Source organism: Accipiter gentilis, chromosome 32 (assembly GCF_929443795.1).
Source record: "Accipiter gentilis chromosome 32, bAccGen1.1, whole genome shotgun sequence".
NCBI lineage: Eukaryota > Metazoa > Chordata > Aves > Accipitriformes > Accipitridae > Astur > Astur gentilis.
In genome coordinates, this window is record NC_064911.1 from 10,704,435 (window position 1) to 10,848,613 (window position 144,179).

General features: G+C 42.4%; 1 protein-coding gene across 1 annotated transcript; it reads left to right on the forward strand.

Moving 5' to 3' along the window:
• Window positions 1-18,144: 18,144 nt before the first annotated feature.
• On the forward strand, window positions 18,145-80,449 carry EFHC2 (EF-hand domain containing 2). The gene is made up of 15 exons (XM_049835001.1): window positions 18,145-18,241; window positions 27,648-27,836; window positions 32,084-32,234; window positions 39,948-40,171; window positions 43,046-43,297; window positions 44,899-45,009; window positions 45,338-45,476; window positions 53,387-53,552; window positions 54,525-54,667; window positions 59,789-59,985; window positions 64,545-64,678; window positions 69,765-69,962; window positions 70,558-70,650; window positions 77,602-77,707; window positions 80,133-80,449. Exons 1-15 carry the CDS (start codon window positions 18,200-18,202, stop codon window positions 80,226-80,228), a joined length of 2,241 nt encoding a protein of 746 aa, XP_049690958.1. The 5' UTR covers window positions 18,145-18,199; the 3' UTR covers window positions 80,229-80,449.
• The last annotated feature ends 63,730 nt before the right edge of the window (window positions 80,450-144,179 follow it).

A 144,179-nucleotide genomic window follows, 5' to 3' on the forward strand; every position in this document is an offset into this window, starting at 1 on the left:
TGCTCTGCTTGTCAGCTGCTGTGCGGGTCTGGATGTCCAAACTCATCTTTGGCTGAATTTCAGGACTTGGGAAAAATAAAGGCACAACTGAGTCTGGCTGGAATCAGCCCGCTGAGGGCCAGAAAATCTGGTAGCAACCCAGTGAGTGGCTCTGCGCCTGGCAGAGCACCACGTTTCTGGGGTTTGTGCACTAGTCCAGCAAGTGTGACTCAACTGCGTCCTTGCTTCACCTCGAGGCGTCAAAATTAATACCTGCTTTTCAGGGCTGTGCTGCTCTGACAGGACACGGCCATACCCCTGGTGCCGTTGCAGCAGCATCTCTCCATGTGTGGAGCAGAATCCCTGAGGCTGGGAGGGATATCTGGGGCTCAAAGCAGGCTCACACACCTTTACTACAAGGGATGACAGGCATTTCAAAAAGCTGGTTATCCCTGTGCAGTGGGAGGTAACACCAATGCCACGACCCAACCATCCCCTAATTTCTGACCAGCCCCCAAACAGCCTCACTTTTCTTTTTTACTTTTTTTTTTAAAAAAAGCATTCAATACCTTTCCCTGCAGGTGTTTTCCCTCTTGACTTCTTGAGCTCTACAATAAGCCCGTCTGAGCATCCCTACCTCTGACTGTAATTTTACCTCTCTTATCTGCGTGCTGGCTTTATCGTGGCTCTTTCTCAGCAGCCTAACTCAAGGTTACACAGCTGCGCCGTATCAGAGCTGGGCCTTGGGTCCTTGAGACACAGGCAGCCAAGCTCCCCAGGGGGAGGCTACAGACGTGGGGGTGTACAGCACTGCACTGCCTGTGTTATTGTATGGCTATTTTGGGAAAGAGGACCAAGCCTACAAACTCATGCTTTACTCCTCAGGTCACATAATGGATGGGCATTGCTTCAATTCCTATTGACTTGGGGGTGACAAGGCAGTGCCCACCACTGTCACCCATCACTTTTGCTCCTCCTTGCTATCATGTCACAGAACCGAGGAGCTACATAACATGCAAAACTGGTGTTTTCTGAGTGAAACTTGAGCACAAGTATTTTTACAAATGACTAAAAGTGATACCGTTCCTGTGCAGTATGTCTGATTCTCAATTTTGGGTTTGAGTTTCTTCCAGCCTGCTCAGCGCCGGGAGACACGCAGTCTCGTTTGCTCCTTGCTTCTTCCTCAAACCGATCCCCTTCAAGACAACGAGCAGTGATTAACTTGATCTCCCCAGCTCCATAATCTAAACTGGAATGGTAGTGTGAGGCACCCACAGGTTTTGCGTTGCTTTTCCAGGGCTGTCAGTGCTTCTCACAGATGAACAGCAGCAGTGCCAACTGATTCAGGTTTTCAGACAGGGTTCCTGTTCCTTGACAAACAGGTTTCATTTTTCAGAAAAGGCAAATCGAGTTTTGTACAAGAGGTTTCTTTCTGAAGAGAGGAGGAGACGTGGACATGTGCAGCCCAAGGTTCGCACCAGGAGCCAAACATGTGCAGCTGAAGTGGCAGCATCGGTCCTACACGGCTGAGAAAATGCTCCTGAGTGATTTCTAAAATCAGTGTATTTTGGTTTTGTTGATTATCTGCACTGCTTTTCTTAATCTCCAGCTTTGTAAGAAGAGGGAAGTCTATTGTGCTCCTATCCAGATATTACCCAATATAGCTTTCCTTGGCTCAGCAACTAGTCACTTAGGCCACTGCAAGTTCAATAAGGGATCAGAGGCACCAGTCAGTTAAAGTCTCCAAACATTTTTGTTGGAACAAAATTGCAAACCTTTATCTCACTAGAAGGATTTACAGATTACACATGACACTGATAAATAAGAGTATCAGTTTAATGTCTGACAGGTCACCTCTCAGAGGACTAAAACCTGCGTTTGCAGAGGGATAGAGATGGTTATCAAATGATCGTTCCTGTCTGTTTCTTTTATGAAAACTGCCTATTTTGTGGCCAAGCGGTACAAAAGCAAAATAATTTGGAAGAGTTATTTTTAGGCCAAAACCAAGTTCTCAGAAAATCTGTCTCCCAGTCTTCCAGTATGCACAAGGTTGTTAGAAAGAGGATTATGATCAACTGCTCATCGTGTCCATCAAAAGAAGGACAAGAAGAAATCGGCTTAAACTGAAGTAAAGAAGATTTAGGCTAGGCAATAGAGAAGACTACCTAATGATGGGAATCATGCAGCACTGGAAGACATAACCCAGGGATGTTTTGTTCAACGTTTCAAAGAGAAGATTAAGGAAACATCCAGCACCGATGGTTCAGAAATGCTCAGCCCTGTCTCAGTGCATGAGGAGGAAGGGTTGGGAGGGTGCCCCTTCCAGCTGTGAATTCCTGTAACTTTGGGATGTGCTAATCTAATGCAGTGAGAGGCTTTTCAGGTAGCCTAGTGTTGCTGAGGGATTCATAAGGGCATAATGAAGTCCTTCAGGCATTTGGCCCTCTTAAGCATTCAAAATTTCACCTGATGGACCTCTTCACCGCTGCACGCATGCAATTGTCTGTCCAGGATGTTGTAGGTCTGGATGCCACCTCATTTCTGGTTGGGCAACAGAAGGGGCTGGACTCAGGGACCTGAACATGGGGGGTCCAGCACCCTTGGGATATCCAGCGCCTCAGGATATCCAAGCCAGACACGTGGGGTTTCGTGTCATCTCTACCAGCTATGTATGGATGAATTGGATACTGTAGGGTGTTTCACATGGGACAGGGTGCCTCTGTTTAGACAACTGAATCATAGCCTCGAGAGATCCAGGTTGTCTCTACAGCTGGGAGTCTCACCCTCACCTCTATACAGCTCCCATTTGAAAACATGCAACCAACTCCCAACGTGTCTTCTTCTGAAATGCAAAATGGCTGACCCTGAAATGTTTTTTAAAAGGGGGGCTGGGTTATTTTCCAAATATTGTCATAGTTACTCAAACCTCCTGTAAATTATCTGCAGTAAAACAGAGCAAACGTTGCACTCTGCAGAGTCTCTCAGCTGAGAGAGAGGTCATGGCCAGAGCAACCACGCTCCACATGGAAAGATGTCCCTTCCCTTTACCAGGACCTCAAGCTGATACGACATGATCTGAAAGGCAGATACTTTCTGTGCTCAGCTCTTGCTGGCAGCTTGGTCCTTGCAAAAATCTTCATGCTTTAAGTTACCAGTGCCACCATAGCAATCTTCACCGTGGCTGACCAAACACTGAAAATGTCGAAAACGGTGGTCAGCCATAGCATGGGACAGAACACGACCCATTTTTTGTGGTAATGCGTTGACATCATGCTATGCCTGTCTTGTCACTTGCTGTGCAGACTGTAAAGTTGTGATTAGACAACCTTCCCTCACCTTCGTTTTCTCACCTAAGAGAGAAACTTGACCAAAAAAATGGAAAATGTGATTGCAAAGCTATATAAATTAGCAGAGGGATCCTAGGATCTGTTAATTCCTGAATTTATTTAGAATGATTTTTTTTTAACTGCCTAATTTCAGTTTGATGGGTCCCTTTGAGAACTAAGCAGGTCATGTAGCTAAACTAAGCCAGAGATTGTCGTCTTTGTGAACTGCTTCTGAGTCATGTTTGTACTCAAAGGGAACAGTGTCATGAATTAATTGAGTCTCACTGGTTTAATTTCCAATTGACAAGTAAATAGTTCTAGTTCTTAAAAAATTACACAACAGAAAAAAACTCTCAGTAATACTCTGGTGAGTTGTCCCAGGTACATATTTTTTTTCTCTTTCCAGATCAGTACAAACTGCAAATGCAGTTGATAGTGCATCGTTCTGTTTCAATGGATGTTGTTATAGTTTACTGTTTCGATCTGATTATACTGAATTTTGTCTCTTATTTACAGTTAAATTAACTTTACTTATTTAATACAGCTGCATGTTTAACACTTAATAAAGTTGCTGACCATTTCAGTGAATCTGATCTTGTCCCAAAGCAAAATTCATTAGATCTGCCAAACTGCTGAGTGAGGAATCTGGAAGAAAAGCAGTATGGACACAGTTTAAGGGTCAGCCTTTCCCAGCTGTTTACAGATGCAGAAGAGAATTTAGGCCTGTTAATCTCTCCACAAGGAACAAGAAAGTTGGAGTGCTTACTTTCCTGATTATAGAAACTACAGAGAAATCAGCATCTCCTTTTGCCACTTTGGAGATTGTGGTAGGGTGAAGGAGTCCTGGCGGGGGAAGACAGGAGGTAGAAGGGGACTGTGGCTGGGATCTTCTACGTATAGATGTCAACCCACCACCCTAGCTGGGTAGCACAAACCAGCCCAGGCCAATTTTTCCTCAGTTGCATACTTGCTCCTTGTTAGGAGACTCACAGCACAGGGGAAATGTGTGAGATGGCAAATTTTGTCAGAAGCCAGGTAGGTACTTCAAGAGCAAAGGCATGTGCAGAGGAACGGGTCTCTCTGCTGGGATGTTCAGCGCTGGAGGTCTGTGGGTGGAGAGAGAAAGTCTCCTGCTGCCTCCACCCCTCATCCCCTGCCCACCACAGCTAGGAGAAGACCAACGGGTGGTGGTGGGCATATCCACACCTGGAATACCTGGGGCCCTGCACAAATAAAACCCTCACTAGCAAACATGAAGTCCCATCTGTGCATGCACCCAACTGGCCGTTACTTTATTTCAATATGACATAGTATCTAGGAAGAAGACTGCTTAGTTAATCATGAATTTATTTATATCCCTGGGATAGGAATCTACTGACTTTTATCAACAGAGTCCAGCTATTTGAATAAAACGGAAAGCGGCTGTGATCACAGTATACAGATCGCTGCTGCTTGACATTTGCCTGTCCCGCTTGAGACAGCTGATGAAGAGAGAAGTCTTTGGAGGGATCTAGCACTCGCCTTCCCACACCTACAGGGAGGTCACTGAGATGAGGGAGATGGGATCTTCACAGGGGTGCCTGGCAGGATGGAGCGAGACGATGATCATACACTGAAACAAGTGAGGTTCAGACTGGACATATGAAGTAACTTGTTCCCCATGAGGACAAGCCCGAAGCGGAGCAGGTTGCCCAGAGAGGTTGCGCAGGCTCTGTCATTGGAGGTTTCCAAGTCCTGACTTTCTCAAGCCATGAGTAACACGGGTTGATCTCAGAGCTGATCCTTTTCTGAGGCCCCCAAGGTCCCTTCCAACCAGGGTTATGCTGCGATCCTATGATTACTTTAACACTTGCTGTTGGCAATACATCTCCCACAGGTGGGATCAGCCTGACCCCAACCCCTCTATCTCCCCCCCCCTCCCCAAGAAAATAAGTTATCCTCTGGCCAAGGGTACTTGGTGTTGTGTCACCTGTTGCAAGGTTGGTTGTAGATTCTAGGTGAGCGGTAACTCACCTAGAACAAGGTATGGGACAAGACGTGAAAGGGGGAAAACATAGGGCAGGCTAAATTTGAGCCTTGTAACTTCAACACTGTAATCTCCCCCTTTGGTAAAACACACAAATGTGCTTCTCCTTCTGTGTTATGTGCCACATTGTGGGGCACTTTTTTCAAGTCATCTGTGGAGGTAATGCCCTCGTGTCAGTGCAGTTGCACTACTGAGTATATGGTGGAACTGCTTTTGCAAAAATAACAGAACTGATTATTGGCAAAAATGCCTTTGATTAGGGATATTACTCATTTACTTCAGAGTAGCAATGACAGAGTCTTGATGCCATTTAAGAATACTTATATCAATCTCAAATTGACTATGTTTTCACACCTTGTTTTCCTTGACCAGCAGATGATCAAAATACACAAAACCATTCCTAAGAAACTGCACATTTATAAAGTATTTTGCTTCACACAGAACACATTTTAATTTACTAATCTGTATGAATTGTGTTCTTGTCAATTACTCCAGTATCTGGGCTGATCATTGTAGCTTAGCTGTGATGGCTAGCAAGCACCACAAATTTTTACATTTCCACATCTATAACTATGATGAAGCAGGCACAGAACACAATTAATATGTTCCTACTTTATTAAAGAAGATGGCAGTTTCACTTATCTAACCATGTCCTAAATGTATAGGTCTTAGAAAGATGGCCTCTCTCCCCTTTTCTTCATAAAATAGGAAAAAAAAAAAAAAGTCCAGGAGAGAATCCTCTACTGCATCCCAAAGTCCCTTTTACGTTGTCTGTTCAGCCAGCATGGATCAGAAATGGTGTTGCATTTTCTCTGTGCCCATGTAGTGATAGTACATTTACCCAGAGACTGCATCCTTGGTCAGAAAAAATAGTCCAGCTAGTCCAGAATCTGTACTGCCTCCTAAATGAGAACGGGTCCTCTAAATAATCGTCTATATACCCATGAATAAAACCTATATTGCTGTGCAGAGGGATTTAGATCACAACTACATAAGAAGCCTTAATCCTGGCACTTCCTATCTTTGTAACTGAATGTTTTTTCAGTCTTTTTTTTTAGATCCTGTATTAATATTAATATGCCAGTGAATTGTATAACATGATGAGTGGCATTTGCAGTATCTCTCTGTGATCTAGAAAAGAGGCGGGGGAGCAACATTTGAAGGTGACACAAAGTTATTCAGATTAGGCTGAGCCAATGGAGAGAAAAGAATTCCCAAAAGTTTTGTCCAGCCTGAGCATGTGGGCAGTGGGATGATAAAGATATGTTGCTGCTCATTAATGCAAAATCACATCCAGTGGATGGACTAACCTGAAGCACTCTGCACAGCGCTTGGTCCTAAATCACAGACAACAAAGACAGGGAAAGACTGGGACATTGCACTGAGCACTGGGAAGCTCAGTGTAAACCAGTAGTCAAATCACAAACAAGATGTTGGGGTACATAAGGAATGGGATGGAAAATATACTCAGTATTGTGACATTATAGTGCCATTAAAATTTCTCTACAGAGACCTACTCAGAAAAGCTAATTTAGCTTAAGGAGCTTACTCTCCCTGAGATGCCTCTGCAGACAAGAGCGAGCTCTGAGGTCTCTCCTAGGAGGCATTTTGAGCATCTTGTGGTAGGTTACTGTTCTCCACCATCCTTCATAATAACCTGCTTTTCTCCTTGAAAACAGAGGCTAACGTTAGCCCTGTCTCTATCAAGACGTGCAGAAATGTAAGGCACGGTTAATGAAAATTGCTAGGGAAGTTGGGAAAAATCAAGACTGAGGAAGCTGTTTGATTTACATAGGGAGCAAGTATACAAGTAAGTATAAATATATTTTCATATATATGAAAAGTATACAAGCTAAGGAAGTCAAGAGCAGGTGGACCTGGCACTTCTCCCGACTTTTTCATAAGATGACAGCAAAACCCGTCAGTGACATTGAGAGGCAGAGGATGAGAGAGGAAGGCTGTTCCACTCAATGAGGGGATGAAGCATCATTGCCTTGACAGCCTTGCAGGATTAAAAAAAAGTCATCCACTCCACAACTGATGAGACTACCAACAGTTATGTTAGCAAAGATTAAAATGAGAGCAGTCTCAGGGCTTGGGTAGCTGTGCTTCAGATTACGACTTAACTTCTTAATGTAGAAGCTGGATTCTCACATTTGCTGTTCTTCCACCAATGAGCAGTTTATTGACTGGTCACCCACTCACACAGCTTCTGCATTTCTCCCTGAGGCGTCTGGCACAGCTACCCCCAGAAACAAAATATCCCACCCGCTGGATCAGCCTTTGTGATCTCCTCAGCCTTTCCCGAGCGAGTATACAGTTGCTAGCTGTGCAGAAGGAAAAAAAACCACAGGGACAAGCCTGAACGTGCACCTGAGAGCAAACGATGAGCCAGACTGCCGTCAGTGAAAGGCCACCCATTTCCTCACCTTTCCAGTGAGGTTCCTGCCAGACCATTACTGCAGATACACATCATAACAGCCTGGGTGAAAACCAGTACTGAAAGAGACTGCACAAACTCATTACAACATGCCACTGACCCTGGGGTGGATCAGCTGTACCGAAGCCATACCTAGCAGAGATCTGTCTAACCTGTTGTTACAAGCACTGGAAGGTGAGGATGCTCGGCTCAGCGGAGGCATGACACTCTTCTTCGCCATCCTCATCACTACAGCATTTGTCTGGTGTAACTGGATTGCTTTTTGTCATGTCTTATCCACTATGGCCATTAAATAGATAAAGAATCACAGCTCCAGAAAGATACTTTGAACCTTGGGCTTTCTTACATGCAGCATCTTTCCCCACATCTGGTGCTCTCCTTAAGGCATTGGCCCAAGCATCCAGGACACAGAAGCACAGCGAGACGCTGTCAGCACTGGGAAGGTTGTTTCCCTCTTACCTGGAAGGCTTTTGGGGTCTTCTCCTGCGGTTCAGCTCAGAAGCACAGGGATGCTCAAAGCTACGCAGCAAACGGCCCCACCAGCCCACAAGCGCTCCCTGCGTCCTTGCTGCGCATCCTCTTTTTTAAAAGAGCCACAACCGCTCTCAGATGCAAGAGCACTACGAGAGCACACCCACCGCTCTCGTCTCTCTCCCCCAGCTCCTTTCAGCTCTGCTGCTCCCTGCATTTTACAGCTATTACAGACCGCGGAGTCTTCAGCGTAGGCAGCTGCATAAGCACTGGTAGCAGGAACCAGAGGGGGAGCTCACATTTTGCCTCTGTTTGAAAGCCCCCTCCCAGAATATTTGTGGTAGGCCTGTCCAGTCCCCCCCCACCCCAACCCCCAGCACACACGCACAACTTTGTGCGTGGCCCGTATCGTTCCTCTTGTACCTACAATGCCTGTTTGCTTGTCATAAAAGGAAATCTGGTGGATTTGGAAAAAGGGAAATCATACCAAGCTGCATCTCCTTTTTAAATTTCATTGAATTATAAATCACCTGATTATTTGGTTTAGTCTTTTCTCAGGAGTTACAGGGACGGTGATTATTTCTAATTCCCTGGCTCCACAATTCTCTGCCCCTACTTTTAACAGAAGCACTATGTTTGTCCTCTTCTAGTCTTCTTCAAAAAAGGCACTAAGCTCTCTGAGCTTCTCAGCATCATCTGCCAATTTTCCTACCCACAGAGTAATTCTTTCCTTTGCTTCCCTTTTTATTACTATCAAAAATGCCCTTAAAATGCTTTATTAGTATAATCAAAGAATAGTAATATTTTATCTTGTGCCTTAGACTTTCTGATTTTGTCTCTGTGTGCTCATGCTGAGGGTTTTTTTAACATTCATTTTTAGATATCTGACCTAGTTTCTATGTTCTGTACACTCCCTTCTTGCACTTGAGATCATTGAAGAGCTTGTGATTTCACAGATATCTCTTACTGCATTGTCTATCCTTTCTACATGCTGGGATATTTTGTGATTCTGTTCCTACTGTCTTTTGTTTATTCATTTATTTTATAATGAACCTGCAACTCTTTCTGGAGCTCTTTTCTTCCATAGATCTGATTTCCAGAGGAATTTACCTGCTAATATCCTTTGTGTTCATTAAATTCTGCTGCCTTCAAGTCCTTTGCCTTCAGATTTATGTTATCCTTCTTTCATTCCCTGAGGCTTACAAATCCTGTAACTCTCTCACCAACATTGTCCTCCACCTTCCCACTCCCTAGCTGTTCTTCTCCCATGGTAGGAACTGACACCAGGACCACCACCTGGGAAGCTGCTTTCTGTACAGCTGCATGACAAAATGCTGGTGACACACTCACCGAGCGGGCTGAGCCCTAGTTTATCACGTTCTTTATAACTGTCGGAGTAAAGACCCCCCAAAACAATCAGCGTGTTGGTTTTTTTTAATTATTCTGCTAGCTGCTCAAGAAAGAGCCTCATCTATCTGAGTTTCTTAGTTAGGGGAAAGAAGATGAGTGTAATGGAAGTGGTTTTTTACCGTATTATTTCCTGCTACTATTTAGATATCAGGTCTATCGTGCTCTACACTCTGTGTCTGAGAAGAAATGTATGTATCTGCTTCTCCCTCGCCTGTTCATATTTCTCCAGTTCACTGCTTTCCATTTCTTCCTCATGTACGCGGTCTCATGTAGACTCTGCGGAGCATCCTAATGGGAGGGGAGGGCAGAGCTCTGGCAGTCGCTGAACCTTCCCTGCTTGTGAGACGTGAGACTTGCACAGAGAAGCGTCTCTTCACAGGCGAGACCTCTAAGGGAGATTACTTCACCCTTCCAAAAAGTCACATCAATTAGGCAGTAAGATTTTGCTCAAACCAGCAGCCATGATTTGACTACGAGGACCACTTTATTCTCCATTTCTTTAATAGGCAGCTTTTCTTCTTGAACCTAGACAGTTTAAAATTTGGTGCTGAGACCACACTGGATCACTCAGTCTAGTCTGATTTGATCTTGTAATCTTCATCATGAACTGACCCTACAATCTGAAATAGAAACATCATAGCTACATTAAATACCAATAAAATTATGTGCAAATACAAAGATTAACTCATTCTATCTTGACTTTTTGCTGCATGATCCTGTCCTCATCCACATAAAAATTATTCAGCCGCAAAAGGCCCTTGAGCATAACATGACATTTACAACATCTCTGAGTATTTCTTGTTTATTTCTCATAGATTTCCTTTGGTAATAACCCAGTCTCTCAGCAACACTCTACAGGATACACATACATTACATGATTATCTCATATTTTATACAACACACGTTGAAGTAATTAATTTTCCCAGGCAAATGTCATACCATTTAGTTCATTGTTGGGAGCCAAATATTTGTGCAACCGTTTGTTACAAATATATGCATAACCACAGAACACTTTAGCTTTGTGGTATGCTTTAAATGTAATTTAAAGGGACACTGTCGAGGTCGTTACAGTCTCAACTTTCACATTAGTTTTTGTTTCACTTGAAATTCCCTTAAGGATTCAACCTCAACTCATTTATTTATTTGTTACCTACTCTTGCTACAGCATTTAGCACACAAAAATAAATACGGTCTCACTGTGGTGTGGAATGTGCTAGCAACCAGCTAATGTCATGCCCTAGCATGACAGAAGGGTTTCATCTCTCATTTAAACCTTCTTTATCCTTTCCATTAACAAGATCTGGAGTTTGCCCCCTCTGTAAGGTAGAACCATAGCAAATAAGAATAGGTACCTCCTTCTTAAAAAGTTCTGAGTTTAATCACAAGTTCAAACTGAGCTTCAGGTTAAGACATTTCTTTCTGTGCTAACACAGGTTACCTCCAAACAAACAGACAAAACCCCATCAGGGCAGCGGCTCTAATTTCAACAGATAGAAGACAAGTTAGCCATGCAGCATCAGGACTGAAAAATACATTTTAAGGGCATGAAGCCACCTCTGATATATAGTGAAGTCTGCTTCTCCCATCCCCTAAGTTAGGTCTTACCCATACTCCTCACACACTGATACAAAAGCCCTTCAAAGTACATTTAGAGAAAGGAAGAGCAGCAGTGGAGCTGTGCAGTAAGAAATTGTGCTCAGAGACTCGACAGGCTGAACCAGACAGCTCCATTCAAGCTAACAGCCCAATAAATCCTATTCCCTGCAGACCACTTATTCTTCAGCACATTCAATCAACAGGTTTGGAAAGGGGGACCTGACACTTTTCTCACTTATTTTGGCCTTCGATGAGAAAAGCAGCAGTGAAGAAAAGAAGCAGAACCAAAAGAGGTACAAGTGGGAATGAGAAGGGGTAGGAGGAAGCACAAGCCCAAGAAAGCAGAAAGACAGGAGGAAGAAATATTGAGAAGACACAGCAGAGCGACAGCAGAGATGAGAGTGACTAGAACAGTGCAGCACCTGGGTGAGACTTCTTTTAGATTATTGTGAATAGCTACCTTTATTCGAGGAAGACGCACTCGGACTGGAACAGGCAGAGAGAAAAGCAGACCTGGGTGTTCAGACGAAAGATGAGTTATCACACAAGCAGAGCGCCGAAAAGTCTGCTTCGCTAAACTTGGCAAAAAGCTGAAAGGAGATGTGATTGCTATCTGCCATTACGTAAGGAGCAGGCATCAAATGGCAAAAAAGAGACATGTTATTCAAAGGACAATGCCAAAACAAGGATGAAAAGGATACGTTTCCCATGAATGCCTTTAGGCTGGAAGTTAGAATACAGTCCTAATCAGCAAAGGGATTACGTTTGGGGTAAACCTCAATTCCTAACTTACTCATAATTGACTGATTTCAGTCAGTTTTGAGAAGCTGGTATTGACTAAGACTTGGATCCATACAGATGACCTCACTATCATTAAGCCAGAGCTTGCTTAATTTAAGAAACAATTCCTGGTGCGGTGCTTGCAATTGCCAATGTCTTGGTCTCTGTGACGGAGGGCATTACTGTCATTCCCGTTCTGTTTTTATTCTGGCAGATTTCACCAGTTTTGAGACCACTGCTTGGAAACCCAAAATGTACTTGCTGCTTTGATATCTTACACTTCCTTAATTTTTTCTACAGACAATGCACTATCATATTTGAAGCAGAATGGATGAGTTCTCAAAGCAGCTTTGATCTGTCCTCGATCCTCAAAGCAGCCTGCAAAGGATAGCTTGAAAGCTTTTTATTTAAAATAAGTGGCATTTCCTCCCCTCTCATTTCAATTGAAATAGAAGCTGAATGCAGGGCAAATTGTATTGTAAGCTTGATTGCAGAAAGCGAGTCTACTTCTAAACCAGCCTTGATCAATAGCAGTTTCTTGTAATTGACTGTAATCTATCTATCTATTTATTGCCATAGGAATTTTAAAAATTGTTGGGTTTTTTTCATTGTTTTATCCGTCAGCTGAAAAGATTAAGCTGGAAAATGGAGGAGTGGAGGGAGGAATTGATCAGTCATGCAGCCTCAACCAATGGCACGTCCTCAAGGCAACTTGCAAGACTTGGAGAAATGCCGACAGAATTTTCCTAGGCAGAAGGAAGCAGACTGGTAAGTCTGGCTGAACAGAGCCAGGGCTGGGGTTTTTGAGTGTCTTGCCGTGCCTTGTTGGCTGGATGGGAGAGCTTTGACAATGGGCACGGAGATTTAGGCTACAGGCAAGTTACACCACTGGTGGAAAGGAGGAAAGATGTGCATTGACACTTCTGCTGAGCCAAACCCCTCGTTTCTGTCAGCAAGGCAGTGTGAGAGCAATAAGAGGAAAATCAGGAAATGTTCGTGATGTGGATGGGTTCAGTCCCACTGACATCCCAAACAGGTCAGGAGTAAAGGAAGGAAAGCAAATACAGTCAGGAGGGAAGTAGCTGCCTGCCTTCTTTATTGCGGCCATGAGCATGACCCACCATTCTGCAGTGTCTGACACTGTCATCGGGTGTCTGGATGCTGCAGGTGAGGCAATAGCAGCATTTCCCTGACTTTCATGGGGCTGTCTGGGGGTGGCTGCCCTTTTAGGCTGCTCCTGTTAAGAGAGTCACCGTACCTGCCTGCCATGGGGGCTTCATGTTCCCAGGTGATTTATCTTCACTCTGAAACTGATGTTATCCGGAGGGAGGAACGCGTGCTTCCCTCTTTGTGCAGGTGACGACATAACTTGGAGGCCTCGACTGCATTTTGACAAATGGCTATGTTGCTGCCGAGTGCTGTATTCATACTTTCCTCCTGTTGGTTTGTTAGGTGCGTTACTTATCGTGGGTTTTTCCTACTCTTCCCAGCAACTGCTACATGCTGTATTAAATGCGTGTCTATGGTTTAATTGCAAAAAATCTGCATTCCGCTTGTGAATTAAATTAGAGGCTTTTCTGTCAGGTTCATTTTACTAGCGTGGCTGCATCGCAAATCAGCCCACGTAAGGAGGGTGAAAAGGAACCGAACAGCTACTCCGTACTGCAGATCTCACTGAATATATGCAGCGGGGGCAACTCAAAGGTATCTACCCGGCCCAGAATATTTCTTTTTCGTGTACTTTCAGAAGTGTGGGGGACTTAGGAAAGTGGCCCATCATATTCTCCCTGACTTCAATGACAAGGAAGTCAGGCTGATTGCAAACATCCCTGAAAAGCTCACACCTTATGTAAAAGAGCTGGATATCAGATGAGTAGGAACTTCAAAATGCTTTAAACAGGCACGGCAAAGTGAAACACGCCCACTGTGCTTGTTCTGCGAGACAGCAAACTTCTTCCATCAAGTTTCCAGAGGCTGAGGAATTTGTGAGATGGTGTGACGGGGTGGGGACAGAAGGGGAGGAAAACCAGCCTACTGCACACAGGCTGCACCAGGGAGGTAGCGCCAACGGGGGTACTATGGCTCCCACCCTTCTCCCTGCCCAGCGCCTTGCTTCCCCAAAGAGCATGGCAGATCTGAGCAAGCTGACTCATGTGCAAACATACCTTATTATTAGGACATGCTGAATCGGAGCAATTAGCCATGGAAAGGTCATTGTGGCTAAGGAAACCTTCCAGTGAGACCACGCTGGATGTAACTGCTTTTCTGTTCTCCTGCCCCCCCCCCCCCCCAGCATCTCCAGGAGAAAAAGGTTACAGGCCACGAGCTGTGGAAATTCATGCTCAATACCTTGCCTTCTTGGGGCAGTGGGCAGCTGCAGCAATAAAGTGCCAAGCGCACGTGGCCAGCACAGACCCGCAGCTGCAAAAATGTCCGATTTTCCCTGTGTGGGCTGTCTGGAGCACTCCACAGCTGCAGCCAAAAATTATGGCCTGAGTGTTGTTTTCTGGCCATTGAAGAAGTATCTTCATATGCTACATGTTCATTGACCAGTGAAAAAAAAATGACTGACACAATAAAAGAAATGGGAAAACATAAGGAATCGATATTTCTAAGGGTCATCCATTGATGGTATCAGTTGACCCACACTGCACCGCAATGAACAGCCATGTCAGGATTTGCCCCTACGCTAGCTAGCTACAGGTAGGGCTGTAGCTCTCTGTGCGTGTATGTGTGTTTGATTCCTCTAATCCTATCCCCTATGTGATTTCTGCGATGACTGTTACAGTGTTTGATATTTTTCTAAGACAGGCTTAAGGAAGAAGGTATTAATAGGTAATAATTTTCCATTCTTAATTTCTGGTACCTAATTAAGTGTAAGTTAGAGGTAAACTTATGTTCAAGTTTTAGTGTGCTTGTGGGATAATCCATATAGGGCCATAATTCACTTTAAACTAGGCAGCCTGGGAACAATCTAATTTTGGACAGCCCAGTCTTAACATGGCCTGTAAAACCAGTCCTAGAAAGAGGATGAAGTAACACGTATGACGGAAGCAGAGACATGTCTTCACAGTGAAATGACACTAAATTACACTGATTTTAGTCAAACTTTCCTGGTCTCCTCTTCTTTCCAAACTTTCCTATTCTAAACTGACACAACTTGGAAGTGGAAGATCTGGTCTTCCACTCAGACAAACGGACTCACATGAGCCCGGAGCCAACGGCATTTGGTCAGAGTAAAAAAACCAGTATTTTTTTTTAAATTAAGCCTTTTCTGGAAAGTTTTGGGTGCTCAGAAGTTTACAACTTGAACATCCTTACTGATTTCAAGTTTTCTAGTAAAACTCAATCCCAATGCAAAGAGACTAGCATCTCTGTCTTTTTACCACAAAACCAGTATTTTCCATGTTTTCCCAGCTTTAGCTTCCCTCCTGCTTTCTTCCTCCTTTGAACTGTACAACTAATGCAGTCTTACGTACATTCACCACTATTATCTGTAGAGTACTGTCAGAAAATACATTTAATTTACTACTGCCAACTGCTTGCCTTTGTTGTCATTAACAATCTTCATTTAATAAAAAGCTTTTATCAAAAATGGTTTTCCTGTAGTACTTTTGTTTTTCCCAGAAAAGGCATTAAAATTAATTTGTTTTCTCTTGGTCTGTATTCTTCAGTGAATACAGCAAGGAACAAAAAAGATAAACATGTGAGAGAAACCCCAAAGAGAAGGTAATGTGGAAAGAAACAATTCTGTTATAAAGTAGATTTTTTTTTTTCACTTTTGAAAGAAAAAAAATGATTGAAGACTGGTAGAAAACATCACATTGCAACTGTGCTTTTGGTGTACAAGGAAAACACTTCCCTTCTCCACAGCTCCCTGTGGCTTCTCTACTGGGTGAGGCGGAAGGTAATCCTATGCAGGAAGATTTAACCTGAAGGTTAGGGACGATTCATGAGATCTTCTGCTGGAAATATATTGGACTCTCTACCGATGCTGTGCACTTCACTAACCTTCCTAAAGAAGTGCTGCTGTTTCCCTTGCATGTTTTTCACATATTGTCTCTGCCCACACTGCCTGAAACCTTGGAGGAACAGTTTATTATTGATATCAGAAGAGTATTAAGACATTTCAACCGCCCTGCTATGTAATGAGCCACAAAAACTAAACAGGAGATACCAATTCTGGAGGATAAATGAAGCGAAGAGACACTAACTCTTCACTATTGTGTTTCAACGATGGTTACTACCCCAAATGAGAAGTGGTGCCATTAGTTGCAAGGGGCCTATGAGGATTCTGCATGAAGCCACAGCTAGGCTGGTTTGCAAATCCCAGACAGGCACATTGGCACATATATGTTATAAAATGCATTGGATCCACTTTCTGAAGATCCTCGCTCTCTAATGACAGCTGCCAAAACTGAAAGTTATGTTTTATGAGTACGCCAGCTGTCTCCCATGCAATGGTTGTCAGGTACATAAAGACATATTGAAAGGATATTGGGGAATCACATGAATGTGCAAAGAAGAACGGGGGATGCTGAAAAGCTTCACTGCTGAAGTACAGCAGTGTTGCATGCCCTGCAGTGACCCTTTTGGAATTTGCGCAGCTTGCTTTCTTTCCTTCCTTCTCCTTCCCTTCCCTTCTCTTCCTTTCTCTTCCCTTCCCCATTTCAAATTTTTGGCAAAAAAAGAAAAAAATGAAAGAATTTTCACTGAAGTGACAGTTTTTGAAATCAGAACATTTTGGACCCATACCAATTCAGACAGCGAATGCTGCACAAGCGCTCCATGGGAGCTGTACGGGGAGTGCCTCCTAGACTCATTCAGACCGAACACACCGCCCGTGCTGTTTCACGAGCCTCTGTTTCAGGGAGGAGACATGATATGTTATGGGAATTTCATGGTCTGATGCATTGTAGAGTATGAAATATGGCAGGGGAGATCCACTCCATCTATGAGAATAAAGACATTAAGCAACTGAAGTACAGCTCCTCGGAGACGGTGTGATGGCATACCAGAATTGAAGTATTTGGGTTTCAGCTAAGTATTTTATCCACAAACTCATTTTCCTGTAAAAAGCAGTTCTAATTAAAAAAATATATTCAAGAACAGCTTTATGTAAAATGGAGGAACATGACGTAGCATGGTTGCCGTTCTCTGGAACAGGCTTTGGAGGCGATCTGGAATGCATCCTCCCTTATTAACAAGGAAAATTTTACTTCCATTAAAGAAAGTAACAACCCTTCCCCCCCACGCTATCCGTGAGAAACTCTCAGTGTATTTTCTGTTTGAAATTTAAATTTTGAGTGTAATACCACCCACTGTATGAAACGAATGTGATTAAAATGATGGTTCCTTTTATTTTCAATTAAAATACATTTTAAGTGTTTAACTTTCCGCACTAAATGCAAATGCAGGTGCATAATACAGCACTGGGAAACCAGAAAGTGGAAACCCACTGACCTAGTTTCACCATCCCGGTGGACTAAGATGCAAAAAACCCAAACAAAAAGACGTAAAAGCACCCCACCCCCCGCTCCCCCAAGCCCGCCAGGGCCCCAAAGTAAAATGCGCTGTATAGAAGTCACAAAACTAAAAACATTAAAAACGAATTCGTGCAGGAAACGGCAAATGTGGTGGGGTTTGCCCCATCCGTGACCCCGGTTCCAGAGTTATTTTGGGGGGGAACCACGTTCAGAGGTTACCGCACCCCAGGAGGCTGGCAGGAGGGAAGGGCACTAGGCAAAGCTTTGGGCCTGAGGTAAATTTTGCGAGATTTGCAAGGAAGCCGCCAACGAATTCTGAAAAATTCACTTAAATGGATTCGTATTTCGTTCTACTTCGGTCCCAAAGGCCGCAAACCCAGACTAGCCCGCGGCTTCTGGGCCCGCACCCCCGGGGCTCCTGAGGAGGAAAGCCAGGGCCCGCCTCCCTCCGGTACGGCCTGGGCGGGCTATAACACGGAGGGAACCGGCGGCAGGGCCAGGGGGAGCGGGTCGGGCCGAGCCGAGCCTTTGAGGCCCGGGACTCCCGGACCCGGCGGCTGAACCGGGCCGGGCCGGACCGGACCGAGAGCGCCTGGCTCGGCCCCGCCCCCCCGCCGCGTCACCGGCCGGTCTCCAGGCAACGGCGCCCCCAGCGGCGCGGGGCTCCCGGCGGGCCGGGGCGGTCATGGCGCTGCCGCTCCTGCCCGCGGCCTCCCGCCAGCGGAACGTGAGTGACAGCGGAGGGGACGCCGCTTCCCTCCCCTCCCCTCTCCTCTCTCCTCCCCTGTCTTGCCTTGCCCCGGTGCCGGGGCTGCCCCGGTGCCGGTGTCGGTTGGCCCGGCCGTTCCCCTCAGGCCAGGCCAGGCCAAGCCAGGCCGGGGTCGACGCGGCGGCCACAGGGCGGTCGCCGGCAGCGCTCCGCCGGCCTGAGGGGTGACGAGGGCGGAACAAGATGCCCTTTGGGTGCCCTTTGGAGTCATGTTCTCCGCAGAAGCTCCCTGCGGAGTCGGCCCCGGGGTGGCGAAGCAAATGCCGGTGCCACGGCGAGGCCTGTCCCCCCCCCCCCCCCGCACCTTCCTTTACCTGGCAGGTGGAAAGCAAGGTGCTGTTAGGTGTACAAACCTCCTCCGCTTTTACCTTGGGAGTGGGAATACTTTGCAGCTAGGCAGGGACTGAGGAATCAGGCAGCTGCTGTGGGGCAGTTTGCGCTCTTGTTGCGTCTCTCTATAGATAAATTGAAAAGGAAGAAAGCAAAGCAAAATGGGGAGAGGCAGATACCCGCTAAATAAACCAAAAAGCCTTTGCGGAGGGGGCTGGAAAATGCTAGGGATGCTAATATGTTTTTTTCAGAGCTGCCAATGCTATTAAGTACCGATGGCAGTCTGTGAATATAGAAGATGGTATTTTTATTGTGAGCTACAATAGCAAACAAAAGAGAAGGCTGCCATCGCTATTTCAAACTTGTTCACCAAGGGTAGCTAGAAATTTGTTGCATACAATCTGTACTGTGAAATGGTACAGGAGGTAAGGAAGGATTTGGGCATGGCACTGTCGCTGGTGCCTTTAGGAGGCAGATGAAACAGTGTAGACTTTCTTAATAATGTTAAAATAACAGGAAAGGAACCTGTTTTTTCACACTATGAACATGTTGCGGCCGTTAGAGCCCTCGTTTCTGCATCCTGACTGCTGGGGTGCTTTCCTAGCTCCTGAGTCTGGTCCATCCTATGAGGGAGCGTACAGAAGGTGATAACGTAGTTCAGAGACAATTTGCAAATGATTTGTCAAGACGTGTATTAGCGCCAATGATACCATGAGTGTCAGTACCCCTTCAATATGAGACTTCTCCATGCTGTTAGCATATCTGGAGCCTACTTTATGAGCTATGAATCAGTTTGCATTAAGTGCGGTCCAGTGTAAAACCTCTGGCAGCTCTCTAAAAAAACAAGACAGGTAGATGCAATCATAGCATCTGGTGCTGGTACAGGAATAATGAAATTGGATAGAAATATGTGGACTGCCCAGCCTCGCTTGGTGTGTCAGCATTGCACAGGTGCGTGCAAACACAGGACCACTCGCAGGAGGAGCCCAACTTACAAGCAGTAAGGATCTTTCAAGCAACTTCTTTCTTGCAAACAGCAGGCTGGGTGCCATTGTTTTAGAAGGATAAAAAAAATCAGGAGGGTCTGGTGGTGAATACTCAGTCTCTCTTGCTGAATTCAAATTTGTATTGTAAAGAGTTGGTTGTGTGTATAACACTTCAGGTAGCTGCTGAGTGGGCGTATCAGCAACAGTGAAATAGCTGTCTACCATTGGTATCTGCTGGGTGGAAGCAGAATAGCTCAGCTCAATGTTATCCATGACTTTATTGTTCTCCAAATTTCAATTTAACTTAATTGATAGGGATTATTGATTTTGGAGTATGGTGGAGTGAGTCATCTCCAGATGTCCACAGGAGCAATGAAGAGGCTTTGTGGTAGCCATGGTGCCTCCTTTTTCAGAGAAAAGGCACAGTATTTGGCTTCACGTGCTTGGGAAGAGTTGCATATAGAGATCATTGAACACCCCATGCTGAAGTACATAGAGTGCGTATATGTGTTATGAGAACTAAAGGCGTGAAAACCAAGTCACAACTGGCACAAGACACCATTGTAAAACCATGGTTATACCCCTGTTAGGGCTCCAGATTGCTCTTTTTGACAGTCCTTGAGATAGTGGAGTTAATACGGATAACTCACCTTTCTTGAAAAGCATTTCTGATCTCCACTTAGTTGTTGGCCATTAGATTTAATTCTATTTTCATACAGTTCCACAAATGAGAGGCTAAGAAGAGCATATTTAAAGGGAAAAAAAATTGTCATTGCTATAGATAAATTGAAAAGGAAGAAAGTGTTTTCACCTGTTAGTACTCTAAGCATTGTCATCAATGCCTCTTATTGCACAGAAACAACAGTAGCAAAGCATCCCCTGAAGAAGGACGAGCAGAGGACAGAGAATTGCTGTTCCTGTCAGCCGTTGGTTTATAATTATGGGTATTAATTCCACTCTTAACCACTGTTCAAGCTGCTGCTGCAATCCTCTTTTCTCTGCCCCTAATGCTTCCACCTGCCTCATATATAGGCCCACGAAAGGCAGTGGAAGAGGAATACATATGCGTTTTGTTTGCCTTGGATGTGTTGAATAAGGCAGCTGCGCTGTCTCCAGAAAATCAGAGCTTTAAGGTAGTTAGGGACACAGAGTCTAACTTCAGGGCAGCAGGGACTGCATTGGCAAATGGGAAGTAAGAAATCTTTTCGCAGCACTTGGGTTTCTGGATCTAAGAGCCACTGGCCCTTGTATTACCCCTCTGTTGTGATTATTATTACTTCTAGCTCACTCTACCAGGAACACTTGCTTCCTCTCCAGCCAGGAGCAGAAACACTTCATCTCCAGGTGGGAGCAAGGGCAGCGAAACTGGCAGCTCACAGCCGCCGCTGGTGCTGGGACTGTGAAAGGCAGCAGCCACTGGCTGGTTTTTATTGTTTTTCCCTCCCTTAACTGTAACTGACTGGTGCCCGATTCAGCAACCCCGAGAGTGATGCTGCTGCTTCAGTCCTGTGTAGCTGGGACAAAATCTTGCTGCTTGGGCATCACAGAGACTCATCACAGAGGGAAACATAGGGAGGTGATAGGCACTTTTAAAACAGGCAGAGCGGTTCCTACAGTAACGTAAGGTAATGTTTCCTTTGTGCTAAAAGAAGAGCAAGGATGAAAGGGACAGGCATAGCACAAGCAGTGCCATGTTTGATGTTTGGTTTGGTGGAGTGGAGAAGAATGATGGCTAGCAGAAGGCATCAGGAGCATAAAATACTGTCTACAAAGAGAGTAAAAAGAACCGCCCCTATTTTTTCAGATCTCTTTAAAATCAAATTACAGTAGTTTGTGTACATGTAAGTCCACCTGTCAGATAAACCCCCTTCACCTCCTTTAAAACTCCTATACCTTGAACAGAAGTCCAAAGATAAGCTGCTCATCAGCAGCGCCCGTCATGTTCACATGTGGGTGATCAGGAGATCTAACGACAGAGCAGGCTGGTATTTTGAGCATGGATTAGCTCATCTCCTGCCCGCTTGTGAGGCCCCCCTCTTCAGGGTGCTGGCTAATGGGCAGAATTCAGGCCGTGCCCCTTTGCCGAGGCTGGAGAGGCCGGATTCTGTGCCAGGAGTGCTGCTGCCCCTCAGCGAGGCTGGTGCTCCTCTGTCCTGACAGCCTTGAGAAGTGCCCTTGTCTGCCTGGCAGTGGCAGGATGTGGTACTCGCACATCATTTACCATCCTGGTGCATTAAAGAGTTTATTTATTTCTTTATTTTCATAAACGGTAACTTGTGGGTTACCCCCTTGAAAATTTCACTATCTGTTGCATACCCTTGGAAAGGGGAATTCCTCAATTCTTTTCTTTTTTTCCTGCCATGGAAGCCGATGTTTAAGAGCCACAGGGAGACCTAGGTACTGTGGCTTCTGCCTGCAGAGCCTAACTGATATTGAAATTGTGCAATAATGAGATTTTCAGTTTTATCCATACAAGTTATATGCATGTCACCTGTTTGTGAGGACGGAAAATCCCAGATCTTGATAACCATGTTTAATCTTGCATGTGGTGGAAACGTAGCATATAACAGGTTTGCTCTGTTACTGCAAAAAAAAGTTTGTGCATTTGGAGTCTGGACTATTAGGGATGACGCTGGTTGCAGTGCAACAGCATCATTACTTCCTTTGTTAGTGTTACTGGTCTACCTCTTGTTCTCAAAGGCAGCTGCCCCTTCTGATACCAGGTTGATGTTGTTGCCTTATATCAGCAGCTAATGGAGAGGACTGCATATTCACATGGGTCAGATTTACCAAGTGCTAGCTGACCAGTGTATTTTCTTGCCTGAGGTTTGAAATCCCTCTCAGAGAGAGAATTCTGTGCAACAATTCAGCATGGCATTTCTCAGAGAAACGGACAATAAGTTTATAGATCTCAGGGGGAAAGTACATCCCTGAGAATATCAGTTTCTGTTGTAAACTTTAGTGGTGCAGCAGAAATTCCACATCTTCCTTGTTTACTGCAGGAGGTTGGAATTGCCCTCAACTGTCCTTCTGTTGCTGTCTCTATGTTTCCTGGCCTGAGTGTTTTCTGCTGCTCTGTAATCATTGGTGCCAAAACAGGACATTAGTTTTTCTTGACAGAGTGCTTGCTAACCTCTGTATAAGTAAGCCTGCCTGCTGTGCCTTCCCTTCTTTCCCTGGCCTTCTTTCCTGAACCCCTTCCACTACCTCCTGCCCCCAGCCCCACACCCCCAGATCTCTGTCTGTTCACAACCCCCAAACCCAAATCTTCCTGTAGCTGCCCATCGGGGTTGCATTTTGGACCCTTTACTTTATATCCATCTGTTGTCTTCTCTCAGGCTGCGCCAGCTCAGGCAGTAAGAGCAAGCTAATGGAATCATAGAATGGTTTGGCTTGGAAGGGACCTTTAAAGGTCATCTAGTTCAACCCCCCTGTGATGAGCAGGGACGTCTTCAACTGGATCGGGTTGCTCAGGGCCTCGTCCAACCTGACCTTGAATGTTTCCAGGGATGGAGCATCTACCACTTCTCTGGGCAGCCTCTTCCAGTGCTTCACCACCTTCATTGTATAAAATTTCTTCCTTGTATCTAGCCTAAATCTACCCTCGTTTAGTTTAAAACCATTACCCCTTGTCCTATTGCTACAGGCCCTACTAAAAAGTTTGTCCCCATCTTTCTTATAAGCCCCCTTTAGGTCCTGGAAGGCTGTTATAAGGTCTCCCTGGAGCCTTCTCTTCTCCAGGCTGAACAATCCCAACTCTCTCAACCTGTCCTCATAGGAGAGGTATTCCATCCCTCTAAAAATTTTTGTCGCCCTCCTCTGGACCTGCTCTAACAGGTCCATGTTAGTGTTGATGCACCTTGTTCTGGGATGTGTTAGAGGGGCACCAGAGTTTCTGGGATCCATGTCTTAAGGTATTCCTCCTTTTACAGTACCACTTAACCTCTGAACGTACTGAAACCTCCACAGCAAGCTGGGGATGATAGAAGAGTTGAAAATTGGTCACATGAATTTGACTGGCACAGTGTGCAGCATTTGCATTTATTCCATTGCTTAGCCAAAGCAACTGGGAGACTGTAAGAGCAGCCTAGAGCAGTTCAGAAACGCCATAGTTCATCCTGATACAGGATTTGAGCAGGATCTCCACAGTGCAGCTGCTGTTCTCAAGATGGAAATTAAAAATGGATGCGGGGAAGAGAACTGGGCTGCTACCAGTGGCATCTGCCATAACTCCCTGTGGGACTTGGTTAAAAACATGTAGCTCCTGAGGCAGCGTGTGTCACAGAGCTCCCTCATTGCTCCAGCCGCTGTGGGGAGAGATTTCTAGTTGTGTTTGGTTCAGCTGAAATGTGCAGCTCCCTGATGAGTTTGCTGTGACTCTGTACCAAAGTATTAAAGAGCAAGATGGAGAGAGCACACGGCAGTGTTCCCCAAGGACTGCAGTGGCTGAGTTTGCAAAGCCAATAGCTGCAGTTAGAGAATCCTGACCTTTGCATTAGTCACTATTGAGTGTATCCTCAATATTTATTTCAGGCTCACCGCACAGAAAATGGCCAGCTTTGTTCAGCAGATCTACAGCCTGCTCAGTTTAGCTGCATTAGCACAGCAGACACAGTAAAGCTTTTTCCCTGCACTCTCACAGATTTCTTTTAGAAGTAATTTAATATTACTGTGGAGGTAACATGATGTTCTGTCACTATTTTAGGCTGGATGTGGTCTGAGTTCATTAGCTAAAGTTTCCCAAATGTCATTTGTCTCTTTTGTGATCTTCAGTTATAATTACTTTTTCTTTTAAACATTCTTTTGGGTTTTTTTTGTTGTGGGTTTGGTTTGGGTGGTTTTTTTAAGAAATAACTGTACAGACTTTTAGAAGAGATTATTTTGCATATGGAAAATTAGGTGCATTTTATGGAGAAGGGCTTATAAGTAGTTTTGTGATTAGGAATCTAAAATACTCTTTCTGTCGAATACTCAGAAAGTTATAAGAATGCCACAAAAGATTCTTTTCTTAACAGAATTGCAGCTGTTGGGCCATGTATTCTTCATATCAAATTGTGAATGATGTTCTGATTTCATCCCTAAATTCTGGAAAATTTCCAGCAGGAGCAAACCTGGATTACTTTGATGAACACTTTACCACACTGTAGCTTGCCAAAACCCGGAAACAGATGAAGAGCAAATTCTTCTAGAAGAAGCTTTGAGGACATGAAGAGCTTTCCTTTGCTCAGGAAAACTGCCACCCTCACTGTGCTTTGATAACTATGCCTTTCTCCTTAACTCATGCTTTGGTAATAGGGGGAAAATAATTAAATACTTGCTGTGCCAAAAAGTAGATCTGTTCTATGGCACCTTCAGTATAAATCAGATGTTTCTGCCTAGAAATTTCCCTTTTAAAACTCGGCTTGACTATAGTTATTCCACATTTGAACTGATAAATGCAAAAGGCTCCCTTCCATTCTGACTTCTCTCCAACTCTTTATCATGTTACTGAGGAACAAAATTATTTAAAAAAAGAAATAGAAGAAGATAGGGCAGCTTGGCAGCGCTCAGAGGAGAGGGAGAAAACCATCCCAAGTGCAGATGTGTTACAAAGCAGGTGCCAGAGCCCGTCAGTGCCTGTCTGTTCCAGAGTCCTGTACCAGGAGAGTGCCTGTGCTCTCTTCTTGAGGAAGGGGGGCGATGACCACATCAAGAGCTGCTTCTAATGCCTACATGTCAGTGCTTACACTGCGCACCGAAGCATGACGTTTATATCACAGCTCAAAAACATGTGCTGATATGAAATATTTTATTTTGGGCATTATTCCTGCAAATATGTAGTTCTTTTAAATCTTGTTAAATTCGTGGCTTGAGCAATCCTGTTTGGCGGGGGTGGGAGGGGATGGCCTAACTAATTGTTACACAAGTATTTCCTTTTATTGATTTTCTCTTTTATTCGGTAACCCTTGTTCTTGACTTATAAACATATGGGTCAGGAGTACTTTTTTTCCTTTGTATTATTCTTTAAACTATGATACTTACCATGTGCCCTTTTATTCACCCCTATGTAAAACATTGCTTACCTTTTAAATATCTTGTTTGAGGAAGTGCTTCCATACTCCCAATCATTACTGTCCCCAGTATGCAAACCTTATCTGGTTTTGCAATGACTGTTTCAAAGGGTGCTGGCTAGCCCAGCTTCTATTAACCTAAGCAAGGTATGGCCATTGATTACTATGGTATTAAAAATAATAATTTGTAAAAATAGTAAGTCATTTATTATTTTTCATACCACTGTCCTTGCAAAAGTAGTATGCCAAAGGGTTTTAAGCAAAGGTTAAGCTACAGTAGTGATTGAGCTGTTCGTGTCAAGGGCAGCTCTCCATTCTGTGTCATTGGATTTAGAGCACCGCAGGGCAGGTGAACAGTTCAGGTTGCAACCTTCAGTGTGCAGTAGTTTGTATATATGAGCATTGAATATTATGAGCCATGAGGTTGGTTAGCTGCCTTTCGAATTCCTTGCTCTCTTTCCTATTGCCAGAATGAAATAACTATTTGGTTACTTTCAGGTTTTGCTGCTTCACTGCTTGCACTTGTTCCCAGAACTGGTGTCCTGAGCGTGTGTTACGTTATCTTGGGGCACTTGAATGTTGTCATGATGAAAAATGATTATTTGTACTATTTTTTGATTTATGATAGTAACTTAGAGTTGTCTACATCTTTTGGGGGAGTAGCGGTTTAAATATATGCGTGTGATAATTAGTGATGCCCAGTCTTCCAAATGTAGCGGAGGAGACAATTTTGGCCCTCTGCTACTTTACTGACGTACCTCCTCTGGTACTGCGATGAAAAATTTTGCTGTCCAGCCTTTTCCTCTACCCAGGGCCTTCTCTGTGCTCGCCCATACCACCAGTTCCTCCCCCTTCAGCCTCATCCTCACCCAGTCCCTGGCCGAGGGAGGGCACAGCTGCGGTAGCCTCTGTCTCCCCTTACTAGGTGTGCTGGGGTGCAGTTACCCCGTGGCCCTTCTACGCCTTCCCAGACAAAATGTTTCGAGGATTTGAGAGGGCGAGGAAGGGAGGAATAGCAGAGGGAGAGGAGCTAACGAGTCAGGATTGCCACTCATGGGAGGAGGGGTTAGTAGAGCTTTCTGTTGGCTTTTCCTATTTCCCTGTCCTCTTGTGTGAGACTGATGTGTGGGGTCGTTAGGGGATTGCTGCCGGAGTGCAGCTTACACCGGCTGCCTCCATTCGAGGGAACTGGCCAGCAAAGCAGGCAGCTCATTAGGAGGGACATTCCCACAGGCAGGACTGATACTCATGTGAGGCCAGAGGCTTTTCTGCATCACTTCAAGACTGGCTCCAGCCCCAGCCAGGAAATACGAGTAGGCAAGACGGGTTTCTTTGCAGTTGGTTGTGCATAGTTTTTTACACACTCCATCCTTAATTGCCTGCAAAAATAGTAATAAAATAAAGAAATCACTACAGAGACCTTCTTTTGGAATAAGCCCAGATGGAATAAATGTTCTGTCTTTTGATTCAGATCCAACCTCCCAAAATTCAAATGTATTCACTAGTACAGAGCTATTTATTTTGCACACGGGGATGCAAGTGTAAATAAGATCTTTGACATAAGTAATGAGAGCAGGCTGTTCTCTGGGTACTCCTGAACCATTTCCATTTGTCCTCTGGTGATCTGTAGAAAAGGCTTTTCGCCTCTACCTTTTGGAACGGTTCTAGTGGGTGAACTGCTTCTTTCTACCACATGCCTCAATCCTTGTTGCAAGGAAGGTGGGGAGGGGGGGAACAGCCAGTATCATCCTGTCTCTCAGCCTGGGTAAATAACTGGAATGTTTTTTGCATTTTTGTCTATAGGGCTGGCAAATTGACTACTGAAATACGTCACTTCACTTGCAGCATTCCAGTTGTTACAGGTTTTTAGACGGTATTAAAAGTAATTATAGAGAAACTTTTACATGATTGATCTTCCTTGCCTAGATAGGTAACTCTTACAGATTTAGAAACAAACACACAGATTTTTTTTCTCTTTTTCTTCCAAACTTTTGACAGATAGGGAAAGAAAAGTTCCACAAGTCACAGCACTGGGGTTACTGCAATAATGTTGCTATGCTGGTTGGAGAAGATAAACCTGGAATAGGAGGTGAACCGTTACCTGGTCAGAAGCTGAAACCTAAATACAGTGTATTTCCTGAAGGGATGGGAAGTGGTGCTCCTGCTTGGGTAGCATTTGACAAGCAGGTATGTAGAAATCTATATCTGTATGTGTTTTATGAATAGCTACAATATGACAAAGACAGTATAAAGGTGAAATTCAGTTAGTCAGGTATTTCAGAAGATTATTTTGTGCATGCAAAAGAAGCTCCTAGATGGACAAAAAGAGTGGTAACATCTATTTTTCCATCATATTGGTATATTGGACAATTAATATAAACATATATCATGCCATACAGCAACATATAAAAATATTTCTGTATTGGGGTACATCTCCTACAGGATATACTAAAAACAAGGGAGTGGTTGACATTTCTTTTTAGTGAAAGTGGTGACAGTAAAGGAATTATTTGGCAACCTGGTAAGAATGAATGTAGGGTATGCCCTAGTCAAGGAGAAAATGTGCAGGGGACTCAGGAACCATTAACCTCAGTGGAATGCTATAGGCTCAGAATTTACTTATCCCATCATGTTTGCTTGCTCAAAGTCCTGTTCACTTTTGCGTGATCTGTTCCTGTGTAATATAAGTAGACTGTGTCCATTATAGACAGAGGAGTTTAAAATTAATACTTTTTTTTATTTTGCAAGAATGTAGTGATACCTTTAAAGTTAGAGAGTTATCAAATAACTGTAATTTGTGATGATATGAATTTTGTAGCACACTGTCATTACTTTCCATGTTTAAATTTAATATAAATTCTACTTAGCAATGTTTTCTTTCTAAAGCAAAAGGCCTACAATCAGAGAAGGAAAATGATCCAGAAAAAGAAATCATTCAGCAGATTGCAGAAATGCTGCATGACTAAATGATTATGGTATTTAAACATTGGGAAGAATGGCTAATCTCATAATTTTTGCTTTAAAAGAAAAGCCATGCAGGTAATTGCAGTACAATTACATATTTGTCTTTTTGGCAGACCAGAACTAGTACAAGAAAATGTAAGGTTTGCACAGATACACGTGACTTCGGTAAAGCATTGCCTCTGAAATCCCTAGTATTGCTCACATAGTTTTCAGCAATGTGCTCGACTATGAATTGGTCTAATGTGGCAAAGTGTTAAGGCTTCAGTCCATCCTGCACTTGCTTTATCTGCACCCTTTTTTCAATGAGGAGGTGCATGTTGGTGTCTCAGGGCAATATGTAAGTTAGCAGGACTTGGACCCAAATTTATGAAATAAAGTGATTAGTTAGGAGGCAGTGGGGACATGCCACTGAGCATCAGGCACTGAACTTGGCTGGTGAGATTAGCTAGGTGGCCTTTTGACGTTCCTTCTCTAATCGGTGTATTCCTCCACAGGGCAATACAGGACAGGAGTTTGCAGGTTCGGAATTGGCCTCTGGAGGGCTCATGTGTTTGTATTAATTGCAGACTGTTAAAGGGTACTACCCAACTAATTTAGCATCCTCAGTTAAGAGCCTAGAACGCAGCTACGTCCTCCAGTGCTGCGGTCTGTGACTCAGCAGAATGGGCTACATGAAAAATGGTTTGAGTAGGTGTTTATCTTTTTAAATGGTCTGCTTTCTTACTGTTTTTCTTTGATTTGTAACTTTCAGCAGTACCATAGTAGTTGGAGGAAGGAAAGGCATAAAACTTCATTATTAAGTAGGTTGAGAAATAGATTTTGCAATTTCATATGCCTAATAGGAAGCAGGTGTAATTTAATTTCTTCTACAATTAAGTACACACACAAGGCCTCCTGGGCTTGAAACGATATTTATAATTTGATTACCACAGGTTCCAGGGAAACCTTGTGCCAACTTTACAAAATGCCAGGGAGTTTATTCGATATTTGTTACTTTTGGTTTTCATAGGTAACATTTAATTTTTTAAATGGTGGGTTGGGAACTTTGCATGCAGCAATGTACTACAGATGAGACATGAGTTAGGAAGTGTTACATTTCTGATATTTTTAATATTAACTTTGCTTTAAAATGAAAAGTAAGTCATCTTCTTTTCTGTCCCTTCCCCTCCTCACCCTTCCTGAATCATCTGTTTTGATCTGCAAAACTGCAGTTGGCTGCTGCATATATTTCAGTCATACACTAGGACGTTGATAAGGGTATAAAGAGAGTAAAGTTTAAGTGCAAAAGAACTTGCACAAACTCCTTGAATAGAGTAAACCAGGACATAGGTGTATGCTCAGTGAAAGAAATAAATACAGTATATTTAGGACCTGATTGTGCTTGGAGATCTGTGCAAACAGCAGACAGACCATTTCACCTGGCTGGTGTCTCATGAGACAACCATTCTCAGAAAAGATCATTGACAAAATTAAGAACAATTAATAATAAAATAGGGCACTTGAACAATATGTTTGTCAAACGACTGTTATACTCTAGTGGGACTAGCAGAATAGGGAGAAGATGGTACAGCATCTAAGGAAGTTTCCAATGGTTGCATGGCTTATCAGCAGCTGGGCAAGGAATGAAATTCAGCTCCCTGTCAGCTGAACCCCAGGATGTTCAGACTGGGATATAGTGGCTCTACCACAGTACCTTTGAAGTGCCCTGGAGTATTCGAGAGATTTACCCAGGGCTCCTGGTCCTTCCAGAATAGTGGCTGGAGGCCAGGAAGGATACCTTGGTAACCAAAAATGGCACTATACACCAATGTTTTAGACAAATGGAAGGAAGAGGAAATGTTAAAGCATGATAGAGTTCTTTGTGTTGGCTCTGTTGTATGTCAGATGTTTTATTGAGTGTTTTTGTGTTTGATACATGAAACAGTGAAATCCACAGTTAAAAATTGCATGTGCCCAGAACGATTTTTTAATTTATTTTCAACTATTTAGTCTGTAGGTTGTTCAGAAACTTGCATGTTGTACTACTTAAACCGTAACTGATAATGTTCAGATTCTTTTGTGTGAAGATTTAATGTCATCAGGTTTAACAGGTAACAGTTATGTCATCTGATTAGAATTTAAATTTTACTTCTCTAATGGTAGTGGGTCACAGTGCAGGAGAGTTGATGCCAAAAATGTGTCTGCCCTATTGTTTGATGCATGCTGGAAATCGGTGGGATCTTAGCCTTTGAAATAGTTTGTGGAAGCAGAGTTTTCCTCATCTTGCACTTAACCTGCCTGAGAGAAGGCAGAGTGGCCTATTGAGAAGTCTGACTAGGACACAGGGCAGCTGTTCTTGTGTGCTCCTGAGCAATCCACTAGCTCTCTCTCCCCAGATGTAGAAAAAGAGGTTGTGTTTGTCTATTAGGGTGTTTTAAAATCTCTGTTGTTAGTATTCATGGAAGTACTTTGAGGTGCTCATTGAAACAAGGAACAGCTTAGTTGTCTTTTTTTCAATGCTTCAGTTTGTCTAATGAATCAAGAATAAAGGTAATTGAATTTATTAAATAGTATCATTGTGAAAAATGAAGTATGAATTAGCACTGATTTGACCCAAATGTGTTGGGGGGGGCAGGACAGAAACCTGTTTCAGTTAATGCCTTCCTGCACATACTTAACACAGCAATGCACTACCAAGTAGATACTTCTTGCATGTTCCCTTAAAATTGGTCTTTGTGATTAAAGACCATAAATGATACTGAGAAGTGCAAAATTTGTGTAATTGTTTGCCAAGTTTGAACTGGGATCTCCAGACATAAAGGCCACTGTAGTAAACCACTGAGCATCTCACCTATGAAGGTTTTTTTTCTTGCATTACTGCTATTGCAAGAGACCATGAAGACCAGCTGGTATAATCTCTGAGATTTCTCCACTCACTGAATTGCAGAACCACGTAAGTTTTGAAATGCCAATATTGCACAGCTCTAAATGACTCCTGAAAAATGTCATTTCACTCTGATAGTCTTCGGTACCATTTATTAAACAGCTTGCAGGATCTGCTTAAAAAGAACTCTTCTTTCCACTTACTCAATGGTAAAGCCATTACTGTCATAATGCACTTTATTTTCCAGCAATTCATTGAATAGCAGTCTAAAATTTGCTTCAGGACCTAGGTAGCTCATTGTGTTATCAAAAGTGCTTTGTTCAGAAGATTTTTCCAAGCAGCATGCTGATAGTTTTATATTTGATTTATTTCTTTACTTTAGAGTTCCATCTCTGCTTAGATGTTGTGATAATAAAAATGCCAAGCAAAGAATTTTAAATTTATGTGATTTAATGTGGATTTCTGTTCTTACATTTCTGAGAAATAAATCCACCTCCTGAAATCCATACATTTAGTTACTTATAATCTATACAAATTTATTTTATTGACTATTTTGCAAAGGCATTGGAGATTTTGCTGCTTTACACTTATTTATTGTTTTTAATAGGTATTGTCTTTTGATGCCTATTTTGAGGAAGAAGTGCCTGACAAAAATCAAGAGCTATATAGAATCAGACATTGTAAAATATACTTCTACCTTGAAGATGATACAATTCAAGTGATTGAACCCCAAGTGAAAAACAGTGGCATAACTCAAGGTATCTATTTTTAATAGCACTCTTTTTTTCCCCCTTTATTTCTTTCTTCAGTACAGTCTTGGTCCATTCCAAAGGATAGGTAATGTGACTTCTTATATTTGGAATGTCAGTGAACAGTTGTAATTGCCTTTTCTTGTTACGGATCATAATGTGAACTTTTTTATTGTCTTAGTTTCCTTAGATGTAGGTTTTGTAAGGCAGAATCCCCTCCCATACTCAAAGATACAATTTTTTCTTTAATATAGTTGTTTGCAATCATATGACAGTAGGTCTTTTGTCAGTGTTGTGTCACTTCTGCAAAAGCAATTTGTGTTCTAGATCTCCATTCCTGAGCCTGGCTCCTTCCATCTTGGCACTGATAGTAAGTCCTCTAGTGGCAGCTCTGTAACTGTTTATTAGCTGCTGCAGTATCTCTGCCATTATTGAAGGAGAGTGCCTTTTGTGCCTTTGGCTGTTGGTTCTTTTATGATTAAAGTGCCCTTGCCACAGTAATTTTTCCTTGATGCCTCAGAAGCTGCCTTGCCTTGGTGTCACATCGCTGCACTTGGGCCAGCCTGAGGACTTTTGGAGGAGAGTTTACTGAGCTGATTTACTAAGTATTTACTGAGTATTAATGGACTTTGTTTACATTAAGAAAATGTGACCTAGTGGTCAACATCCTGTTGCAGAAGGGGAACACAGCTGCTGCTTCTTGGTGTTTGTGGGTCACTGCCAGAATTAAAAAAGTTTTCAAGGGATATAGTCCAGATAAGCAGGATATCTTGGGATGAGTATCTTGGGATGACTGTGTGTCCGAATCCCCAAAGATATTTTGTACATTCTGGTGGATCTTAGCACAGCAATTTTCAAAAACAAGTTAACCATTTAACTACCATATTCTTTTCCAAGATGAGCAGATTCTATCAAATTTCTCGGTCTACCGTGTAGGATAATATTTAAAGATGTTATGTGCCTCATTATTGTTAGACCTGGGATAAAATTACCTGTCAATCTTTTCTTAAACCAGTACTTCAGGCCCTGCTCTGCCTGTGTTGAGTAGTTCTTCTTGCCAGAAATCTTGTTGTCTCTTCAGCAGGAACTGATTTTGAATTCAGAGAAACCTCATCCTACTCCTACCTGGGCAAGTGCTTTTTCAAGACGTAAAGAAAAGCATGTTGGATCTCTTCTCCTGGGAACTCATATGCATGAGGCAGGAGACATCAACGGGTTTAGGTTTTCCTTCACTTGTGTGTCACAGGAGTGGGAGTGGCTGTTTCTGGATTTTGTGGCTTAGAACAAATGGCCATTGACAAAGGAAGTACAGTTAACCTGGGATGCAGAGGTGACGTCTTTGAGAGGAAAGGTGGAAGCCAGGTTCATTAGAGCACAATAAAGAAAATTCAAAGCTGATATCTGTGAAAATAGCTATAGGAATAAGTGATTTTCATTGTCTTTGTACTATGGATTGTGCAGGCTACCCCTTCAGGCCTGGTGTTCCTGGCAGTCTAGTCATTTTCCTGCGGTGACCAGAAGGCTACAGTTTTCCCATTTCATTGGTTGTATCTTGTGTTAATCATTGTTGGAGTCACCTTTGGTACGGGATCTAAAATTAATATTATTAGAGAGAAACAAGAATTCTCTCAGTCTTCCATGCAAGGATGTTTTGAAGGCCTCTACGAGTTTGTATGAGTGCTCTATGTGGGATAAGTGTGTATACACAACATATTACACTGATGGATTAAACAGAAATGTTCCAGGATCTCAAAAGTGCACTTAATTTATTTGTTGCTGGTATCTGGGCTGGTAAGGAAGCTCTGTGTATTGATTGTGTTTAGGAAGGAAGAGATACTGTAGGTTGAAAGGCCCAAGGACTATTTGGGATGTGTTTAGGCTTCACAGTTGTTGAGAAAGTCTGGGACCTATACTTTATGATAAACTTCTACATAAATATTATTATTATCCCAAAGATTAATATGATGTAGAGGGGAGAAAGGTGGTGGAGATGCCTATCAGAGGATTCTTTACTCACATGCATTTGGGCATTGACTTCATGCTCCATAACTGAAAAACAACCACAAAGTTATTATGGTAAAGGCACTAGATATTTGTTGTTGAATAAATGCGAAAGCAGTGTTTCTTAAAAAGAAATCCCAGACCATTAACTGCTAGTCTTACTCCATTTTCAATCAAAAATTGGCCTGTTGCCTCTTTTAGTACAATTATATATCTCTCATATTTAAAATTCCCTGTCCTGACTGGGAATTTGTAAGCCTGAGAACAACAGAAGTGTAACTGTCTGCATTGTGAAGCTGGTAAACTGAAGCACAAAGGAATGAAAATCTCACTCATCATCATGCAGAAAAGGTCATAACAGGACAAGGAACTGAAGTTCAGGATCTTAACCATAATGCTGTCCTCTGCACGTCTGCTGAAATACTACGTTTCAGTTAATTAAAATGCCAGGGGTTTGTAGAGGAGAGTTCAGTTGTAGGAGAACTTGGATTGTTGAAAGGCAAACTGCACTGAACAAAAGAGCACAGGTGTGCGGGTGTGGGTGAAGAAAGAAGTGTGGGAACATCAGGAGCAGGATAGGCTCAGTCTGTGTGAACATTTGGAGAGTTGCAGTGGTTGGAAAGGGGTTGTGTAAAGGAGGAACAGCAAAAAACAGTGATGGAAAAAGTGGAATTGGAACTGTTGAAGGCAGAAGGTGGTGACGACCTTAACTTGGATGTTTACCCTGATGGAAAAGATGTAAAAGAGACAGCTGAAATGGCTGTTCTTAGGAGTCTTCTTGAAGAGTAGATACGTCAGTGGTGGGGTAGATCAAAGGTACATGATATTAGCTTGGCTGGTTAATGCCTTGAGGCCGTGGGATTACCAGTGCTTGTGCTATAACCCACAAATGAGAGCTTGATGGTCTGAATGGGTGTCCCTGGGCATGGTGGGATCAGAGAAATGTAGTAGTTTCCCACTGTACTCTCCACTGTGGGTAGTACTTGTGGCTTTGCAGAAAAAAACCTGGAGAGGCTTATGGACTGCAGGAAGATTTGGTGAAGGAACAGCTGTCAAAGAAGTTAGCATGTCTAACTTTGATTATGATTTTACAAAAATAAAACAAATTGGCTTTGTGGAGAAAAAAAAAAAAAAAAGCCAGAAAATGCGTTTTTACCATTGATCAAGATCTCAGAGTGACAAAATGAATAATCTGTGGGAAATGTATTTCAGTGACTTTAAAAAATGCTTTATGGAATTGGCTGCTGTACTTGGACATGAATTTGGGCAGATAAGGTTGCTACTAAATAACTGAAATTTAAACTTCATTTAATTTTGGAAACTGCCTTGCTATAGTTTGAACTTTGGAAAATATTACAAACTTTAGAAGAAATCTATACAAACAGAGAAATTCAATGCAAAACACAAAGGAATGCAGAGGCCAACTTGAACTTGAGAAACCAGAATCAAAGCAAAAAATACCAGGACAATCACAGTGCACAAGAACTAACTAAAGATAAGGGAGTACACAGTGAAGAGGAGGACAGTAAACTCAACCACATAACAAAATCCACTATGTTCTTCCAAAGCCAGAATCCTAAGTATTCTTCCCGTACAAAAAGAAATTCTCCCATGGACAGGCAGCTTAGATATGGCAGTGCAAGTGTTTTGTAGATCTAATTCCCACTTAACAGGACTGTGGCTGGCTGATACTGTCTTATCAAAAGGTCATTTATGTCCCATGGGGTTGACTGTAGCTTCCAGTGCAATCCAGGCCCTGCAAGCCAGAGCAGAGTGGAGCAGCTGGCTGGTTTCCCCAAGGTCAGCCAGCTGAAAAAGAGAGTGGAGCTGCCTGCTGGCGGGGTTCCCAAGGCCGGCTGGCTGAAGAGGAAAGTACAGGCAGGAAAGCAAAGTTGCAGTCAGCTGCTCCAATATAACCGATTATCTAAGAGTTTAAGACCTCCCCTGAGGCCTTGAAATAATTGTGATTTTGCCATACTTGATGGTGGCCAAATCATGGCCTTGCTGTGTTCTGAGATGGGTGAATAAGTGAATGAAAGAAGCCCTTTTGTTTATTGGGGTGAACTCTTTGTGTTGCAAGAATAGTAGTGGTTGTTTCTTCTCCTTTCCTTGCAAGCAGTCAAAGAGTGTACAAACTCCAGGTGTTACCCATTCCTCTCCTCTGTCTAACACACTCTCGAGTAGTGCAGAGGGAGTCAGAAAGCTGTGCTGAAGAAATTCTTGATACCACTTTATTTCTTCTGCAGAGCAGTGTAGCAGCAGAGACCAAATCATTTGCTGCCCACCTTCATGAGCTGCCCCATAGTCAAAAGGCCTTCACTACTATTAAGATCTCCTTAAGCTGCTGCTGTAGTTGCAAAATAATCAGAAGCCCTGAGAGAAAAGAAGATATGCTACAAATTATGGTGTGGGAACTCGATGCCACTACCACTGTCAGAGAAAAGCAGTACCCCAACTCCCTTTACAAGAGCACAGCAGAGGAGAGCTTTAGCCTGGCCCGATGCAATAAACTGAGCAAAGACAAAAGAAACATCGAGAATAGCCATCCATCCTGAGCAACCTGAATGTTGCACATGCCCAGATCCTCCTTGTAGGAGGATCAAATTGTAGCAAATTTCTAGAAGTAGAAATGTAATTATTTTCTAGAAGGAAGGACAATTTAAAAAATGCTGAGACCTAACCTCAGCTGATCAGGTTTTATTAAATTTCAAATTCAACAATATAAAATGTATCTTCTACATGTGTAGATCAGGCACAGTGATACCTAATAAAAGCAAAGGGTTGCTACAGATATTATCTTTACAATACATTTTCCATTAGGAAAGAAATTCTTATCCCTCAGAACAAAATGGGCATGTGTATTATACTTTGAAAAGCAATATGAAAAACTAGCTGAAGGCTTATTCACTAGTTCTGAGGTGAATATACTCTCAGAAAACACCTCATATTAGAAAATTGTCCACCATTATATTTTCACTAAAATGATGATTCAACAGGATTTGCATTTATGTGGAGGACTGTTCTGACTTAGCACGTTATCTGTTGATTTTTGTAGGAGTGACCCAAGGATTAGCCAAAATCAGGTAACGTATTTTAAAGTATGTGGTTTGTTAATGGTAATGCGATGCAGTTTTGCATCATGTTAAAATGTGCTAATTACCACATTTTGTAACTAGTATTTCCATGAGGATGCATCTTAAATATGTGTATAAGTATTTTTAAGCAGATAGATGTTCAAATTTATTTTACAGTCAGAGGTCAGTAACCAGAACATCGGACCTGGTACACGTGAAACATCAGGATGCTGAATGGGTCTAAAATAATTATTTTAATGGGAACATAAAGTAAATCTGCTTTGTTGCTTTTTTCCCCTGGAAAATTAAGGGTATGTTTTCATTGTAGGAGTTAGAATGTAACAAACAACTCTGATAATGTAGTAGTGGAAGGTATTTCATACAGATTAGTCCTTAGGGAAATAAAGCGAACAATAAAGAATTTCCATGGGCTAACTTAGGAATAAAGGCCCTTCAAACACCAAACAAAACCACATAGCGATATCTTTCTCTCTCCTATTCTGCCTGTCTTTGTCCCCTCTCTCCCCAGGCCCCCCTCTACCCCCACCTACCTCCAAAACAAAATAGCAGTGCTGGAAAATCATCAAACGAGACTCAGTGGGAAACACTACCAGATGCACAGCTGAAGGGCACTGGAAAGAAATCCAGTTCTGTAGTGAGAGATAATGAGATAGACCTTTTAGATAATTGTGTCTAATAAACTATTATTGTAGTAGTAGGTTAGTACTGGAGTTATTTTTAGTTTTGGAAATTTTGTGTGTTTACTGTAGTTGTCTTAAAGTTTCACCTTTTATAATTACTGTAATTTTAAAGGTGTTGGGAAACTATAGTGGCAAGAAATTATTATAATAGTATGGGTTGGTGGTTCCTGTCTGGTCTCTAGCCAGTGGGTATCTGCATTATAAAGCTGGTGTTACAGAGGTGTCTGGGTTGGTAAGCACAGCAAAGAGTCTGAGATTGAAGAGTGGACCATCTTTTTATTTTCTGCAGGGTATTTTCACACAACTATATTGAGGTATTGATGTGGCATAACTTTCACTGTTGTCCTTTTTTTTCTCTCATAATGTTGAAAAAAAGAGTTTAGTTCCAGCTGTGCCAGTCTCCTGTTTTTTGTGAACTCTAACTTCACTTGGAATAAATCATAGCTTGTCATACATGCAGCTGCATATCTTTCTTTAATGTATGTGTTACATATTTATTTAACCTACTGAGGCTGTAGCTTATAAGTTGTTTCTAATATACTTGTAGTATCACAAACTTGTTGAGGTTGGAAGGGATATCTTAAGATTGTCTAGTACAACCCCCCTGCTCCAAACAGGATCAGCTAGACCCAGGTGCTCTGGGCTGTGTCCACTTGGGTTTTAAGTATCTCCAAGAATGGAGACTTTGAAACTTTTGGGGCAACCTGTTCCAGTGTTTGATCACCCTCACAGTAAAAAAGTGTTTTCTTGTGTTCAGATGGAATTTTGTATCTTTTAATTTGTGCCCTTTGCCTCTTGTCCTGTCAGTGGGCACCAGAGAGAAGTGCTCCCTCCCATCAGGTATTTATAAACATTGATAAGTTTCCCCCCACAAGCCATCTCTGTTCCAGGCTGAACAGACCCATCTCTCTCAACCTTTCCTCATACGAGAGATGCTCCAGTCTCTTAGTCATCATCAGTGAGTACTTTTGAAGCATTACCCAATTCATCAGTGTATTTGTGAGTTTTCAGCTGATAAAGCAATAGCAGATTCCTTCTCTTTTAATGTGGTAAATGTGAACAAGTACGGTGCTGTCAGAATAACAGTCCTTTCATTTAAAGACTATCAATAAGAAAATCTAAGTGTGCACTTACTTTAACGAAGTTAAATTTTCTCTTTTTTTCTTTTCCTCCCCCTTCTCCCCCTTTCTTTTGGTTTTGGATAGCGTTCCTGTTAGACTATGCATTATGAGTTCCTGGCTCTGTATTTTTGAGATGGATTCTTTACTGCAGCCCAGCAATCAGCCCAACTCATCTCTATTGTCTCTACTTTCAGTGTGCTCCTTAAGGAACCTCAGCTGAATGTGCCTGCCTCCATGCTTGATAGGTCACACTTTTTTCCTTGGTAGGCCAGGTTTTTTTCTCTAACCTTAGTTACAAATGGCTCTCCTCACCCTGCAGAGTGTACAGACAAATCTTGTCCCTCCCATACACCCCAACCACATGTTTTTTGCACAACTTTTTCTGTTGGTTTTTTTTTTAAGAAAAATTAATGATACTAATGAGCATTGGAGACTGCTCTTGCTTTTAAAAAAAAGTGAAAAAGAAATCTCTCTTCATCATGAGAAAAAATACTTTGAAAAAATACTAACCTGTTATGTTTGCACCAACAAATGGGAATTTTTTCCAGTGGTTTCCTGTTTGCTCCAGAAGGTGGTAATTTTCTGTATTAATTTCAGTCAAATGGTAGAACTTGAGGTTCCAGAAAACTATCAACGTAAAGTATTGATGTTAATAAAAAGGATCCTCTTACCTAATGGTTCTTTTGCTGAATGAAGGATAATTTTGTTTGTCCCATATGGCTTCATCTATTTTGGTCATATCAGCATAGAAAATTAGCAAGTCTGTGAAGTGATCCTTAGAGCAAAGTATATTTACTCTATTAATTTATTCTAATTCTTTTACAGGGACTATTGTCCGACGGCATCGGATTCCACTTCCACCTCCTCATGAAGATCAGTTCTATACTATTGATCATTTCAATATCAACATAGAAGTAATCCTTTATGCCCGAAAATATAAGATTATAGATTGTGACCAGTTTACAAAAAATTTCCTGAGGAAGATGGGAATTAGATTAAATCCTACTGCAGGTCGTCCAGATGACCCGTACACCAAAGAGCGGCAAAAGGTCAGATCAGGCAGTAATCGTGAAAACTTGATTTTAATAGAAGTGCCATTGCTGTTAATAATATGCATTATATAAATTATTTCTCTAATAGCAAAGAGAAGGTAGCTATTTCAACATAATAAATCCCAAGAGAAAACTTGCTGTTAAAAATTTTATTACATGGCTTTATTGTAATTTATTACAAGTGAAGTCCCAAATATAACGGATTTTCTCCTGATGTGTTCACACACCTTTTGAAACAGAACAAAATTAATTGCTGAATATAAAATAAACCTTTCGGTATTAAGAGGAAAAAAGCCTGGACCTATTATATGTACTACTTATAATTTTGCTTGAGCTAATTTAATGATAATAAACACTTCTAAAGTGTTTAAAGGAAGATCTAATTGGAATTGTGGTTCAAGCACATCCATGGCTTCCTGCAGGCTCACTTGATCTATTTATATGTCATCATTCATCTCTAGCCCCCATGTTATTAACAGGTCTTTGCATGTGTAAAGCAAATTCTTCTGCCACACAGAACCCAGTACTCTGCAGTTTTAAGACTTGTGAGGTTTTATTTGAATGCTGTTCCCTCTTTTATGAGTATATGGGAACACATACATAGGTCCTCCAAAAATCTCATTCGCAGCTCCTAGATGCTATGTGGATTCCCCTCTGCAGGATTTGGTGTCTTTTCTCTGGCAATAGTGACAGGAGTGATGTTTTCTGTAGGGAATGACAGTTTCTTTCAGTTCTGTTTTTCTTGATTAATATGAGTGCAGATGGCACTGTATTTTTCTTTTGACCTGACTCTGTTAGGACTGTTGGCCCACGATATACAGCCTGTTGTGATAGATCCGGCCTAGCACTCTGAAAGCAGCAAATACTCCATGTGTCTATTGCATTCAACTTATTCCTCCTGTTGAGAGAACTGCTGCAGCTCTCAGCAGCAAAAATGGAAGGCAATTATGACTGAGATGTGTAGGACAATTTGCATGTCTCTGAGGCACTCTCAGGCCAACATGTTGGTTTCACTTCATTCATGCTTTCAGGCTTTTTGCAGCCCCCAAGTGAAAAGTAGTATTTGTAATACATCTCCTGGTTCTGCATAGTGGTGACTCAGGCTAGCCATGGGTTGCTTTTCCCTTACTCAGGCCTTGTAGCTAACAGGTGTGTATTAACACATGCTGAGTTGTCCTGATATTGGCAGACTGTGTCAACATTATATATGGTATTGCATAACCTGCTCGTTTGTTTGGTTTTTTTGATAAAACAACAAGCAAAACATTCAAGTATTGTGCATATGTGTGCCTAAAGAGAATGGAGAGGGGGAAAAGGGCTAAGAAATAAGAGCATCAGAAGACCAAAAATTACTGAAATCTGTATCTTAATATTCTCAGTTGTTGAGAAATTACAGAAAAGTTATCTAGCAAATTCTGGCTGCTTTATGCTCTCACTTTCCTGTGACTAATTTGTGGCAGGTAATTTTTTTATTTATTAAGGGTGGATTCCTCTGGACTGCTTTGAGCAAAATTAAATTGGTTTGCACCAGACTCCTAATAGATGGCCAGAAAAGAAAGGTTTGAAGGAGAGTAAGAAATATGATGAGATAGAAAATGAGACCAATGAAAAATGTAGCAAACCCCTTAGATTCATATTTCTGTACTGTTGGAGATGATATCCCAGGGATGATGATGTTACCTGGCTCTGTGGCTGCATTTGGTTGCTCATTGCATCTTCAAGGATCAGGAAGGAGGAAAGATGGTACTGGGATGGTAAATACCTGAGTTGTAGCATATGAACATGATGATGCCTGAAATGGAAACGGTGCTGCAGATCAGGAGGGACATTGGCAGGCAAAACTTGGTTCTGCTCTCCTTTTTTAAGATTTGATGCTCTGAAAGATTGAGCCTTTTCCCTCTCAGATTTTTAAGGCCAGAAGATGTATCAGTGGATAAATAGAAATTTAGACAATGATATAAACTGCCCATAGTCAACAGTTCTTTCTATTCAGACAGTTCAGCTTACATTGCCTCATTGATGTCTGTTGCCATTCTTCTGTGGAAGCAATTTTGTAGAATTTTGGAGATCAGAAGGACTGTCTTGCCCCTTTAACCCATTTTGGACATGATGGATTTTGACTTGGGAAAAGCACCCTGTTCAGGTCACTGTTTATATATGTGACTGTAACTAACTATGTAATTGCAGTCATCAGATTGGATCATCATCCTGGGATCCGATTTAATGCAGTGCTGCTGGTTTTGCAACAACCATGACTGTAGCTAGCATCTTGTCATAGATCACATCAGCTTGAATATATCTTGAGTTGGAGATTTGCTATTCCTTTTCAGACCTATGGGTGTATGTTGAGAGGAGAATGTACGTGCTCAGTATCTGCTAAATGTATGACATGAATCCAAAGTTAATAAACTATGTTTTAAAGCTAAAAGAAATAAAACACAAAAGGAAAAGAAAGAATTAATTCTTTATACCACATCATCTATAAAAAATAATTTTTAAGGAAGTAAATCAGGAAGGGTGATGCTATTTGAAGTTGTAGTCATCTGATTACCACGGGCAATTTGTTGAAAATGTGAGCTGTACTATAAATAATTCAACAATTCTCTGATCTGAAGGACCTTATTGCAAAAAATCCAAGGATCAAAACCAATCCAAAATTGTTTTCATATATTTTCTGAGGGCACAGCAACCCTGTAAATAGTTCTTTGGTAATGGCATAAATATACTGTTTCATGTATCATAATTGAGTTGTGGTATTTGAAAATCCTAAAACCATGTTCTAAGATTAGATGGTACCCTGCAGTTTGGTATCCTGTTTTTAAGAGCAAACAATTAAAAAGGTGTTTCTCTTGATTTTCCCTTTATGTGCAGATTCTGGATAGCATGAAGCCATTGCGCCCTTATGAGCGCATTGACACTTTGAAACAATTTCTGGAGCATGATGGACATGTTTTACGTTTTTTCTGTGTGTGGGATGACCCAGAATCCATGTTTCATGACCCACGGGAACTTGTTCTGCACTATTATTTGTCTGATGATACTATTGATATAAAAGAAATTATACCAGTAAACTCAGGTCGGGATGCAGTTCCACTTTTCCTCAGAAGAGATAAGCTTCCAAAGGTGAGGAATGAAAATCTCAACTTATTTCGAATTATTCCACTAATTAAGAAATGCTTTGCTTTGAAAATCCTGTATTAGGATTGTAATGGTATTTAGCAATTGTTATCAGAGTATTAGTCATAATTGCATGATTTAGGTTTTGCACACATATTCATATAATAACTTAGTAAGTGATGGAAAAAAATAAGTTTAGGCATGTCATGCTTAAATTAAAAGGAGAGTGAATTTAGGCAGAAAGGAATCCTATGATTTCCTTTCTCCCATATTATTGTGTTAAGGCAAATGTATTAATAAGGCTCTGCAGTAATGGAAGTCCAGAAAATTAATTAATATTGATAGACAAACTAATGTAAAACTGAGGTGAATTCAGATTTGATCCATATGACTTATATTTGGAACCTTTGGAAAAGCCCGGTTTTAGTATTCCATAGCATTACTTCTTTGTAGAAAATGTAGAGTGATTTCTTAGAATTTAGTTCCTAGATATAGGACCTTATGCAAAGCTAGTTAAAATCAATAGGAATCCATGAATAAACTTTATCAAGCATTAATCAGGTGCTTATTTTGAGAAGGCACCTCTCAGAGAAATCTTCAAGGGGTTTGAGTCCTCTGTAACCTATTATGATTATAAAATTAACAAGCTGGATACACTTCTGTATCACTCCCGACAGATCCTCATGATAGAATAATGTCAACCCACAGATGGAGTAAAATACTAGGGAATCTTTTCCCTCCTTTCCTTCTAATACTGATAATCTATTTGTGATGCCACAGATGTATGTGAGATGTTATAGTAAAAACCTAACAGCAAAATATTGCACTATTCTCACCTTGTGCATCCCGTGTTCTGAGATGTTGATTTAGCAGTGGCTCTATGTTAACAGACCATTGAACCATTGAAGTGCATGTTGCAATTTTAAGGGCTGGCTTTTTCCTCTGAATTCAGAGGAAATTCTGAGGACAGCAGACAGAGATCAGTCAAAAGTTGGGGTGTCAGGGAGGGTGGTAAGACAAAATAACCCACTTTGGTTACCCTGCATCAGCAGTTTGTTCAGAATTGTAAAAAATGTAATGTGTTTGTGTATTAAGTTAATATTATTGGGATAAATTACTATTGTAATTTTGAAACTCACAATAGAAAGAAAAATACTAACATTTTTGCTAAAAGAATCATGCTGGCTCGAATCCCTTGTAACTGTGCAGTGGTTAGCACAGTAGGACCAACTCTGAGTGGTTCTTTTGCATGTTTTTATTATTATTACTAATCAAAATAATAGCCCTCAGAGCAGATGTTGACAATGATGTGCTACTTTGGGGGTGCTAACCTTTGCTTTCTGTTTGCTTCCAAGAAAAAGGAGACTTTACTCTTGGATATACAGTAAGATTCTGAATGCTTCTTCTGGCATACACGCTGGCTTTTGACATATAAACTGGCTTTTAGGTTTAGTGGTGTAATCTTACCTCAGAATTTACTAAAAATGCTCCCAAGCAAATACTACAATAACAGTCAGTCTGTAAAAAACCTGCTAGTTCTAAGGTAACTGAGTTAACTTTCTTCACTATTAACTGTATTTCTTAAGAGCTGGTCTCTTTTCTTGCAGTATGCTCCCACTGGGCTGTATCAGCCGGGCACAATCACCAGCCGCACTGTTCTCAATGTGTTTGGAAAGTTAGTAGGAAACAGAGGCCATTACATTCTGGACAATCGTAAGGTCAGATATTATTGAATATATCCAGCTGTTGAATGTCTTTGTAGTAGTTTTTGTAATTTATGTGGTTTTTATCCTCTACAACGAAGAGAGTTATTTATAAAATTGTGTTGCCACTGGAGAATAGCTCAAATGAAAACTACTGAGATTTACTGTATGTAAATTCTGCATTTGTGAAAGTGAGTAGCTTAGCATGGGGTGAAAAATACTTGCAAATGGACTATGAAGGTTATATTTTAAATCACATGCACTAAATCACCTAGATTTTAAGAAAAGTTGTGAGATTCTGAGATTTATAGAGCTGCTGTATAAATGTTCCCTCTTTTATTAGACAGGAGCAGTGCATCAGGAATTTTACAGAGACAGTGACCTGAAAATAGGGGCAGTAATTAATGTTTGGGGAAGGAAGATAATACTCTGTGATTGTGATGAATTCACTAAAAAATATTACAGGACAAAGTACGGAATCGGTAAGTAGTGATAATTATCTTTCCTTACGAACATTTTTGTACTTCTGAGTTTGACAGACCTGTCTTTGAATTTTATTACTGACAAAACATGTTCATTAAAAACTTTAGCAATAACAATCTGTTGTAGGCTGTTAACAGCAAAGCAGTAATTTTGCAGGTGATCAAGAAGGGCTTTCTTATATGTTACTCCATTGAAAACTAACACACAATGTACATGTTCTGTTCCTAACTGCCTCTGTTTTAAAACCAGAATGACAAAATAGTCATATGGATAGATTGCCTTTTCTTCTACTCTCCTTCCCCCTCCCATTCCAATAGCTGTGTTTGCAGTCAGAAAATAATAAGGAGCATGTAGTGAGTGGGTAAGTAGAATGAGCTCAGTTATTCCCCATTATACTATGTTTCATTTTATATGGATGTCAGAATCCTCAGATAATAAGATTTTCTGACATGACAGTAGTAGTCTGTCACATTATTGGTTTTTACAATGCAGTTTTGTGTATTCTGGACCATTAGAGTATGTATTCTGTGAAGTTTCAGCACTGAATTCTGGAAACATTTAGCAACTATGTCCGTAACAGAAAAGCATTTTGGAAACGTGTAACAATAGCGGCTTTCATTTACCTGTCTTTGAATTCCCTCAGTCAGACTTGCTGATGGTTCGATTATGGACATCTTCCTGCAAAAATGACTGACTTAATTTCTGGCATTTTGTTCATTCAATAAATATAGCTAAGTGTCTGACTGTTCAGAGATGGTTGAAAGAATCCTACTGTGGCCTTTCTCTGACACTGTGAAACAAAAATACCCGAGTAGACTCTTTCAGCTTGACTTGTGATCAGATAGAGTGTAGTGTTTGGATCAAAGCTTGTCTGCCGCACTGGGGGAATTAAATGATGTAGCACTGCCATTAAAACACTGAATTTCTTAATTGGCAAAACATGTCTCATTAGGACTTTTTTAATAATAGTTTGGCATGTCTGTACCAAAATAAATTTTCTTATGCTAGCCAGTGCGTGAGGAAGTCATATTCAATAACTATGGTATTATCTGTAATAATCGTGAGTCTAACTCCAGAGATGCAAAACAGGGGGTTCTTCCCTGAGAATTTCTTCAGCCAAGACCACTGCTGCTATTTGGCAGCAATATCCTCTGTCTGAGCAAAATATCCTGGAAGAGTGAATGGGGATTTCTTACTCACAGCAGGCAATAAATGAAATGCAGCTGACCATTCTATATCACCCAAGCAATGCAACCAAGTGTTACACAAACGCAAAGGCTCTTCCCCTCCTATAATGCTGGCTCAGTAATTACTGGTTATGTCGCTGGATGTTAAAGTTAGGTGGTTTGCAAGTTAGGAGAAGTCAGAAGCTGCTGATGTGCAGAATTGTAGAAAATTGGGACCACAGGTTATCTAGTCCAATCCCATTGTTCTGAGGCAGGATGGTGTATATACATAGATTGTCACTGACTGATGTCTGTATAGCCTTTTATATCAACATTCTCCAGTAGAGGAGATTTCTTTGCCTCCCAAGGTATCTTGTCCTAACCTTGTAGTTAGAAATGCTGCTTTATAGGTACTCTGAAGCTGGTTTGTGTAAACTGAGAGAGTAACAAACTTACCTTTGTTGGACATGGAGAACAACTGCTCAGTATCCTCTTTTTATAACAAATTTGTACATTTTTGAACACTGTTCCAATACACCATCTTACCACCCTGCCCCCCTCCTGGGCCATTTGCTGCTAGGGGAAACCTTTCAGTCTTTCTCCATAGTCCATTCTTTTATATCTGTGATAATTTTTCTTCTTTTTCTCAGTACTGTCTCCAGTTTCTCTGCCTCCTTAACGTGAAACACACAAAGATGCAATCTAGCCGAGACCTTTGGGAAACTGGGAAGTGTTCTGCATGTACCTTTAAGGATACATGATGGCAGAGACTCTGGCTAACATGAAAAAACCATCCATGTTGATGCAGCCAGTCTTGTTCACAGAAAATACATACTTTCTTAGAGCTAAGAGATTCTCACAATTTGCTGTGAAATTCTTTCCTGCTTTCCCCATCAGGATTAAAAAAATGTAGGTGTGACTTTTTAACTAGAAGGGACTAGGAGTAGAATCAGGGTAGTTTTTGGCTTAGAAGCAGGTTTTGAGAGAGAAAGGGTGAGGGTTCACCTCTTATACTTAGTGAGTTACAAATTTTGTTTGTGTCTGGTGGACATACAAGGTACTCTCAGTGGGCTCAGTCCCGCACAGTACGCGGCATTCTGCTCCCATCCAATTAAACACTGAAACGTGCTTAATTGCAGTTTGAGTCCAGGGAGACCATTTACTTGAGTAAGAGTAAGCAAGTGGATAAATTAGTTCTTACATCAAGGCACAGTGCTCAGCACCTTGTGGCATCAATCCAGCTGTTTGTTACAGTGTTTTCACATTACTCCCCTTCAATTTATACTCTTCTGCCAAAGCCATTAAAGAGGCCGACATTTATTTTTGACTCTGCAGTTTCAGCATAAGTTGCTTGCTGATGGAATTTGCCCTTTAGGAGAATTAAGGGCAGTTTAGATTTCTCTTGAAGTGCATGATTATGATATCTGATATATTTCCAATGTTGGTTTTGCCTGTTTTACTCTTTATACTGTTTGTGAAAAGCAAAGGAGAGCTTTTCCATGGGTAAACAATAGCTAATGCCCTTCAATAGGAAGCTAATGAAGTTACTGTCATCTAGCAGTGCTATGAATGCAAGAGAAAATGCCTTAATGTGTGACATTATCTGTCCAGACTCGCTAGTGCAGCCTTAGAGAAGGAGAAAAATATTCTATAGCCATGTAGGTGTTGTGGTCACCCAGCTGAAATGTGAGCTATACTGATGTGCAGTGGGGTGAAGCTGATACTCGATCTTCTCACTAAATACGGTATCTTAGCACAGAGTTGAGTATGAAGTGTAGAGTTGCGTATAAAGTGTTCTTTCTTAAATAACAGATTGTTCCTGAAGGAGCAAAACCAGTAAAATCTGGTTTCTTACTGATCTTTATTCAGTGTCCCGGCACCTCCCAAGCCTGTCTGCTATGCTTTTTCGCAGCACCCTGTGATCCCTCTCCTGTCCCAGCTCTCCTCGCCCTCCCACCCCCTCATTTCTCAGGCTCCCTCTCTGACCTGCTGCCTGGGCAGAGCAGCGTGCGGGGTGATCGGCTGGCCAGTACATGTGTGCTTTTGGCCAGGCAGCTGCTGCTGGATAACAGCTGACTTCTTGCTTTTCCCTCAGTGGGGGCATTAAAGCCTGCTGCCAATTTTCAGTAGAATCGTCAGAGATCAGAGTCTCTCTGGCGTCTAACTTCTCTGCTACATGTAGTGCAGACTGAGCAGCGGCTTCTAAATATACTTGTGCATTTACAGATGCCTTTTTTCCTCAGGTAACTGGAATAATCATGAAGTAAGACTCTGTAAAAAGAGATTTTCTTTGACTCAGAATAAACACTGGCATGTTTTAGCTGCATGGAAGGTTCTGTGAGCACTAGTTTTTCTTTAATCCTGCATGTAAAAGTTGTGAAGATGGTGGTATTGCCTTATTGTACTTCTTACCTAAACTGTGAGACAGACTCTCACAAAAACCAGGTCTCAGCTGTTTGTTATACATCTCCTCTTATGTATAGAGAACATCATGTTAACAATGTCACCCCTCCAGGTTATCGCCACCTCTTATATTGTCCTAGGCTAGTGGGATTTCTTTTGCCTGTCCTTGGCTGTAATGCTCAGAGGTGTCTGTCCTCTTCCTCTGGAGGTAGAATTTCTTGCCTGCCTGCTATATACTGCTATTCAGTGTGGTTATCACTCTAATCCAAAATATGTAGCACTTGATTCTTCCTTGAAATATGGTTTTATCTAACACATAAGGGTTTTCCTATGGTTCTTTGGCTGAGGGCAGAAGGTAATCTTAGAATGTATACCAAAATCTTACCATGTATATTGAAACTGAAAGCAGAGAAGCTCATTCAAGCTGGTTTAATGCTGCCTCTGCGGCAACAAATTCTTCTTGAGGAATTTTCTCTTTTAGTTTTTCTAAGGCTGTGCTACCTTCAAATTGTTTATATGCTAAAGATGTGGCTGGAGCTGTTTTGTTTCTTGCTGTTCTCACTGCTTGTTCAAATCTCACTCAGGGTTTGCTGTTGTGAGAAAAAGTTACTTGTACTGTGGTACATGTTTGATATACTAGGTGAAATATCTTATGCCCATCTCCTGCTGGGCATCAATTGGTGCAGTAACAAGGGGGTGAAACTGTCCATGGGGAAAATATCTGTGCTATTCTTTCTGGAAGTAGAAATTTGTAATCCTGGACTTTCAATTTACCCTCTACCCACTGTAAATTCACACTGAAAATGTTACAGCCTGGAAGAAGAGAGCATTGATTCCTTTTTCCAGACTGGACAGAGGTAATTTTCTTAAGAAACGGTGATAACCTTGAGAGGAGTGCATTTTATGTGTAATGCAAGTTGTCTGTCTGATTCTCCCCTCGTGGCGTGTGGCAGAGCAAAGATGAAATGAGTTTTGATCTCAGGTATGGCTATTAGTCCACTGCACCTAGCTGGCTGTTCAAAAGTTGCAGAAATGAGTTTTTAACTAGTTTTGTAAACTGTATTTCTCCATGGCAATTTCTTTCTGAATTTCCTCATTCACAGGAGAGAGAATGTGAATATATAATCCTTTAAAATCCTGGAAACTGTGGGTGGCACAAGGCTGGATGTTTGCCTTGTTCTCTTTAGTGAGTCTGAACGAAGCACGGTCATTTTACTTCAGGGAAAGGGTGGGAACCAAAGCGCTCAACTTCTCTTTGGACTCCGTTTACTCCAGGCTTGGGCTGTGAGGGATTTAACATGCTCTCTGGGGCTAACACAATATTCCTCTTAATTTGTAGTTTCCTTCTAGTTTATAAATCTAATTTTCATCCACATGTGCTAAAGTACATACAAAGGGAAATGCTTTAGCATTTCTTAATGAATGCCGTATGCGTGAGTGTTAATGCGCGTACACTGTGACCTGCATGTAAACACATTAGCTTGTCTTTTATCGGTCCAACTGAACGTCCTGGCTTCCCAAACGCTGTTGGCAGGAAGCGCATTACCCGCAACCATGCAAAAAGCTTTGCTTCTGCTGGAACAGGCGCTGCTACAAACCTCCGGGCTTTGAGGGAGACGACATCGGTGCAGGTTAACGTATTACGCGGTTAAAAAACCCGGACGTTAAGGTTTATAAGCAGCATCAAGACCCTCACGGGCAGCAGCCGAGCCCGGACCGCCGCGCCAGGCCCTGAGGGGAGCTGGGGGGCGGGGTCACCGCCTGCCCTGCCGCGCGGCCACTAGGTGGCGCTGTGGGAGCGCGGGAACCGCCCGCTCGGGGCTTCCGCTCCCCCGCGGCCGGCGGGCGGGCAGCCGCGGGTCGGGGCCGGTGGCTGGGCCGGGGCGGGCGGGCCGGGCTTTGCTGTCCGTCTCCGCGGATGTCGATCTGCGTACTGCCCGTAGCAAGAATCGCCTGTGTCTGCCCTGTAACGTGGCAGACTGAAAAATGTCTGGAGAGGCAATTTTTTTTTTTTTTTTTTTTTGGTCACAGACAGTATTTAGAAAACACATGTTTATGTACACACGTACTCTTTCACGGTGAAGGTTGCTTCCGAAATTGCTGAATGGACTTTCTTTTGCATATGGGCCTGGCCTTCGTACTTCTGAATCACAGAGAGGGCACGCGTAGTTTTTATGGAGAAAAATGTTGGCATGGTTTTGCAAAACCCCCTTTTGACTGATTCAGGTGCAAGTATTAGCTTTTCGAATCGGACTGGGTTCTTCTAAGAGGTAAAGGCCAAAGGAGATCTCATAGCGTTTTCAAGTTAAAGAAAAACTGACATCTGAATGCTTTCTATGTATTTCAACTTCATACTGCTGTTAGACGTCAGATTTTAAGAGAGTATGTTGCTTTGATCTTGCGATATAGCCATGTTTAAAACATTTTAATCATGAACCAATGCAGAAAATGTTCCAAGTGACAGCAGTTTTGTCCTTCTCCTCTATTTGCACTGAAACCCGTGCTGCAAGTTGAGGCTATTCGTGTCACTTCAGTTCTGGGTACAAAAGTTAAGTTTTAAAGAAAAACCCTTTATTTCATGGGATCCACTTTTATACACCGGCCACTTGCGTCACTCTTTGCCCCCTGGGCTGTGGTTTGTGATTCCAGTTTGCCTCATGTGTTTGTCTTTCACTTACTAGCCCAGCCAGCTCTCCCTTCTTCGGGGCAGGGTCTCCAGCACACCCAGATGTGGAGGTGATGCTGCTCTACATGGGCAGTGCTGCACCAGTTGGCTTTCACCTTCTTGTTTTGCACCTGTGTTGGCATGGGAAGGGCTCTGTGGGTTGTGGGACACAGCAAACTGGGCTTGGCACCACAGCAAAGAGGGCCAGCCGCAGCCTGGGCTGCCCCAAAATCGAGCAAAGTGACTATCGCCCTCTGCTCAGCACTCGTTAGACCTCATCAAGGTACTGTGTCACCTTTTGGATCTACCAGGACAGGAAAGACATGGACCAGCCGGGGTGAGTTCAGGCGAGGCCCCAGGATGGTCAGGGCTGAGGAATACCCGAGGGAGCAGGGCTTGCTTAGCCCGGGAAGGGCCCTGAGCAGCCGCCTGCACCCACCCATGGGGAGGTTGCCGAGACCAGGCAGCCCAGCTCTTCGCAGGGGTACGCGGCGGGAGGACGCGAGACAACATGCATAGTGGAAACAAGAGGCTCAGGGTTGGGTATCAGGAAAAGCTTTCCTCCCTGGGGCAGGCTGCGCAGCCTCCATCCCGGCAGGTATCAAACCCGAACTGGACACAGCTCGGAGCAGCCTGGTCTGGCCTGGGGCTGACCCAGTCCTGAGCAGGAGACCACGCTAGAGACCTCCCGAGGTCCTGTCCAACCTGAATTATCCTGTGTTCCTATGATTTATATCTTCATTTGCCTCAGGTCTGCCCATTTACTTTCTCCCACGTACAAGTTACTTTTTTCCTCTCACCGTTTCCATTTTCCATTAACCTTATTTAACCAGCAGACTGTATTACTCTCTTGAAGTTTTACATGAACCCCACTGGCAGCTGGCAGCTGTGTTGCAGCGAAAGTGCGGTGCAGGGAGGCAACAAGGGGCCAAATGGTACCGCAAGATTTTCACCAAGAGAGGAGTGAGGAGGGACCATAGGGCAGCAGAGCTTTTGGGAACAACCACTATGGGAAGTGAGTGCAGGTCCCTGACCAGACATGTCTCTGCTGGGTCAGGAGAGCTCCTGCTATATACGTGGGATAGTCAGGACCATTGATCACTGTGAGGAAAGACTTGAGACTGGGGAAAATGAGGAATAACAAAGCTTCCGAAACTCTGGGTGAAGTGAGATATGGACTGAAGCTATTGGCTTCAACGTACCAAAATCTTCTCGTATATGTCTGATTTAAATAATGAATAAAATTTTATTTATTTATGTATTTGTTTTCCTCTGACAAAAAGCAGAGGGCAGGAAACTCATAAGCCAAGTATTTACTTAATCATGTTGTCTCAAAGGATAAAACTGAAAAATTAATTTAGAGTTGTTAATCTATTATTTTATCCCATTTTGAAACTATATTTGTCTTTCCTTTTGCCTGTGTACCTTAATGATATTTGTCAAACATTTTAAGATTATAGATGAAATCCTGAAACACTTGAAGAAACAGTAATTTCGCTGTTGGCTTCTATAGAGTCTTTTTCTACCTTGTAACAGTAGGAGGGATCCTGGTTTGACTTTGATCAGTGCTCTGTTACAGAAATAGGCTAATAAGTATTCGTACTGGAAGTTTAAATCCTTAGTAGAATGGCTTCATCAGAACAGTAATAAATAAGTTTTGCTGTCTTTGTTGTAGAGGATTTCACCCCAGTTCCATATAAGGCTCTACCACCTCCAAAACCAGAAAAAAAGTTTCCTCCTTATACTGGATTTGGTTCTGAAGAGGATTCGCTGTGCTCTTGTATGGGTCTGCTTCCCAAGCCTCCCCAAAGAGATTTCAAGAAATTCATGGAAAAAGACAGGTATTTCAGTGAAAAATATTTCTAACTTTTTAAAATGATGTCTTTTTGTGAAGGAGATAAATATTAAGTAGGAAAGTCATTTTTTCAGCAAAATATGCAGCTCATTAGACTTTTAACGGACAGGTGCATGAGGACTGGTTTAGTGACACGGTACTCCAATTTTCTCCAAACTCAGCAAAATTTCAGTGGGAGTTTGATGGAAGTCTTAGTCCAGGAATTAGTCAGGAATTTTATATGCTTCAGCAGTCCAACACCAATTTGTTTTTCTGTTTGACTTTCTGGCATTTACTTTTTTTGTCTGCTGAATTTCATGCAGTTTACTGGAGCAATATTAAAGCAGTAACCCTTTACTTTCCATTACAAAATGGTTTGTCAGGCAGTGGTTGTTGAAGCCTAAGTGGAAAGCCAAGTCACATGCTAGAGATTCACCTGTAGAACCTCTGTAAAAGAAGAAAGCTATTAGAAAAAGGCTTGGAAATGTATTGATAGTGCATATAGGCATATAGCAGTACAGTAAATAATTTAAACCACAATCACTTCACAAATATCCAACTAGTAAGATCATCTGGTGGGCCTGATTTTGTGGAGGTAATCCTAGTAAGTATTGCTATTCAGAATTTGATTTAAAAAATATTCATACCTAAATGTGTTCTTTCTTTATAAATTTTCTGGAAAGAAACTTGGAGTTTGATCTGCAACTGAATTTGAATACAAATTCATTCCAGACCTGTGGCAAAGCAGTAATTTTCGCCTGAAAATGATTCCTTTCTGTCTGGCTGACTCTAGCTGGTTCTGTTAATTTAAGCTGAAAATGGTTTTTGACGAAGTAGGGAATCTTATGCCATTTCCCTTCGTGGTCCAGGAATAACACAATTAATGTATGTTACAAAACTCAGGAGAATACATATCTTAGTGATGAAAACTTTTTTCATACTCTGTTTTTGATTTCTTACCTCTTCTTTTGCTTTTTAGAAGTGGCATGGAAAGTAACATACTGCGCTTTCTTGCAAAATTCGTCACAGATAGTCCTATTGACAAGGATCGGAAATTCATTATTTCCTACTTCCTGAGTGATGACACCATTTCAGTTTTTGAACATATACAGCGAAACACAGGTAAGATGTAGTAATGTCTTGCAATCAGCCCCCGTTGCCCTGCTCATTTGATTAAAGTTTACAGTAAACATTGTGGCCAGACTCAGCACTAGCAGAAGCAGGGATGTGGATTTTTAAATGCAATGGGAATTACATCAGCAGGTCTACTGCATTATTTTGCATAGCTGTATGTCATAGTAATTTATAATCTTCATCACTCAGAATAATGTTGTTCATTGTATGACAGTACTTCACAATATCCTTTGGGAATAGGAAGTTTAATGCATTAGAACTTTTATTACATTTTAATATGCAAATTTGGCCTTTAAACTTTTGCTTTGGTTGTGGATAACATACAGGAATGTATTGTAACTGATGATAAATAGGGACAGGAAACGTAAGACATCAAGAATGAAAGAGTAAATCCTTTGTTTTGCAAGATTGTGTTATGGTGTTATGAAACCTGTATAGCATCCATTGTATAGAAGCAGCTTGTGAGAGCAAAACATCTGCGATTTTTTAACATACTTTATCATTAATCATGTAGTGTTGAGCATATAAAGAGTGAAGATTGCCCTGTGCTAGTGTCTGTACATGCGTGTGTGTGTGTATGTATATAATACTGAACTGAATTTCAAGGGCCAGACTGCCAGTGTTTAATGACAGATGCTCTGTTACTTCTCAGTTGCTTGATCACATTTATCCTATTGCTGGGGCATGGTCACCCAGTGTTGTCATGGTTAAATTCTTTTCACCACTGTTGTTGGCTGCCTCCAACTGAGGATATGAAAGGTTTTGTGATTTTCAAGCATCTTTTTATGTCCGTGGAGGGTCTTGTGCATGGATGGAAGAACACAGCACTGAGAAGGATGTCAGTAAGTCATTCTGTAACTCGGAGAGATAGGGAGGCCTTGGCTAGGCATGACCCTGCTGGAGAAATTAGTGTATTTCTGTGAAGCCCACAGAACATCTGCAGCAACAGTTTCAGAACAGTTGACATCCAGGAGTGCTCTGGCACCTCTCAACATGTGCAGTCAAAGGACTGACTCTTAAAAGCTGCTGTCAGCCTCTGATAAAACCACAGAGAGAAAAAAAAATCAGGAAATCACATTCTCTCAGAGGCAAGAGAAAAAGAGTAATAGAAGGTTTCCTTAGTTACCATGTTAGGCTCTTGTGGAACCTTGTGACTAGCTCTTTCGATACTGCTTGAATTGCCCTGTATTGGCTTCTTGGCACAGAGCACCTTAGTATGGTATTTCAAGTACGCCCTGCAGTGGCGACCAGCTCACTGTCTAGAGCAAAGACTGTCCTAGGGAGGACTGTTCACTCCCCTTTGCTTCAGGGTCTGGTGCCAGCGGTTGACTTTCTGAGGTCCAGTTTTTCAGCTTACAGTTAAGGACTAAATATTCTTGCAACCCTACGTTTAAGCCTTTACTGAAAATTATTTCTGATGTTAATCCTTCTCAGACTTATGATGAACATCACATCCATAAAAAATGAAGGTGTGGTGAATATCTAGACCCTTCTGTATCCCCAGAGAACTATTTCTGTGCCAGTGATACTACTAAGTAATTTTGAATACCCTGCACATTTTCAATGCAAAGAACTTCTAATGGCATCTCTGCTTGTATCCAACTATATTAACAATGCATAAATAGGGACCTCACCCTCAACTAAAATACAAGCAATTCTCTGAGAAATGTTTTGAAAATGCGTAGAGTTACCTGCCTAGGCTTCAATGAGCATTCCCAGTTAGCCCCGCTCCATTGCAACATCAAGATTAAGCACTGTTTTTGGCAGCAGTGTCCTGTCATCATTATTTTACTAGTTTCCCACCATCCAGTGGCCTGTAATTTATGCAGCTTCTTTTATTACAGCTAAAGACACATACACTTATGTATATATTTATTATGTAATGCTGCTGAGAGCCTCAAGGGCAGCTCAGTTCCCCACTAGTGAATGACATGTTTGATTGGCATTCTTTATGTCTGGAGACATAAAGGATGTTAAGGGTACAGCTGCACTGTTAAATTAAAGAAGTCCAGGGAACAGTTTGAATCTTGGACCCCAATCATATATATTGCCTGTTCGGTCATTCCTGGTTCTCCTTTGCACCATTCCAACTAGACAAGGCTCCAGAGAGCCTGGGGCCCCTCCTGGGGGATGCTAAACTCCAGAAACTCTCCTACAAGGCAGTAAGGACAGGGCTGCACCAGGTTTGGCTTGCTCCACCCTTATCAGTCATCTAACACTATCCCAGGAGGTTTTGCACACTCAAAAATTCAGGTCCTTCTACCACATCCAGGGGCTACAAAACATGCCCTCAGTTCTATGCTGTAAAACACCACTCTGTTGGACTGCAGCACAGCCCTCACATACCTTCAAACGGTTTGAACACGCAAAAATAATAGCTGTGTCTTAAGATCCCAGATTTATCACATAGCACCCAGAGCAAAGCCAGAGCCACACACTGTGGAATGCAGATGTGGTCAGTTGCTCAGGCTCTCAACAGCATGGGTGCCAGGCCAGAGATTGCTTCCTGGCTTCCTTTTATTTTGGAATGAGAATATATGCTGGCATTACAGCTGGGAGCCCCTTGACCATTGCTAGTCAAACAAAATGTGAAACAATAAGTGGGCAAGTTCGCATACCAACAATAACAAATGCTTTAAGATGCATATGAAAGGCAAGTATCTGTAAATGGGTTTTTAAGTTCCCTGGGATGTTAAAGTGGATGGAGTAGCTGACTTTCAGAGGTGGTAGAAAGGTGAAGTGGAAGGATGTGGCTAAGAACTGGCCATTGGAGAGTAGTGAGAACAGCCTTGAAGAGACAGGATAAGAAGCATGGATGGGGGCTTGGGAGGGGTAGAGCAGCAGTTGGAAAGCCTCCTGGGATTGCAGAAGTTTCTTTCTTCCCACCTTCCTTCTTTTCTTTTTTCTCCCTTTCTCTTCTCTCTCTCGCTATCCCTCCCTCATTTTAGTCATGTCTGAAGGAAAAGTGAACGTGTTTCGTTGAGGTTAAGAATGAGAAGGCTTTGCAGAGGTCAGATAAGAGCAGCTAGGAAAAAGGAGTAAGGCATGCAAAATGGGAGCAAGAAGAACATTCATGTGTGAGAAGGAAAAGTGTTGAAGTGGATGGGGTGAGAGAAGAGTAAGTTTGAGCACATCTTAGAGAGGGGATGAGTTAAAACAGTAAATTACTCCCAAAATAACAACTTGGCCATCCCTTTTGTGCACAGGTTCAAAGGGCTATTTTTGCCTTTTTATTTGCATGAATTGATAGCAATTGGCAAGTAAAAATGTTTCAGATTGCAGTCCTAAAATGGAATTAATAAGTTGCTCATACTTTTCTCAGTCCAGCAACCTGAAGGTTGTAGACAAGTACTTCACACTATTACTAACACTGTGAAACTGTATTTGAAATGCACAGGGCTGGACATCTTGAAGCACTTTTTGAGATGGGGGTCAAAGCATGAGAACTTTGGCTCCCCATGCAGAAGATCACAGCCCCTTTTTTACTCAGCGTAAGACCAAGCCAACAGCTGTACAAACACCTGCAAAGTCTGATCTGATCTTAATGGAAGCGGGTCTTTGGTTGTGGTGTTTATTTTGTGCTTTGAGCCTGGCTCTTGTAGATTTCCATCAAAATTTCTCATCAAGTTTCAGTGTAAAATCTCTAACCTAATAAGATATTTTTGGTTGTTTTCCTTTATACCTCTTGAAATGTACTAACTCGTAACATTTAAAAAACAATTATGGGACAGATGTATTAAGGTAAGTTTCCAATCTAAGTGCACAGTTGCAGGGAAATAGACAAGAGTGAAGTTCCAATCTTACAGAGACCAGTTCTGTTTAAATATTACAAACAGTTACCAGGATTATATAATCTAAAATTTCATATTTGTTTTAATAGCTAGTTGAAAAGGAATGTATTGAGATTAGTTACATTAGTGATTTGAATTGTGTTTTGATCTGACAATTACCATAGTGTGGTTTTTGTCTTTTGCTTTTATGGTGCTAGTAAAGCAATTAAGACAGCCATCTGACCCAAAATCTGGTTTAATAAGTAGTTTGGATTTCACATTAATTTATAATTTTGACTATAAAAGGCATTTTATTACGCTGTTCATCAGCCTTTTATTGGACTTGCATCACTACCTAATATGTAAGACATCATTAAACGTTACTGAAGTATGCTTTTTGGCTTTGGAAGCTCAAATATAAACAGGAAAAGAACCCTCAGCACTCCAGAGTTGTTGTAGGGCACACATGATGAAACTAAACATGTAACAATGTTTTCTAGAAAGCTTGGTACGTGCAGTGCAATCTTGTGGATTATCCAGAAGATATTACTGGAAAGCGAAATGTTCCTTGTGGATTATCCAGAAGATATTACTGGAAATGTTCCTTGTGGGTTATCCAGAAGATACTACTGGAAAGCAAAGCATTCCTTTTAGTATCTTACTTACCCTTGAGCACTGCGTGCAGTTTCCAGTGGCACAAATAAAATCATTATAATGTGAAAAGAAATAATGTGACATACCCAGCTCACAAAGGAAATAACAGATCGCAGTTAAGTTGCATTGGCAGAACAGTGTGTAGAAGATAGTGTCATGTCACTCCTACTTTTTTTTAACATTCAAAAGCCCTTAAAAACAAATTAGAACTACAGTGCACCAGAATTCATGATCTTCGTAGGACGGTGCTATCCTAAGTTGTGAATTTTTTTTTTCTTTTTCGCTTTAACAGTTCAAGGATAATTGCCTGCATCTTACATTTTGCATCTTATGTTTCTCAAGGGTCAGTCCCAAGGCTGACGACAGGGTTATGGGAACGATTTGAAGAGGCACATTTCTGTCCTATTTTAAAGAAAAGAAAAAAAGGGAAGGTGTTTGGCAGGCATTCAAATGAGACATGTCACAGAATATGCACAATGTAACTGTTGCTGTGGACACTGGCAGAGACAGTTCTTTAGCAACCAGAGGGAGTGGGAGAGTGTATTATGAGACAAGAAACTCAGGGATGAAAACTAATATTTAAATACAAACCAGCTGGTTTGGGGTGTCTTTTCGGTTTTCTTTTGTGTTTTTTTTTTCCCCCAAGTAAAGCCACAATTAATTATTTACAATTCTATCCCCATAGGGATACTTGGTGGGAAGTTCTTGGAAAGAGGTCGCATTAAGAAGCCTGGGCAGGAGCTCTTTAAGAGTGAGCCATCTGAATACTTCAAGGCTCAGAATCTGTTTGTTGGAGCCAAAGTTTGTTTCCATGGTCACAACTTTCTTTTGGTGGATGCTGATGAGTACACATTCAACTACATGGAGAAGCATGCAAATGAGGTGAAGCAGGCTCTTGTTATTTTCTGTTATCTTTAAGGACTGTACTTTATCTATATATTTTTCAGAATTATTTATACCTAGTTTCTTCATCAAAGTTCACAGCCCAGTACTCTCTGTCTAGCAGTGGATTTAGGAGATGTTAGCTAGGGAGTGCACAGAAGCCTAGCCACTCTTCGCTGTCCATTCCCCTTCTACTTTCTCAGCATCCATTCTCACTGTATTAGAGGTTGTTAGAAGGTATATCCCTGCCTATTCTTTCTTGAGACTGTGGACCTCTTGTCCCTGAATTCATGTAACCCTTGTTGAACCTACAGATACTGTCTGCTTCCACAGCTTCCTGTGGCAGCAAGTTGAAAAGTTCACTGCTTACTATGTAAAAAAAAAAAAAAGAGATGATAAAAAAAGTAAGTATCTCTTATCTGTTTTAAACGAACCTCCTACTAGTTTCAAGGCCAGTTCTAGTGTTCTGGGGTTTCATGAAGATCCCCATTCACCTTATGCACCACCTTCATAATTTTGTAAATCTCAGACGTTCTTCCCCCCCCAGCCTAATCCTATCTAATTACGAGTCTCACCCTTTTTAGTCTGTCCTTGCAAAGCAACTGTGAGATGTGGAGACTGGAACGGTGCACAGTACTCAAGATGTGGGCACATCCAGTTTAGAGTCTTACCAATGAGGCTGTTATATTCCCTGATTTGATTTTTTGGCTTCATACATATTTATCTGCCAAAACATTTCCCTTGTAATATTAGAAATTCATATCACAGTCAGGAATTCAAGCTTACAGTTTGTACTGAGTTTCACTACCTTTTGGTGTTGCCTTTAGAGGGCAGAGCAACAATAAATAGAGCTGGCGTGCCTCGGCTGATGTATACTTCATGCTACCAGTCATTACAGAAATGACTGGTAAAGAAGCCCTCATTCACCAAAGCCAGAAATGTATCCAGTAGGAGGAAATTGATTGTCTTACAGCAATTGTCACAGAGGTCAAGAAAGAAAGGATACAGGGATGGAGAACTACAGAAGAGTCACAGAGTGTTTTGTGGGATTTTATGTTGGTTTGGTAAGAAATGTAGATTTTTTAGGTTTTTTATTATTATTATTATTATTTTTTACAATGAAGTTTGTGCTGCGATATTTGAATAGATTTACCCTGGTATACTTGGAAATTCCTGTTATGTGCAGCTCTGACCCGGTCAGTCTGAGACGCATCTTAAGAATGCATCCGCTCAGGAGCCAAGGCATTTCTGCATCATGATCCCTCTTCTGGATTGTTGCTTTGTCAGTGTGATCTTGAACATCAGCCTTTGGATTAGACTGTGCTGTGAGGACTTTGGGGTAGTGCATAGGGTTGATAGCTCATGGTGGCGTGGCAGCATGAATGGTGCCCTTGGCGGACCTTCTGCAGAGCTGCCATTTGCATGGGCTTGTTGAGAGTACCCCTAGGGAAAATATCCAGGAGCGTTTATCCTCTGCCCATTTGTCCAGACCTTTTGTGGATGGAGAAGGGTAAAGGTTCTTAGTGCAAGTTTTAATTGTTCCCTGTCTGCTGGCTCACCGAAGTGAATGAACCTGCACGGCTCCCAAGACACCAGTAGGCCTAGCACGGTTTTAGGGACTGCGAGTCTTGATGCCATTGTGCTGCTGAGGCAGAGGTAGATGCAACCTGACCCTGTGCTGCCTTTGGGCCACACGTACTGTTCTCACTCAAATGAAAATAGCAGAACGGTGTGATTTCTTTGTAAATTAATGTGGAGTTAGCACCACCTGCCTTCCCCAGAATAATGAGGAAGGTCTGCAAAATGCTCGTTGATGTAAAATGCTACAACTGCTAAATGCTTTAAGCAGTAAAATACAAAGCTATATACATTACGTTTTCCTACTGCTGGACTGTTTCTCCTCCTGGTAGAATCAAAGCCAAAGCTATTCTCCAAAATGCAGTACACATCATTAGATTGTAAATGTTCTTTGGAACTGCTGTTTGCATAGATTATCTTGGATCAAACAGGTGAGATCTTAGTTTTCCAGACTGAATGACTGTATATTATCAAAATAAAATCTGCAAAATGGGAAGAAGCAACACTAAAAATACTTCTTGAAAGTGAATTTTGAAATGTTCTTTGCACAGTTAAGATTTTAAAACAGCTGGTAGATAAAAAGGTTTATTCTCCCAATGATAGATGCTTTATTCACATCCTCTGAACAGAGCTCCAGAAGTAAAGACACACCTTGTTTGCCTCAGTTCATCAGGGGATTGCATACTCAAATCACAAGAACTTCAACAATTATTGGAGAAGAGCAGAGCTGGAAGATGGTTTGAAGAAGGGGAAACAATTTTAAGATGACTATTGTTCAGTTATTTCTAAAATTAGAAAATAAATAATTTTCCTTCTAAATAGACAGAGGTTTCCTTTCAGAGGAACACATCAGTATGTTTTCTGAAAACTGGTGAAATAAATCCAGGTGGAATGTTTTTCTTCTGGAAAATGACATTTTGACCACATGTCTATAGGCTTATGTTGATTTAGATGAAACTTTGATAATCATAGCCCAGGTGGGAATTCATTTTGCTATCATTGAAACATTTCTTTGATACCATATGAGATATTTGAAAAGTTTTAATTTTCTGTTTCAAAATTGTATTTATTATATTGTTTTTAAGTTACGGGGAGAGAAGAATCATTGAGTCTTGTCATTTTGATTGCTACCTATACTGAAAGTAACTTTAAGGATCTAATTCTCAAACCTTTTCAACACTTTTAGTTTCTTTTCCAATTTCAGGAAAAAAAAGATGTATTTAGAAAATGTAAATTTGCTTGCAAAACAGAACGTGTGTTGTGCACAGTCCTACTGGTATTATCCAGGTTTGGGGAGGACTCTTTGAAACAAGGCATCACTGTGCCTCCTTGGAAATGAATTTATCATCACTGAAACAGTCTCAATTGTTCAAAATTTGCAGTCTTCTGCAGCACAAACATGCAGGTTGATTTTACTTCCACTGAATTCAACATCATAACCTCTGACTTAAGCAAGACAATCAAACAAAACTAGATTGTGACTACTAGCGTGTCAGGAATTACATGAAAAGGGGGGAAAGCGGGTAAAGAGTTATTGCCATGCTGCGTGGATACTCGATGTCTATGTAGGTGTTTGGAATATGTAGTTTAGAAAAAAGATGTAAAAATAACTGCTTTGATAATGTAGAGAAGACAGGTTTTTAAATAGACAGAACACTTTGTCCGTCTTTAAATACTCTGCTCATTGATGCCTTCTGCCCAGTCTTTCTTCAATCTCTCTTCCTTGCTTTTTCAGCCAAAAGCTGTGTGCGTATGGCCCAAACAGTAACAGCTTGGGGAGGGGCCTGAAAAAGTTGCTGTCTCTGAAACGTTTTGGTTGCTGGTCCAGCTGCTCCACACCACTGCCTTGCATGGCATTTTTGCATGCCAGGACTGTACCTGGAGCTTTGGCATAGGCAGCAATTGTCTTCTCTAAATCCGAGCATGTAACCTGTAACCACTGGTGTATTAATTAAACTTGGATCAATTTGTACTGCGCTGGCAGTGTCATAGGGGCTTCAAATACCATTTTCTGGATCCCTTTGAACTGATACAAAGCTGTAGACAGTCTTCAGCATAATTGGGAGTGAGGCCCAATCTCTGTTGTGATTAGGTCCTTAATACCAGTCATACCAAATTTCAAATAATTGCTAGTTAAAAAAACATTGCTTACTGGAAGAAATGAGAGAAAACTATTTTAAGACAGTTCATTGTGCTTTGTAAGTTAGGTAGAGTGTGATAGATGTAAGGACATATCAGATACTCATACTTGGACTCAACCCCGATTTAATGACTAAATACATAGATGTTTTATGTTAAAAAAAAGCATAGCAAATAAATCTTTTGTAGAGTTCTAACACAACAATCTGAATATAGGGTGGAATCCTTCGTGTTGCAGTTCTGTTTATCTAAATTCAAATTTATTTTAATGGCCTATTTAGGAAGAAATAAGCATTCTTCTTCCATGACAGGAAAAATCAGTTCCTAACAAATTTCCAGTCTGCTAATTCTGAGTGTATAAGACAACATAGTCTAATATGAATATCTATTGAAGCAGTTCATTAGAGCCAACTGTGAAAAGATTAATTTTAATTTGGTGAAATTTATTAATTGAGAATTAAGTGAGGTGTACCAACATAAAATGAGGACCAAGTTATTAGAACTGTACTTTAAATGTTTCTACTTTTTCTTTGACAATACAATGTGTGAAGCAAAAGTGGATGTCCTTTTATGTGGCTGGAATAAGCTTTCTGAGTGTGCATGATGTGATGATTTTTGTTTAATTTTTTATATTCTCAGTAGGAAGCAATTTTTTTCACTAGCAAGCTTTCCTCCAAATGTACCACAGTGTTGATTTATGCATTTGAAGTGAGACAATGAATAAACTAATGATACTTAGTGGTTCAGCATTGCCCTGCATCATGACAACTCTTGCTGGTACATGCATAGTTGGTTGCATAGTGCTTTTCTCTCTAACCTATGTCTTGCTTTCCTCTGTTAAGTTCTCCATGGCTGATATTGGTGTCATCCTTAAGAAACTGAAAGACATAACCGAATCTCGTTCCCGAGAAATCAGACAGGTGTTTGCAGCCACTGACCCTGAGCATACCAAGGTGATTCAGTATGACCCTTTTAGGTAAGACAGGGGATTTTGTTTTTTAATATTTAATGAAGGCACATTCCCCAAAAATGTATAGAGCATGACTGTTTCTTGATGCTTTCTGTACATGTTAGCTGAAAAATGGCATAAATTTGTTTTGCATTTACTTGGAGACGTGTGAAAAAAAGTGAATCCATGCCCCAGGAAAAAAGAGAAATGTGATAGTTTCAAGTAAGCTGAAAAGCACAACTAAAATCTGTCTACCTTTTATGGAGCTGGCATAGGGTGTTGAGAAGAAAGGCAAGCCTGCAGTAACATGTACACTGAAGGATAAAGAAAAGTCCACCCTGAGAGTCAAAAAAATTAATTAGTTGTTTTGAAATTCAAGAAGGAATGTTTGAGTTGCCTCCTGAAAATGGTGTTATTTGGGTTTTGAATAATTGATAAAGAGAGTCTTCATGGAATCGAGGTGTATTGAAATTACAGAATGCAGTTGTAAGCATCTTTAAAAAAGACTGGAAAGCAGTAGCGAGAGCAATAATTAATGCTTGGATAGTAATTTTACTGTAGATGGGGGGGGGGGTGGAAATCTGGATTCTGGCAATGATCCAGATATGGCAATGGGAAATGTATAGATACTTGAAAGAAGATCATGCTCAAATGTAAGCTGATTTCAGTTTATCCCACAGCCAGAATACTTAAGCGTATGAACTGTGTTGGGTACTGGTAAAGTTAATGTTGTGGAACAGAGGAGGAAATTTTACCTAGAAGCATTTGATTTTCACAGTGGTAATACGCTATGTATTTAGGAACTGTCATAATAACTAAAGCATATAAATAGATGTATATTGTGTGGAATGTCATCCCTATAGGAATGTTAACTAAGGCAGAAATTGCTTCTGAAATATCTTGGAAGAGATATAGATCAGCAGAAGGTTCTTCCATCAGTTCAAAGTAGAAGTAGTGAGAAATGAAAACAAACTGGTATTCAGAAATGAAAGATAAGTGATTAAAAGGTAGGATTTAAACTAAAAGGAGCCATAGTTATTGGCAGCTTTGGGTCAAAATATTTCTAGACTCAGGTATTTTACTCAACAGAAGCAAGATTTTGAATTGTTAATTGCATTAAGAGGGAAAATGTTATTACTAGAGTAAGAAGGGGAGAAAATTGAAAGTTAATGTATGTCTGGAGAAACTTTATAGCACTTGGAAAAGGGTTTTAATTTATATGCACAATAACTGTGTGAAATCAAATAATTATGGTTTTAATTCAAATTATGAAATAATCATCTGTAAAACTTCATTTTCTTATAGGCACTAAGAACAGGTCAAAGTTTTGGAACATTTGCATGATGAAAATTGGTGGAGCAAACTTTTAGAAGGGATGAGTGTGCTTTAAACAGCAGGGAAAGATTTTTATTTTATCAGGAAGAGGCTCAGTTGAGTATAAATTTAATCACAGTCGTATTCTGTGCAGCTGTGAACAGCCTAGCTATTTAATTTAGGGTGGTGCTGTTCTGTGGCATGGAGTAAGATATGTCTAGTCATATGGTAGTGAGGCACTTGGTTTCAGCAACAAAAATGCAGTAGCCCTCTCCATAAGCAAGAGAGAAAGCAGGGGAACTCATTAATAAATGTTTTCTTGGCCTCAGTGCTCACCTGGGCCAGCCTGAGCACCTACTAATGGTCTATATCCCTCCTGTGGTGGGACTGCAGAGGGTCTAACAGGGAGCATTCACGCTGCCAGAGAAAGAATTTGCCTTTATGGAACATTTAACTTCTGTGCTTTATAGTATTTTGTTTCTGTTCATTCATATTATACCCAGTAATCTAAAGGCTCTCTTCTTTTTATTATCCATGTATCTTATTTTAGAACAAAAGAAACATTTTTAATGACAAAGATGAGAGCACTCTTTGCACCTATGAAAAGTCAAAGATATTTTTTGTGAAAAGAATATGTACTTTTCTTTCAGTTTTGTATTTTCTTGCGTACATCACTGTTTATTTTTAATCTGTCATGGCATTTCATGATTATAACTAACTACAAATGATTATTTTTAGTACAGGCAATTATCTGTGTGACAGCTTCAACCAACATGATAATCCTCTTTTCTTATCTTAAATATAGCTAAAGCTTTACTGTGCTCTGAATTTGCTTGTTCAGATTTCTTCCTTTCTACCTCTGTAATTTTATATGAGCTGCATTTAAAAATACACCTCTAAGTATGATGAAGTGAAGCAGAATTGTAGTTATACAGTTTACTTTAACTACATTCAGAACCCAAATCTACAGCTCATCATCCAGGAAATAAATACATTGTGTACACTGAAGCTATCACCCAAGCTATCGTTAAAACTATTGAAAGCTTTGTTAAAAAGAGAAGAAAAAAACCCCTAAAACTTAGATGCCTGTGCATCACATGATCCTATCCAGACTGCTTTTTCTCATAAGCTACTGCAAGACCACTGTTAGAGACAAAGAACCATGTGGGTTTAACAAAGATGCCTGTCTTCAATTCAGCTTGAGAAAGAGCTCTCTTAAGCAGTTAATTATTATTTCTTCTTTCTTTACCAAATTCAGATTGCAATCTGTCTTATTCTTCTGCAACAACAACAACAAAAAGTAAAACAAAAGATAACTAAGCTGTGGGAACAATTGTTGCAGCTTGTTTCTTTTTGTCAGGAAGAGTTTAGATGTAATTCTGTTTGCGAATCTTGGTCTCGCTCATTAGTCCCTAGCAATCACTAAAATATTCCTTAATTCCCAAAGGAGACAATAATTTTATCGGGGTGGGGGGTGGGTTGGTGACTTTGATTGTCACTGACTGACTTGAGAAAATAGAAGACCTTTAAAATCCTGACACTGCAAAAACCTGTGCCATGTATAGAAATCCAGTCTGTGGAAATATTCAGATGAGTGATGTTATCTACATGCTTTCAGCTTTGCCAGCCCAAGCATTTAGAGTGCCAGGCTTATCAGGCAGTATTGTCCTCTTCTTTGTGTTTGCAGTAATATTACTGCAGGCTCCAGGAAAGAGGCTCCAGTTTTGACTGGATCTCTGAATGCTGCTACAATACAAATAATAATATTCAGTAAGTGGAAAAATAATACTGACAAGATAATGATAATATTAATAGATGGACCAAGTTTTCGTCATTGAGTTTGCATAATCTCAAATAAGGTTTGCTACTGTCAACATGTCTTGTCCTTATATTTATCTCCTGCCACTGCAAATAAAGGATCTTTCTGATTTATTTAATATGAAAAAAGCAGCAGATGAATCAAAGTAGACACTATACAGTGTTTAGCATCCTTTTTTGAATAGCTGTGTAACTGCAATCATATTCTATGAAGAGATATCTTCATTTGAACAGGACCACACAAGCCTCTGAGAGGAAGCAAGTGAAAAATTATATTTGTTGATAAAATTTTGCAGTTTGGAAGGGTACTAAGTTTCTGTGCTTTCAGTTCACGTGTGGATCTTAAGACACCCATTATCAGATTCATTCAAGAATTTAACTGTTCTCCAGACAGCAGTTTGAGTTTTGTGTCCGAACTTTGTGCATCACCAATAATTTCTTCCATTAGTTTTTGAAGATCGGTATGTAATCACTGTGATGCAGTACCCTCAAGGGTACCACAAGGTACACCTCTAATTGCATCAACAATTGTGGTGAAGCTTACTCTTAGTGCAGTTTATCCAGCAGTATCATATATAATTAATCTAATTTTGACTGAGGGACATAGGCCTATGTTGATGCTTGCTGTTAAAAAAAATCCTCCTGAACGTGAATTCACCAGAGGCAGATGTTTGGGATCATAACGCTAATGTAGTTACACTAAGCCAGGTTTTTCAAGAGGCCTTGTAGCAGCTGAGGTAACCTACAGTTCAGGCCAGTTTTTTTCAGGAGAGCAGGAATCCTCCTGGGTTTCCTTGAATACCTTGCTACTGGTGTTTTTCTTCCCTTATGTTGTGTCAACATCCAGGACATATGAAGAACTCTGTAATCATTGAAGGCAACAAAACCCCTACTGCAAAGAAAATGTAGTCTTTAAAATTAGTCCTTCTCCTCCACGCTACCAACACTATAAAGAAGAGGGAGATTGTTCTGAACTGTAATTACTAGACCTGGTTCTTAAGCTCCAAAGCTTGTGTCCATTTGCTGATATACTACAAGTGCCTTCAGGAGCTTACCCAGAAATCACTCCAGCTCTGTTACCACCAACAAATTGTTGATATTAGGAATGACTCGTCATTCAGTGCCAGCACTGGCTCATCAGACGGATCTCAGGAACATTTCTTCTTCTTGGGTTGGGCTGATTTGTCTGAGCAGCAGATCTTGGGAGAGCACATCTCAGGCTCTTCCCTGCATGATTCTCTTCTGACAGTCTCCAAGCATAAACTGGTCTTGCTACTGCCTCTGGTCTTCCATTCTTGCCAGGAGGGCTTGTGATTACAAGTTGGGTGTAATTTTCTTCCCTCTCTCTGTGACCAATTTCTGTTTTCCTTCCACCAGCTTTCCCCTGAAAGTTACCAATCAGGGCCAGCTTTTACAATACTTTGTGAAATGTGGCTTGACACTTGATTAACATTCTGTTCTCTGTTGGGATCTTCTGCCCCACTTCTCCTCTGATTTTGTTAATTCTCTCTCTCCATTTTATGCAGCTGTGGTTATGCATGCTTTGTGTTTACAGATAATTAATCATGTGCTGCAGAATGCAAAATATAATTAGGAACAAAACAAGGTAATACCTTGTTAATTCACTATCTTGTTGGATAAATGCAATGATAAAATTAATCTTTGCTAATATTCCATGCCAGTATGGCATCTCTGGGAAAAGGCTTCAGTCATTATTATGTGTTTTTGTATCTATAGCCAACTACTGAGGAAATGTGGACATTCTGCAAAAGTTTAAGAGCTCAGGTAATTTCCATTATACCCACTTGAACAGATCTGGATTTAAAATTTAAGTAGATCCATTCTTTAAAGATCTAAATACAGCATTTTATGATGAGTGCACTTTAATCCTCCCCCCTACCCTCCCCCGAAATTTAGTGATTATTAACTGGTTTTAATTCCTTTACTTAAAACTAATGTAGGCTGTTGTTTTTGTGAACAGAAATTTGATAGTCAGGATCACTGATGGAGCATTTTCAGAACATGAAATTATGACTCTCGGGCGCTATTACAGTGTGAGAGATGAATATGAAATGGACCTCCACTCCCTCCTTTCAGCTGCTCAAGAACAACTAAAGAAAAATAGCTTTGAGAATTTTGAACAACTGTCTGCGGTGCTTATATACAATGACCGTGAAAAGTAAGTTTCCTCTATTTATCCTAAGCGTTATTTGGGACGCTCTGCTTGTAAACCTATGTACTTTCTGCTTGTTGCTGAGCAAATGATATATTGCAGCCAAAGAATATTATTTGTAATGTTAAGCCTCTCTCAGCACTTGACAGTAGACAACAGAAGGATAGCCTTTTTGTCTCTTTCATTTCGTTTGTGGACTTTTTATTATAGCTGCTATACTGAATATTCTGTGACATAACCAGATGCCTGTTCACAGGCAAACCACAGTATTTTAAATCAAGGGGGAAAGATAGTGATTTAAGGGGAAAAAAAAGGGATTTGTAGCTGATGTTTTTTATGACTCATTTGGCCTTTTTGTTCTCTGATGTCACAGATAAAGAATCACAGAGAATCACTAAAGACCTCAGCATGGGGGAGACAGGCCACCATGTACACTTGAAGTTTCTCAGCTTTGTAGTAGCAAAATTTCATAAAATCTTGTTTTCTTTACCCTTCACCCCAATATTCCTCACATGTTTTTCAGTTCACAGCAACATTCACTTGACATAAATCTGGAAAATACCTAATGTAAACCTCTCCCCCTCTCCTTCTGTTTGTGTAGATGTGGAGTGCTGCCCCATGAGATGTGCAGGACTATTTGCAAGTCCTTTAAGTTGCCACTGGCTGATGATAATCTGCAAGCTTTACTGACCATGTAAGTTAAGGGCAGGTAGTATGACCAGCATGCATGGGTGCAAATCAGTGCTAAATATCTACTGCAGACACAGTTCTTAAGAATTTGTCATTTATATAATATTAATAATCTCATAATGCTGATTTTTGTCTCTATATACATGGGGACTTTCCTATTTATAGAATATTTATAATCAACTGAGGTGCATCTGTCTTAGCAATTTGTCTTCATTTTGTGTGGCATGGTAGATCATCTGGGTTTTTTTCCAGAATTCTATGGAATTAGTCTTATGGGAATCAGATACTGATACTTATAATTATCAATGAGTTGTTTTTTTTTTACAGTTGTTCCTGAGTATATGTAAAGTAAAACCAAATACCAAGATGAATACAATGAAATGTCCTCGAATCAAGTAGGCAGCATCAGTAGTAGAGAAAAGTTGTTCCCATTAATCCCACCTGAAACATATTTTATTGTAATTTTTAAAAAGGTAAAGGAGTGTTGGCATGGTTTTGGTATTTTTCGATAGAACATTTAATTGTTTCAAGACAAATTATTGGCTAGCTGTATTAATGGGAATAGAAGTGAAAAGAACTAGTATTCAGTGCTTGTATTAAAGGCTAGAGTAAGAGTAGTTCAGAGTAACCTGTGGTGTTTTGAACACTTACATCATGTTGAGTTTGGTTTTCATGGCCAGATTTTCTGGTAATAGGTTTAAATGCATGCTCTTCCTTAAATGTTTTGTCTGTGCCTTCATACTGTGTTAAAAGCAGAAGCAGGTCTTGTCTTCTGTCATGTTTAGATGCTTTTAGGTAGATATGCTTCTTGATTTCAGGAGGAATTGCAAACTAAGCATCTGGATTTATCAAATAATGAAAAGACTCTTGTCTGACAGAAATGTGGAATCCATTTTAATGAAACATCTTTGTACTGTAAGCAAGACTTCCTACTTAAATCAGTAGCAACAAGATTGCTTTAAGAAGCCTAAGGGGCTATTTTTCACAAAGCCCCTGTTTCCAGACCAAAAACTTTCAGAATAGTTCCCTGCAGTAGCCAGATAGATGACTCTGGCAATTTGTTTGCTGTTCATCACTTCTGACAGTTAGGTTAGAAGCATTAGTCATCATAAGCATGTCTGAATCTTAGCATTAATCTAAAACTCATTTTTTAGAACTCCCACTAAGCTGCCCAACAGAAAAAGTATTGGAGGACAATTGACATCCTGTACTAGACAAGGGGTTCTCATAGTTTCCACTTCATAGAGGCTGAAATTGAATAGATGCACAGACAAGGGAGTGGAGGTTTTCCTTTATGTACTAACTCAATGCTGATGAAAAACAGACAAGCCTGGCACATCATAGGCTCCAGAGATATGTTTATTGTTTGTGAATTTATACCAGGGAAAGCTTTTGTGAAATGAACCTCTTCCCTCCTGAAGAGTCTCGGTGTAGGCAGTTAAAAAGAAAAAGCCCAGTATACTGTAATAAAAATTAGAGATAAGCTTAGAAGACAAGGAGAAGACTAAGGGATGGATTTCACCCAGCTTTAGCCAGGTACCCATGACAGCTGAATTAGGATTCACCCACTGCAGGTTCTTTCTCTAGACGATGGAGAAGGGAATAGTTATCTCCTCAGCCTGTGTAAGAGCTGGATATCTAAATTGCCATCTATTTTCCTTTGATTCTAAAGGGGCTGTGGCCAGCCTGTATTGAGATTTCTGTATGAGAAAGATAAATGGTGTGAAGCTGGGCCTCAGAAATCAGTGTGAGAAGTTCTTCATATGATAGTGTGCTATATGTAATGCCAGTTCTAAGTTACATATCAGCTGCTTCGAAACATGGCAGTTTGTGGTGAGTCACTGCACTGCAAGTAAGATTGTCACAGTCTTAACAATGTGTGTAGCTGTTGCTGCTTGGTAAGTTAATTGTTTCATGAGGGTGCAGAGTTAGGGAAAGATTTTTTTTTTTTGAGGTCTATTTAATAGGAGTTAATTTCCAATAATCTGGAAATCGACAAGTAGAGTTGGGTGCCTGAGATTTAGATTTTTCTCTTTCTTTCCTCTTGCTTCCTGTAGTTTTGAGACTGAAGAATCATGAAACAGGCAGGTTTATTGTTAATGAAGAACAGTCTTGCTCTTGGGGAGTATGCAATTCAATGTGGGCAAATTTTGTCAACAATATTCCTTCCCTGTTTTTTCCAATGAGGAAGCATGTAATTTTGTGTCAACTGATGTTTCTGAAGGAAATGGTGGTGGTGGTATTCCTGCTGTGTGTATCTGTATTTTTGAAGGAAGAAAGTGGTACAATAAAAGTTGTTGGATTGATTCCCACAAAATCAGTATATATAGCTAATGCACTAGCTGGACCCCATTCAGCTATAAAATGATGCTAGACAATGTGATCAGATAATAGTTGAAGACTGAAGCTATATGTTTATTCAGCTTTGCTATCTGAGATTAGGTGGCAAAGACTTTCTGTAGGACTTAATGGTTCTATTTTTCCATTTTGAAAGGTAATACTCTTAAAGTGTTTATTATTTACATTTGTAAATCACACTGCAATGATCTGTCACTCATTAAAAGCATGGGATGGGACTAGAAGTTGCTGTCTAATTTTGTGGTCGCCTCCAGATGACCCAACACTTTGTTCACTGTACCCAAAGACCAACCATTCACTTTCCACAGAGTACATGGAGAATTAGCACAAAGACTGAGGTTTCATAAGACCCTTTCATATTGTCTGTCTACTGTAAATTTATATATTTAATTGTGGGATGGTGAAGTAGTAGGATTTAGGTACCCAACAATGTGTCCTTTTTTTCCAGTTTACCTGAGCTGGCTTATTAAAAAGTATTTCTTTTCTCCATCAGCATTTTCTCACTTAGTTTTTTAATCACAGGGCAATACAGACTTTTAATCACAATCTATTAAGCAGTGCAGATGGTACACAATTGTTTCTGCCAGAAAACTACAGTAGTCATTGTAAACATTTCTTTAAATTTATGCAGGCATAATGAACAATTATAGTTTGTTTAATAAATAAATGTTGCTAAAGTCCTCAAGTGATGAATTTAGGTTTTTTTTTTCTGTTATTTCTATTTACTACAATGCTAAATGTATGCTAACAAGGACTTAAAAAGATGCAGTCCTTCCCTAGAGGTTATATAAACAGCTGGCAGATAAGGAAAGAAAAAATGGAGCGAAGAAAGAATGGATGACAAGTTTACAAATATTATACATTGATTGTTCTGCATTAGTTTAGTTGTTAAGCATATGTCCCTATTTTTTAAAATATGTCAGTTAATTTCTGTTAAAAGCAGCTGTGTAGTTCTTCACCTCTCCACAGTACCAGGGTAGGACTATTGGACTCTGGAGAGGGGCTTGTTGTTTTGAAAAAGTTAATCCCTACTGTGTCAGGTAGCAGTCCCTGATAACAATGGGCCTCCTACATGGTCATCCCAGTTCTCAAGTCATTAATAGGCTAGGCCATGCTGCTCCTGCCTGCTCAGCTTTGCCCTGGTTTGTGGCTGGGTAATAATTTTTTACCTAGTTGCCTACCTGTAATGTTTTTTTAGGGCTGACCTATTTCTTTCAGGAAGCAAGCCTTCTTTTCCTGCTACAGCAAGTGTCCTGGTAGCAGGAGCAAGATTGGAAATGGTCACAATATCTTTCTCCTGCACTCTGTCTTCTGCTCATTAGCTTTGATGCCTGAGACTCCCTATGCCATTTGTGATGAAAAGACTCTCTAGCATTAATATTTGGATCTCTTAAAAGAAATTATTTCTGTTATTCAGTATGCTAAGGAACTGATGGTTCAATTTATACTTGTTCAAGATGTGAATAAATGTATACACAAGGTGGTAGCCCTTACTTAATTCATACTGATCAGCTGCATGTATTTGTCCATGCTTGCTGTTTTAAATCTTTTCATATGAGCAGTTTATGACAATTTAGGTTTATACCTGTATTACACAGAGACTATCAAACAGGCTGAAGAAACCCAACATTTTCTCTGAGGTTAAAGCAGCATGATACTTCTCCTCTATTATTATCAGATTAACTTCTTAATAAATGTTATTCAAAACTAAGGAATTAAAAAGCCTCTGTATGTACGTGAACTTTTCACATAAATGTTTTGGTTACAGATTTCTTGATGGGAAAGAAAAAATATTTATAAGTAGCCTTTACTCACCAAAGCATCCTCAGGAATGGTCATAATGTGATTTAACCAGATTTTTCACGTATCTGGAGTATTTAATTATGAATATATTTTTAGAAGCAGAAATGTGCGATTATTTCTGTAATGTCAAAGTAAAAAAAAAACCAAAACAAAACTCTGCAAACTATGATAGGGATAGGGGAGTGATTTCATAGTCTAAAATCACATGCATTGGTGAAGTCATAGGGCAAAACTGAAGAGAAGCATGGTTTCAAGAGATCTTTGTTGCATCTTGTTGATAAGACAAATCTAATTTCCTTTCCTGAAGAGCACTGTCACTTTCAGTCATATTAACTCCAGCCACTGAAATGTATGACATCTCTGTCCTAATAATGCACAAATTGATAACATCTCCTTAGTCCATCTGGATACTCTGTGCCAAATTGCAAGTGTGTGCTTTTAGTAGATTGATACAGTAAGTCACAGCAAGCAAGAGAACTAAAGAGTAGGTTATTTTTTTTCTTTCTGGATTATTCTAGAGTAATATTTTAAGCTGCTTTCTGTAGCTATTGAAATATGGGATTTAGGAATCCTATTTCCTCTGCCCATGTTAAAATCTTTAGTTATAGTTAGCTTCATGCCCATGTTGTCATCTCAGTTTGCTAGTGCTGTCACATCAAAGGACTTTTCTCCTTGTTAATGTTTGTCGAAAGCAGAAGCAATGCTTGCCTTGACTTCATTGCCTCAACATAAAGTTTAAGTAGTTCCACGCCTTCACTTGTTCTTTATTTAAAAATCCTGCTTATGCAGCTCTGCATCTTGGCAGTAGACTTAATCTTTTGACTTTTCACAATGAGCAAAGGATAAATACATATATAGTAAAAGAAAAAAAATCATTATGATAGTTCTGAAATTCAAAATCTGTGTGCCATAGTTTTTTGCCAAGAGGTATAAGCTTTTTTATTGTCTCGTTACTTCTAATGCAAAACTCCTTTCTTTTCCCAATTGCCTCCTGCAAAAAAAAACCTGAAAGAAACAAGAACCCCCTAGAAGTGGGAATGATAATTTTCTTATACAGTGGATATATTCCCCAAAAGCAAGGCTTTATGAAAATATTAACTTGCATGTGAGCTATTATAAAGCAGCAAGCTATCATAGGAGGGTTTCTCATTGGCAATGTTTCAGGCTCCTCTTTAATACTAGTAACAGTAGCATTCTTCTCTGACTTTGCTTTCATCTTCAGCATAACTCTCTGTACTTAACATTCCAGTTTATCGCTAGCGTCTCTGTTTATGGCTCTCAGTATATTTTATTATTATCTCTCCTGCTGACTATTAAATGAAAGGTGTGGGGGGAGGAGAAGGAGAGGATGAGTTGCAGTTTATTGCAGTTTATTTTTGTCACTAGATATATTTCTCCCCTTCTCCGGTATTGTTTTCCAAGTTTGTGCTGTAAATTCTCCCTTAAAGTACCTTCATGCTTAATTTTTACCAGAACATTCTGCAGTGACTGAAGGGGTTTGAGGCCCATGTTTTGTGCAGTGCTATTTCTTTAAGAACAAGATAAAATAATTTTTTAAAAGACTTGTTTCTTGGAGATGAGCTTGCTCCTGTGCAGCAGTATTTGTCTCACCAGATTATAGGGCAGAATTGTTTAACCTGATGTTTCCCACCAAAGAATAGGTACTGAGTCTTGCTAGTTGTATATATCTCTCCATGGACCCCAGTGAAGCACAGAGACTTCCAGAGTGTGCTTATATGCCTAAATGAGGTCCCTTTTATATGTAGGTAGTGTTAGGTGAGACAGATGTCACTCACAGAAACTGCTAGCATGGTATTTATAGCAGAGCAGTTAAGCTGTTCATTTCAAGAATGGTTTGCATGGTGGCTTCAGCTTGTGGGTATCTTTCAAGCATTTGACTAGTCCCACTGAAATAACAGTGGTTCCCAAGTGCCTTAATCACTTAAGTGTTCTGCTGAATTGAGGACTTTTCTTCTGAAGCTGCTTCACCCAAATCAATGGCAGAAGGATGACGTGACTTACAAATCTGCCTCCATGGGGTTTGTTAGTGCAGGGTAATGATTTTAGAAATTTGAGGGAGGGAGATAGCATGTTCCACATGTACCTGTAGACCTTAGCTGGCAGCATATATCTTCATGCAGCTAGGGGACCCTCATAATTGACACAAATATATATATTTATTCCATAGAAATAAAGAACAATGCCATGAAACAACTACCAAATGACAAGGCTTGTGATTTTTAAATCTGGCTATTATTTGATAGGTTAGAGAGCTGTGTGTTTGTCAATTGTAAAATGATCCCAAGATGTATCCAAACAGCATTTCTGAAGGATTGCTTATTTTCAGTAAATGATTGTAGAATCATATAAAGCGGTCAGTTGTGTTATAGCACAGCTCTCTCATGTCATTCTACCTGTTTTTTTTCTACACAAAGGAATCATACACTGATCATCCCAACTTTATGTTTGTCACCAATTGTGAGATCCCAGTGTTGGAAAAGGTTGGGCAAAGCTTCAAAAGTAAAACGAAATTACTTGAAATGTAATAAACCTTAAAGAAGTTGAATTCTACTATGAGAGATAATAATAAGGTGTAAGAATATGGAATAGAATGTATGATATAGAAGTTTTGAGAGTTTGGTACTGTTTTTCTGTACTCCTGCTGGTGTTTGGTAACAAAGGAGTAAAAAATTTTTATCCAAAAGGTAATGTGTTAGTATGCTGTATATAACATGATACAACTTTGTTAAAAATTTCCTTTAACCTTGAGTCATCTTATGGATATTCTGCTTAGGTTTGAAAATGACCATAAGCAAGTGGAATATAAGAAGTTTGTGGATGGGCTGAACTGGAGAGAGAATCAAATCCCTGCTTGCCAGACGATAAAGATTCCTTTCAAGGTAAAACCAGTGTATCTGAGCAAAGGAACAGTACAGGACATTGATATAATTTGTCCAATGTTAACATGAGTGCTTTATCCAGTGGAGACCACAACGGTTTTCATATTTGCGTATTTGCGCCTGTTTTCTTCAAGTAATGAATTTTTTCTGGGACACTTAGAACGAAGCAGAGAAGTTAAACCAGGACGAGGAGCCTTGTAACACCCCCATGCCTAATAGGTGTCACATGTCTGTGACATTTTTCTAGAGGGAAAAAAAAAAGAGAAGGGGAAACAGGTGTGTTTGCCCATGAACAATGGGCGTGAATACCGCTTCACCCACAAATATTGTTGTCACATGTCAAACGATCTGTTTGCTTGCTGAAGTAGTCAGGAAATAGTTTAAACACCACTGACACTGCAGAAAATAGCTATATATTTTTTATAACTCCATAGAACCTTGTATATAGTACACCACATCACGGGTAGGTGTACAGCAAGAGCAGTATTGATGGATCAACTTTCTATATCTCCACCAGCCTGCTACTGAGAGTAAATAAAAATGTGGTATCAATAAACTGCAGAGATTAATCTGATCCTGCCATCTTGTGCTGAATGGAAGATTTTAAAATAGATGGTGCATAAGGCAATTTTACTGATTTTTAAAAACTTCATAACAGATAAATCTGAAGCCCTTCTGCCAACACATAGTTTTGCTGTTCTGGGCTAGCCAATGTGTTGCTATACTTGTACAGGATGTGTTTGATTGTATTCAAACCATTTAGAAACATAGTATTCCTTTAAATTCAAGTTCAATGGTTACATAGTTTAAACCAATATTCCTCAAGTACTGTGCTATTAACTTGACTCCTCTCTCTTACTTGGCTTACCAGCTCTTTCTTCTGTAGCATCTCACGAGGGCCCAATGCTGCTGGTGTGCTCTGCTTTCCATAGTGGTTTCTTTTTCACTTTGTCATTGAGAACAATTTTTCCATCTTGTACAGATAAAATCAAAGCCCTTCCATGTGTTTTATACAGCAGTCCTGTGGTTCAAAGTGTGCATTAGGTTTTGTTCGGTGGGTATTCTTTGATTTTATGGAAGAATTCTGTCCTTACGTTATAACAGTGACTGCTTGCAGGAGGTTGTGTCAGGATAAGGGGCTTCGTGAGCCTCAGTACCACAGAAACAAAAAGAATTTCAGAGCCTGTGCCCAGAGGATTTTTGCCTTGAAGGTGGTACTAAGCTCTGTACCAAAAAGCAAGGGTGAAAGAAGCAGAGGCACAGATACACTTGCTGTTGAATGTGTTTGACCATTTTTTTTTCCCCTCACAGAATGGCTTATCTAGCCATTGAGCATGACTTGATTTCTGGCAGGTGAGGGAATGAGATGGCTTCTATGGGGTGAAGGTGGGGTGCAAGTGGCGGTGGAACCAAGACGCAGCCTTCACAAGTTGAAGGTGTGGAGAAAAAGGTGCTCGTGAAATAAGCAGTAGGTTGAAATGGACATTTGTGGTGTTCTGATCGGCATAAGAGATGAGGTTTTGTTTGGGTATGAAGATGTTATCTTTCCTTGGAGGACAGCCAGTGGATGGGCTTTCCAGGAATGGCTGGTGCCCAAGAGCCCCAGTTGAGAATGGTACATGGAGTTATGTGAGGAAGGTTCCAGCTGAAATCAAAAAGGAAGAAAGAACATCAACAGAAATTGTAATCAGTCATCATCATGCTGGCATAATCAGTTCTTCATTGGCTCCAAAGCCTTGCTGTAACTGTCATACTGACAATATAGCACTGTTTTTAATAAACTGCGCCCAAATTGGTGCCAGTATAGTTTACAGAGTTTTATCGACATTATTATTTTGCTAGTTAGCTGCAATACCTAGCCTATCTTTGGTACAGTACAAGAATATTTTAATGAAGAGATCAATAAGAAATGGAAAAAATCAGAGAAAGGAAGGGATTTAAATCTCATTCAACTTTAGAATCCAATTGTCATTCTGTTCATGACTTACCATGAATTAACAGCAATATTTTGGGGCTACAGTACCTGTATTTGACAGATAGATTTCAGCAACAGAGTTGTGCTTGTTTAGCTGACTTTTTTCTTCTTTCTATCTCATTATTTTGTATGATTTTTGGTGTTGAGACATAGATGACTTGCAAGATTTTCAAGTATAAGCATCTTAATAAAGAAAATATAGCATTATTTAATTTGAAAATATCAGCAAAAGGGCTAATGATCGAAAATATTTTAAATAAAATATTCTGCAAGTTTGATAAAAGTGCGCACGTAGTAATCTTTTAAGAGGATGTGCTATATTATGGTCCACTTTTTCACAGATTTGTATGTGGAAATGAAGCAGCTCATTCAATCTTATGTTGACCAGCTTTTAATTATTCTTGTTTTCAATATTATATTCTAAGATATTCTTCGGGTTACTAATTTCAGAATGAAGATGACTGGAGCAGACAACCACCATCCATTCCTGTGAAAGGGATCAAATACTTATCTCTTCTGGATGATCTATTTGGCAAGGAAGAATAATCTGATCTGTGCAAGGCACTGCTTTTGGATTATTGTTTCAGCTCCAAAGCTTAACTTAGATACTGAAAACATTCCTTGTAAAACAAAAAGATCAGATATAGGTTTTATTGCATTTAATTTCTTATTTCAACATAGATATATACTTTGTGTGTTTTTCAAACTCCTAAATCAACGGTACTCTTTTATACTTACACAAGCATAATTAAAACTGTGTCCTCTAATCTTTGTGTCTGGTTACATGGAGAATTTACAAGTATTGGGAAATCTTTGAGTCAAACAGAGCAAAATCTGACTGACCCTGCTTTGTTCTGCAAACAAAGGTTCTTGGATGACCCCTTAAAATATTAGGTTGGACTATATTAGCACAATAAGGTAATTCCATTCAAATTTTCTCTCTTGCTCTTTAGCTTATATCTGTGTTTTTGCTATATCCCTGTGGTGATGCTTAAGTACTGTTTGTGTCAAAGTTTGTTATTTTATGGAGGAAATACTAGCAAGGCTTTAGCACAGTATAAGGTTGCTCTGGTATCAGAGATAATTATAGCCTTGCAATGTAGAAGTAATTATTTTGCAGGCATGGCACGGAAGCTATCAGCTCTTGCTTTTTGTTTTAAATGTGACTCAGATTAATAGACACCCAAGTTTACTTGGGTGAAACATATATGAAAAGAAGATGTTTCAGTACAATTTTAGTGTGCAACTTTCTTGCAGTAGCACTGTACTTGTCCTTTGAAAATTAATTGATGCCATTCTCTTTGCTCAAAATTGCAATGAGTAACTGGAGTTCCTGTTAGCATTTTTGTATCTTTTTAAGCTTATGCCAGCTCAAAGCCATGATTAGATCTGAATTTACTGCATGCTTTTGTGAGAGAAGCAATTATGCCAGATTAAAGAATGGAAGAGCTGAGGTGAAGGTGGGGAGCTGACTCATCCGTGGCGGTTCCACAGGGGAAGAGGTGTAAGCCAGTGCACCTCTGCCAGTGGCTGGGAAACTCACACATTCGGTAGACTGAGAACCCTGCGCTTTCTGTAATCTGAAATTACAATTCGGGGAGGAAGTGTTTTGATTTAAAAAGATGAGAATTCAACGTATCTAAATCCCCAAACTGAGGGAAAGACAATAGTTCAAAGAATAACTTAATTCAGTAAATCTCTATCTTTTTGGAAACTTGAAGATCTCTTTTAGAATTATGATTCCATTTAGAAATACCTCGCTGCACTTTTGCATGATAGTGTAAATGAAATTTTTAATTGTATGTCTTCTCTCTAGCCCCCCCAGCTCCTGAGAAGAAATTCTTTTCCCTCCATATGGTAAAATAAGCTTTTGGCAGCTTTTTTACTTTTTTGTCAGCAAAAAAAGACTTGAGGCAAGGCATAATTATGTGTGTTGCTGCTACTTAGGAAGATGTTTGCAATGAAATGGGTAAGTGATGGTCTGTGTCCAGCAGGTCAAAAAGAAAACTGTGAAAACTCCTTAAAGCGCTCCAAGTTGTAGACAAGACCATGTACTGCTTTTTGATCCAAAAGAGGAAAATGGTTTCTTACATGACAAGAAAAATGTCTGACCATGGGGATAGTGTCTGGAGCCAAAACAATAACTTGCATTTGAAGCCGGTTTGATGAAAGCTGAAGTTTTTTAAAACATGCCACCAAGACTGAGCTTGACACTTTAAATGAACCATAGAACCATAGAATTATAGAATGGTTTGTGTTGGAAGGGACCTTAAAGATCATCTAGTTCAAAACCTGCTGCTGTGGGCAGGGACACCTTCCACTAGACCAGGTTGCTCAAAGTCCCATCCAACCTGGCCTTGAACACTGCCAGGGATGGGGCATCCACAACTTCTCTGGGCAACCTGTTCCAGCACCTCACCACCCTCACAGTAAAGAATTCCTTCCTTTTCGTCAACCAATACCCCCAAGTCCTTCCCTTCAGGTCTGCTCTCAATCCACTCATTGCCCAGCCTGTGTTTGTGCTTGGGATTGCCCTGACCCATGGGCAGGACCTTGCACTTGGCCTTGTTGAACTTCATGAGGTTTGCACAGGCCCACCTCTCAAGCCTGTCAAGGTCCCTCTGGATGGCATCCCTTCCCTCCAACACGTCGACCGCACCACACAGCTTGGTGTCGTCAGCAAACTTGCTGAGGGCGCACTCAGTCCCACTGTCCATGTCGCCGACAAAAAGATGTTAAACAGCACCGGTCCCAATACTGACCCCTGAGGAACACCACTTGTCACACGTCTCCACTTCAACATCAAGCCATTGACCATAACTCTTTGAGTGCAACCATCCAGCCAGTTCCTTATCCACTGACTGGTCCATCCATCAAATCTATGTCTCTCCAATTTAGAGACAAGGTTGTTGCGTGGAACAGATTCAAATGCTTTGCACAAGTCCAGGTAGCTGATGTCCGTTGCTCTTCCCTTATCCACCAAGGCTGTAACCCTGTTGTAGAAGGCCACCAGATTTGTCAGGCACAATTTGTCTTTAGTGGAGCCATGTTGGCTGTCACCAATCACCTCCTTATTTTCCATGTGCCTTAGCATAGTTTCCAGGATGATCTGCCCCATGGTCTTGCTGGGCACAGAGGTGAGACTGACTGGCCTGTAGTTCCCTGGATCTTCCTTTTTTCCCTTTTTAGAAATGGGGGTTATGTTTCCCCTTTTCCAGTCAGTGTGAACTTCCCCATACTGCCACAACTTCTTAAATATGATGGATAGTGGCTTGCCCACTTCATCCGCCAGTTCCCTCAGGACCTGTGGATGCATCTCGTCAGATCCCATGGACTTGTGCGCCTTCAGGTTCCTTAGATGGTCTCAAACCTGGTCTTTTCCTACAGTGGGCGGTTTTTCATTCTCCCACTCCCTGCCTTTGCCTTCTCTGTCTGGGTGTATCACTGGTGCCCATGTGAAACAACAGAAGTGGATAATAGCCAGTGGATGGTACAAGGCTTGGTAGTGTCTTGGTGACATCCCTGATATGATCCCTTGCAAAGCAGCAGACCTCTCTAGAGAGTGCCTCAGGTCAGCAGATGGGTGCATCTCTACCTCTCAGAAGGGAGTTTACTACTGTCACCCACTACCTTTTCTTAGTTGTTCTGGTTGTTACATAGGGAGCAGACCAGGCTGCCTCACTCAGCTCCAGCATCTCTCCTGATGTGCCGGGTCTTTCCTCTTCAGTCTGGAAAGTGGTGAAGCTGTTCTGCAAGGGCACCTCAGGCTTTGAGGGAAGTCTCTTTCTCCTGCTGGTCCTTGCTGTTGCAAGCTTCCATTCTTCTGCATTATTGTCTGTCCATCGTCTCCCCCCCCCCGCTGCTGTTGCCCTTGTAATTTTTTAGTGTTCTCCAGACTTCAGAAGGATATGTTTAGGTTGTGGAAATCTTTTACAGCTGAGGGTTTCCAAGAAAGATTGACTCTGAACATTTAGAACTTCTCAAGTAGCTTTTAGAGATAGGAAATTCACTTTAGTTTGTTTTCCTTTATGTGTATAGGACAAAGAGGAGCCTCCTTTCAGGAAAAAAAAAAATAGTACAAGAAATATTATTTCTTATAATTTCATGTGGCACCCTGTAGAGAGGTCTGGTCAATCATGGTCTGGTCTGGTTATGGTCAAGAAAGGTGACTGCAAACTGGAACCAGTGCAGAGAACTAGAAAGGTGATCAAGAGAATGGAGATAAGAAAGGAGATTAAAGGAGCTTGACTTATTTAGTGAAATACAATGAAGTCTCAGAGAGAATATGAGTCCTCTGTAAACACTTTATGGCCAAGCAAGGAAAATAATCTGTTTCAGTTAAGAACATTGGTAGTCGAAGAACAAATGGGTGTAATTTGCCACAAATAAATTTAAACTGGGCAACAAAAGGTGGTTTCTTACCTCTAAAACAGTGAGGGTCTCAAACAGCCTTCCAAGACTAAGGTACTCAGTTTTAAGGTTGAGATGGGTCATCTGATGACAGTAATTTTAGGATGTTTATTAATACCTTTCTGAATTATTATTCTCACTTCTCTTTCTCCTCTTTTCCCATGCATCTTGCATAACCCTGATGAGCACAAAAGGATCTCCTAGGAATAGGGCCTGAAAAATATTTTGCTTGTCACTGTGCTTACAATGTGTCATATGCTGTGGTCTGATGTGTTACAAACACTTTTCACCAGGTTTTCTTTTTTATAAGCAGCAATGCTTCCAGAAGGGAAAGCCCTAGCCAATGAGCAGTCCAATAATACTCTGTATAATGTGACTTACAGCATATGCTGCCCAGAATATTTCAACCTCTCCTCTAATCCTGCCACCAGCTTCATCTCTCTTTTCACATTGCTGATGAGGGGCCTGAATGAAGACAATACCACAGGATTATGTTTCAAGATGGCAGGAGGCCACAGCTTTAAAGCATGCATCGCATAAAGGGGAAGGCAGCCCTCACAGTTGCCATTAATCTCAGCTCTCGATCTCTGTAGGGGAGCCAAAGATATCTTCTTTCCACAAGTATCTGTGCTGTCCATGGCAGGAGCGAAGAGATTCACATTACAGTACCAGCTCCCCATCTCACTGCTGGGGTCTGTTGCGTGTTCAGTGTTAATTTTTATTTCCTCAACTTGGCATTTGAGAATAAGAGGCTTCAAGTTCTCTGGAATAGCTGCTGCTGCAAGCAAATGGCAGGCTGCAAACGGCAAAGAGGACTAGTCCGCATGTGCAGGTGGTACGTTGGTTAGCTCATGGCCTCGCATCAGCTTCTGCTCCTGTCCAGCTCAGAGTGCCTGCTCTGGTCACCAGCAGATGGGCCCCTCAGACATGGTAGCCACAAGCAGCCATAGACAATCTGTGGACGAAAATCAAGTTCCTCACCAGGCAGTATTTTCCTGTGTCCTGCCCATCATACAGGCAGCTACTGTATTTTTCTAGACAGAGCCATTCGGACTAACGTCAGACCGATGTTCATCTACATAAATGAAAAGGTATTGAAGTCCTCCTCCTGCATTTGTCCCTCATGCTGATCCTACTTTATGGTAGGAAAGCTCTTCACAGGAAAGGTTTGGGCTCAGTTGACTCCTGTGTCTGCTCTCTCTGTCTTGTCCTTTTAGCCCAGGAGACTTTTCTGCCTCCCAACTGAACTTCTGAACTTTCTGTGGGAAAACTGCAGGGATCCTAGTTCCACAGTAAACAAAATATTGGATGTTTTCAGTCACTTGACAGCATTCAGAGAACAGCAGTCCATATATCACTAATAGTAATTCACTGGTCTCTTGGCTTGCTGGACCCTTCTATGTGTTCCCATAGTTTGAGACATGGAACTAATCATTAGAAGAGTTTCCCAGTTTTTAACATATTGTAGTCATATGTAGGTTATTCAGTGACATGGAAGGAAACATTAGTTCTTTAAGCAATAATATCCTGAATCATCAGTAACTTATCTGTTGCATATTTACTTGCAGCATTTCTTCCTCTTTGAGGTGGCTTAGCCAGCAAGCCCCAGTACAATGAGAAAGACAAAATGGCAGCATGTTTGTGAAGAAGTTACAATATCAGGAGGAAAAAATACCACAATCTGAGCTCAGTCAGATTTTAAAAATTATTTTTAGGTGTTAGAGGGCAGTATAGATACCATTTGAGAGGAAAGTGTCTTGAAAGAAGACTTTGTAAAGTTACTGTTTGCTCTGAAGTAATTTCTTGTTGTTTGTTTGGGGGGGTTGACTTAGACCCAGTCAGAAGCAGCACTCATGTTTTAGGCAATGGTCAAACAAGCCAGATAGGGGTGTGGGGCGAAGTCCGTGTCCCTACCAGTTTCCAATGTAAAGTGTAAAACCAGTGAGGGAGCATAACCAAGATGAGGAAGGAAGTTAACGTAGATATAATATATTAAGGTTATAGACTGATTATATAAGCCCTTTCTCTGCAAAGTTTGTCATTTCTGAATCATCTGGAAGTTTCTTCTGCTATGTATTACACACAAATAAACTAGCTATCCTCATCTGCCCTTCACCCTAGCCATCTGTCCTCTTTGCTCTCCTCTTTCATCAGGCTAGTTTCATATTAAGAACTACAAACAAAGAGAAGTAAAGGAGCTGATTCACAAACTTCTCTGAAATCTGATGCAGATCCCTGGCAAGCAGCATGGTGGGATGATCTGTAACAGCAAAAATTCATTGTATCACCTAACAGTATTTGAGAGAGCTCCCACTTTCAAAGGCAAATCTGTCAGAAGAATGGCATCGTCTTGAAAGACAAGAGGAAGACCTTTTGCAGAGCTGCTGTGGCGCAGGTGGGACGCAGCCTTCTCTAAATTAGCATGGAGTTTATGGGTAAGACTTACGTCCTTTGCCTTCAGATGTCTGCAGTGCAGATGTCTGCACCTGCACTAGCTCTCTGGATCCCTTACTTGCTGATGGAAGGGCGATGGGCACCTCTAGGGAGCAACTAGCGTACAGGAATATCTACAGGAGGCCTGTTAGCTGTTCACTGCCTCCCTCTGCGCTGGCTCTGAAGGGATTTAAAACAACTAGCTAGAAGTAGATGTTTGCGTTGCTGTCGCGTGAGATGAATCCCACTCTTAGGGTCCATCAGCATTGCTAGAGGAGCACCAAGGTCAAGCTTGGTGACTGCTTGGTTGCTCCCCAACCTTGCTGCAGGTGTATAAGGTACATGTAGGAAGGGCTGAGCTTCAGCCAGCTGTGAGTAGTCCTGGTTGAGCTGGGCAGACCGGGCAGAGGAGAGCGTGGGTACACGCTGTGTGCTGAATGTGCGTGTGATCCCTCTCATGGGGTATTCTGGAGCTTAGGCTGAGCAGAGACTCGGTGCCAAGCTTAGCAGGTGGACCTGACTCTCCTCAATGAGCTTGACTCAGGCTCTGGCCAGTGGGTCTCGGTCAAATTTCATTCCAGCTAGGTAAACAGGAGAAGCTGGGTTGATCTAAATAGAACTACAATTTCTCTTCTCAGAGGTCTCTGAGAATCTAATTTAGCAAAGTATTTAAGCGTATGCATAAGGCTGTCCCTTTTGCACAAAGCCACTCGAGTGTGTGCAGGCGGCTTGCTTAAATCTGTCAAATGAAGCACTGGTGGAAATGCTTTCCTGAAAAAGAGGAATTCCTGATTTGAGGCATTTAGGAATTAAATCATTGTAATAAAAAAAACCCCACTATATGAGAAGGTAGCAGTGAAAGGAGGTAACACAGAATTGTCTGGACATGTTTATACAGGCTATATATTGCGTGTTGTTATTGTAGTTCTTCTGCAATATAAGCTAGCAATTAGCAATTAAATTCCCATTATGGGATCATGTTGGTAATTGAGATAAACTGTAAGTGTGTAACTGTTTTAAACCTTTCTTTTAACTAACCCAAATACTGTACTACTTATATAATTTAGAGATAATATCCCCATTAGTAGAGTTTATGACTCAATAAACAGCTCCCACAAGTTCATAAAAGCCAAAACCATAAACACCAGGACTATTAATGCAATAGAAATTCTGTGCCTCCCTCTTTTCTTGGTGGTCTAGATAGAGCAAAGGGAAATGCTATCTCAGAAAAAAAACATTTATTCTGGCTATATAAATATAAATTAATTGTCTTAAAACCCATCTGGAAATTTCCTCTCCTCCCCATGTCCCAGGTGGTCTGGCAACAGTGATGCATTCTGCTTTTGTCTGCAGGCAAGAGCAAGAACTCCCATTTGAAATCATTTACATGAAAGGATTGCATGTAAAAGCGCTGGTGGTATCCTCACGCTGCCTCTCCCTTCTGGAGAAATGGGAACAAAATCTTCTCTAGAGTTGGATTTCAGGGTACTTTTTTTTTTTTTTTTTTTTTTTTTTTTTAAAGGAAAAGCCCCATCAGAGTGCCTGGACTTCACAGTTTTTGAACCTCTCTGCTGCTGGCTTTTTTTCACCATTTTGACAGCTAAATGAATTTTAGCTAAGAGCGTCTGGTTGCCTGGAGGTTAATACAAGCAGAGCTTTTGTAGCTCTAGCCTCTTCCCATTTGGAGCTAAGGGAAGTGATTAATTAAGCCATTTGCAACAAAAAATGAACCCTTTCTTTTGTCTGAAAGAGCTTTATTTTGCAGTGTGGTAGGGCGCTGTACTGCTTAGCAAATCATTGCACAATGAACCACCTCTATCTGGTCTCTTACTTTGCTGTGGAAGGACATTTCTTCCTGTGTTGTTAAAATCACGTTGTTTGAGTTCATCGAAATGCAAGAAGTTTTTGTCATCGTTAGCCAGCTGGGTTCAAATGGATGTGAAAAGCTGGAGCTACACAACAGAGCCACTGCTCTTGCCCTCCCTCTCCCAGTAGGTAACTCATCCTGGGACAAAACACATGGTTTTCATTTGTTTTGCTGTTGCACCATGCTTTCTGGTTTTGTCACTTTTGTGTGAGAGTTTGTTTCCAGAGTAAGCATCTCAAGTGGCTGTTGGGATTCGTGGCTAACACCTCGCTGCTGATGGATTCCTGACCTTTACACCTACAAGGGAGTTTGGACCTTAGGACCCTAGGAAAGCTCATTTACACAAAAGGCAGAAACTCAGACATTTTGTTCTGCGGAAGGGTGGTAAGTAGTGAGCAAATACTGTCTCTCTTGGGCTTCATACCATTTGCATTTCACTGGCCTTCCCGGTTTATCCTGAAGTTTTAAGTTTCCATAACAATGGTATCAAACAGGGAGGCACTCCCTCGGGAATGTGCCTGCCCACTTGGTCTCACCCCACATGTAACACTCACTTGGTCAAGTTTCACGGCCTCACAGCAGGTTCAGAGATGTCCCTTTTGATTCCTTGTTGGCAACCACATAATGAAGACAAACGAAGACCCGAAGCAAATCAAATATTCAAATTAGAAAGACTCAGCATCTTAATGAAGCAAAATTCCTTTTAGGAGGCAAACAATCACAAAGGACCTGAACTGTCACGGCTGAGGTCCCAACAGTTTCACCATTGATTTCTGTGGGAACAGGGTTTGGCTTTACTTTCTGGGAAAGGGCGATTGCTTTGCTGCTTTCTTACCATTGCACACAAATTCCTCAACTCATCTCAGGGTAGTCCACATCCTTCAGCTGCGGCAGCCAGGTCCTAGGGCTGGGTCAGATCCTGGCAGATCCCAGCTCAAAATGCAGTATTGCAGATATCCATGTATGGGTTCTGTGATGGATGCACTTAATTCCTTAACCAAACTAGCGGTAGTTTGGTACAGACTCCAAAGGAGGTAAAGGCCTAAGCTGTTACCAGGCCAAGAACTTCTCCAGTTCCAATCTGTTCTCTGAAAACCCACAAAGGAGCACAATGACACAGTGAGCATTGATGTATATGACCTTGGAACACTGGTCATGCAATTAACACATGAATAGCAGGTGGCTTTTCCAAGACTCATTTATCAGGGAACAAAGAAAGTTGTGGGTACAAGAGTCTCATGCATACCTTTTCCATCGCATGTAATTTGACTACAAGCCAACTACTTTATTCCACAAATATGGCAGCCTAAGTGAGCCTTCTTTCAGCCTGGCTGTATGGCGATGGTCTCCTCTTGAGCTGGGATGCCTCTCAAGGTTGCTCCTCGAGGCAGAGAGACCTTTCACCAACAGCAGATCTTTGGTAAGTGACCAATATCACACATAACCTGGTATTATGTTAACTTTGATTTGTGTCTTGGTAACTTTGATTTTGTCTTGGTAACTTTGACTCTGCCTCGGTAGTTTTGAATCGTTGTTCAAACGATTGTGGAGTGCGGTAACAGAGTGAACCTTGCCATTGAACTTTGTTAAGTCACACTTTTACAACATCATATTTCAATAAAACGACTTTTGCTGATACCTTTGACCGTGGTTCTTTAAGCGATCTAAATCGCCCATTTGCAAGAGGGTTGCACCACCTCCTCTGTGGCCCCAGTGTTAGCAGCTCTGGCTGCCAGCACCTGGTGGGATGGAGAGTCGGGAGGAGCCATGCTGCGGCTCCTAGCAAGACGAGAGGCTGGACGAAAGCCTCGTGCAGACAGGAAAGATGGATGGTGCCTCCAGTGCCAGCTCCAGCCTGTGAGTAGGGAGGTTTTGCAAGTAATGCTAGCAAGACCGCACAGGGATGGGAAAAGGAGTGATTCCTAGGTATGAGATAACATTCCTGATGCCGTGTAAGTATGTTGATGAGCAGTACAGGATCTGAGATTCTGCATCACAGAAAAATGTCTGTAATATTGTCTGCCTGATCTATTACATCTCTATCACCCTGTGTCAACAGAGGGGATTGATGGAGTAACAGAGAAATTTTCATAAGAAACTCTTGTAAGAAGAGAATTAATGACTTTTCATTATCCTAAAGTACACCTTAATCTAAGTATGCGGGTGGCCTGTTACTTGAATTATAGAGAAGGAAACTGGACTTCTCAGGCTTTGGCTTCATTGTATGCAGTTATGAAATGCTCCAAAGCCTCCTGAGAAGTTCCTGGTCATTTAGAGGGGGTGGGATCAGGCCCTTCTCTCAGGTTAGAAACTCGTCACTTGAAGTCTGCGGGTGACTGTGGATCTCGTGGGTTGCCCAAGTCCCTGCAGTGGGGGGCTGTTTTCCCAGAGCAGGCCCAGCAATTGCAGGATTGCCTCCTCCCCAAGGAGAGGTTTCAGCTTTTTGATGGTTCTTTTCCCTCCTGGATTGCTTCGCTCAGTTGCACAAACCTACCACTTTCCCTGGGTAAGAAGCAATGCTCCCTTTCTTGTCGGTCAGGGTGATTGCATAGTCTCCCTCCTGCTTCATCAGCTGAGGCTTTTGGATACTGTTTGGCCCTGCCCTGCAAAGCCCCTGGCTGAGTTTTTCCTACTGATGGAGAGCTACAGAAGGAATGAATGGTATGAGTATTAACACCCTACAAGCAGGAGGACGAGCTGCACAGCTAATGGGTGGATGTTGACGAGCACTTCCCTCCCCATAAACGTTTTTAATAAAAATGTCCCATTGGTGGCATTTGAGGCATCTCTGCCTCAGTGTGCCAAAGGCATCTTGTATTGCAAGAGGTAAATCTTAAATCACAGTGTGAGATACAATTTTTTGGATTTAATATTGCTAATTTAATCCATGTTAGTGATGTTGAGCATGCATCAGCTAAGGAAAGCAATCAGTTGGCCACCTCTGGGGAGCATTTTCAGAGTATTTTCAGGTCCCAAAGGTGGAACCCAAGTTTATGAAACAGGATGTTTCCAGCACAGGTGAGTGGAAATTGTTCTCGGGGTGATATTGTATAATGTTGCATTTATCTCAGGAGTACAACTAATAGATAATGTACCAGTGCAAATAGATTTTTCAGTATGATGTCATAGCAGCCTTTCATCTGTGTGCCTAAATATTCAAACCAGAATAGCATCCTTGAGGGAAATGGTTATTGTCCTTCTGGAAGATAATAATGCAGGATTCAGCATAAAGAGGTGGCCTTGTGCAGTAGACTGCACTAAATCAGTTAAAACAATGATGGTAATGTAAACAAAAGATAGGTGGGTTTATTAGGATAGTAATGGGACTGTCGCCTCTTCCCTCCCCTTCTTTGCACCGCTCACTGTATTTGCTCTGGGTAGTAGAGTGGAGAGAAAATACAGACCTCTGAGTCTGCCAGGAAAGAAAGGGTGGGTTGCACCAGGGCATGTTGTTTCTGAGAGTCAGGCCGTTTTAGGAAGGATGAGCAAGAATCACTGGGAAAGACCTGCTGCACAAAGATGATTAAATTTAGGCGAGTAAACCTTGCTTTGCCCACTGGGAACGCATGGCTTTTGTTTCAAGAAAGCCAACGTATGTCAGATGGCTGAAAGCGACTCGTTAAACAACATATGCTAAAATTATTCTACTGTTGTAGTGAGGAGGATCAGGAAGGGAAGGAGAAAGAGATAATCAATGTTTATTTTCTTTTAACAATGCTGAAATTAAGCTTTTTTTGTTTTCAGGGCCAGCTCCTGAGGTTGCTCTGCTCCCTGAACCTCTATTCATGGCTGTTGCTGTTCCTTATCCAGAGTGGTCTTCCACATAAGGTGAAGGGCAGTGTTATGAGTTGGGTACTGGCCGGTGTGACCAGAGAAGGCTGTGTCTCTGCCAGGCTTCACTTGCCATTTAAGTGGTAAAGGTTTCAATCTGTATTTTTTTCAATTGGAAGTGTGATGCTGTAATGTTGGACTGGTGGGAACGCTGCTACACACAGTTGCTAGGGAAACATCTTCAAGTTCATTTTCCTTTGAGTTTTGTCATTCAACTCACAGCATGGCCGTAATTGTTCTTTTAAAAGTGGGACGTGTGAGCCATGAAGGGGTGCCAGTCACTGATGTAAGAGCTGGCATTGACCAAATGCTCTGGCTTGAATCTCATCACGGGTCTTGGGGTCAGCAGAGCGGTTGCTGCAGGTGCTGGAGAGGGGTGGGAAGCAAAACAGCATCAACATGGATTTGAATCATGTGTTGAGAAACCCCTTCAATTATACCTGCAGCAATGATTCAAGTTCAAGCTTATATGCTTGAGATGTTTTGCTAGACTTTGTGTTTACCTTTAAGTAGCCTTTTCTTCTGGCAGTGATACCCCTTATTTTGTTAATGAGTCTGCTAGCCATGTATTGGTAGGCTCTGTAAGGAAAGAAAATATGACAGGAGTTACTGACACAATACTCAAAACTGATCAGAAAATTGTCCTCTAAAGAAGAAGCGAAACGACAAGCCTTTTTCTATTATTCAACCTTGAACATCATTAAAATCATCCCTCACCAGCGTGCCTCAGAGGCAATGATGGAAGTTGTACACGCTAACCTCTGTGGAAGAAGAGGCCTCTCAAAAGAGGTACGTCTCCCAAACATTTGCACGTCTAAACTCTCCCTTGAAGAGATAATCAGGCACAAAATCACTCATCCCCTCAGTAGGGACTGAGCTGGGGACTAGTTTTCTAATGGACAATTCTAGGAATTGCTCTGTGACCAGAGGCAAAGCAGATTTTTAGAAAAACAGTTGCAGTTTTGTCATCATCTCTCTGTAATGCCTGTATGTCAGCAAAATTGTGTGTGCAGCCTCGTCTCATTGCACAGACACAGCGGGAGTCGGCTTGTGATCCAGAGGTATTACCCTTGAAGTAGATCAGACAAAGGTCGGGAAGGGGTCCGGACAAGTGAGATGAAGTGGCACATCCAAGATGAGTACAGCAGACCTGAGGCAAAATCCTGACCCTCCAAACCCCTAAACAGCACCTTGTACAGCGGCCTTCATCTTTCCCATTTTCTTTTTGGGTCTACAGCCCAGGTAACGTCTTCAGAGAATGGCTGCTTTTGCCTAGAACTTGCCAGCTGAACCGGGACGGGGTCTTCTGTGGGTTTTGCCTTCCTGGGGTCCCAGTGTCCTGTGCTGGGTGACAATTTGCATCATGCAGAGAGGGGGACACAAGGGAGGCCCCCACAGCCCCCGGGGCTGTGCAGGAGGGTGACCCCCTCCGAGCCATGAGCTGCTCCCAGCAGGCTTGACCGCTTCTCCTGCTCCTGTCCTCGGTCTCCTTCACAGCCACAGGCTGCCAAGCACAAGGAAGCTTTTTTGGAGTGAGATGGGATCCTGGGCATCAGGAGAGAAGAAGAATGATCCTGCACCAGCTCCCTCATCCCCGTCCCCCGCTTTGACAGAAAGTTGGGTCAGTGTTGTTTTTGTTTCTGCTGCTTTCTCCCTTGCCAAAGAAATCATTGTGACTAACTCCTCATCATACATATTTGACAGTGTTTCTGGGATCAGGTCCTCCTCATGAAAACAAAAATAATTCCTCTTGCCTCCCCTCCCAGCTATCCATTAACATACATAAGTGTTCAAGGAAGCCAGGAATGTATTTTAATTCAGATCGTTATTAATAGGTTCAGGAGCTATGAGTTTTCCCCTCTTCATTCAAAATGAATTATATTTTGGAGAAAAATATATCCATCTTAGAAAGCTTTAATCCAAAGGGACACCTCTTAATTAAATTAACCAGTGAAAAGGAAATACTTGTAATAAGGGTGCAAGATAAATATTTGTACCGTGCGCATTCTAATTTATCACAGCCTTAAAAGAGTGCACAAGGTTTGTTTTTCTTCACTGAAATGTGACGCATTCAGATATCATTCTCATTTATAAATTAGTGTATGCCACATGGGATACCCCGCTCTGGGTTAAGGGTATTGGCCTGTGAGTGATATACTGCAGCTGAGAGAGCTGCAAAGAGAAGATGAGTAGTCCTGAAACGCAAGCCCTAAATTTAACATTACCCAGAGGCAAACACAGCCCTGAACTGACTCAAGGGGTGGAGGCGAGGCTGCACAGCCCTGATGTATTACCACGTGGGAATGCAAAGTGTGGTGGTACTGCTAATTTTGAGGAAGAGAGGTGAAAGCACTCACTCTCCCTCCATTAATCTGCATTTCTTTACGTAGGTGGTACCGTGATGATACCCCTGGAAGCCAGGTAGGTGAAATATTTAAGCGTGAGCCTATTTTTAAAGCACCTGATAGGTTGCATTAATTTCACAGATAGTGCTTTCACATTTGTAATTATGTTCATGATTAAATATTTGTTGCCCTCATTGCTATAGGGAACTTCTACCTCTTTAGGTTTTATTTGGCATTTTTTGAAGTAAAACACAATTCCTGTACGCATACCTTTGTTTATGCATTCACCTTCTCTAATGTCTGCATGAATGCTTGTGCAGTGTTACGCACACACATGCACGTACAAACACTCAGGTGTAAAAGACAGATAAGTCAAATACAGGCTTGCATATTTTTACCCTATGTTATACATTTGACTACATGTTAAAATTATGCAAATTTGTAAAACTGGGGGTAATCAAGCTGAAGGAAAATATGCTAAAACATCAACAAATATGCACAATTATTCCAGGAAAAGAGTGTGCACAGGGAAAACTGTACAAATAGAACTGAAATTACAGAGACAAAATAATGCTAGTGCATTTCCCAGTGTAAGAGGTCTCTAATTAATTGTGAACTCAGATCACAGCATTAATTGCAGATGCCAAACTATATGACAACTACTGGATGTTCAGTTGATGCCTTATGTTTGACCCACAAGAGACTATAGGAGCAAAATTGTGAATACAAAAATGGAGTTCATCATAGAACTGTTTAGGTTGGAAAAGACCTTTAAGATCCTCGAGTCCAACCATTAACCTAGCACTGCCAGGTCCACCACTAAACCGTGTCCCCAAGCACCACATCTACACGTCTTTTAAATACCTCCAGGGATGGTGACTCAACCACTTCCCTGGGCAGCCTGTTCCAGTGCTTCACAACCCTTTTGGTGAAGAAATTTTTCCCAATATCCAACCTAAACCTCCCCTGGTGCCACTTGAGGCCATTTCCCTCGTCCTATCGCTTGTTACTTGGGAGAAGAGACCGACCCCAACTAGCTACAACCTCCATTCAGTAGGTGTAGAGAGCGATAAGGTCTCCCCTCAGCCTCCTTTTCTCCAGACTAAACAACCCCAGATCCCTCAGTTATAGGGGAAGAAATTGTCAGTGCATTTTGCAGTGCAAAAATAAACCAACACTTTATTCCAGGAACAAGGGCAACTTCCCAAATATTTTAATTGTGGGCACACTTTGGCCCAGTTTGTAGAAGAAGGTGTGCTTTTAACAAGGAAACTAGCACAGATAACAGAACTTGTCCACAGGGAATATTTGTTGTCCTTCTAATTATTAATAAAACCTCACATTTGAGCCTTTTATTCCAGATATATTAACTATAGCGAGAAATAATTCAAGAATGATCTCGAGAACTGGAAACTAACATGCTGGCCTTCTATGTTGGGCAAGGTATTGAAAATTATATCACAGATTAGAATCGATAGACATGGATGGATCCCATATGTGTGAGATAGGTGGTGAAAGGAAAGAAATATCGCTTCTGTGGGGGAGAGTCAGCCGTCGCAAATCTGTTGGCAGTCTTTGCAGAGGTCAGTAAGTTTATGACTAAGTAAGGCATCACCGTTAAAGTGTATCCAACTTTCCAAAAATGGTACTTTGCCCCAGGCAGATCAGAAAGCCAAGCTACAGGGGGAAGAAGGCCCAAGTCCTCTCGTGGAGTTGCTCTAGTCTAGAAAACAGTGTAGATGTATGTGGTATACTCCGATGTATTAATCAAAGGTCTCGAAGAGGGGACAAATAGTGAGTTAACCACATCTGAAGATGATACAGAGCTATTCAGAAGAGCCAACAGCAAACAGTTGCAGGAGGATCTCACACTGCTGAGTATCTGGGAGATAAAACGTCAAGAGAAAGCCAGCGCTGGTAAAGGCAAAGTAACAAAACAGAGGGGGAGTAACAAAATGACCGTTGCTTAGCCAACAGTTGGCTTTCAACAAGCTGTTGCCTTTTAGAAAGAAGTTTGGAATAATGATGGAAAATTCTCTGAAAGCGTGGTTCTGATACTCAGCAATGGAGGAGAAAAATAGGCAAATTAAGTAGTAGATACTACCAGGAAAGGAAGTTGTCATATGAATCGTAAGTCCAAGCCATGCCATGCTTCAGCCCCCCTAAAATGGACATAGGAGAGCCAGAGGTAGAGAGAGAAGAAAACCAAGAATGAGGAGGGCTATGACCAAGCCTGCATGAGAGGATTGAAGAAACAGTTTATGAAAAAAGGCCCATTCAGGGAAAAAGCCTATTCAGTGTTTCTTGTAATGTAAGAACTAAGACTCTTCCAAGGACATGGTCAGGTTTAAAAAGAGAGCAAGGAAGTATTAATTTTACAGGCAGCGTAGCTGCCTCATGCCTGTGACTTTGCCACAGGAAGCTGCAAAGGCCAAGGGGGTAGAAGGGCTCAAAAGGGATTAGACAAATTCGGAGAGGACCAGGCCATTGGTGACCGTCAAATGCAGTGGTCCAGCTGCAGCTCCGGCTCAGGAAGCCCTGTGACCACTGAGCACTGGGAGCACAACAGGGACACCAGTAAAGGCCTCTGGGCACTGGTCCTGTTTCCTCTGTCCTTTGCTCTGAGCATCTGCTACTGGCCACTGTCGGAGGCAGGATACGGGGTTGGACTGACCCTTGGTCTGACCTCACAGAGCAGTTCTTATGTGACTCTGTCTCAGAGAAATACAGATGTGCTGTGCTGACATCTAAATAAAATAAAAATAAAATAATCTAACTCTAAATAAATTGAATGTTCTCCTTGAACTAAAAAAAACCTCCCAAAACAAAACAACAAAAAAACCCAAAATAAAACCAAGATAATGTTTATATTGGGAAACGTGCATTTTTTTCTTCCTGGATAATTCAAAAACAGCTGTAGGGGTTTTAGTCAGGCTCCCCCCCCCCCCTCTGAAAGTTCACTTTTAGGTTGAGACAAATGTTTTCAGTGCCAAAGAAGACATTTGAAGAAGGCTGTAAATGAAAGAAAACAGAGTTAAGATGCAAACTATTTTTTGCTGCAGCCTTAACCAGTAATCTCATGATTTATAGTAATTTTGCTAACATTTGCTTATCTTCAAGGAGAGAATGGCTCTGGTTTAGCGGAAGCTGTGTTTTACCAGGAGGATAAACAACAGTCTTACTGACTAATCAGGATTTCCCAATGTCGTCTCATGAAGATTTTAGGAAAAACCTCCTCGAAATAATGCTCTTGATACTAGGACTGAGAGATCTGAAAGAGAGCATTAGACCTGATAGTGCTTAGCAGCTGCTGGGACAGGCCCTGTGCATGTCACAGAACCTAAGGAAATCTGGAATTAATCTTGGTGGCAGGCGCAGTGGGGGATTTTGCCTTTAGTAAAGACAGGATTGCCCAACACTTCCCATTATAAGCTCTTGCTTATGCTTTCTCATAACATTGGCAAACTTTAGCTCTTCAGGCTAGAATTATGCGCATTAGATATCTTTCCCTAGCTTATAGTTTGTTGAAAATGTCAATGCAAATGGGACCTTCTGAGGAGGAGGAGAGAATGGAGACAGAAATGGGGACTTACAACCCACCTGCCAGCTCACTCCCCTAAAAATTGCGAAGTCCCTCTGGAGGTGTGGCAAAGACTTGAAACCTGGCAAAGACGCTGGTGTCAAGAAAGTGTGTTTTCTTGCCGTCACCACAAAAACTAGCTGTCAGTACTTACGTGATGCTCGGAAGTCCCCTCTGCGATGAGCAGAGAGGCTCCTAACCTGTCAGCAGTGCTGGGAATGCTCCTATCCCATTACAACTCCTGTTCATTGGGCACCGTCCTAGAGAAGAAGGATTAACCTAAACAATGTTTTGAGGGGTAGGAAGAATCATGCATTCTCAGTTTGGCTCTTCCCCTTGCAGATGACTAGAAGCTGACTTTGTAAGAGCACCAGTGGTGTGACTTCAGGCCCTGCTGTGCTAGGGAGTGCTGGAACTGAGTGTGCAACCTTGGCAAGGCTGGACTTCAAGGACAAGGTCCCAGAACTTCAAGAAGTCCCAGCACCCTCCCGTCTTCCAGGTGGGTCAACCTGGTGCTCCAGCGGTAACGTCAGAGGCAAGATTGTGTGTTAGCAGCCATGGTTCTCCCCCTCTTGAAGGGAACATGAGAAATGACCAAGGGTGATAAGTACCAAAAAGCTGTTGACGTGCATTCAGGACTCTGGGAAGGAACGTAGGAAATTTGCGTTTCCTGTTCTGCCAGAGGTGCATTTGATGAAACTACCATAATACATATGTGCAGAAGGTTTGAATGAAGGGTCATTATATGTTAAATTAACTGTATTGCAAGAGCATTAAAGAAAACAAGAACAGGAGAAACTCTTCAATCCATGAGAGGATTTGTGTGATGCCTCAGAAAAATAGATCTTCTTGTTAGCAGGAGGCCTATCATTCTTGCGGGGTCATTGGAAGAGACCCAGGGCCTTTTGCAGTCTGCATGTGCAGTGTAAAATAGCTTCGCATTTGCTTGATCTTTTTCATTATATTATACAACCTTGAGGAAAGAAAAGCAAGCATCGAATTTGTGATTTATGGCTGGATATTTACTTGCCATATCCGGGTGCGAGACCTAGTCCAAGAAACAAAAAGAGACTGTGAGCCCAGAACAAAAGCTACACGCTTAAGGACTAAATGTATTTTTCTTGGAGCGCTGTCACCACTAGCTCTGCTTGGAAAGCCAACCGCCTGCTCACCCTGCGAGGGTTTCCAAGCTCGTGTGCTTCCACGTTGAAGTCTCTCTCTCTCTCAATCCTCTTCACACTTGGCTCAGTGGACCTTAACCCCCATCCTCACTGCTCCTTGTGGAGGAGACTCCTGCACCCCACGGCTGGGCTGAGAAACCCCCTTTTTAATAAATTAACACAGTATGATGGGATGCGGGAGCATCTGGCTCTCCCAGTTCTGATTTATTTCTGCAGCAACACACAAAACATTGAGTGATAAATTATTGAAAGTCAATGGGCCCGTGGAGAACAGGGCCATGATGAATAGTGAGCAGTTGGCATCCCACATAACCATGTGTCCCAGAGGGCTACCTACGGAGACGGTCAGAGGAAAGAAAAGGCAGAAGCCTTTGAAGGATACAGCTGTTAGGAATGTCTTCCTTTCAATGAGAGATTACTTTGATTTTTAACGCCTTATTTGAGCAATGGGAAATGGGATTAGTAGTCGGCTGGGAATAAATAGTAATCACTAAACTCACTTTCACCTGCAGCCTGGTCTGATATAGGATGACAATGAAGCTGAATATTGATTTACCCTAAATGAATTTTTCATTAAGGACGCCAGGGGCTCCCTTAAAAGATGTTACAGATACCAGCGCTGTCTTTTGCAATTTCCAAAGCAGGGAAATTCACAGTCTGTGCCTCACCAGTAAAGAAGCCACAATGTGCTTGTTGGGTATGGAAATCAGAATTATTTTTGAGTCAGTGTTTAAAGATACCAGAACAAAGGCCAGATGGTGTAAACACTTCCCGATTGCACTGGTTGTGTCGGACTTCCACAAGGAGCAGTGGAGAAACCACTGAGAAATACCTTTCCTTAATGATCCTGGAGCTTGTGGCCACGGGGAAAAAATCTCCAGGCAAGGGGATGTGGTGACTGGGATCAGTGCAGGGGGGCTGCTGGCTGGGGCTGCTGGGCGGCACTGGGTCGGGTAATCACCCCCTGTGCCTCCATCCTGTAACTTGGGAGCTGAGTGCAGAAAATGCACCGTCAGTCATGAAGGACCAGCTGGCAGGTTTGTTGTACATCGGATTGTTACAGCAGCCTTTTCCAAGCCTGTGCATGGCATGAGCTTCACTACATCCTCTGAAGCAAAATATGCCTGTATCTTGTGTACATGGGTGTGAGAGTTAAAATAAGCCCTGTGCCCAGAAGTTAAAAAATTGAGCCAGAATGAGAGCAGGAGAGGGTAGTGCTCTGGGCTCCAACTAACCCTGCCTGACTGTAGCTTTTACTGCTGATTTCCCTTCAGGAGGGCATGCAGGTACCTGTGCATGGACATCTAGAGCGTCCTTGTGCAAGCACTTTGAAAATCTTGAGCTGGTGCTTCAGCCTCTCATGCTTTTTATTTTTCTGTATTACAGCTGGCAGCCAGGGTATATCCCACAGTCTTATTTGGGAGCACTCTCATTTGCAAAGATTGTATCTATCTGGCAATTAGTGATAACTTCACTTTGGCTTCAAAATTTTCGTTTCAGTTGCCACAGAAACCATCAAATGTTATATCTTCCTGGCTGCTTCTGCTTCAGACAGCTCTGTTTTCAGATACATGAGTCTGGGGGAGTTGTTCGCATGCATATCTACCTCAATGAGAAAAAAAGTCAGTACAACATTTTCATGTTTGTTTTATCTTGTTTGCATCTGTTTCTCTCTTCCACTAGAATGGGTATTTGTATTTATTAGCTATTATTCAGTAACTGGGGAATTTCTTACTGGTAGTGTTTTTTCTGCTTTGCTTTTGGCTGAACTACATGTTTTGGAAGTCCCTAAAAATTGCTGGTTAGATGATTCTCATAAACCGCTATGAGTTATTCTAAACAGAAAGGCAGAAACACCAAAACACCAGTGTAATTTATAATTGCTCACTGGAAACCTCCATGCGGGTTTTTGTGGTAACCATGAATTGCTCAATGGGCTGGTCGAGCTGTTTATTTTAAAACGTCACGGGCAGTTGCAAAACTGCAGGTGTGGAACAGGACGGGTGCCCGCAGGGTGGAGGGGTGCGGGGGGACCAGGTCACGTACACCCCACGTGCGTCAGCGGCAGCTCCGGCTTTGCCTGCCCAGCCCAGGCTGCGATGGCGTGTTGGCTGATGAAAGCTGACTTCGACTGCGCTAACTTGAGAGTCCCTGGGTATGGCGTGGAGTCTGGGTTAGACGAACTTGTACTACTTCTCTGGAGGGCTGCACAGCCCGGGCTGGGCTCTGGGCTGGCAGGGGTCGGTTCAGGCTGCCTCCGGTGTTTCAGACTTTGTCCACTTCTGTTTACACCCTTAGCACTATCTTATTGCAGCTATCACAAGGCAATGGCTGCTGAGTTGCCCCTATGTGAAGGCACTTATAACACAGCCATGTCAGGATATTTTGGTGCCCATTTAAAACCTTCCTCGTTGCCTCTTACTCTTCCTAACTTTCTCAATTTCCAGCCTCTCTTTCTTCCGCAGTGACACTGGTGCACGTTGTGCATATTCTCTCACCTCCCTCCCCCTCCGTCCTTGCTGCCAGCCTGCGTTTAAAGCTCCAGCAAAGAGACCAGGGTCTGAAGGGACGTTAGAGACTGAATTACTTCCGACAGCCTGTTCTCTTTGCCAGGCCCCTGAGTGGACCCAGCAGCGTCAACTCTACCTCCTGACCTGGGAGACACCTTTGGGGTGCAGCGGGTACCTACTCTGCTCACGCAGGACTTTGGTCTTTCTGTAGCTAAACTGGTGGTTTTCATTAGTACACTGCATAAAAGAAAAACACAGCACAGGTATGTCATTTAAAGTACCTTAATTAGCATAAATTCACCACTGGTGATATCAACAGTGTCCTTCTTACAGCATGAAAACAAAACATTTATTCTTTTTAATGGAGCTTTTTTCTCCCTCTGCTTCTCATATGAACAGGGGCTTATTATCACCATTTCCACTCCTATATTCCATATGTGACTGCAAATCAAATCCTGAGTTATTTCATCTCTTGCCTGGCAGGGTCAGTTTAACGTATCAAAATCAGCCTGACTTACATCTGCTTTGCAGATCATCACTGGCATACTTTTAAAATTGTTATATATCTATAACAACGCCTTTCTCCCCTCCCCCATGCCTCAGTAATGTCAAGATTTATTGAATCTGAAGGTCCAGTTGTGACCTTGGCTCCCACTCGCTAAATCTGAACCTCTGGGGTCCATAAATCTTTGTGTGCTGTTCAATTTATAGAAGTGAACATCTGCTTATCATACAATATTTAAGTTGCAGGTGTATTCTACCAGTAAAATAAACACATGAGTTCACGATTGCCTAGGCTATAGGACTTCAGACAGATGTTGAAGAGGTGGCGATGGTTTTGCCGGTCGGGAGAGCCCTTAGCAGGAGCACTCACCATTGGCAGAGCTGCTGGACGGTGAGGTGGCTCTCAGGGCTCTGCGTCACCAAGAAGTGAAGGCAGCATAGCTTTTACCCCCAAACCTCAGCCTAATCACCTTGCTGTGCGGAAAGCAATGTCTGGCTGAGATGCACACAAATCACATAAGGAAAAAAAAAGAATCTTCCTGCCTCTCCTACGTCTGGTGGGAAAGGCGTCAGCCCCTGTAAGGACCGTTAGCTTTCTGCACAACCTGGGGAACGAGAGGCAGAGCGGTGATTCTGTTTCTTTACTCACGTGGTGAAAAATGCGGTGCACAAGAGAACACGCTCTCGGAGCGTGCGCGGAGAGGGAGAGACCTACGAACACCTGAATGTAATGAGAAAGACTGAAGAGTCCTGCTCCGCAGTGTAAGGAAAGCATTACTGACCACAAATCATTGCAAAGAGAAAACAAAAGGAGCAGAAAGTATCCACTGTGATTGGAAAGGAGGAAAGAAGAGATGACCAAGCAAATATAATCTGAGGCAGTGATGGCTCAGCTGGCAAACAGAAGGGCAGCACAAAACTGAGATGACTAGGACAGAGGATTTTTGACAACAACTGAGGAAGCCAGGGGAGACAGCAGTTTCACTAACAAAAGAAGGAGGAGATAAAATGAATGCCTAGAATGACTGAAAATCTTCCTTGTTTGGAAGGAAAAAGTTGATCTTTAAATACTGTTTATATTTTAAGGCGATCTCACACTAAAGCTCCTGAGTCCAAGCAAGCATCCTGGCTAGATCCTAACTCCTTGTTGGGAGCTTATCCTCCTCCCTGTCTCCTTGCCCTCTGGGAAGGCAACGTGGCCGTGGGGGCCAGCTGGGAGCTATGGTGTGTCCTAGACCTCCTTGGGTGCATGGTCGGATGCCCCACAGAGATGAAGGAGGCTGATATAGCCATTCGGGACAGTGGGATCACTCCACCCAGCTCCTCTGCTCTCCCCATGGCTTGGTGCCCATCACACCATACACAAAAGTACCACTCCAAGCAGTGCCTGGAGAAGGACTCAGTTCGGAGCTGTGATGAGCATGCACAGAGGCTGGGGCAGCATTTCTGGTTGTTCTCCATCCCCATGGCTGGCAGGGCCATAGCCTTTCTCCCAGCTTTGCCTAGGAGATTCCTTGTAAAGGGCTTTGGCCCAGCACTGGATGAAGTGTCAATTGCAAGCAGGCAGCAAAAGTGCCTTTGGGCATGAGGCATTTAAAAAAAGCATATTTGCATTTCAAAAAGCGTTTACGCTCCCTTTTGGGGACAAAGAGCCTCTCTGCAAGAAGCCCAGCTCCCACGCTGGACCATGGGGCTTTCTCCTCCCAGCTGGCAGCTGGCTGGGGAAGGAATGGGCTGCGATGGATGCAGCTACGCAGCATGGCACGGTGCTGGGCTGAGAAACTGGTTGGCGGTCTCACAAACCATGTAGCTGTGCCAGCAATGGGCTGGGCGCCAGCTAGGTAGCCCTGTTTTGCAGGAGGAGAAAGGAGGACCAGCACTGGAGTATTTCTGAGGCAGAAGCCTGGACCCTATTCTACCCAAGCACGTGGCTGGCCGCGCTGCTTCTCCCTGCTCGCTGCTCCCTCAACGCTCCAGGGTGTACAAGTGGCAGCCTGTGACGCTGCCGGAGCTACTCTGCACAGCCTTGCACTGAAAATGTGGATTCACTAGTTGGAAGGGTTGGACGTGACATGAAGAGTTGCGGCGGTGCAGGATGTATTTTTACCTTGCTTTTGTTCCTGCGTGTCCCTGGGGAAGGCAGAGCCCTGCAGCTGGAGATGGTCTCATCAACCTGTTGCACGCGTTCTGGAGGGTGACCAGCTCAGTTCATTAAGTTGCCCATGAAAAAGGGCAGGAGGGCATGTAGTTAACATAACAAGGCACCTGAAGAAAAAAGATTGTGAAATGGTTTAGCCTTACTTCTATCAAAACATCTATTAATATATTTCAAGACCTTCCATCGTTGTTTTCTCCTCCCTCCAGGCTAGTCTAACCCCAGCCATAATTTAGCATGAGGCATGAATATCTTCACTTATTTTACCCATAAAAGAAGAAAATTGGGAATTTGTTCAGACTGCCAGGAATCTGGAATTTGTTGATGAATGGACATTTGGCTGAACATAGTGAATTCCCAGCTAATTGAAAGCAGATAACGAAAGTAATGCATTTACCTTGAAAAACATAATTTTCTTAATAAATAATTGAAATGGCAATCTTCTGACAGACGAAATAAGAAAAAAATACTAAATAAATTCAGGAATAATTCCTGTCCTATATATTATAGCGTACTTAACAGTCATACCTTATGAGGAGATTAAAAACTATAAATCTTTTTTTCAGCGTAGTCCCAGAGAGTACTTTGGTCTAGAAAGTGCAAGGGCCGTCCTGTTCAGGGGAGTGTGGTTTCAGTCATCATCAGCCCATGTTTCTGTCTCCAAATATCATACCTAGGGAGAAGAATGCAGAAGCCGGGGGAAGAAACCAACCTTGGAAAAACGTAGGGGGTAGCCACCGTGATCACAAACAATTGAATTTGCATCTTTGTAGATGTTCACCCTTCTCATCTCCTTCCTCTCCATGAGGGTGGGCCCAGAAACCTGTTTCACATTGCACTGGTAGGGAACTGTGGCTAGATATTACACTTCAGTCTAGGGGCAATGATTTTCAGCTAAAGGGAGGTTAACAGCTGAAAACATGTTAGCTTGAAACACTTGCAGATGATCTGAGCACACCCTCCATTTTAAGGAAAAAATAGCAAAGGATACAAACAAAAGCATATGGGTCCAAATATCCCGATCTGGGTAGGGTTATGACTTGGAAACCATTCTGGATCCAGAAGCAGGTTCCTCCCATCTTTATGCAACAGGACAAAATTAAACTGCAGATTTGAACTCCACCAAAGTGTAGAGTTTTCAAAATGCAAAGGTGGATTTTTTTTATAGCTTTAGTTTGGCGGTAATAATTTGTTGTGGGATTGTGGTTTGAGTGGAACAAAATGTTCACAAAATGACACAAAACCTGACAATTTTTAATCTGTTAAACTGCAAAACTTGGCCATACTAATTGGAAGCTCTATTAATCTGGGTTAAATTTGGAATTACTTTTCAATGAATTTGCAGCAGGTTGTGGTTTTGGACAAAAGCCATGGAACACTTGGTAGTTTCACAGATTTTTAATGGGAAAAGGGGAAAACCATGGTGATCTTGCTTGAGTTGTGATTTAAGACTTTAGACTTGGTCAAAATGACGGGCTGCAAGGCCATGTGAACGAAAAGAACAAGTCCTGCAAATGGAAACTTTCCCACTGAGTGCAGCAGATCTGCTCAGAGAGATGGTTCCCATCAGATCAGCTCTTTAGCTGATAAGCAGCAAGAGATGTATCCAGCTTTTTCATAAAATCGGTGGGCAATAAGTTCTACAAGTCCACAAAAGTCGCTGAGGAGTATGAAGAAATGGGATAAATGATTTTGAACCTCTAACTTCCTTGCTACTAAATGTTCACTAACTTGCAAGATCTGTTAGTCCTATTAGCATGGGGAAATTGCCATAAACTCAAGATAGAGTTAAAAGATAGAGTTAAAAGAACAACTGCTTAAACGCTTGAGAGTGACTAAACATGGTGGCTGCACTAGCTAAGACATCTTATTTTGTCTGTCTGTAAGAATAACTAGCTGGTAAAAGCAAACAGTAACTTTGGGAATGTTTGAGCACTCTATTGTGTAAAGAAAGGTCTTCCTAGTTGTCTCAGTGGTGAGAGAGCCTGCTGGATGAAAGACTCACTGAAAGTGTGTGTCATCACTAACAATCTATTTTCTCAGGTATTTTTAAGGTTAGGATCTGTCTTCTAGACAGATCTTCATTGTAACGCAACCCACGGGACCTACCTTGGTTTCTTCCCAGTTGAAATTTCCTGATTTCAATGTTTTATGCGACTTCCCCCTCCACCCCCCCCCCCCCCCGAGATTCCTCCAAGCTCTAGTAGAAACTCATCAATAAAAAAGAGTCTATTGGTAAGTAATTCTGGCAGCTAATTTTCTCCCCTCTGAAAAACACTGTCTTATTTCTGTCAGAAATAATCTAACTTCAGCATCAGACCACGAGATTTGTTAAACATTTGTCCAACAAGTGAAGGAGCCCATCTTTGTGAAAGCTCTGCTGTCTGTGCAGCCGTAACTCATTAGTATCAAGTCTTCCTCGAGCCTTCCTTTGGACATGTCACATAATTTGAGCTCTTGAGTCTCTCGGAATAAGGCACTCTTTCCTTTAATCAAGCTAGCGTGTTTTTTTCTGAATCCTCTTCATTTTTTTTCAAGACCCTTTTTCTGAACGCCAAGACAACTGTAGGAGCCATCACACTATTGTGGAACACAAAGGATACCTTGATCCTTAATGGACCCTGCTTTGCACAGCCAAAGGCTGACTTGGCCTCTTTAGACACTGAGCTCGAGTTTGGCTGACTTTCTACCAGGATCTGGTAAAGTAAATATTTATTTACTCTCCAGAATCACCGATCTCCTCACTTGGTAAATCTGGCCTCCTTTGCTGCCCCTTACTTGTGCTGTGTCACTGTTGTGGAGCAAACTGGATTTGTCTCCCAGACCAGGTGTTACATCTACGCCATTCACCAGTCCCTCACAGTCTTTGTCTTAGTTGCCAACTCTAGCAGCAGGGAATGGTTGTTAAAGTGTGAAGGGCCAAGAATCCAGCTCATGAGATTGGCCGATTCCCCAAAGATTGTTTTATTTGAGGACCTATCAGTTGGTAAAATAGTCCAACAGTATCATTTACATCAGCACTATTACCTTTACCAGTTAAACTTGTACATGCTCCAACATTATAAAATTATTTGGCTAGGGTCTGTTATTAATAAGTTCATGATAATTTCAATATAATTCTATTTTTTCCCCTTTAATTCTTAATAGAGTCCCCAAATAACCGTTCTATTATTTTGTTCAGATTGATGTCAGACTGACAGGCCTATATTTATTCATGTCATCCTACTTACTCTAAGTGCTGGCACAACATTATCTTTCCTTCACATCGCTAACTTCTCTAGTATTCCAAGACTTATTCAAAATCAGCAGCAGGGGTTCAGTGAACATCTTTGCTTCTTGGATGCAAATTATTCAGGAACTGCCAATTAAAAATTTCTAAGTTTAGAAATTATTGTTATAAAATAAAGGGTTGTTTTTCTTACATAAGATGCAATGTGTTATCTTTTTTTTCCCCAAATACAAGTGGGAAATATTTACTCAACATTTTTACTTCTCTGGGTTTATTATTAGTAGTCTTAGTAGGGCCCTTTAGAACCAATGTGGTACCTTTCTGATGATCCCGTTTGTAGATAACATACTTTTAAAACTCGAGCTGACCATAGATGTCTACTTGTGTCCTTTTCTTACCACACTGCTATAATTTACAGCCTGTAATTCATATTAATTCCCATCATTTTACTCTTTTTTTGGATTAGTGACTTCTCTGGACTGAAGTCTGTAGTACAGGTTCTCAACTTACTAGACATCAGAGGACCCACCCAGAGAGACCCCTTATGAATAGCCAGTAATAAGCAAAGTGTTGACCAAGCTCAAGCCTTATCAGACACCAGTAGTCACTTAGTGGTGAAAGACATTCCTCACAAACCAGGACTCATTAATCCTAGTTGTCACTGATCTGCTGTCATTAAGCAGCTGTCGGTCATCCACGTTTCTCTCTTTATATTCTTCCTTGGGATATTTTCAGTTTTCTAAAGCCAGGCTTTTCAAAATACCCAATCCTGGCTGGGGCTATATGATGACGATCCCCAAAAACATGATCCAACCATGATGGCTTGTATCTATGCACCCACTACTTTGCACTGTCTGATCTGCTGGGAACCTGTAAAGAAAAAAAATGTAGCAGATAGATAGTATGTTGCACATCAGATTTTACATGCTACGTGTTATACACTGCATGTATTTAAGCTATGCTGTGTCTTCTGTATGTATGGACATGCCAGAAGGGTGTTGGTAGATGCAATGGGAGGTCTCTCACTTGCACTACACAGTCTGCAGCACCCATGACAATGCAGTTTTTTTGTCCCTACACATCATAATCCAGGGAACTCTTCACTCTTCCCTGTTGGCTTTGGAGTTGATTCTGGTTGTACCCATCTCAGACGCCATTTCTGAGGACAGTATTCCATAACAATATGAGACCATTTGTTCCTGAGTTGCTAAAAAGTTGGACGCAGACCAAAACCCTTTTCACAAACAGTGCAAGACCTCTTTAGCTTTTGCTCAGCTCCTGAAATACGCAATAAAGATTGATTTAAACATTCCAGCCATGGGAATCTTCCCGCCAGATTTCAGCTATAGTGACCAGGTCAAGCTTGTGTTTCTAAAGAATCAAAAATTGTTCCCAATTCGCTATACAAGCAATTACAGAATGTCTTCTCTTGGTCTAGAAAGATGTTTTTCCTGAACTTTCTGATTTGGTGCTAAAGGAATGGTCATATCTTCTCTTACTTGTCACCCCTTTGCTCCAGCGTGCCAGGAAGGTCGGTTCCATCCTGAGACGGAGGCTCCCCAGCCCACCACAGCCCCTGCATCAGAGAACAGAGCCAGCCGGACCACAATCTAATGATAGCTGCTCTTGGCATTTTAAAATGGCCAGTGGTAATTTTGCTTATGAAATAAAGTTTCTAGCTGTTTCTCATGTAGCACAGGAGACAGCCTGTCTCAGTGCAGATTGAATTATTATAATGAAGCAATCATCCTTTTACTGCCAATCTACCCGTATTCTGACGGGGTTGTGCCAAGTGATAAACAGAGACAATAGCAAATGCAGCTAAGATATTGGCTGGCTCCCTCCAAAACGTCCCCTCAGGTTTTTACAGAGGCATGGAAAGAGAGTCTACGTTGGGCCAATATTATGTGATAATTAGGATGAGGATAAAGAAGTGAAACATGAGGTCACTGCTCTTTGAATGCCTAATTCATTCATTATGTTTATTATAATAGTCTGGCTGGTTTTCATATTGATTTAATGGAAAAGTGTCACTTCTTGAAATTCCCAGCTTTATTTTCTTGTTGATACTCAGTTTGGGGCGAAAAGCACAGAAAGAATAAATTAACTTGAAACAAACTGGTCATCTATTAGCAAAGGCCTATTCTGCCTTTTGTATGTGTTTGTCGGATGATAATGGTGAGGCTGAGACAAGTCATCTTAAAGATCATTCTCCAAAATGAAACCAAGCTGTACTTGGGGCTGATGGCTTGCTCTGACCACTGAGGTGGAGTCTACCTGAAGGAAGCAGACACCCAAGGCTCGAATGAACCCAGGGCAGGATTCATCTCACCTGGCTTTAGGAAGCTAGAAGGAAGCATTTGTCATCAGTGAAGAGCAGTTTCCTCCAGGACCTCAGACTTCCTTTTCTATAGTAGGTGTCCACACAGTCTTCAGTTTTAATTAAGCACCATTACTCATTCTCAGCAGCCCCAAACTCTGTGGGCAGCACTGGTCCTCCCAGCAGAACTGCCCAAGGAGCAGAGTCCTGCCCAAGCTGGGTGAGGCTGGCGGAGTGCAGGCCTAAGCCAGCTCATCACTTAGCGCTGAAAGTGTGGCGATTTGATCCATTTCTTTAGAATTCAGAGTTTGAGAGAGAACAATGCAATTCTCGCAGCTCTTCCCTTCCAACTGTCCTGCCAGACTTGGAATGCTCTTCAGCCATTTGGGAAGGTATTATACTTGCAAATCCATTTATTACTTTGACTTTGGCATTCTCATTAGAGCCCTGGCTGTACATCTGAACTATTACCCCAGCTCGGTTTACCTTCCTGTAAACTTTGCTGATACGTGAAGTGTTGGATGGGTCCTGTGTAAAGCATATTGTCCTATTAAAACACATTTAAAGAGTCTTGTAAACCCTGGAGATTAACCCCAATGTTTATGGAGAGTTATAGATGCTAATTCTTGCATACTTGTCATTCCAGAGCATGGCCTGGTGGCAAACATTCTTGCTACCCCACAGCATTTACGTCAATGGGATTTGTCCATGCTCTGATTCCTTAGGACAGAGAAAAGAAATGGTGGGAAAGTGAGGAATATGGGCATTTACCATCCTGGACTAAATTAGCTGGTCATAAAATCTTATAGCTATCTCATAACAGGAGACCTCAGACTGGGAAATAGAAGAAGGATCTTCCCCAGAGGACAGTTTTGGTTAAGAGCATAATGATAAGAAGTGGTCTTGTCCTGTTAGAAGAAGAATTTTCCCTTTCAGTTTTTGTTAATGTTCCTGTGATCGGGCGCATCTGTGTATGGTCTCCTCTCCTCTCTGTCCTGTCAAACACACGGAGCTGGCAGCAGCGACCCCACAAACCTTCAGCTTCCTCACCAGCTGTAGGCATCTTAATCTGTGTAGCACCCATCACTTTTTCTCTTCTGGGTTTAGCAGATTTTTAACACCTACAAGCTTCTCCCTGGTGGTAAAATAGTAAATAAAAAAGCGATGAATTCAACTGTTTGGTGTTTATGGGTCTAACTGTAGGAAAATATGTTCTGTGTGTTCATATAAATATGTGTATATATTGGTTCAGTGCATTCGTGTGTGGGTGTGCATGTGTGTATACAAGTGCATACACACACACACACACGAGCAGTTTGGTGCGTATTTATATGGCTAAAATAAATCTGAGCAAATTCAATTTGCCTGAGCTACACCCAACTATACCAGTGCCTTTGCTGATATCTTAAACAAGTAACTTTGTAGATTTCCATAAAGATAATCCTGGCAACTTTTTGGTGGAATAGAAGGCACGTTTTGGATGATATAATTTCTTTAGGAGACAACAGATATATCAATTATGACACTCAGTGGAGCCACAGCTAGCTCAAGAATTTGAACCTTATGGATAGATGGGCTTTTGGGCGAGAACTGAGGTTTATGAGAGAGACCACCATGAAAGGAGATGATGAGGATGGAAAGGTAGCGCCGCTTTCACCAAGCGCTTTGGGAACAGCTGCTGGCCAGAAAGGTTGTGAGGGGTACCTCCAAGGAACTCCTTTCCTGATGTTGATTATTCCTGTCTTCAGGAGAACAGGTCTTTATAGGGGTTTTTTATTTGGTTTGGGGGGGGGGGGGGGTTGGCCTAATTTGCTAAATAAACAGATGCCATCAATAAATCATCTGGCTTTATTGTCTTCTTAATTTGACATAATCTTCTGATTCCAAATTTTGGTTGACCACTGTGATTAAGACAAGTGAGGTAGATGGAAATTAGTCATCCTCGCACTAGCCAACTCAAAACTAATTTTTTTTGATGGAGAAGGATTCTCTGAAGCTTGAACAAAGATAAAAAGTGCTTTATACAATTCAGAAACCAAGAAGCAATAATGGGACAATTAAAGGAAAGCAGATCATACAGCCTGTCTTGGTTAGACTGCTACTTGACAAAGCTGGGCTAATAATTTGTCAGCAAAAATCAATCATCTGATGAATTTAATATTTTTTTTTCTTTTTAATGTGTTTCCAAGAGAGCACATTATTTGGAATGTGTTCATTAATCAACAATGCCTTCTGGGTAACTTTTGAAAAATTTCTCTTACTCTCTTGGTCTAGAGAGGAAGGTACTTAGAGGAAGGTACACTCATCTGTATAAGATTTTATGTGCAAAATGGTAAAAAAGACATGCTCTCTTTGGCTTTTGGGGCACGTGGTACTCCTGGTTTCTAGTAGCAGTTAAGTCTTTGGAAGCTCTTTCCCTTAATGTCTTTGCTGTGTCCAGCTTCAATAAACAGACATGACTTAGAGAGGTGTGTGAAATAACTCTTTCCTCCATGATGACCTTTCTGTATATCCCTAACATTTGATTGTGCTCCAAAATTAAACACCTAACGGGATGCCCTTGTAAAGAGCTGCAGGCATCTAGCTCAAGGTGGTATTGAGCACAGCCATTTTACACAGATGTAGCATGCAGCTAGTGGGTTTTTTTGCAGTTTAGTCCCATCAGAAATACCCAACAACTACCTTAGGATTACCTCATGCTTCTGAAGGCAAGATTTGCCCTGCCTTGTTAAAAAAAAAAAAAAAAAAAAAGAAGAAGGAGGAAATAAAAAGGTACGAACAAAATGTCATCCAGAGTTCACTTAGTATTTAAAACTGCATCTACACTACCTTGCCAAGTGATTCTCGGGGCACTCGTGACGAGTCTATCTCCTGACTGTGCTACTAACCTTCAGGTTTACCCTCAGGTTGGACTGTCTTGTAACTCCTGGGGGGAAATATGGGTCCACATGGTGTTCTGGGCCCTGTTTATAGTGCAGCCTGTGAGCAATAATGCAAAACCTAGCAGTCTTTTCTATCAGGATTTTTGGTTATACTTGATAAAAATTAAACTATCCTGTGAACAGTTGTGTGGGCACTGCATGGAAATTTTACTGATAATGGTTGAATTTCACCACTTGCCTTTCTATAACATCTCATTCAAGAAATTTGCCTCATAGGAGCAGCTTCTGTGTCTTGCTGACCCACATGCTTGCACCCAGACCATGCATTACAGCAAAAATGAAGACATAACACCAGCAAAGAGCTAAAGACAGTTTTGCCTTTGGATGACTAAGAAATTTGAGTTCGTTATCTCAAATAGCTAAAACACAGGGAGCCAAGATTACTTCATCTTGGAGCGGTACAGAGTTGGATGAAGAGAGCTCCTCCACAGAGGGAGAAGAGGAAAAGCTCCCCTTCCCAGTCATTTATTAATTTCATGCCTGACATGGGATGACCGATAGCTTTAAATAACAAATCCATTCATTGCATTTGCTTATGGCAGCTGACTGCAGGGGCTGATCTTGTCACAGGGTGTGGACCAGGGCACCGCATGCATTTCCCATGGCTGTGCAGCACCCTTCCGAGCACCACGGCTTGGACCCTGGGGCTACCAAAACAGCAGCCAAGCATGGGCAATGTGCACTGCACCCTGCCTATGTAGAACATCTCCTCCCCCCTCCCCCCAAAAAAAGAAAAACTATGTAATGGGTAAAGAGTTCGGTGACAGAAGGCCAGCAAGTTTTGCTTATATACTGGGAGCCACAGTGGTCCCTCGGGGTTGGTCTCCCCGCTGTTTTTCTCTCAGTAGAGTTAATTTAGACATTCATTTTGCAAAAAAATGTTATGTGCAGATGCCATATGCTCCACTTGATCAAGAATTTCTTCTGTGGTCACAGCAGGTCTTTGTGGGAGCAAGGGTGGCCATGGGAGCGTCTGCAGTCTCACTCCTTGCACGTGCCCAAAGGGAGCGGAAAAGCCTGCGGGCTGCTGCGCCGGGCTCCTTCCGCAAAGTTCCTCGGCAGCAAGGCGAGGTAGCAGACAGGGGAGATCAAGCTTTCAGCATTACAGGGAGAGCCCAAAACTCCAGGATTTCCTAGTCACTAACAAATGTACCTTGATTGGATCTGGTTTATTTCTTCCTCAGTAAAGAAAAGAGAAGATGTTGTTATTTGGGTCCATAAAAAAGACTAATCGGGAAGAAACCAGCAGAGCTGAGTGGCTTGCAAGCTAAAGCAACACGCAGCTATAGAGTTTGCTCTGGGTGAATGATTGCTTGATTGTGCAGTTAGTGGAAAACGTGGTTTGAGTGGCAGTGCAAGAGGTTTGTTGTAAACCCTTGGAGACGCTGGGTTCCTGCTAACCGTCGGCTCCCTCACATCCACTGATGAGCGGGGAACCTCTGAGGGGCATGCGGGAATGCCGGCTGCATGGCAAAGGGTGGCAAATGACGTGGACCCTGACGATGCTGGCCACCCCGCTGGCCACCCAGCAGCAGAAAAGCCAGCCGGTGTTCCTGTCAGGAGTGCAGGTTCCTTTTGTGGAAGCCAAGGCTGCAGCACCACCAAGCCAACAAAAAGTGGCACCCTCAAATGAAAACAGTTTGGTGGGCTGAATGAAATTGGTAAAAGATTTATGTTGCTTCGAAACGTGCCACTCTGCCTTTCTGCTTGCGAGGGCGTTGAGGTTATAGCCCACAATAAGGACTTCAGAGACAGCAACCGGCAGCTCATTGTCTGTGAGCAAGGCTTGTCTGTGAGCAAGGCGCCGTGTTAATTGTTTGTTGTCCCAAGCAATTGCTGGTTGTAATTAGCCTGTGAGTGATAGTTAAAAAACCTGTTGCCTGTTTTTAAAATAGACTGTTTCTCCCATACCTGAGCTTGTGTTAGCTGGCTGAGCAAAGGAAGGGGAGGCCACTGGTAGGTTGACTTGACTTCAGCGTTCATACCAGTTCCAGTCTGCCTGGGCTTGGGTTAGCACTGAATGGGCCGTGGCTTAGCTGGGGCTGCCCACAGCTGCTTCCCTGCTTTGGCTCTGCATGGGGACTCCTTCAGAAGAGTGGGGATGGAGGGACGAGTAAGTCAGCTTGTCTGGTCTGACCCCTGAATGGTGTTTTCCTGCTTGGATGAGCACAGCAGAAGAAAGAAGGTGCAGATCATGGGAAAGTGGTGAGAACCTCCCTTGATGAGCCAATTACTCAGACTTTCCCCCTCCGATTTTGTCAGGTGCCTCTTTCAAAAACCTTAACTCACACTGTTAGGAGTTTAATTTTAGGCTCATGCCTCCCACATATGGCTTTTATACTGTGGGAAGCCTTCAGACATATCACACTTAATCTGTTTATCCTTACTCATTTTCTTGCCATGCTCGATATTTGTTTTTAATCAAGAACAACTTTTCTGTCTCATGCATTCATCCAGCTAAATGATAATGTGCAGTTCTGCTCCAAGAAGTCACTATGTGCTTGCTGTGTCAGTTCAAAGATGGGCTTGCTGAGTTGGGTGGCAATATGGCTTTTTCTTCTGCCGCCTTTAAGCAGCCAGCACAATTCTGAGGCAGTAAATTAAATTATATTTTATTTCGTGCCTCATCAAAAGAAATGACAGATAAATTCCCTATCTGTGGCCAGCTGTGTGGCACATTGAGGATGCTTGTAGTCCTAGGAGGGGAGTTAGTAAGGACAGAAAGATTCCTGTTTGAGTGACACTCCATCTGCTCATTAGAAAAAACACAGTGAGTGAAAGCTTGGCCCTTCAGAAGACAGCAAGAGCTTTGCTACAAACTTTCATAAAACCAGGATTAAACTTGCCTACTTTTAACACAAATAAAGCAAATTTTGCACCCGATACATTTGACACATTTCCCATTGAATTTACTAGTAGCTGAAATGGGATCTTGTGTCTGAAAGACAGTAGACTCAGAGCCACAACCGTATTTCACTGGGGAGCCTACGCCCTCATATCGCAACTCATGCTGCCAAGGCAGAAGTACATGGAAGACAAATGCAGAACTTTTAGCTCTGTAAACCTCGGAGTCAAACTGGAGGAAGAACTGGATTAAAAGAAAATATACTCTTGCTTCCCTTACAGTCATTGAAACTGTGACGGAGGGAAAGGAAAATGCTCGGCCACAGTATGTGTCCATACAAACATGAGTTTGCATGGTGTTAGAGGAAATAACTTCTATGAAAGCAGCTTTGTAAAAAGATAAGGAAAAAAGGTGTACGTGGGGGGTTTTTTGTTCGGCCATCACATTTTAATCTACTTCTTTACTTCTGCTGGCTATTTCAGGGGATGTGAACTGTTTGGGAATACCTGACACACACATCAGGTATTTTCCATGTCAGAATCACCATTTAGGAGATATCGTGTTTTTCAGCACTCATTTTTATCTGTTAGTGAAAGAGATGAGTGCATGAATCTATGTTCCCAGTAGAGCTGCCCGGGTGGGATGGACGTCCTGTACAGCCGGCCTCCTCACAGATGCTGCCAGACACCAGCACTTTAAACCTGCTTATCTTCCACCTTCCATTTTTGCGTACAAAATACCCTGCAAAAAGTACATGCTCTGGAGGGGTCAAGGGTTAAGTGAGACATAACCATACCTAATTCCTCTTTTACCCTCCCCCCCTCACAGAAAGCATCCTCCAAGCCTCTTTCTTTTAACATCAGCCTTGCTCTGGTTTATAAGGGGTGTTTTTCTGTGTGGCCGAGTTTTACAGCACCCTACACCGACATTGGTTTGTTCCTTCTCTGCTCCTCAGAGCATCAGCTCGGATGTGGTTGACCAAGAGGGGCCGCACCGCAGAGCTGCGGTGTGACACTGCCGGTGCACGGGGGGAGAACGGGCCACACGTGGGCTGCTCTTCCACTCAACCGTAGATGCAAAGACAAGCTTTAGCCAATCTGTGTGTAAGCCCTGGGTGAGCAAAACCCTGGCCTGGTGCTTATTAGCTTCTTGGGACCCAAAGCCTTGGCGCTGCCTCGGTTCTCATGTGGCTTCTGGGGCTGACGGATTAAAAAATTACCTATGTTTTGGTTTCCTGGAAGATGCTATAGTCATGGGACATCTGGGAAAGTGGTGACGTTACAAAAACCAGAGAGTGACCACGGGGCAGCTGGAAGGGAAGCTTAGTCAGATGGTTTGCTCTTCTCTAGGCCAGAATTTCTTCCCTGCTGAAGAGGTATCCCAGTATTAATTCAATGTGTCTCCTATTACGGCGACAGTTTTGGTTTTGACTTCTGTCAGCACCCACATAACTCAGTAACTACTTCTTTATAGAAGTAACCATTAAGGACTCAAACTGTTTGACTCTCCACAGGCAGGTGTAAGAAATGACAAATAAAAAACCCATAACATCAGTAAAACTTCTAGAACAAGGATGAGATTTGAATTTTTTTTGTATTTCAGACAGAAACAGAAAATGCCTCTTTAAACCTTGATCTTCTTATATGTCATTAGCTAAAGCAACTATAATCCTAGGTTAAAATAAAATATCCTTCTTAAGCCCTTTTTAGGTTAGTCTTACCCACATTTCAGTCAGGTATTGAAGAAGCAAAACAAAGCAAAGCGGCTTTTTAGTCTCATAAATCAAAAAGCTTTTCCCATCATACTAAAGTTTTGTGCCAGAAATTATTTTAAAGATAAATGTACACATGTGCTCTGCCTGAAACACCCACAATTGCTAGAAAACACAGAGAGGCTTTAAAGGATTAAAACAGAGCATGGGACCTGCAAATAGAGCTTGGCTAATAAGGGGCTTTTTTTCAGTTCATTGGCAGCACTGAAAGAACTAAAACACAGTTTGTTTCAGGTTGCCCCCAAATGAGAATGAACAGAAGAGTGAAAAAAATCATTTTTGGCTAAACAAAATGGCTTATTGTGCCTGAAATCAAACATTACAAGTATTTAAGTGAAGCTGGAACCCTGTTTTCAGTCATAAAATCATAGCATTTCATCCTGAAAATATGAGTATTCAATTGTTTTTTTTCCTTGTCAGGGTCTTTTAAGGTCTTATTTTTCTGACCACTCCAACTAGGCAATGTTGGACATAAACTAGAACTTATTTTTGTCAATCTGTGTCAGCATTTTCCAGGAAAAATCTGTAGTCATAAATGCCATCCATCTGTCCAGCCAGAAACCATGATGTTACCTGCTTCTACTTTGTATAATAAGTGTGATTCACTAATGACATGCAACTATTATGAAATTACTACAAACTCTCCTCAGTTTTACAGCACACCTCTAGCTTTTCAGCCTTTTAAGGTGACACTGTACTGAAAAAAAGAAAGACGACTCTGGTCTCCACTGCCTCTTTGGGGGAAGGTTTTTCTCTGAAGCGTCAGATCCATGTCCCACGCAGCTACGTGAATTGTGGCATCTGCTAGGGCTGCCTGGCATGAATAAGTTTGTAGACCCCAAGTGAACAAGTTCTTGAATGTTGTAATCAACTAACATTTTTAATGGTGGGGAATCTTCCATTTCTCAATGGGCTCTTACCTAAAATACATTACGCAACAGACTTTTGCCATCTAATCCTGAAGGTTACGCAGAAAGCTATTGAAAACACATAATACATGTTATTTTATGTAATAATGTTTTATGTGCAGCACATATTCTAAGTTATTTGCTCTGCAAAGTCCTGTGGTAAAATATATGTTGACGTTAGTAACATTTCCTTTTCTTTTTTTAATTTGCAATGTATATGCTTGTTGAAGAGCCAGCGCTTTCCTATCTCTGACAGCCTTGCGTTTGAGAGCCAGTAAGGGAACAGAAGACTCATATAATGGGGTATGAATATATCTGTCAACTTCATATTTCTTTCTGGCATATTAATGCACATCATGGGGTGAGATCTTTAGTTGCTGAATATTGGGCCCCTGTGTGTTTCCTCTGTGTAGCGTACTGTGAAGTCCAATGGTTGTAATGCAACAACAAAGCAAACCCACTAAGCCTGGAGCAACTGCAGTGTTTCATAACGCAGAACATGAACACAGTGGTTCTGCCAGGACTGTAAAGCAGCTGTGCAGACTCCCGACCCCCGACGAGTTCGACGTTGCACCTCCATCAATGGAGAGAAGGACTTTGTGAGAGCCAGCATTTGTGTTAATTAGAATAACTGAGACACTTGTCTGTTTTTTCTTTTGATCTCTATCATCCCTGGGTACGTGTGCTGAAGCTGGAGAGTATTCCTTTGACTAGGAAGACCGCAGTGCTTTTTGTTTCTTGGCATTGTCCCACAGGACTAGCTCCCTGGACACAGTGGAGGAGGATTTTCAGAGGGTTACTCAAAATCTTTTCTTTGCTGGAGATTGTGCACGGCCCTGGGAAACAAACACAGAGGAGGGCATGGAAAAGCAGCAGACATTAAAAGCACTGTCACATGCTTCTTTTCCATTCTCAGAGACCCTGGTTGTATACTCTGCTTGTCCATGGGGGTGAGGGCAGGGGGGTGTCTTTCAGTTCAGTGAGGAAATGCCTTCTCTCTGCCCTTCTCCACGTAGGACTGGGAACCATCCAAGGGAATCCAAAGGGATGCACAGTCCCAGAAGGATGTGCTATCGGTAAAATACGATGCTTTGCACAACTTAAGAAATGTAGCAGACGTCCATTAAATCATGTCCATTGATGGGAAAGACATTTCTGCCCTGGGTAAGATCATGTCTTTGGTTCTGCAGATTTACTGCTTGGCTGTGGGGGCTCGTGGAAAGTCCTGAGTATTCTGGTACGAGCTGTGCTGCGGAGGTGGGGAAGGTTTACACCTGCCTCGGCCTGGACCACTGTCAGAAGGCAGTGTAACTCTCTGACATGATCCAAATCTGGACTATAGAGGACAGCTACTCAGAAAATGAGTCTGGAAACAGCAAGCTGATGAAAACCCAGAAACCAATCTAAAAAAAATATTTTAAAAATCCTTTTCTGTTCCAGGGAAGTCTAGGCTGCTGTGGGAGCTCAGTTCCTGTTATTTATTTGCATGGTGTTGCTGCCTGCAGGTCCTACTGAAATGCTAGCAGCCTGATGTGGCTGGCACATTAGCAGTAGAACCAGTTGCAGTCACCTTCTGGCCAGCAGTCGAGCAGAGAGTACAGAAAATAGATGCAGAGGATACTACTGAGAGAGGAGCTGTTACTATTAGGGTAAGCTCTTGCTGTTTCACAGTAAGATTCTACAGTATAAAATTGCTCAAGGTACAATTTTGACATGTCATATTCCAGTCTTCACCCTGGCTGAGGAAGGCTGTGTCTGACTGTGCTGTGTCTGACTGTGATGTGTGAAGATTGATTATTTCTTTTTTTTTTTTTTTTTTGCATAGGTACCGTTTGCAAAATGAGGGCCTGAGCCTGTCACCAGGACCCTGATGGTCCACACAGTCCTGCTGGGCTTTCTATGGTATTGCAGTGGCTATGCTGGAGTTGTCTGGGGGCTGGGGCCCCTCACCACTCAGGGTGGCTGGAGTCTTCAATCCTTTATCAAAAACCTTCTTCCACAAGAAGAATAAAGGAAGGAAATGTATGGGTGAGGGAAGAGTGAAGGACAGTATAAAAGCAACCAACGTGCAGTGTGTGAGTAAGAAAATGACTGGACGTGTTGGTGTGTAGCCAAACTCTGACACCGTGCACTTTTTATCATGAGCAACAAAGTAAACGAACTTCATGGTCGCTTTGCAGTTTTTCAAAAAAGACCCAGGCAGAGAGGCACGTGATGTGAAGCACAGGGAAAATAAGAGTGATTTTGGTTTTCCAAAGGCAAACAAGCATGATTTTGGCAACTGCCAAAGACACACATGATCTTCCCCTAACCCTCCTACCCCAAAAACGAGTGGTACTTGGCAGAGACAACCCCAGCCAGTGATGCTGGGGGCAGGGTACCCTGTCCTCACCCTCCAGACTGGCATCTGTTCATAGGAAGAGAATCCTGAACAACAGCAATAATTCCCTGCTCAACCTTTCTCAGCTGACTGATTCACTTTTTTATGATGCTAACCCATCTGAAGACCTTTGCTCCACAGCCAGAAATTATTTGCTATTGTCTTCTTTTTTTTTGCGGTAGAGGATGCTTGCTCCATGCCCACCCAGCCACCCTGGGGTGCCATGTGGCAGACAGACTGACAGCTGGTTCTCACCCTGTGCACCCAAAGCCCACCACAGCATCTTTGGGGGTTCAGCGTTGCCTAAGAAAGTCAGTCATACATTGAAATGCAGGGCATGGGACTCAGTCCCCTTTGTTCCTTTCACCAGCGATGTCAGCTCAGAGCGGGGTTTTCGTGGAAGCTGGTAGCTCTGGTGGGTTTGGATCTCGGTAAAGAAGAGGGTGGGACTGTGAAGCCATGGACAGGGAGGGCGGGTGGGTGGCCCGGGAGGTCAGTGGGACCATTCCCTGCTCTGAAGCAAGCCCAAGTGTGTCCGCATTGCCCCTGGCAACCAGCTCGTTCCCAAGCATTTTGGACCAGCTCCCCACTTCTTTGCCTGAAGTCTCTCGGAGATCCCCAGCATAGCCACCCCATGCCAGCGAGTCTGTGAATTTCAACATTTAATATTGTTCTGAGTATTATTTACGGCGGAACCCTTTTTCTAGCCTAAACTAATTATTCCTTCATCTTTTTCCCATAAATCATGCGTTTCAGTCCCTTGCAGCTCCTCTGGCTCCTCTTTCCTGTGTGCTTCCATCTGCCCGTGTCCTCCGCAGAGCCTGGTGCCAAGGTCTGGGCGCAGGGCTGCTGCTCAGGGCTCCTCAATGTGGAGCAGAGTAGAGTAATTGTTTACAGTGCTTGCTGGCATGTCCCAGAATGACATTTGCCTTTTTTTCCAACAGTATCACATTGTCGATTCACGCTCGCTCCTGGCTTCGCTCTGATCCCTGGACTGGTTTGTAGAGCAGCCCAGTCCATCTCACCAGCTTGTCCTTCTTCTGGGCACCCGAGTTTTCCTTTCTGAATGCTGCCCTCCACATCTGTCTTTCTGAGTTTCGCCCTGCTGATTTCAGATCTGTTTTATTTTATTTTATCATCAGGACTGCTTTGAATTCCAGTTTTGTCTGTGAAAGTGCTGCTCGGGCCTCTCCTGCCTCATGCTGTTGAAAATCTTATTGGAGCCAAGATATACCACATCTACAGCAGACCCCTGCCCACCAGCCCTGTGACCCTGCCAGAGAAGGAAATTTGGTTGGTTTGACATAATTCACTCTTCACAAATCCACGTTGGCTGTTTCCCTTCCCCTTGTTATCCTCTGAGAGTCCCAGACTGATTGTCTAATAATTTGGCTGAATATTTTTCAGGGTGTCAAACCTCAGTTGACTGCTCTATCACTCCCCTGGCAGTCTTTCTCTTCCTTTCTAAAGGCAGGTACCATGCTTTGCCCTCAGTTAGTGAATCCCACGTCTCAAAATTCATTCACACCTGGCTTATTGGGAGCACTCTCCCTGGGACTGCCAGGAGCGCCGGCAGTACGCGATGAGTACATGGCCAGTCTTGTAGGTAGATCTACACACACTTACTGGCCAGCTTTCAATGAGCCATGTGTTGCCAAAAAGCAGTTTGCTTCTTTCCAACACACAGCAAAAATGGTGTCATAGGAAGAAAGGCTGCTGCAAATAAGTCAAGTCAAAATCTGCTGTGTAATTCTGGGAGCTGAATTTTGTCCCAGGAGAGGTGGGTCTCTCTACATGGGTCTGGGAGCGATGCCTGAGCTGACCAACAGAACCTCTGTCTTTTACTGTATTTTTGGAAAGCGTCCAGCGAGTTAGCTCCTCCAAAAAAAAAAAAAAAGAAAAAAGAAAAAAGAAAGAAGAAAAGTGCAACATCCTCACGTTCACGTCTCCTAAAATGTCTTCTGGTGGAGTTCTCCCCTGTTCCCTTGAGATTCACTGCTGAGTTTTCTGAATTTGGGAATGACGTTATTTCCTTGATCTTAGCCTGGTCCCCCAGCCACCTAATCCTGCGCTACTTGCACCTACCCACATGACTTAAATCCCTGTGCAATACCTTTTACAGGCGCCTTCTTTAAAGATAAACATATGTTATAATAATAGTAAAATAACACATTACTCTCGCAGGCATTCACACTCGTTAACACTCATCTGGATCTATGCAACCTCATTTTTATGTCTATAATTTTATTTCCATAAATTTTAAATCCATACGTAGGCTGTGGGATTCAATCACAGGTAACTAATGCCTTTCTTTATGAATCTAACTGTTGGTGCACTTAACTGTAGTGCACAGTACAAAGCACAAGAGAAAATTTCTTTCCTGGGGACCATATGTTAAAAGAATAAAGCTCTGACTTAATGCTGTGGCCTTGCAGAGTAGCACAGTCAACAAACCACTATTAGATCATGGGATAAATATCGGCAAGTTCCAGAGTATTGTTTAAGCCTGTTGCTATAGTAATTTGAAATTTTGTTCTACCAACTACTTAAAAAAGGGGATGAAACAACACATTGGTATTTAATTCTTCTCACATTTGCTGCATTGGCACCACTCAAACCAGAATCATCTGCTTTTAAAAGAAAAAGTAGAGCATGGGCATCTCTAGGCCAAGTTACTCTGGATAGGCTTCCACCCTGGAAATTATTTTTTCATATTAATGGAGAAGAATAGTCTTTTCCCTGCTCACTCAGCCAATGCTTTAAGGTTCACAGCTCCAAACCAGATGACACTGCCTATTTTTGGAGCCGCGTAAGTTTGTAATTTCACGTGGAGGATAAGTATTTTAATGGGTAGTCACAAAAGGGCACAGGGTCATGTAGCGAGCTTTCCTGAGCAGCGAACACCAAGGCTCTTAAGCGCAGTGCAGGAAGGCATGTATCATCCATAATGTATGGACTACCCCTGAGCAGACTTTCTGCAGTGTGAAAAGATGGTGTGGGTGCACTGGGGAACAGCAGAGATGAAGGTCAGGAACCTGGGCAAACCTGAGGGGACCAGATTAGTTGTAGGATAGACAAAGGGTCAAGGATTGACTCTTATTCAAGTTACTTCTTCACAGCTGTAGCAACTGTGTGAGGCTCGTGTCCCTTAGCAGGACCCAACAAACTGACCAGTAATAATTTCTCCTTTTTTCTTACGCATTTCCTTCCATACCCTTAGTAAACCACAGTGCCATCTTCTGAGACCGCATCAGTCCCCTCCTGCATGTACAAGTTGCTACAAAATGTGTGTAATGGGTGAAAAAGTTTCTTTTGCATTTTCTCTGAAGTAGGCAATATTCTTTTGCCCCTCTGTTTTTTACTGTTACCTTTATAACCAATTAGAATTGTCCTGCTAGGTAGTTTCTTAGGATTTTACAGTTACTCTTTCTTAATATATAGCTGTAGTTTAACTCTTAGCATTTTGTAATACTAAGGCTCTGGAAGGGAAAGGAAAGTGCTTTTCAGTCTGTTGTACACACATTGTGCTAGTCTGTAAGGCAGCAGACGGGTGGTCTGTGGATGGATAAAAGAAGTAAGAAAATCAAAGCATGCCCATACACATCTGAGAAACAAACAAACTGGGGGACAGGGAAATAGACTTAAAAATTAACATCTGAAGATTAGCACCATTTGCATTTGGCTGCAGAGGAAAAGCAAATTGGCAGCAGTACACAAGCTGGGTCTTGAATTTTTTTTCAAGACGATGCATAGCTTTTGTAATAAGGAATGTTAAAAAGCACTGTTGGGCAGTATTGCCCGCACTGTTGCATAAGAGTTATGGACACTGCAACACCACCACGTGAAATCTGGTAAGTGCCTTTGTCTAAATGTCTGGGGATAGTACAATTGCTGTTGTGTCTTTGATTTGGCACCATACTGCAAATTATTACATGGATGGCTGTCTGCTCTGGAGTTACTGCATAAAGGCCTTTGATGGCAAAGACTGATAAAAAGTGAGCTTCATCAGCTCATGCACGCCAGGATATGTCACTCTGGTGAGTTTTGGTACCTGCCTGGGCACACTCGCTGTCCCGCGACTCTCTGCATGAACAACCCTGGAAGGGTTAAATCTTTCCATCACCAGTGACTGACTCACCCCCCTGGGTCCAGCCTTTCTCCAAGGAGCAGCCTTTGCCCCTTCTCTGCTCAGAAACTAGGCGGCTGGCGCCTTGCCCACATCTTGTTTGTCAGAAACTGGGATCCTTTCTTTTCTGAGTGCGTGGCAGAAGAGCAGCGAGCGTGCCTCGCCTGGCCCAGCAATGTCCTGCAATGTCCTGGGGCCGAAAATGTTTCTCACGGCTCTGGTGACTTGCTGCTGGTGAGGTAACAGCTCTCAAGATCCACTGGATGACATCTTCTTTTTCTTTCTTCTTTTTTTTTCCCCACGTTGCAGTCCTGGCAGGTACAAGTCTTCTACTCGCAGCTCATTAAGCAAGTTTTTTAGCAAGGAAGGGTTTTGTCCCATCCTCTGCACTGATCTTAACATGCATGAGCCAGAAATGAAGACATCCTGGTGGAGGGAGTGGAAGGAAAGGGGAGCAAACACCCTGCTCTCACCCTGAGGACTGCTCCACAACTGCCATGAGCACGTCCGAGGGCTGCCCCCCTCGCTGAATTTCATGCAAGGCAGGTATACAGAAATTCAAATGGTCTTATTTGCACCTGCAACTCATTTGGAAAGCGCCACACTGCAGGTGCAGCTGAAGGGTTCAGGACAAGTTTTTTTTTTTAATAATCTACCCTGAAGCGCCGTTGTTTGGGCTTCTGGCAAGATCGCTAGCTGAGTGATGGGGCTAACAAATGCTTTTGCACACTCATTAGGCCTCATATTTGCAGGGCTCCACACGTAGCTCTCATCTGGATCCTGACCCACAGAGTTTATAAATATTCAAAAGGTGACAATCTAGTTATTTTTGCATGAGTAAGCTGTCTGGGCAGTAGTGAACTGTAGCTGCTACTCCAGCCTGGAAAATGAGGTAGTTTTTGTCTTCTCGCCTTTTTCCATGGGAAACAATGGCAGACAATTTCGTTCAGCATTGCGTGCAACGTCCTGCCCCAGGCACTGTCAAACATCTCCTGTGCAAAAAGCATCTGGGGAGCTTTCTCAGAGCTACATGCTGTGATGTGCAAATTTGTCTACTTGCCTGCATGATGGAGCTACCCTGAGGCTTTCAATGGCTCCAGAGGAGCCGCCTCTGAACCCTTCTCAGAAATGCTCAAGGTATGCAACCCATCCATAGCCATTTTTTAAGCGCTGCCTGTGTTTTTTACAATAATGTGCACTTTCTGGGCCAAACTCTCCATTGACATAAACCAAGAGCCTGTCAAGGACCCAGTTAACCAAAACCAGTTGTGCGGGTGGAAAGACTTACACCACTGAGGACAGTTATGAGCTTGATCTCACCCAGCAGAAGTTGGACAGAGTTTAATCCTACTTGGTGCTGCTGTCCCCTTCAAGCTTAAAGCTTGTCTTCGCTCTTGGCTGTAAGGAGAAATCTGTTGGGGGTAACACCACCTGCTCAGTGTTTTCTGCTGACAAGACTGAAGAGGAAGACCGCTCATTTTGGAGCCACGAGCCCCCCATGCTTCCCTTGCAGCATGCCAAAATGGGCTGGCAAGGAAGCCCTGTTGCAGGTCCCCATGTCTCCCTTAGGGCCAACAGGAGCGTTCTCATGTGCAGAAGCCCAGGAAATGTCATGGCTGCAAGTTTTGGGCAGGGGAAGGGGAAGAACACGGTCCACTAAAAATCGGCACGGCTGAGCTCACTAAAGATCACAGGTTGAACTCTGGGGTAGCACCTTTCTGCAGATACCACTGGCAACGTGAATGAGAATTAGTGGAAAATTTGGACCAGTTTGTGAAGCAGTAGCTTGGAAATGAAGCGAGAATGACTTGGAAAAGGAGTGTTTAATGAAGCTGTGCTATTATGACTGAGAAGAAAATACGTTCAAAGAAAATATGCATGAAATGGCTAAGAGGACAGTTCACCTAAGTCCCACAGAAAAAATATTTGGACACTCTTACCTCACTAGCACACCGAAGGAAGTCTTGCAGGAGTTATTATTCTTCAGATCTGACCTCTTTTTTTTTTTTTTTTTTTAGTGTTACTTCTTTGCAATGCAAGTATGGTCTCTGAAGTGCCTATGTAGGGAACTGTAACTATATATGGTGTCTGTGAGTTTAGCAGGGGCATGCGAGCAGGCAGACGTAGCCATCCTCTAAAGAAAAGGCTCTGGAAAAGCAAAGAGTGACCCTGTAAAACTGAGATGCTTTCTAATAACTCAGAGCAGTTGGTAGGTCTAAGCATCGGACAGGGCTAGAGGTGGGTATGCATACGCAAACATGAAAACAGATACGAAACCAGATAACATTTATTTTACTTAACCCTTGGTAGAGGCACATTCCTGAAAGTAACTAGATCTCTGAGTCTCACATGTGTTTCAGAAAAGCTGTTTCTGGAGCTGAGACCATGCCGAAGGGGCACACAGCCTTGGCCAAGCTCCTGGTGCAGGCTCGGGGCGGTGGCTGACCCATTGAGCGGGCAGAGCCGAGCGTTGCATGGGGAGCATCCACATAGGGATGGGCACGGTGGGGAGAGCAACCACCGCCGTGGCTGCCGGGAGGCACAGCCAGTCCAGCCAAACCCCTGGAGGGGAACAGAGCTTCCCTGTGAACCAAGGGGTAGGAGCAGGGACTTCGCCCCCGCTCTCTGAGTCACGGTTTGCTTTGCATCCTGAATTTTTTGGGGCAGGATGTCTAGTCACTTCTATCCGATTGAAGTGTATCTTCCATTTCTCACCGAGTGCAGGCCTGTGGGCATGAGAAACACCTGAGCTCTGTTCCTTGTGGCCCAATGAAGCAGGTCTGTGGCACATGTGCGACATGTTCTTCCCACGGCAGCCCTGGATACCCTGTCACGGGGTGAAGGGCTCGAGTGCGTGCAAGGTTAGTGCAATAACATGCGTCTCATCAGGCTTATGGACAGACGTGATATCTTTCATTAGACCAGCTGATATTTGGAAAAAAACCAGAGATAGTGGTGGACACACAGCTCTTTCCTCAGGACTCAGAATATGCAGCAGAATCTTCCAGACAAAACACAGGTTAGAGATAATAATTTTGTTCACCTCAGTTGTGCTAGCTGACCAGTCAACTTGAAACAAAAAGGGTGGTTACAGCCTGTGGGGTCAAGATAGAATTTTAGCAAGGGGAAGGTGATAACACATTTATTTCTTCAGAGCAAAGCAGGGGGGAAACAGGCCAGCAGGTAGCCCATGTGGAATGAGCATCTTTCAGTCAGACAGAAGGAAGATCAAAGTATGCCTTAAATACATGGACTTTGTTGAGTCCGTAACTTTTTTTTACTCTACTAGAATTATGCATTTTCCTCTTCAGGGTTGTCTTTTGGAGTAGTATCAGAAGCCACCCTTCAGGACAACCCTCTGAGAGGTCAGAGGGAATGTTTAGTAAAAGATATTCTCTATACAGTAACTGGATGCTACGGTCCTTTATTAGTTGTCTAGCAGAGTTCATCCCAGCACATATGTGTTGTCCAACTGCATAGTTTCCATAAGTCCTGTAGTGCACGAGTGGAGCGTGTGTCACGTTTCATGGTGAGCATGTGAAGGCTCCCTGGATTGCAGTGGGGCTGCTCGGAGGGCAGTCGTGGCAATGGCTGCAGAGATGGGCTTACAGATTTTTTTTCTGCTTGTTGCTGTTCATCTGTCAAGGGCGGGTTGAGTTTGTTTTGCTTCTGATTATGAGTTTGATGAGGGTGGGGGTTCTTTAAAAGTTAGGAAGTTAGGTGCTGGGGGAAATGTCTTTCAAAACATATGGTCTTCTAATGCTGGCTGTGGTTGCTTGCTGATTTTCCATGTGGATCCCATTAAGGCTTAGTATGTGAAAACCAAGGGGTAGAGTCAGTCGGTTGGTTTGGGTTTCTGCATAGAAGTAAGCTTCTGGTTCCTCATTCATTGTAAGGTAAGAGTAGTTTCTTTGATAAGCAAAACCCAGTCTTACACCGATGAAGTAAGTGTCATCATTGCTCTCCTCCAAGTGACTAGTGGTCCCTGAGAGTCTGCTCCAAGGCACAGCAATGTAATATGTTTTGAACGGTTGCAAGCTCAGTGGACAAACCTGTGTTGATCTGCAGGCATGCTTGTGCATGGAAGATTTAGTGTGTCACTTCTTTAATGATAGTGCCCATGAAGCCGATAGAGGTGAAAGAATATTTCAGAGACAGCTTGATGGCATTGCTGATTACTGAATTTGTGATGGGAACTGAAAACAAAGTACAGGCTTCCAATCCAGATGGCGAACATGTGATTTCTGAATGTTGGTTAAAGCATAAGCTTAGTGACATTTAAAAAGAAAAATCTTCCGTGAAGTTGGTTATAAAGAAGATGGTGTATTTTGGGGTAAACTGGGTGCCTATGGCCTGAATTTATTGAAAAAAAACACCATGGTGGGGTCAGGGATGAAGTGGGTGAGTTTGGTTGTGTGTTTGGGTTGGGAATCGGTGACTACATTTTGTTTTGTAGGTTCCTGAGAGAGGCTGCAACGCTCTCACTGGGGATGTTGTTGCGAGGTGGTGCTTGGCTGGGGTAGCACGAGTGGTGCTAATTTGGGGTGCTTTATATTACCCAGCCCATGGAAAAAATCCTCAGCTTTCTGGGTGAGGAAGGGCTGAGGATCATTTCTCTGCCTCGCGATAATGCTTCGGGAAAGTTGGAAGCAGTTGACCTGCCAAAGTTCGGGGGTTTTTTGTGTGTTGTTGGCTCAGGAGAGCGAAAGCACTGAATTCAGGATTGTTGTCTCAGTGCAACCTTTGTGCGCCGCAGGGCTTCCCAAACTCCGCAGCCAGGCAGCTGACCGGCCTCCGCCAGCGGCCAGGCTGCCGGCTGCCAGCGCTACGTGTGCTCGCATGCAAAGAGCTGCCTGTTCTGCCCGCTGCCCGACCTCCCGCATCTGCCCCTCTTTTTTTTTGCTCAAAATCCTCCCGCGGAGGAAGAAGTTTGCTGCGTGGATGAGGAGTCGCACGGGCAGGGGGCTAGGGGGATATACTGGGATTTTCACTTCAAGTTACCCTGACTTGGGAAGCTGTTTGTCCTCCTTTAGTATTCCAGGCAGGCAGCCTGAAAAGAAGTCCTTATCCTCTGCTACAGGCCAGTCGTGTTCACAAAGGTCTCTTTGTTACACCCGTGTCTTGTTCCTCTCCGACGAGACTCCCCTGCCCAAGCCCTGGCGTACTTGGCTCTGAAAGTGCCAGGCTGGTAGCGCAAGGGGCGAATTCCTGCTCGTTCGTTCCGTCCTGACTCCTGCCTCCTCCTGCCCCACAGCTTTCCTCTCTCTCCTGCTATGACGGGAGAGAAAGCAAGCAAGGTGTGGTGGTGCATCCTCGTAGCCCATGTTTTTCACAGGCTTCACATTATCAGGTGGGCGAAAGCCCTGCTGTCCAGACAGGTTTGGATAAGTTCGCCTAGTATCGGACCTGGCATCTGGTCTCTGAGCTGATGGTGGTGAATGGGCTTTCGAAAACACCCATGTGGAGGGCTCCTTGGTGTATGTACAAACTACACTGCCAGGCACCTTTGAGAGTTTGACAGCTTTTTAGCCTAATGCACCCGTTTCTCGCCCCTGGGGCAGGACACCAATGGACTCTGCAATCCCAGCGCAGCCAAAGGCTGTACCTTGAGTTGCTGTTGCTGGAGGCTTTACCTGAATTGCCATGCAATATTGTTAGTGCTCTCTATTTTCTAGTCAACTTGTCCTGTACTCCTGCATGTATTCACTATGGCACTTTACCTGAGAGGAAAATCAGGAGAGTTTTCCAACCACTGTTTCTGTTGAATACTTGTATTTCATAACAGGAGGCTTAATAGGGAGGTAACAGAGGTAGGGAACAGTAAAGACCCTCTCCCTTTCCTGCTCTCTGGCTCTGCATCTCAGTCCTGAAAGGTCCCTCTAAGGCATCCATCTGCTCTTGGCAAACACCAGTCAAACACCTGTGAGCCAGATGTAAACAGCTGCATGATAGGTGTCATTTGTGATCCAGCCTTAATATAAACCATGCTTAGGAATTGTTACAAATGGCTCCATAAAAAAGAGAAAATGCATAGCACAGGTAAGTAGCACCTCTTTTCTTATTTCATCTTTCCTTTTATCTTATTTGCTTTCATATCTATGGTATGGAGGACACTTTTGTGTGGCGGGATGAATAGCAGTTGAATTTCATTAATCTGGCCTCAGTATATTAAATAGCTTAAGTGAATGCTTAAGTCATGTGCTCAGTCTAAATATTTGTTTAACCACTTACCTGAATAGGGATACTTTAGTGCTATTACTTACCTTCACTAGCCCTAGTGGCTAGCCTGGCAGGCTGGCTAGTTCTTTCTTTGATATTTAACTTGGTGCATGTAAAATAACCTAATCTGAGCGGTTTTGATAGCAAATCCCTTTAAATACTGCAATCCCTAGGCAGCACAGACTTTGCAAGGGCTTTACTTTACAGCAAAGTACCTTCTGAAGACCCCTCTGGGTAAGGGTAATCTGCCTTTTGCCTTTGAGACATCAGCGTTACAGCCTGCAGTTGCCTTTGTTCACCCCTCCAGGGCTGGCTTTTCACTACTCGCTTCCCGTTACTTTTTGCATTTTTGAATACTTTGGATTGATATCAGAACACTTTTTTTGTTGCTGTTGTTTATTTCTGTTTTAAGCTTGCAACTTCTTGCCTTGTCCAAAGGCCGCTGTTAGCAGCTGTAGGGAATGCACTGACTATTTTCCAATAGTCTGTGTGCCTTTGCTGACAACTTCAACAAATATACTGAATTTCAATCTGGATCATGGTATTTTATAATCTCACATTTTATAATCTTACATTCCAGGCAGTTACAGTTTGATTCTCCTGTCATTGCGAGCTGTTTGTATTTTTAGCAGGCTGCTGAATAGTTCATGCTGTGTCAGATCATGCTGGTTTCTCTGTAGCAGTTGCATTATAAGCCTCCAAGGAAACATATTCTGTAAAACAGGTTTGGCTCAGACTGGATGTTAAATCAAGGTTATAAGAAAGCTTGCACTTTCTTTTCTTCATTTTCTTTCTTTCCATTCCTCCCCTTCCTCCCTCTTCCTTTTTTCCTTCTCTTTCTTCCTTCCTTCTTTCCTCCATCCCTGCCTCCCTCCCATTCCTCCCTCCATCCATGTCTGCCATGTATCTGTTTTCAGTTGCTGTATATAGTGGGAATCTTCAGGAAAAAAGAAAGCCTTGAGGTTGTTCTCACCTACCATCAAGCAAAGTTGCTGAAATGAACTTGTAGCCACAAGAAGCAGGATCAAAAGGTAAGTGATAAACAAAGGCAATGTCAATATGCTGCTTTTGCAAGTCAATCTCAGATACATTTCAGAAACCTTTAGAAAGTGGAGTACCTTTAAGTAGACTTTTAGTGGTTTTCCAATCGCACCTCAATAAAGCACTACAGACTTGATACTTACAGTCAATTGCTTCATGTTTACTTTATAAAACAAACAGCAGCCATTGACGGGTATTCTTAATTGTATACTTACTAAAATTTTAAGGGGCAAATAAAACACAAATCTAGAGATAACAAGCACATGTCTATCAGGTAGGTTTGCACATGCATGCAGACCTATAGCAACTGCTCAATATAGAAGGGAAGCAGGCCTGGAGATGATGTCAGTGCTCTCTTAAATCAGGAGATTAGTTAATAGTGGTGGTCTCCTGTACGGGGGCATATTCCCCGCCATCTCCGTGATGCTGTTTCCATGGTATTACTTTGGCCACAAGTCCTGGAGAGGTGAGGAGAGACCAGAGTCGAGTGTCTGCTGGTACTATCGCACGTAAACATGATTTACTTAATCTTCAGATGTCAAAAGAACATGTAGAAAAATCAGGCTTGGCTGGCAATACCAGTTGTAGGTTGGACACTTGAAAGTTACTTCAGTAAATACAAGCTTTTTTGCCTTGTTTGCTCTTACTATCTCCCTGCCCTTTTCCCACCAAACATTTTGCTCTCCAACCCAGCAATAAGTTGAATCATTTTTGTTCCTGTTCCAGGAAGTTCTACCAACAAATTTCAAACTTTAATAGAAAGACAGAAATGGGGCGAAGGAAATACACCAGCTTGGAATTTTTTTCTTGAGAGCAAATTTGCAGAACAGTATTTGGATAACTTAACTTATAAGGACAGAACAGAAAACAGAAGATGACATTTTAACATGTTTAGTGACTGGGCAAATTCTTAACACGAAAAAATCACTTTGGCTTTTGTTGAAATCCTTGCATTTAGGCTGGGCTTCACTACTGAGGGGAGAAAAAAACGAGAAAAAAGCAATAGATAGGTGGTTTTCCCCACCAAAAAAAGGGACTGAATCATAGTCTTCATATGGAAAGCAAACAAGGAAAAAAGACTTTGCAGGGTTGAGTAACCCTTGCTAACAGTTACGGGCACTGTACTTGAATCTAAATGAGAACTGTACCTTGCATTGATCTGTGTATACAACCTCTGCAGTTTCGCCACAAAGGGGGGAAAAAACCCAAGTTATGCCATCTCTGTATTTGATCTAAAGACTCTAGCTTGTTTTGGGAGAAGGAGTGATACGATAGCACAGGTGGACCAAGTTAAAAAAAAAGTCATGCAGTGATTCCCGAAAACTTCCAACCCTGCACCCACCTTTCGAGACCTCTCTATATAAATGACCTGCTGTTTCAAAGTGGCAAAACCCCATAGCCTCCCGAAGGCAATCATTTTCTGGTCCCTGGTGATTGGTGCCCAGCAGCTGGCTGGACAGTGCAGGCATCCCATGGACGCACTGGGAGGTGGCACAAGCCCTTTTCTCACCTCCCTTCCTGGGCTGTGGGACAAGTGCCCTCCTGAGAAAGCCCACTGCTGCCTAACACAAGTCGGAGCTGCTCCAACCATTTCCTTGCATTTTCCTTTCTCACAGGTGCTTTCAGTTCCCAGATGCCAAAATTGCCCCACTGCTTTGTGGGTGAGGGTGCGTGACCCTGAGGAGGGCACTGGGCATAAAGACTGAAGCTGGGAGCTAAGTTTTGGGGGAGCAATGCTCCCAAATCACCCTGCCAGATCTCCACTTCTTCATAGAGATGAAGCATGGTCTAACACCATGCTTCAGCCAGACTTTCCCACACGAGGGCTGAAGGGCTTGTTCATCCCTCCGCCTTTGCATGAGTTGAAGACAAGAATGAAAACCTTCAAAGGAGATTCACAAGCCCCTGCTGTGTCTTACCTTTGAGTGTTGCAGCATGCATGATGCCAAGTAGGGATTTTTTATTTATCAGGGACCTTCAGCCCCTAACCCTGCATATAGAGCCAAACAATTTGAGGGACACAGCAGGGATGACAAGGGAATCCCCAAGTCACTGCAGTTAATATGTCCTTGGTCTGTGCCTGAAAAACACTGTCCTACAGAAGTACTGTGTTTATAAAGGGGTGGAAGTGCAGGATCCTGGTGCTCTGGGTACCATGAGGGGTTGTACCCAGACCAACCCAGTGCAGTGGTTGTGAAGTGGTACTGGGACTGCCCTACCCCTGCCACTGCAGCCCCAAAACCTGAGCCAGCTTCCTCTGACACCAACCAACCACTTTTTTTTTTCCTCTGCCCCCTTTTTAAGACATCCCCTGCCCATTTTAGAAACTGCTAATGAACAGCGGGATTTTGGTTCACTTTTGGAACCCACCACCAGCTGGATGGCAGCTCTGGAGCATCAGAGGGACTTGGACGTGGTGAAGTGTGTTAGTGAGCACTAGAGCTTGTCTCTCCAAGATGATGCTCCTGCTAGTTCCTGTGCATCTGGGAGGGTGGTGGGTTATTGCTGCTGATGGAGTTCTACCAGTGGAAGATCTGCAAATTAATTAGCGGTTGACTGGTGGGTTTAGTTCTTATTTTTAGATTTCTGGTCCTTTGTACACATCAGAATTACTGGACAGGTTTATCAGATCTTCTGGATCTTTATATTTTTTTATTTGGTAGCATCATGCTGACTACAGAAAATCTTTTCATTTAAGGCCATATAAATGAAGTTACTGCACAGCTCCTGGGAGGAGTTGTTTATTAATTACCTTATTAGCTCTCTGTCATAAATTAGATATATTTGTGCCTGCCAACAAAATTTACAGATTTTTTTGCTTCTTGTTCTCTTCTGTGATGCTCCTATGTCAGACAAGATGGTAAGGTACATAAACTACATTTTATACAGTCTTCCAAACTTCATAGCAGGTGGTGCTTTGTCTACTGTACCATAGGTTGAATGGTTCGGGATCAGAGCGTGTCTCCCTGCACAGAAGGGTGCCAACAAACTCTCTTCTTCATGACAGGTGATTAATGATTTCAGCATTTTAGCAAGGTGGCTGCCTTCACCTGGAAAATCAAAGTTGGCAACAGTAATTAAAGAAACTGCTTATATAGAGACATCAGTGCTTGAGTGTTACAAGCAGACTGAGACTGCTGTGCTCAACAAAGATGTTCTTCAATTCGTTACAAACTGGATAGATAGAGCTGGCCTCTCAAGCTCTGTAGACTAGGCCATTGAAATAAATGGATTTGATTTACAACTACAGAGAATCTGAATTGTAATTTTACTATTATAAAACTCCAGAAGAGACAATTTCTGTTTTCTAACAGCATCATTTTTCTCCAGGAAAGTACAGCATAAGTGCAAACAAAATGTTCTGTGAAAATATAACAATCCAGAAAAAACCCACAACCCAAATCCCCAGACAAACAAAATCAACAAACCACGATATCGCTTTTCTTTATCAGAAATAATAATTTTGAGAAGTTCTGTTCTGAAGGAGCAGAACCATTTCATTTGGACTCAAATCATCATTTGATTCACTTAATTCAGTAAACTGGTGTGCCATGCTATAACGTATCTTACTATGTCAACCATAGAGCCCTAAGCATGACTGCGCTGCACCAGGCGGAGGTTCACCCAGCCAGCACCCCATCTCCAACAGCAGCCAGCAGCGGACACTGGTGGTGAGGACCAGCCAAGCTTGTGGGGAGGACTGTTCCTGGGAGCAACCTTGCGGTTCGGAGCCCTCCATAGCCAGGGCTGGTGTCCCTGCTGCCCTGCCATGGTGGCAAAGCCCTCCTGCCCAAGGGCTCTGGCACTTCGGTGTTTTCTGAGTGGGTTGTCGCCGTGACTTTTCACTCCTGTGGGAGACCTGGAAGCTGCAATTCAGCCCTGGTGTCAACAGGGGAGACATTTGGATAAAGAAAGGAGGATGGGTATTTCTCCTGCCACATCATCTAACTGTGCTGCAAACAGCTTTAGAAGACATTGTACCAAAAATGTAGACAAATGTCTTGTCTACACCATAGCTCCTAATCTTCCAGATAGTTGAACGGGCTTGACCTACTTCCAGTGTGGCCCTCAGAAGGGTGATTTTGCCTGCCTATTTGCAGATGATGAACCCGGGGAAGGGCAGCTCAGGCACGCACAGGCTGTGCAGTGGTGATAGCAGGAGCCAAGGTGCACTTATCACGTGCAAAGTTCACTGTGCCTTCAGTGCACTAACAGTCTGCTCTGTGGCTGCTGCATCTATATCATCTTGTGTTGTGCACAGTTCAGCATCACTAAAACGATCAGTCTTGCTGGTTATGAGTGTATCTCTCTTTTGATAACTAATTTTGAAGGACACCAGTTTTAAGCCAGAACAACAATAACAACAGAACAAAATGGCAACAATTCCTACACACTGACTATCCCTTTTCTGTGTTGAGCAACAGTACAATAAACTGCAAGTAACTCGTCTCCAAATGCTGGAGGTTTTTTAAGAAAGCCTAGATCACAGCCATGATTCCTTCCCAAACTTATCATGAGAAATCAGCATCCTACAGTACTATGTTTTAAGCATTGAAACAATCCAACTGCACCATCCCATTCATTGGATTTATTAGATCAATAACTATTGAAAATACCAAATTAGATACTAACACTGTATAACCGGAAGGGTAAATTTAGTGCTAATGTAAATTTAGGAGTCTGACTGATGGAATTAATGCAAGCCCTCATAATTTGAAAACTAGGGCTACAGCCTTGCCACTTTACTTTCTAGGGTGGTCTTTTGAAATTGAAGGTGTGAGCTTAGCAGGATGAGGCACTCCAGTTCCAAAGCATTTCTTACAGTCATTGCAAATCGATGTTATAGGCTGGTAGAAGATTGCAACCCCAACATAATCCTACAGATGTTGTAGTACTCGGGGTCTCAGTGCAGCCAAGGGACCTGTGAAGGCACAGTCGAGGAGGGGGTGAAAAGCTTTTATAATCTGTGGACCAGTTCTGACTAAGCCAGTCCACAGTACAGAGCTGCTGGCAGTCACAGCCAAATCTGTGCCGCTCAGAAACCAGGGAACCTGACAAAGACCTGTGTAATTAGTTTGTTCATTCATTCATTTATTCGTTCATGCAGCGGCTGAGTTGTAAGTGATCGGCATAGCCCAGCAAGGAAGAAAGGCATCCCAAACAAGTTTCCTGTTTCTTTCCTACCGGCTTACACAATAAACATAACAAGGAGGAATCAACAACAGAGAAGTTAATGCCATATAGGCAATGTACTAATTAGTGGTGCCTGCTGAGCCTCTGAAGAGCCTTTCACTGTCAAGTGAAAATGCTGGCTTTGCCTGAGATGTCTGCACTGGTGCTGTTAGGAAGCAGCAAACCCACTGGCTGTCCTGAGTTCTGGAGCTCAGCCCCAGCCTGCTGCAACGGCACAAACTGGGTAGGGGCTTCCAAGGATGGCCCGTTATGTTTCCAAACCCATATCTCAGGCTCTGACTTGTTTCCATGAGGCTGTGCCCTTGTCAGATATTCTTACATCAGGTACAATGTCTGTGGCAAAACGCAAATCTTTCCGCCTATTTTCCAAGGGTTTTCAATTAATGTATCTGAGTCCCAGCCCCAAGGCCACGGGCTCACAGCAACACTGGTAAGTCCTATTTCCTTCTCTGTGAGGTTTGTCTTGGAGGCAGCCAGCTGGGGTGGCCCAGAAGAGAGCCAAGGAGTGGGCTAACACTTATGCAGCGTGGGCCAGCAGGAAACCACATCTGAGCTTGCTGCATCAGACGCTTCTAGTTAGCGACATGCCCAGACCCTTACGGCTCTTCTTCTGTCCTTCAAACTTCAATGATTTTATTTAGGACTCAGAATTTTCCCTTGAATGCTTACTAGGTAGTGGGAAAACGCAGTCCCTTCATCCGGGCCAACAGCTTGAACTGTGGGGTGAGAGCCTGGGCAGAGCCTTTGGCAATCACAGTCCACGCTCTAAAAGAAGGCATCCAGGTCTGCCTTTTCCTTTGCTCTCGGGGCTGTGGACAGGCACCTTGTGCACAATGCACAGAATGCTGATCTCCAGGCAGGGGACTTGCTTATTCTCTGCTTGGAGGTGTCTGTGAGAAGTTTACTTTTAAGCCTACTCTCACAATGGTGCAGGGTCAAGGATTCTTTAAAGGTTTCTTTCTCTTTCACAAAGTCTTTATTAAAATATACACACCGTGAGTGCTGGCTAGAGCTGCCCATGAGCCTTGTCAGCTTGCTGACCCATAGAGGTCACCATCCCAAGGTTACTTTGCATCCTTTCTTTGTCTGTTGGGATAGGTGTATCGGTAACGATTTCAGCCCTACTGGAATCTGCCTGCACCCTCGCCATACTATTCCCCCTGCCAAGCATGCGATTGCTGTCGCATGGAGTTGGCAGTCGTTGTTATCTTTGCTGCAGCCCCAGGTGGCTGAGCCATTTCCCGAGCTCAGATTTGTAGATTTTCTTCCCTTTAGACAACAAGATTGTGTATGGAGACCAGGAAGCTTTATGCAGTCAAGGGGTGGCTTCTCTTGAGAAACACTTGCGGTTTGCCTCGCCAGGCAGTGAGGCAAGGACATCTCTGAAATGAGGATGCTGAGTGCACACTCTGTTTCAATACCGGCTCCTGCCCAAGAGCATTGCCTGATGTGTCAGGTGTAGTGTGTGGTATCAACCATCTCCTAAAAGCCATTCCCCTCTGGGAAGAGAGGAAAACATGCTCTGTTCACGTACCGACTTCATTTTCCTTATTTGTTAAGAAAGCGGCATTTCCTCCTGTGGATGGACGCGGAGTCCCTCCACGGCTGAGTTTCTTGCTGGAGCACTGATTCCCAGAGCACTGCGTTTGCAGCCCTCACCCTGGGCTGGGAGCGAGAGGCTCCAGCCGCCCCCCTGGAGCAGGGATGGGGAGGGTGAGGTGCTTTGTGCTCTGCGGTTCTGCAGTTTGCAGAGACCGCCTCTACTCCCTGGAGTCCCTCAGCCTTTCCCGCATTTGTTTTGACGCCAGTGTGCTCACCCTGGGGGTGAGATCAAGGATGTGACATTTTAAAAATCCCTGACGCTATTATGAACTCTTTCATTTGCACATGCCTTTATCTCCTTCAGTGGGGAATAGCCCTTCTGAGCCCTTTCTTTTCTTACCTTATGCTGCCTCTAGCTTTTCTTTCAGTGCTCGTAACCCTGTCAGACACCTTATCAGCTTGTGCAGCTCTGTCCAGCTGAAAATTGATTATTGCCATTTGCCTATGGGCTGATTGTCCTTTTATCTTGTGCCATAGCATTTTTCATGGCTCCTCTGAATAAGCCCCTTCCTTCTAATGGTGCTGTCACCATCCTCCTCACCCATGCTGTGCACCATAGGTTCATGTTGCTTCTTTCTCAATGTAATCTCTCGCAATTCTTGCATCTTTTCCCAAATGCTGGGCGTAGCTGTGGCTTGTCAAGGCCTGTGCATTGTATGTTGTCTTTCAGTGTCTCCCAGAGCAGTAGACTCGGCTTGTGCTTCCATTTCAGGGCTCTTTTCAGAGTCTCTGCCCATCCTTACATCAGCCTCAGTCTGCTCTGGTTGACATCCTTTGCGTGGCAAATCCTAATTCCTTTCTCCAGAATTAATTTTGCTTCCTGCAGTAGCCTCCAGACTCTGCCGCAGGCAGCAATTGCAAGAGAGGATCTTGCCAGGGTCCACTCCTGAAGCTGTAGCTTTGGCTCTGCCATGTGAGGGCAAACTTTCCTTTTTGTACCCCCTATTTGAAAACCTTTTGTTTTTCTTTTTAGCTTGTAGATGAAGTACAGGACTCGTATTTCTACAACGGTTTCTTTGCCCACCAGAACTGAAGATTATTTGGAAAGACCAAGGAATGGCTCTTTCTCCTGCCTCTCCTGCCTTTTGCTAGCAACTTCTCTTACACTTACTGTGCTCACTCTCAGTATACCACAGTTTATACCCTATTCTGGTGTCCTCTCTATCTCCAGCGTGTTTCAGCTCTGTCAGGTCTTTTGCCACCTCTGGTCTTACACAAAGAATGTTTTCTTAGTTTGCTTTGCTCCCGAGGCTGTGTGCTGCTGTCCTTGCTACCCAAAATGTCCCTCTGTTTTCTTGCCCATCACAGCCCAAGCTGGGGCCAAGGAGGACGGTGAACCCCTTGGCTTTCCGTGACCTGCCACCCCTCCATGCCCAGAGCAGCCCCTGCAGTCAGCAGGACCCCAGAAACTTCACCAGCCGTGGAGCACGGCTGGCTTTTCTTATGGGGTCCTTGGTCGCGCTCAGCATCGGGCCTGCAGAGCATCTCTCCTTGTAGAGAGGAATCCAAATCACTCTTTTCTGAAGGTAGTAATGAGGCAGTGGTTTAAAGTGCTTTTGTCAAGTTCAAAGGTGCTTAAATTTATAACCGTATGAGTCTTTACTGTCTTTCTGTACCTGAAGTCTGCCTCTGATTTATACTTGCAGTTTGAGGCATATTCTTTATCAGAAAGATGTTCTTGCTTTTATTTGGGGAAAAAAAAAATCTTGAAAAATTGTGTAAGATGCCAAAACTTAACTCATATAAAAATACATAACAAGTTTATTTAATTCCTTATTCTAGGTTTATCGTATGGTGGAATAATTAAGTTCATATGTTCATTTGGACTGAATTGTCCTGGTTTCAGCTGGGACAGAGTTAACTGTCTTCCTAGTAGCTGGTACAGTGCTGTGTTTTGAGTTCAGCATGTGAAGAATGTTGATAACACTGATAGTTGTTGCTCAGTAGTGTTTAGACTAAAGTGAAGAATTTTTCAGCTTCTCATGCCCAGCCAGGGCACAAGAAGTTGGCACAGGACACAACCAAGGCACCTGGCCCAAACTGGCCAACGGTGTATTCCATACCATGGGACGTCACATCTAGTTTAGGATCTGGGAAGTGTGGGGGGAATCGCCACTCGGGGACGAGCTGGGTGTCGGTCGGTGGGTGGTGAGCAATTGCCCTGCGCATCATTTGTACATTCCAATCCTTTTATTACTACTGTTGTCATTTTATTAGTGTTATCATTATCATTATTAGTTTCTTCTTTTCTGTTCTATTAAACCGTTCTTATCTCAACCCAGGAGTTTTACTTTTTTTTTTCCCAATCTTCTCCCCCATCCAGTGGGATGGTGGGGAGTGAGTGAGCGGCTGCGTGGTGCTTAGTCGCTGGCTGGGCTTAAACCATGACATGAATAAACTGCAGTACTCTAAGGAAGTTCAGTGAGCTTCACCTCTGCTGTGGGGACCAGAAGGCAGAGCATCCAGCTGACAAGGGCCAGGCAGTGGTGGCACCAAATTTGCACCTAGTGCAAGGTCACAGGTTGCACCAAAAGCTACAGAACATTGCCGGATCTCATTAGGTGAGGATCTGGCCCCTGGACTGTCTCCTTCTACAGCCTGAATTGCAGCAAGCTGCCTTCTGCTATTTTGGCATCTGCCAGTATAGGTATATATTGCATTGATGCCGGAGTCCGCAGTCAGCTGTGTCCAGACATGTCCTTGTGGCTCTGCTCCCACCAACTGCTGGGGCTCCAGGAGTTCGTCCGAGTTCAAAGGGACTCGTGTGTGTATGTGTGTGTGTGTAAAACTAGAGACCGGCGTGGATTTGGGTGCAATTAGAAAGCTGTCCACAGGGAGTGCCCAAAAAGGACTTGTTTCTGGCCCTGTCCAGTAGGTGGGAGTTTTGACTGCAGACATTTATGAAGCCGGGATTTCAGCGAATTGGCCAAAATGACCATACGTCTGAAGAGCTACCCGCAAAGAGGTATTAAAAGGCACAGGTTTTGCAGCTGAGGGCGCAGTGTGAGCGTCCAACCATTCCACCGCAATGACTTTTGTCCTAATAATAACTTAAATGGTTTCCTAAACATTAACTTGAACTTGCTCAAGGGAATGGCCTTTCTTTGCTTACAATAATTTCACATGAAGTACAGCATGCACATTGGAGGGTAACTGGAGTTAATGTCAATTATGAATCACCAATTTCCTGCTCTAAATAGCATTTCTTCTCAGCAACTTCACATACGGCAAGCTGCCCTGCAGTTTTAACCCAAATTGTTCAGCTGAGACTGACTTTCATTCAACGTTTCCTTTTTAAACATGAGGTTTTGCACAGGGAGTGGCCACACAAACCTGGGTGATAGGCAAATTAATTTGCTTTAATTTTTCATAGTAAATAGCATAGAAAATGTCTCCTCCACTTTGCTTATTGCATTTTTACTGCAAGAAAATCACATCATGTAGGTGTTGGCAGGAGACTGCAACAAAATAAGGTTGCCATTATTAGTATCTGTCTGTATCTTGCCAGGTCATTTTTGCTGCTCTAAGTGAATTTATGGGAAGGTTTTTGTCATTATGGCAATGTTGTTCAAATCACAGTCCTAACCCGATGTTATACTGAGGAAGGCAATGATGCCATTCTCAATTAAGTGGAGGTACTCCTGCCACCTTAGTGTTTTCTCTCTCTTGTGCAAACCATCCTAGAAATGAAGCTACAGTTTGACCCTCAGTCATATGCAAGCTACAAGGAAGCCCTCAGGATCTGACTCTTGCTGAGGGAAGCTACTTTCAACCACATTTAGAAACATTAAGCCCCAGTTTGTACTCAGGCAAAACTGCCAGTCGTGCCACTGAACGCTGTTTAGGACTTTCTGACAAACTCTGACCTCTTGAGGAACACAGGAGACAGGCAACAGCAGAAATGTTACTGCTTGTGGTTTGGGGTGTTGGGGTAGAGAGACCAACTTTGGCGCCCAAAGTGCACCATATGTCACCCACATGGGGAGGTGGAGGTACAAATACTGGAGAAGCATGGGAGAAATTGCCAGAGATACCACATGTAAGCTGTATCCCAAAGTCCCAAACTCCACACTGGAAACCCCAGGGGCGTGATTGTTAACTCCTTCCTACAAGAGATGGGGGTTAATACAGCCTGTGTTTAGATGTGGTTTGGGGATCCTGTAGGACACCTCATAACTGCTCTTTGATACTTGGATAAGCATTTGACAGACTACAAATCTTCACAGAGAGAGACTCTTTCTACCTCTATCAGATGGAAGAAATACACTGCAAATTGCACATTGCACATCAAATGTCATTATCCCACACTGTTTGACACAAAACTTTCCCTGCAGCCTTGGCAAAAAAAGCAAGATATTTAACATTGACCTATGTACAACTATAGATGTCTGGTACGTTATTTATCTACTGCATATGCTTATAAGATAATTTGAAACAACCTTAAAGGTGGAATTCATCTGCCCTAACCAAGGCATCCAACAGCTGGATGACTAAATCTGAACTAGTCATTCTTGGCTCCCTTTGTTATTGAGATAAATGGATACTGTCAAAAGGCAATTCCACCTCATCCTATTATCAGCAAGTGAACAGCCCCTCGGGCAGTACCTGTTTGTGGTTTCCACTGACAATAAGAGGAGCCTAGCTGGGACTGAGATATCTGACTTCAGGAAGGGTGGCTACATCCCACAAGTGTCTGCAGAACAGTTGAACCATATTGCCAAGATTCAGAGAAACATGGTAGCTTTTCTCTTTCTCCGTTAGATATAAAGTAGTGGCAAAAGACACCAGAGAGGTGCAGCCAGTCACTCCAAAGGTGATGGGGACAGGGATCACGGTGGCCACAGTCTCTTCTAGGAGAAAGGGACTCTGCCTTCCAGCAGTCTGAAGGTAGAAGAAAGGCATCTTTACTCTCTTACTTATGATTGTCTCATAGGACTGAGTTGCCCTTTTTCTGTCTGCCCTGATGTTAGTCTCTCCCATTAGCTTTTCAACCAGCTGCCCAATTATTTCAAGCAATTTTAATAGCAAGGCAGACGTCTCAGAGAAAGCTAAGTTTCTAGACAGTTTCTTGGACAGGTAAGGAGCTGTGGTGTTTAGGCAGGAGC

Excerpts from the sequence above, each read along its gene's own strand:
- EFHC2 (XM_049835001.1), top strand. The coding sequence starts at position 18,200 with ATGGCGCTGCCGCTCCTGCCCGCGGCCTCCCGCCAGCGGAAC. Across the intron at positions 18,242-27,647 it reads CGGCCTCCCGCCAGCGGAAC|ATAGGGAAAGAAAAGTTCCA; the intron begins GTGAGTGACAGC and ends AACTTTTGACAG. Across the intron at positions 45,477-53,386 it reads CAGGACAAAGTACGGAATCG|AGGATTTCACCCCAGTTCCA; the intron begins GTAAGTAGTGAT and ends TCTTTGTTGTAG.